At 37.3% G+C, this 144,179-nt stretch overlaps 1 protein-coding gene across 3 annotated transcripts; it reads left to right on the forward strand.

Annotated features, from left to right (window-relative positions):
- The first annotated feature begins 16,317 nt into the window (after nt 1–16,317).
- On the forward strand, nt 16,318–103,735 carry rttn.S (rotatin S homeolog). 3 transcript variants are annotated; one of them, XM_041567781.1, is made up of 51 exons: nt 16,318–16,457; nt 18,657–18,725; nt 20,458–20,645; nt 25,605–25,803; nt 26,493–26,582; nt 28,057–28,150; nt 29,010–29,087; nt 30,082–30,196; nt 31,505–31,655; nt 38,845–39,007; nt 39,617–39,795; nt 40,836–40,951; nt 41,414–41,584; nt 45,685–45,897; nt 49,437–49,549; nt 50,267–50,393; nt 52,891–53,016; nt 53,371–53,487; nt 54,207–54,343; nt 55,265–55,436; nt 56,259–56,358; nt 56,918–57,006; nt 57,522–57,639; nt 58,621–58,717; nt 60,483–60,545; nt 65,576–65,767; nt 67,864–68,103; nt 68,514–68,658; nt 70,361–70,515; nt 70,904–71,123; nt 72,281–72,409; nt 73,349–73,459; nt 74,930–75,088; nt 77,118–77,195; nt 78,878–79,061; nt 79,765–79,838; nt 82,496–82,595; nt 83,129–83,327; nt 84,598–84,685; nt 87,165–87,318; nt 87,946–88,083; nt 88,831–89,021; nt 89,976–90,081; nt 91,993–92,090; nt 93,225–93,302; nt 93,395–93,521; nt 94,317–94,519; nt 94,977–95,244; nt 100,165–100,268; nt 101,064–101,133; nt 103,280–103,735. In XM_041567781.1, the coding sequence occupies exons 2-51, from the start codon at nt 18,695–18,697 to the stop codon at nt 103,357–103,359; spliced, it is 6,738 nt and encodes a 2,245-aa protein (XP_041423715.1). In that variant the 5' UTR covers nt 16,318–16,457; nt 18,657–18,694; the 3' UTR covers nt 103,360–103,735. The 3 variants fall into 3 exon arrangements, with proteins under 3 accessions (XP_041423715.1, XP_041423714.1, XP_018079102.1); XM_041567780.1 differs by having other exon boundaries at nt 16,365–16,578; XM_018223613.2 differs by lacking the exon at nt 29,010–29,087 and having other exon boundaries at nt 16,366–16,578; nt 103,280–103,734.
- The last annotated feature ends 40,444 nt before the right edge of the window (nt 103,736–144,179 follow it).

Consider the following 144,179-nt stretch of genomic DNA (forward strand, 5'->3'; position numbering starts at 1 on the left):
GTTTAATGCATTTCTTAGGGATACACCAATCCCTCCTGAGATGCTGATATCGCAAATAATAGTAATACACAAAGAGGGGAAGGATCCCAGGCTGTGCTCAAGCTACAGACCCATATCATTAATTAACACAGATATAAAGATCTTTGCTAAAGCCCTATCTGAACGGTTAAATCTGCAGCTACCTAAGCTGATACATTATGATCAAGTGGGGTTTATAAGGGGGCGAGATGCTGCTGACAATATTAGGAGAACAGTAAATTTAATGGACATAGTGAACAAAAAAAGGCTGCCGACTATTGTGCTATCCCTGGATGCCGAGAAGGCGTTTGATCGGGTGGATTGGAGATATCTCTATGCAACACTTGAGATCTTTGGCATTGGAGGTCCATTTCTAAACGCGATCAAGCGCCTTTACGGCAAACCAATGGCAGAAGTTAGAACTAGTAATATCAAATCGGGAGCTTTTGAAATTAAAAGTGGGACACGACAGGGGTGCCCACTATCTCCCCTCTTGTTTGCCCTTTGCATAGAACCATTGGCACAGTATATCAGGCAAAAAGTAGATATTACAGGAATAGAAATTGAAGGGGAGGTGTATAAGTTAAGCTTATTCGCCGATGATATTTTATTAACACTGGGTCAACCACAAATTTCATTACCAAACCTATACAAGGCCCTAGGAGTTTTTGGTCGATTCTCGGGATATAAGGTAAATTTATCAAAATGTGAGGCATTGAATCTTAATATTCCTTTGGAAATTGCAGAAAGGATGTCAGAGTCGTTTAACTTTAGATGGCAACCTGAGGCAGTTAAGTATTTGGGGGTAATGTTAACTAAAAGATATCAAGATCTAAATAAATTTAATTATGTACCACTGCTAGAAAAGCTTAAAAAAGATCTGATTAAATGGGAAGGGTACAGTATATCGTGGCTGGGATGCATCTATAGCGTAAAAATGAATGTTTTAGCAAGAATTCTTTATTTGTTCAGAACAATTCCTACTAAATATCCCATGAAGGAATGTAGAGCGTTACAAAAGGCTATAGAAAAATTTGTGTGGGAAGGAAAAAAGGCCAGAATAAGCAGAAAAACCCTTTTTAAGCATAAGCTTAATGGAGGTCTGGGGCTTCCTGACCTATTTTCCTACTATAAGGCGGCCCAATTTGCACAAATGCAGGCATGGCATCTAAAGGTGGAAAAACCAAGGTGGGTCAAACTCGAACAAGATCTACATTTAAAACTAAATCTGTCTGAGTGCATATGGAAACTCCATCATTCACCTGAGATTAAGCAGTCTACATCCTGTGTAGCTCATTCATTAAAATTATGGGCAACTTATAAATGGAAAGATAAGCTATGTAATCAGGGATCCTTAATGACTCCTTTGCTTCGGAATGAGGATTTTTTACCAGGTACTATTGCATCCGATTTCTATTGGTGGTCATCAAAGGGGTTATTAAGGGTAGGGGATTTAGTAGAAGGGAATAAAGTAGTCACTTTTAATAATCTTAAAGTATTATATGATATTACCATCCATGAATATTTTAGGTACTTACAATTGTCACACTGGTTAAAAGAATTTATAAAGAAAGGGTGTGCAGCTAATTACTCTAAATATGAATTGGAGTGTAAATCCGGTCAAAAAAGCAGAGGATTTATTTCTCGCCTGTATTATCATATGATTCATGAAGTGGATAGACGATCTCCAATGTATCAGTCTAAATGGGAAGGAGATTTAGGGGGTATAATTGAAGAAAAACATTGGAATAAAATATATGAAAACGTTTCAAAAATTTCTATAAATACTATGTTAAAAGAAAATTGTTATAAAACCATAATGAGATGGTATATGACCCCGGAGAAAATCAATAAAATAAATAGCCTGATACCATCCCTCTGCTATAGAGGATGTGGACAAAAAGGAACTTATCTACACTTGTGGTGGGAGTGCCCACAAGTAAATAAAGTCTGGGAGTTGGTATTCCGGGAAATGAGTTTGATATGTAATACTCAGGTTCACCCGTGCCCTATAATTGCTCTTCTTAACTTAATAATAAAAAAGGAGGACTATACGGAAAATATAAAAACGCTGATATATAAGGTATGCTTGGCTACTAGATTAGTTATTGCTAAATATTGGAAAGGCCCAATACCTCAGACCTGGGAACCCATACAAGCTAAATTAGGGGAGATTCTAGTTATGGAAAAAATAACAGCTATATCAAAGAATGAGTTGGGGAAGTTTAAAACTATTTGGGAACCCTATATTGCCAGATTTCCAACTGATATGGGTCTAGGTTAATGAGATTCAAGAAATACTGTTTTTCTTTTTTTTGTATGCGATGTAATAACGCTTTGCGCTCTAAAATGCTTATAAGTGGATACATATGACTCTGCTTTTTGCTCCCCTCCTTACCTAAAGCCCCCCCCCTTTTTTTTTTTTTTTTTTTTTTTTGGTTTTGGGTTTAGTTTTGATTTAATGAAGTGATAGGAGGGAATGAAAAATAATAAAAGAAAGCGAGATATTGAGTAAAAAGAATATTGTAACTTATAATTATGTTGATATGTATTTGATATTCTTTATTTAATATGCAATAAAAAAATTAAAAAAAAAAAAAAAAAAAAAAGATTTCCCTGTCCTGTACAGTACAGTGAGTTTATTTAAATGTGCTTCCCGAAGAATCTTTACACTTTCCTAGGTTGCTAGTAATTCTGTAATCTGAATCATCTCTCAAGCCAAACCTTCTGGAGTTTTTGTTTTTTGTATATTTGTGGCCTGTTTTGGTGGTTTGATATGTTTGCCAACAGTTTTCTTGACTTATTGCTCCAATTGTAGTATCTATTTGCTGTGTGGCTTATTTGTATTGAACCTGATAATAAAGTGTTGAAACCTTCATCTGTCTCTGTGTATTGTATGTAGCAGTGAGTTATTGGTTTTTAAAGATATAACATTTGTACAATAAAATGTATTTTACAAATCTTTTTCCGTTTAGTTAAGTAGGACATAATATGTCTTCATAAGACATTTGGCTGTGGCCCAAATTAGGTTTTGATCTTCCCAATGATGTCATCTATATAATGTATCTACTGTTGTTTAAGATATTTTATAAAAGCATCACTGTAATATAAATATGAGGGAAATCTCCAGTTATTTGTGGTTGGGTGCAGAGTGGCTTGCGTGAGGGTGTGGTCCAAAATGTCTAAATTTCCAATCTGTGCTGTGTGTATGTATGAGAGAAGTGGAAATGAAACAAAATGTAATCTATTCTAGAGTGAGAGTTATGTATCAATGAATAAAAGGTGTTCTCCTTGATGTCAGGGTATTAATTGGAAAATGTATCTTGTAACTGTAAGTGTTTGGATAGGGTGTGTATAGGATTCTCCCTATTATGTATATGTGTAGGAGAAATACCTGGTCCTGAACTTGTCCATGTAGGTGTACCAGACATAATTTGCCATTCTATTATTTTAAATTTGTCTAGTGCATTGTAGTAACAGTAACAACATCATACCTTATTGAAATGCATATATAGTCTCACTTTATCACCCCTTATTTGTGTTTACAGCTTGTAAACACTATGTACATGTACACTATTTTTTGCTATAAGAAAAAACAACTACAATACAATATAGTGAAAGCAAATGCATTTGGAATGAATATCCAAATGGTTTAGATACAGGTGTAATGTTTTTATTGTGCTTGCAATATGTGGCTTATATGAGAACACATCTGTAGAAAAAGATGAGGTATATTTTGTGCAAATGGAGCTCCCTCTGCTGTCCTGCCCTGGTGAGAGCCAGACAGAGTTGCAAAGCCTAATTTATGCATGCAAGAATCATCCCCTGACATTGTGCCTCTACACAACAACAGAGGTAATTTCTGTTACACGTTTCTGATATTAGCAGGGAACAACTGCTAAAGTTGCAACCAGTAGTTCCCTATCTTATTTTCTTCTGATTCCCAGCATATGCTCAGCGTTTAAGTCAATTACCTGAGTTTAGGGACAACATACAATATGATTTATATAAAATATAATTGTGGTAATACAAGTTACTGATTAGTAACTAATTCAGTTTCTTGTTACATAGTACATGCAAAATGCAAATAACATCAGGATTTAATAATCAGTCCTGTAATCAGCTTATATGAAAGACAACCCTCATTTCCTCCTAACATTTGCAATGATCCCTAAGGTTAGCTTGTCAAGAGCTGCTGAGTGTACACTGAGCCTGTGCAGTGTCACTGACACTCAAACAGAATCCAAGAGAGTGAGCTCCTGTGATAAGTTTTTAAGGGCTTGATCATTAATGTTAAAGAGATGCTGAACCATTGGGCTGGTGCTGTAAGTTCAGTATATTAAACAAGGCATTCATAGTCATAGTCTTTCTAGGGTTTAGTTCCTTTTCCTGTCCCTATTCATGGTATCTCTTGTCTGGAATAGAGCCTCAGTTCTTTAGTTGAAATACTCTATGTAACTTGAAAACCTTCTACTAGAAAGGTATGCTACCAGTAGGCAACCCTCACAGATGGTAATTTTATCAACCTCCCTAAGGAGGCGAGTAGTATCTCTTATGTATGAGTCCAACAGGACTACATAGAGTTGTAACACTCAGGGGGTAATTTATAAAAGTCTGATGTTTTCTGGTTGGAAAATCACTATTTTTTCATAGAAAAAAATCCTCAATTTTTTTTGTGATTTATTAAACCCTAATGTGTCCGAATAAAGTACTCCAACAAAGACCTGGCGAGTTCATGTAGAAGTCAATGGCAGATGTCCCGAAGATATCCTAATTTGAGCTGGGGAAAATTTAACGATGAATAGGGGGGAAAAATCTGAGTGGATTTGATCCAGAAATAGTGAGATAAATTCAGGTTTTGATAAATAACCCCCTAAATAAATTAGATTAGAAACAATTGATAATCTAATTGAGTTAGGGGCAGATTTATCAAGGGTCGAATTTCAAAGTGGAAAATACTTTGAAATTCGACCATCAAATTGGATTACTTCGACGTCAAAGTTTTTTTTAATCAAATTTGGCTGTTTTCAGTCAAAGTCAAATTGTTAGATCGTACAATGAAATCCTTTGAATCGAACGATTGGAACGATTTCATCGATCGATCGACCGATTTTCAATTCGAATCGAAGTCAAAGTCGAATTTAGGCCTATTCGATGGTCGAAGTACCCAAAAAATAGTTTGAAATTCAAAGTTTTTAACTTCAAAATTCACTTCGATCCTAAGTAAATCTGCCCTTAAGTGTTAAAACCCTATGTGGTCCTGTTGTAAAAAAAATCATGCTGAGTACATAAGTACAAATGTAAATGTAGTCAGTTTGAATCATTGCATTCATACTAACTGTGTCATTTATAAGTATATTCATCGATGTATGATACAGGTATGGAATCCCTTTTTTATGGAAAAAAGTTCCAAATTATAGGATGCCATTTCCATTTTAAGCAAATAATTATTTATTTTCTTAATTATTCTCTTTTTCGCTGTAATAATAAAACAGTACATTGTACTTACCTACTAAGCTGCATTAATCCATATTGGTGGCAAACAAACCTATTGAGTGTATTTAATGTTTAAATGTAGACTTAAATTACAATAATCCAAATTACGCAAAGGTCCTTTACCCAGAAAACCCCAGGTCGCAATCATTCTTAATAATAGATCCAATGCCTGCAGTTTAAAGCTAAGCTTTTTTGCTGATATATAATACTCAGGGGCATATTTATCAAGCATCAAATTTCGAATATGAAAAACATCGAAATTCGAATTCAAAAAGACCAACCGAAATCAAAGTAATAGCGAATTTGATCGAATTCGAATCAAAGTTTTTCCCCAAAAAACCTTAGATTTTTCAAAATCCACTAACTGACTCCAAATAGGTTCTAGGGGGTCCCCCATATGCTAAAACAGCAATTCGGCAACTTTTAGATGGCAAATGGTCGAATTTTTAAAGCGACAGTACATGATAAATTTTGATATTCAATTTTTTTTCAAATCCAATTTGGACTATTCCCTAGACGGAGTACACAAGAAATAGCTCGAAATTCAAATTTTTTAAATTTGAAAATTCACCTCGACCTTTGATAAATCTTCCCCTTAAAGTATTAAAGAAAACACTGGAAAATACCAGTCCACAGAAAAATTATAGAAATAACTTCGTAGAGGAGCTCAGTAAGTTACTTTTAAATGCCTGCTTCCACCAGAAGACATTGATTTCAGTTTAAAAGGGACCTTGGCTGAACAAGATATATTTATTAACACTTAAAAAATAAATAGAGATCACACAAGGGAAGGCTCCCATAGTGTATCAACAAATAATTAAATAAAGTATTCCAAATTCCTGTTACCAATTAGTGGGGAAAGAGTAAAATTTTGCAAGTAAGGGTCCACCGCTATGCTACCCTTTTCACCTATATACTCACAGTATACACAGTTTTAAAATCACTTATCAACAACCAACTTGTTTCCATAGCAATTGCCCATTTACTTACTTTCAAGGGGTGCAAAGGAGAGAAGTATGAGAAGATTCAATTGTGCATTAATCCTTTTAATCTTGCATAAATGGTTAAAAGCAGATGTCTACTCACAAATATAGAGACAATACAAGAGTTGAAAATATCAATGTTGTGTGTTCATGTGTAAATAGGGAGCAATTTATATTGTCATTGTGCTTTGAATTCCACTCCAATTTCTAGACTAGATTAAGTAGCTAGTAGTAAAAATGGTGTATTGCAGAAAATATTAACATTCATATTGATATACATTATCTTTACAGAAATCTAAAGAAAAAATTGCATAATGTGACAGTTTAGCAAATCATTATATTTAGTAAGCACATACAATTTATTGTGACTTTCAATGTATGTGTAAAAATGTTGCAAAATACTATTCGGTTACACTGAATGAGAATTATGTTGGAAAAGAGCAAGGGAACCATCTAGCGTCTGAAGTTAAGAGCATTTTAATATACACTATAGTACTACGATCTCGGAGCCATACTTTATGTATATTTTTGTTTATGTGAGTACATACTTCTGCTGACTATTGAATGGTTACAGACTCCCATTTAAATTCCACTTAACTTTTCGGTTGCCCTTGTACATCTCTTCTTTTTACCTGGGGCAATTTACAATAAACTGGGCTGCAGCACATGCATGGACACTGGTATTGTGCCCTCTGAGGCTGTGCACTGCAAGTTTAATATGTGCGGGGTGAGGAGCAAAGAGGGCATTTTTTAAAGGAACAGTAAGACCAAAAATTATTTTGTCAGTATTTTTTTTGTCAATTTTTATCAGTACAGTACAGTATTTGATTTCTCTGGAAATGTGGTTAGTGTAGGCCTTCAGTGCTTTTATAGTTAAATTTTATACAGAGTTTTGTGCACCGTATGGCAGAAAAATTTTTGGTGTTGGGTAGATTAGAGCTATTCTGTAAGCATTCGGCTTTTTGCAAAATTGTGGTCGTCATTCTCAAGGTTTGTGTGTCAAACAGTATAGACAATATATATAACCCACACCTTGTTTTTGCAGAAAAAATAATCATAAATATGGCATAGCTTTTGTATTTAGTGTTATAGTATAGTAACAAGAAAAGAAAAATCACTTTTGGCCGAGCATACAAAGCAGCAAAGATGGGAGTCAAAGCTCCAAAGATGTTCCACTAAACAAAATAAATGGGTATAGGGTAATTTGTGGTAATAGGAGTTTAGTCAATCTTGGATTTTGCCAATGAATCTAACAATGAATCTGGTTCTGTCCAGAATTTTGCATGTGAAGAATGTGCACTTAAATCACAGGTGTGCGATATTAAGAAAAATTTCAGTAGTGGTAGTTTTGGTAGTTGTATTTATGCATTGACTTGGGGTGTTTGGTGGATGCACTTGATGTGCATGCATACATGTGGGGTATTGTCAGGAGAACTTGTAGATTGAAATTTTGAGAGTTTTTCCAAAGAAAAAATTACTTAGCAATAAATGTTCTGCTGGTCTTCAGGCATTATTTTAGCCTCCCTTACTGATATGTTAGGTTTAAAAATTCATTTTATCATTTGATTGGTAATTCAGATCGTTACCCCCTTTTGTGAGGACTGCTGCCATCATCTTGCATTATGTGAAATGATCGACAGTAATGCACTACCCTTGTGAGCTGCTCATCATCACTGTAACTGAATCCAACTTTAGATGGGGAGCAGTCGACTAAAGTGAGAAGAAGCCATACTGGTCAATGTCAATTTGTAGAAATGTGTGTGCTTTAACCACCTCACCGGAACCCCTTTGGGCAGAGTGCAGAGCAGTCCAGAGACCCTTGACAGGGGTCGAACATGTACTAGAGAAGAAATAACTGCAGCACCTCTTTGTTGCAAAAGTGAAAAGGTTGTGTTTATTTGTCAGAAACCAACAGGCTGTTAGTTTCTGACCAATAAATACAACCTTTTCACTTTAGATTTCAAAATAGACAGGCAGTGACTTCCACAATAACACATACTGGGGTTTTTAAGAAAGAACTAACTTTTTTTTATACAGTTTTTCATAATCACAATTTTAACAGTAGTATTTTCACATCTGATTGTGCATGTTAACATTGACGGTTGATTTATTTGACTCATGTTTAGTACAGTTTCATCATAAAAGTAACAGAATATAATTGCATAGTGGGGGTTAATCCCTAATAGACTATATATAACAGTTCACTGTAATATGACATTATTCCGTTCACTTTAGTTATATATCGTATTGTCCTGTTTGACTTTTTTTTCTGTAATGCAATAAAACCGTATTTTGTACAATAAAAGTTATCAATAAAACTTGAAGAAAAAACGTGTTTTAAAGTTTAAATAAAACTTCAATGAAACAATAATAATAAAAATTAATTTTAACTATAAAGTAACTTTTAACAGCATGTAACAAAAGTAACAGTAATATACAGAGTTTGTTCATTAACCAGAACAGCTGGTTCCATTGGCAGACTGAACACACAGGTCCTGCTTTTACAGCAACGTTTTTAGCCCCACTTAGGGTAGTTAGTCCATAAATCTGTTGCTTCAGAAAGCCAAACAATTGTCCCCTGTTCTGCTTTCCCTTGAGAGCACCCCACCCCCATGTGATAAGTCATTACCACTCACAGCATCTGTAATCCTCCTCGTGTGCTGGGTCTCATAGTGCATTCTGGGAGATCTGTGCCTTCCCTCTAGTGTTTTCCCAGACAATGTGCCACAATATAAATAAATTATGGTTTAGGCCTGTATTACTGACACATTTTGTACTTATAAAAATTCTGCCATCCTGTGTAATCAGTGGTGGTACATTACTGGAATGCCAGTACTTTGGGGTTCCATCGAACAAAAAGTGATCCCTTATTGAATATAATTACCCTGCGGTAGAAGCTGAGGTCTGACCTAAGTCAGTGCCAGTAAATAATTTAAAAATTGAAGAAAAAGTACCCCACTAGCTTCAAAACTCGCTCAGCAGTCTCAAGTGATTTAAACCTTCCTAATTTAATTTAGTCACTAGTATGTGCAAGTTAGCTAATAACTTAAATATAGATACTAAAGTGCTTGTGCTATTGTTAAATCAATTAAAATTGATTATAAATTAATTAAATATTGGTAATACTATTCATTCAGTTCTATATAAAAGTTACAAAAAACGTTGATATATATATTCTTAATTGTAACCAGTTCTATTTCACAACAGTGTATCTATTTTTGGGGGTTAGTAATCTCCTCCTTCCCAATCACTTTGAATTAAGGTGCAAGTGCTTAACAGTTAATGGATAATAATAATTTGATCCAGATTTAACCAAAATTCATAATATTGAAGGTGCTCAAAAGTGCTTAAATAGATTAAGGTTAAAAAATTAATTAATTAGAGACCGCAATAAATAGGATAATTATTAAAAAACACACATTTGCTCAGGTTCAGAAATAAGTTAGAAATGGAAAAAGAAGGAGGTGGAGTTGTCCCAAATCTACTACCTAATTTGTTTCTATCCCTGGGACACCACAAAGTCAAAGAAGGCAGAGTACCCGGGACTGTGGTCTCAAATTTTACTCTAGTCCTAAACTCAAAAAAACTAAATAAGCCTAAAAACCACAAATCCACGGGCTCTTGTGAGCTTTAGTAACAGATAGATAAGCAGAGAGCTGAGCACTGGTTGAGGTTTGTAACCTCCCCACCCCCTCCACTACTTTGAAATCCAATCGACTGAGGTATAAAAGTTTTTGGTTTTAAAGTTTAAAGTTAAAAGGACTCGGAACGCCGACGCGCGTTTCGCAATAATGGCTTTGTCAAGGCGTAATGAGAACGCTCCCCTGCCGCAGAGTTTAAAACACTTCCGTATGGTGCGTCACTTTGCGGAGTCATCGCGAGACCTCCCGCCCACACGTTCAACGTGCATCCCAGCTTGTGCGTGTCGTCCTAGCAACCGGATAGCTTTACACTGTTCTCAGACACGGGGAGTCTATAGAAATGTAATTACCCTCTGACACTTCTCCATACATCTAAGCAATGCGGTTACAATTCTTTAACCAGTTGGGGGCTTTCTAAATCAATTAATTCAACCATAGGCAATCTTTACTATGTATATATATCAAATTATTATTAAAAGACGTATTTATTAGTAATAGTAAAAATATTTTTTAATTTTTTTTTTTTTTTTTTTTTTTTTTTTTTTTATTCATTCCTTTTAACTTTAAACTTTAAACTTTAAAACCAAAAACTTTTATACCTCAGTCGATTGGATTTCAAAGTAGTGGAGGGGGTGGGGAGGTTACAAACCTCAACCAGTGCTCAGCTCTCTGCTTATCTATCTGTTACTAAAGCTCACAAGAGCCCGTGGATTTGTGGTTTTAAGGCTTATTTAGTTTTTTTGAGTTTAGGACTAGAGTAAAATTTGAGACCACAGTCCCGGGTACTCTGCCTTCTTTGACTTTGTGGTGTCCCAGGGATAGAAACAAATTAGGTAGTAGATTTGGGACAACTCCACCTCCTTCTTTTTCCATTTCTAACTTATTTCTGAACCTGAGCAAATGTGTGTTTTTTAATAATTATCCTATTTATTGCGGTCTCTAATTAATTAATTTTTTAACCTTAATCTATTTAAGCACTTTTGAGCACCTTCAATATTATGAATTTTGGTTAAATCTGGATCAAATTATTATTATCCATTAACTGTTAAGCACTTGCACCTTAATTCAAAGTGATTGGGAAGGGGGAGATTACTAACCCCCAAAAATAGATACACTGTTGTGAAATAGAACTGGTTACAATTAAGAATATATATATCAACGTTTTTTGTAACTTTTATATAGAACTGAATGAATAGTATTACCAATATTTAATTAATTTATAATCAATTTTAATTGATTTAACAATAGCACAAGCACTTTAGTATCTATATTTAAGTTATTAGCTAACTTGCACATACTAGTGACTAAATTAAATTAGGAAGGTTTAAATCACTTGAGACTGCTGAGCGAGTTTTGAAGCTAGTGGGGTACTTTTTCTTCAATTTTTAAAGTACTTTGGGGTTCATCAAATACTGGGAGTGGAGAATGAAGGTGGAGTTTGCTGGCAAAATTTTTTTGTTCTTTGGCACAGGTGACTAAACACCTGCAGCGATTTCTGTTTTTTCTGTAAAATAAAAAGTGCCTTGTACTTGATAGTAACTAAGCTGCATCATTCCATATGTACCAAAATAATCATATCTTTTTAGTATTTTATTGTGCAGAAGCCTGCTCACCATTCTAAAATTAATACCACAATTAATTTTTGGGTGTAGATTCCATTTCAGCAGATTTTGTGAATATTGTGAACTCTGTTTGATTTGTATGTTATTGAAATGTATAATTACCCTTAGAGTTAGCATGAAATTGCATGCTCTGTTGCCCGTTTCTGTTAATAAAGGTTACATAAGCTGTTTTTCAGACCAACTACAACATAGATTTATACATCAAATGGAAACAGCCATAAGAAGTCATTAATAACCAACTCCAACCCAAATCCTGTCTTTCTCATACTGCCAATAATATCTAAACCTATCTGTCCATGAGAATCTCAGATTATGTTTATTATTTAGAAACTGCACCAAATTTGTAATTGATTATATTTAGAAAGTGTCTTGTTTCCTTGAGATGAAGCTCACATGAAACTTGAAATTAAGGGTTTAATTGGAGGATTTAAACTAATAATGATGATGTTATATGCAAGATGAATGGGAGCACTAAAATATACAAATATATTGCAAAAGTAATCTCTGCATACACGTCACACACACAGCTACAGTCACTTTGCATTCCTTGGTCCAAAGTTTTGACCCCCAGTAGGTAGCTACCTGTATAACAAAAGACCAACAAATTCTGAACGGAAGGCTTAAGAGAGAAGAAGCAGACCTGCACTAAACTTAGCTCTCCAATGCCATCCCTAGAAGTTCAGAACTAAAAAATCAGATGCAGGATGGAGATGGTTCTGTTGCCATTGGGACAGTTTTCTGAGGCGGAAATTTTCTTAGGTGTTAACTAAAATTATATATATTTTTATTTTCACAATAGTTCCCCTTTCATGTAAAACTAAGTAAAAACTTAGCATTTATCAATTTAAAGTTTAAAATGGTCCACTTCACTGCAGTTTGGAAACTGCAATGCATTTCTCTTCTGTGTCTTTGCTAAACTATATGAAAATATTTATAAATGCAGGCGCGTTTAAACATGAGTAGAATTTAGGATTTGCTGACACCTTTATTTATATATTTCTGTCATCTGGTACAGTATTGAGCATTCATTTTAGTGCGCAGATAAACTAAAATATGCATACTGAAATGACAACTCTATGCAACTTAAAAACTGCAACTAAGCATCATAGGAATAGATTACATAATTCATGATAGGGTAGTTCATACAAATGTTAAATGTGATTGCATTCAGTCTAAAGTACTCAATTAACTTTTCCTTGATTTATCTGTACAGTCTCTGTTGGTAGGGCATTCTACCTTAAAGAGGTAATCCACCTTTAATAACTTTTAGTATGTGTTAGAATGTCTCATTCTTAGCAGCACTACATTCATCTTCCAAGCTTTTAAATGGAGGTCAAAAACATTATATTAAGCTTCTATTTACATTCCTGTTGCTCATTCAGACTACTGTTTGAAAGGGTAAATTTTATAAAAGCAACCAAAGCTACTGGACAAAAACCTACATAACTTAAAAACATAAAAAATTAAAACACAACTTCTAAGTGGCTGGAAAATCTGCGGTATCCTGGCAAAAGTGGGCCATGTGGAAAGTATGCTGTTTAAGCATTTGTTTAAATTGTTGCTGATAACAATTGGTTAACAATTTGAAGACATTTTTCTTAACAGAAATCTTGTTCCATCGTGCTCATGAGGAAGGTGTGTTACCCCCAAGGAACAATTTCTAATCAGATCAGTGTTGTCAGTGGAGTACCGCTGGGGTCTTTACTTGGTCCTTTGCTTTTGAACTTGTTTATTAATGACTTAATTGACTGTTTCTATTTTTGCAGATGATACTAAATTGTGCAGAACTAAGTTCCATTCAGGATGCTGCCACCTTGCAGTGATTTGAGTAGATTAGAAAACTGGGCAGCAAACTGGAAAATGATGTTCAATGTTGATAAATGCAAGAGTAGGCACTTTGGCAGAAATAATATAAATGCAAGTTATACACTAAATGGCAATGCGTTCGTAGTTTCCTTAACTGAGAAGGATCTATGGTTTATTGTAGATAACAAGTTGTGTAATTTCAGGCATCGCTGATGCTAAAAGGCTCACTCCTCTGCTCTTTGCCGCCTCTCTGCCCATACAGGAAGCTGACACTTAACTGGTTACTGCACATGCCTCCCCTCTCCGGCTTCATTGCATTTCACTGATCCAATTGGCTAAATCTTGCCAGCCAATCCCATATGCAAATGAAACAGGAGAAGGAAGCATGTGCAGAGCCAGTTCAGTTCGATTATTTGTTTGTTTGACTGTCTGCAAAGTCCCGGGCTGGGAAATCTCCTACAGAGATTTGAAAGCACAGAAGAGAAATTTTTAGGATGGCTAATCAATGGCTTATCGGGTCTGTTGCTTTTTTATCACAGGGGCTATTCAAATGTAGAATATGGTCTAAGGCAGGGATCCCCAACCTTTAGAACCCGTGAGCAACATTCAGAAGTAAAAGGAGTTGGGGAGCAACACTAGCATGAAAAATTTTCCTGTGGTGCCAAATAAGTGCTGTGATTTCCATTTAGTAGTCCCTATGTGGCTTGTCAACCTACATTAAGACTCTGTTTGGCAGTGCACCTGGTTTTTATGCAACTAAAACTTGCCTCCAAGCCCGGAATTCAAAAATAATCACCTGCTTTGAGGACACTGGGAGCAACATCCAAGGGGTTGGAGAGCAACATGTTGCTCACAAGCTACTGGTTGGGGATCACTGGTCTAAGGTGAACATCCCCTTTAAGGATATCAATGAGCGGGAGAGATTGCAGAGACGTGCAACTAAACTGGTTATGGGAATGTAAGATTTAAATTATGAGGGTAGACTGTCATGGTTGTGGTTGTTTTCTTTGGCGAAAAGACGCTTGCAAGGGGACCCGATTACTCTTTATAACTGTGTTAAAGGCCATTATAGACCTCTAGCGGGAGATCTATTTTTCCCATAAAAAGGATCACTGCACCAGAGGCCACCCCATCAGACTAGAGGAAAAGAACTTTCATTTGAAGGTTGATTTTTTGGACAAGCATAATATCCAATGCTAATGCGATACTAAAATCTACAATTAATATAGATATTAGCACAAATCAAAAAATTTCTGTCATAGAAGCTGATACAGCAAGATTGATAAATAGTTTAGAATATGCAGACTGCACTGAGTCTATGGATACAAATCTCTTCACAGTCTCTGGCTGCTTTATAGGGAAACAAACAAAGCTGCTTGTGTTCTGGGAAGTAAGGTAGGGGGCAGGGCCGGAACTAGGGGTATGCAGAGTAGGCACACGACTAGGGCACAATCATGGGGGGGGCGCACTTTTAAGGGGAATTGTATTTTTCTTGGTCTTTAATAGTTTTTCAATTTAATAAACCACCTGTTCCAACCCCCTCTTGCTCGTGATTCATACTGCGGGTAGAAGCACTCCCCACCACCCTCTTGGCAGCTGCTGGCACAGGTACATATTTGGGAGCAACCTGAGGAATTGACTGCCATTGACACAGGTACAAATGGAGGCAATATGATAGGTGCTGGCAAAGGTATGTGGGGCAATATGAATGGTAAGGTGGGAAATGGTAATGAGGGACCGGGTGGGGGGGGGATGGGGGCATTGAGTGAAGCCCTTGCCTAGGGTGCCAAAATACCTTGGCCCTGCCCTGGTGGGGGGACTCCCCCCTGCTGTTTGAAAGTATGATCGTTTCCCTGCTGAGCAGCTAGGGACCGCCTGAAGTTTCCTATCCGCAACAGTCATTGCAAGTAAATGAACGGGGAATTTTACTGCATACAGTCAGGTTTCTTAGAAAAATGGTACATATTTTTAAATTAATGTATATTGGAGATAGTTTCTTTTTCATTAAAGAAAGTAAAAATGGGATTTTATTTTATTTTTTTGCCTTTACATCCCCTTAAAAATAATTGCAAGTCTGTTTATGGGTAACCATGGTTGACAGCTGTTGTGGAACAACCCCTCTGTGAAACAAGGGAAACCCCTGCCAGCAGCAGTCTTCCCAGAGGAAAGAAAGAGTAAAACATTACTTCAGGTTAATCTCATTCATTCGTTTCCTAGAACTCCACGGGCGATTTTGGCGCCATCCGACACCCTGCGCCAAAAAGTCACGTCGGACGCAACGGAAATAAGATAAGAGACTGACATGACTGTCGGATACAGACGAGCGTCAGATCAATGCTGCGACACCATCCGACAATGCTATTTCCGTTGCATCCAACTTGACGCCTGCGTTTTTGCACTGCGCGTCGGATCACACAGAAATCGCACATGGAGTTCTACCCTAAATTGATCATTATGTAAAAGACCGTGACCCACAAAGTACGACATTACCAGAAACATTGACCTGGCCTTAGTCTGCACAAAAACTCTCTCCTTGTTGGGCAAAAGGCTGTGTTGGCTGCGGTACTGCCAGGGGAGAATCTGTTTTTACACTTCCCAGGCACAATTCGTAGGGCTGACGAAATACAGAAAGCTGAGGATAACCAGAACACAAATATATATCTATATATTTGTCCTCTAATAAAGTATAAGCGTAAGCACAGAACCGTGAGCAACGCAGCCTTCCCTTAGTGGCTGCTTCTAATTGTAGAACGCTCAACTGCGCCCTCTCTGCTTGTCGCTCCCACAAGCGGCTTCGTGACGCCATAATCTCGCGTGATGAGACTTGTGGCGGCGGGGTTTTCTGTAAAACAGGAGGCAAGGAACCTGCAGTTAACAGCTCTGCGGGACGTGTAAGTAGCGAGCAGGGACTGCGGGTTGCGTTAGGATCATTGACGGCCAATATACAGTTGGATACGAGCTGCGGCTGCTTGAGAGGACTGCGCCTGTCGCAAAGTCATCATCTAATTCTCAGTGCGTAGTTCTGTAATGATGCTTTAATAATGAAAAGTTTTTTCTGAGAACCTGTTAAAATAGTGAAAACAATGAACGGAGCACTTACTTTTTAGATGAGACTGTTACAAAATGTGTATCGTATTAAAACGTGTTAAATTCAGGTTAATCTTGATGAAGAAACTTTTTTCAAGGGCAACTTAAACCTTTGAATATAAATGACAGACAACATCCATATGACACAAGTCCAAGTCCTTCTTTGCCTCCCTAAGTTTTCTTCTGCTCTTCTGCCATAGCTCTAACTGTAAGTGCCACAGGGCTGTAGTCAGATAAATATATTTCATTATTTTTGCTTGTAATTGCCTTTTAAACTTGTAATGCCAACATTGGTTTTTTTTTTTTCTAATGTTCTCATTTATTTTTAAGTAGGAACATAAATATAGCTATTGTGGACAGTGCATATTGATTGCTGCGTTTTAGTTTCTGTAAAAAGCGATCAGGCCCGGACTGGCAATCTGTGGGATCTGGCAAATGCCAGAGGGGCTGCTATAAGAAGTTTTAGAAAATCAATGTTTAGTGGGCTGCTGGGGGCTTTTTGGGCCTCTGTGTACTTGAAATGCCAGGCATATTTTGAATCCCAGTCTAGACCTGAAAGTAGGGATGCACTGAATCCAGGATTCGGCCAGGATTCAGATTCTGCTGAATCCTTCTGACGGGTCGAACCAAATCCTAATTTGCATATGCAAATTAGGCACGGGGAAGGAAATTGTGTGACTGTTTGTCACAAAACAAGGAAGTAAAACATATTTTCGCCTATTCCTTTCACAAAGGATTCGGGGTTCGGCCGAATCCAAAATAGTGGATTCGGTGCATCCCTACCTGAAAGGGATCATTGATCTTGCTGTTCCACATGCAGGACTGGACTGGGATTCAAAACAGGCCCTGGCATTCCTAGTAGGCAGAGGTCCACCAGCCCACTTTCTATAAGGGATGCACCGAATCCACTATTTTGGATGTGGTCGAATCCCCAAATCCTTTGCGAAAGATTAGGCCGAATATCGAACCAAATTCTAATTTGCATATGCAAACTACGAGTGGGAAGGGGAAACATTTTTACTTCCTTTTTTTGTGACAAAAAGTCACACAATTTCCCTCCCTGCCCTTAATTTGCAAATGCAAATTAGGGTTCGGCCGGGCAGATGGATTCGGCCGAATCCTGAGAATCCTGAACCAAATCCTGGATTCAGTGCATCCCTACTTTCTATGACATCTTACAGCAGCCCTTCTGGCATTTGCCAGAACCCACTAATTGCCAGTTCTGGCCTGTCCACATGTTACCTATTGTGCTGTGACCTAGACCAAAGAGAAACCCTGAACGATAGAATCCGCCAGCCCCAGTAGTAAGGCAGGTGGCATATAGAAAGTTAAAGGAGAAGGAAATTCCCTGGGCACAAAAACCCTCCCCCCTGGCCTACCTGTCCCGCCGGGCAAATGCCCCTAACATGTTACTCACCTCTCTGCACAGGTCCTGTCCACGGAGCTCACAGGCGTCATCTGCTTTGATCAGCGTTTTTGGCGCATGCGCAGTAGGAGCATTTACCGGTACGGAGCTACTGCGCATGCGCCGAATGTAACGAAGTGAAATCGGAAAGATGGCGTCTGTGAGCTCCGTGGACAGGGCCTGCGCAGAGGGGTGAGTAACAAGTTAGCATTTGCCCGGGGGGACAGGTAGGCCAGGGGGGAGGAGGGAGGGGGTGCAACACAGGGGAGGGGGAGGGATTTTTGCGCCCAGGGGGTTTCCTTCTCCTTTAAACTAGCAGCTACAGCAAACAGAGCATAAACCGTGCAGAATACTACGGTATATTTGCAACTAGTTAGTGTACTTTAAAAACTCACCATACAAAGCACAGCCAAAATCACACTTTTCACTAGGCTACAACCAATGCACACATGGATAATACTTTTTTATGTGACCAATTAAACACTACAGCTTTGTTTGCTTATGCATTAATCTAAACATAGGTTTATTTAGGGGTTATCACTTATGATTAGTGTTCCTTACTTGCTTTTTGTCATATTGTGATATGTCTCTCTTACAGTGCTAACAATAGTTGATGAGAAGGCGTAATCAACCGTTATGGAGCTTTCAACTTTAGTGAAGAAACTTGGTAAGATAGTTACTTCATTACCCCTGTTTAGCTCAAGAAATAACAAAAACGATTGCGTGGTTAAAAAACAAATAAGCAAAAACAAGCCCTATATACTGAACTTCTGCTGAACAAGGGGAATATCACTTTTAAATGTACGGTAACTGTTTTGTTCCACTAAAGGCTTGCTTGGCAAAACAGAATGGCTGTCTCAAATACACAATATAGGAGCACAGTGGGAGTTTATAAGGAGCTTGTAGTCAGCTTGCTACTCAGGCTTTGTGCCTGCTGAGGCAAGGCTGAAACAACTGCTAACCTATCCAGTAATACTTTGACAAATATGTGGAAATAAATCATTCATGAAATTCATATTTATGTTCTTAATATTTTTATTAGGTTATAAGTGAAATAAAATATGATGGTATGGTGGCCTATTTAAGATAAGCTCACCGGATTTTTGAAATCCATGTGATATTTGAAAGCCTGAGCTAACTCTTCTTTTTTTTATCCCTTTCCTCTTTTATTTTAATTTGTGGGTTGACCCTGTAAGCTTATATACCAGAATTTCCCAGCAGGATTTGTTTTCTTCGTATACCATTTTGTTATTAAGAGTTCATATAATGCAATGCTGAACCAAAGTGCTTACTTGATATAGAAATAATTAAAACTACACGCCTTAGAAGTAGGATGCCATTAACTGTTTGCTGTTTTCTTGGGTACAAATGTAACTTGCTTTTCTGTGAACATTGTATTTGTCAAAGAAATGGCGAATGTACCTTGAAATTCCTCAATGTGGTAATTTGCAAAGGTGGCCATAGACATACTGATAATATCATACAAAAAAATTTTCATACAATATTCGGTATGTATGGCAGGAGATAAGCCGACTGATATCTACAGAAGGCTTGGATATCGGCCCAGGTGGAAAATTTGGATTGGGTGTCTTTGAAGGCAACTGAACATCTGCCACTGTTAATGCTGAATCGTCAGATACAGGTAGAATTCTGTTGTTTCTACCTGTATATCTGACCATGCAAATCAATAATGGAGTCTTCTTAGTACCAATCCCAGGGTTCTATGCTCTGCCTTTACCATAGTTCATACACTGAACATATCTGCTACATGCTCAAAGCATGTACATATACACTAAGCCATTAACAGAAATATTGTATACATGTGAGTGAATAGAACACTTGGAGAACTGGCAGGAAGGCAACTCCATGACAGTGGATGTTAGTTGTGAAAAAAGAGACTTGTTTATCCGACTCTGGTGTCACAGGGTGGTACAAGCAGCTTTCTTAAATGCATGTTTGACACCTCTGATACAGGCAGATTTTGGGTGGAACTCTCCAATGCATGCCAATCTGTTAGGTGCATTTCAGTTATATTAATCTCCATTTTTCATTTTTTTTTAAAATAGTTTTTAAGTTGTTTTCCACTTTCTTCTGACTCACTTGTTTTCAGATAGGGGTGACTGACCCCAGCAGGCCAAAAAACTATTGCTCTGTGAGGCTACAATTTTATTGTAATTTTACTTTTATTGCCTATCTTTCTGTTCAGGCCTCTCCTATTCATATTCCTGTCTCTCAATCAATCTAATTATATCGGAATATAATTTTGTGCAGCTTACAAAAAGTTAATTTTAAGGTGAAATACCCCTTTAACTTTAGAACAAAGCTTTTCGTAGATATAGTATTGCTCTAATTTTACTTATTTATTCATACTTATTTTACTCATAACATTGTTTTTACAGGTCATCAATTGATGGAGATTAGAGAACGATCACTAAAAAATATCCTTTGCAAGCTTGACTATAATTTGGTTTCATTAGCTGACTTGGCACAAGAGAAGTCATTCCTACTACATCTTTTAGAATGGTTTAATTTCCCAGCAGTGCCAATGAAAGCAGAAGTACTACATCTTTTAAATAAGCTGGTTAAGGTGAGAAATTTTAATTTATTACAGTATTTATGCCACTTCACATCAATCTTTCAATTTTCCCTGACAAGTAAATGAGATTAGTGACGTATTGTGGCAGATCTCGTCTTCTTGCCTTAAAGTAGTCTTATTTAATGAATGTATTCAAGATTACTAGGTTGCAAATTAACTAAAAATGTTATGTCACCGTTACAAGCTTGTGATTGTTTTTTTTCTATATATCACACCTTAACAAGCAGCAAAGAACTTTTTTGAAATTGCTCACCCAAAAGCAGATAATTTATAAATGGAGAAATTTAATAAGGGTAATAATAATATGTATGCTCCTCAAAGTACAAACCTATTCTGCTTAGGGTTGATAGGCAGCAATTTACATTGATTACAGTACAAAGATATGCTTGGGAGCTTACACCAGTAAGCAATGATGTGCTTAAAGGAGAAGCAAACCCAAAAGTTAAAAAAACCCTATCCCCATACCCTACATAGACCCCCTCCCCCCCAAGTCTTACCACTCTGTGCAGATTCTGTCCAGCTGAGTTCACAGGCACCATCTTCTCTTCGGTAATCTTCAATATGAGACTGGTGAAGCAGCGCATGCACAGTTGGAGTAATTTTCTGTTTTGCGACAGCTGCACATGCCCCATGCTCGAAACGAAAATTGCTGCAGATGGTGGCCGTGAACTCTGATGCCTGAATCTGCAACGAGGGGTAAGTAGAAAGTTAGGGGCATTTGCCTGGGGTAACACTTGGGCTGGGAGGAGGAGGAAGGGGGGGTCTATGTAGGGTAGGGGTGTAGGTTTGTTTTTTTTTTTTTAACTTTTGGGTTTGCTTCTCTTTAAAGCAGAATCACCCTCCCCTAAAATGCCCTTGCCCCCCTCCTCACACTGTGCATTAGTCAACAAACCACAACAATGGCAGGTAGGTAGTTAAGGGGAGCTTTTTTTATTTATTTATTTTTTTTGGTCTCCATTAAAGGGCACCTGTTGCCAAAAAAATATCCGCAACCAAAGGAGCCCGTGCTCTGGTTAGTGGGTGACCATAGTTGGTTAGCGAGTGGCCATGTTGACCAGAGCACGTACATAACGTACTTCTGACGTCACATGTATGTGCATAATCCAAGTTGCAGCATGCGCTCATTATACACTTTTTTTGGCAACAGGTGCCCTTTAACAAAACCATTAAAAAATATTCTGTGTCAGTCCCTTTTATAATTGGACACCACCCCTTTGTAAAGAATTTTGGGTACTGTGCCTGTCAATGTGTACAGCTATGAGGCTTGGAAACGCATGATCAAGCAAAAATTATACAAAACTAAATAAACCGGAATGAATTGGTTTTGCTTCCAGCAATGATTAATTATATCTTAGTATGGATTAAGTACAAGGTACTCTATTATTTTTTTTATTATAGAGAAAAAGGAATTTTTAAAAATTTGGATTATTTGCTTATAATGGAGTCTGTGAGACATTTAGGCAGTAGATTGCACCTGCACACCTGGCCTCTCCACTAATTATACACGCTGCTTGGGGTATAGGAGGACGGCCCCTCCACAATTCAGTAAATACAATTGACTCCAGCACATGTAGATTGCTCAAGGGATTCTCCCGTGTTTTATGTTAAGCCAGCAATACAACATTTCGGGGACTTGCCCCTTAGTCAGATGTTCTGTAAACCCCCACCATCATCCTTAAATGTGTTACACACAAGTATCCCCACCTCAAATTATGTAAATTCACATTAAGTCCAAAAATAAATAAAGTCCAAAAAGAGGAAAAGCTTTCTTATTCACAAAGTCCAAGCAAATCCTGTAAAGTTGGTAATTTAAATGCTATTAGGGGTACATTTTCACAATAAGATAATGCTTTACCATATAGAATTTTGTAGTTAAACAAGAACTGTCATAAAGCTCAAATATAGCATCTAATGCTTTGTAATAAAGGGTTAATATAGCAGAAACAACCCTTTTAGTAAGAAAATATAAGCCATACCTTTCCCTTGCTAATGTATTCTATCAAACAGTTAGGCGAATCTGTAAAGGAATATACATAGTAGATAAAAATTGTTATAAGTAACAAGTCAGGCTAAACTCCTCATTTAACCCTCTAGGGGACTGAGTTTGCAAGATCCAATAACTTTCACGCTGGGTTAATTTTAACCTCAAGTCATAATCCGCATTTATTACTTTTTCCAAAACCTGCCATCTTAGCTGGGAAGTTCTGTGACCCTCATCAAAAAAACAGTTGTATAAAAGGGTTTTCTGTTTCTTCCCTTTTTTCTCAGTTTCCTTATTTGTTTCTTTTTGGGTTGGTTTGTAATTTCTGATGGCTGATTTGTGTTCATTTAACCGTATTCTCACTGGTCTGCTCTTTTGGCCAACATAAGCCAGGCTGCAAGGGCACTTTAGACAGTAAATTACCCCATTTGAATTGCAGGTATGAAAGCCCTTTATAAAATGTTTTGTACCTTTCTGTGGATGAGTAACATAATTGCCTTTGATACAGTGGCCACAATTAAGGCAAGGAAAAGTGCCGACCCTGTTGGTATTTTTATTACTCATATTTGATATATTTATCTTTTTAACTAAGTCTCCAATATTCCTTCCCCGCTTGTATGAAAAAATCGGGGTAGGGTAAACAGATTACCAAACTTAGTGTCAGATTTTAAAGAATTGTTCCCTGTATATATTTAGCATTGGTATCATAAGTTGAAACAAAAGGAATACGTTTCTGTTTAGTTGAAACAACCTTTTTTGTTACAAGTAAGTTTGTTTGTGATATTTTTCCAACCTCATCACGAATATTTAGCAGTGTATTCCTATCATAACCTTTTGCTGTAAATTTGTCATTTTTTCTGACTCGTATGCATATAAATTGTCGTTAGAAGTAATTCTTCTAACACGCATTAATTGGCTTTTTGGTAAACCGTTAAGCCGGGAGCGTGAAAGCTTGTGGAACTTAAAAGGTTATTACGATCTGTTGTATTACGAGCTGTTTCATAAAAACCAATGTTGTAAAACTTGGGAATATCCACATCGAAAAAATGTATATTGGAGGAGTGTTACTCCAAAGTAAATGTTATTGTTCTATGCACACTGTTAAAGATAAATTACTGGATTTTCTTAATTATCTTACCACCTTTCTAAAGAAAAAACGTGTCATCCACATACCGCATATATGTTATAATATGCGCTGAATACTCCAAATTAGAAAAAATGAGTGTTCTCAAAAAAATCCAGAAAGATTTTTGCATATACAGGTGACATATTAGCTCCCATAGCGCAACCTTGTGTTTGTAAAAGTAAATTATTAAAAGAAAATAAATTTTTCATAAGTACCATTTCCAATAATGTGCATAAAAATGTGATCTGATGTGTAGATGTTTTGGTATTACCGAGGTATGAACGCACACATTGTATACCCTCATCATGTGGGATAGAGGTGAATAATCACAGACATCATTTGAACAGAGGAGAAAATCCTCAGTTGGTACTGGTATCTCTTCTAATCTTAGTAAGAAACCCCCAGTGTCTCTTACACTGTTTCAGAGTGGGGGTTATTTCCTGTAAAGCGAAATCAATGTAAATAGCCAATGGCTGTAATAAAGAGCCCACATTACTCACTATGGGGCACCCAGGTGGTGTCAAAAGGGACTTGTGTATTTTCAGTAGAAAATAAATGTGGGGAACCTTAGTCTCTAAGCGAAATAGTAAATCATACACATCATCGGTAATTATACCTTCCATGACAGCAGAATATAAGATCTTAATTTCATCCCTTAATTGTATAGAGGGATCACTCTCAAATTTTTTTATAATGAGTATCATTGCTTAACTGTCGGGAGGCCTCATTGTCATAATCACATTTATTCAAAACTACCACTCCTCCCCCTTTATCTGCTTTACATGTGTCTATGTGAGACAGCATTTTTGTAATTGGGGAGTTTTCTGGATAACGGATCCCATACTTTTTTTTTTTTTAATTGAGATTTCAACCAATGGAATATTAGTGACTCACTTTGCTAATGAATAGAAAATGTTGCTGCTCACCTGTCCCGGGCAGGTGCTTTTGAATTGCACAGTAATATAAAAAAAAAAAAAAAAAAAGTCTCCTTTTTTTCTTTCCCACATGTGGTAGTGGTTTGTCCATTGCACCCAGCGATCTGGTCAGCAATCCATCTCATGATATAGCCTTCTATTTAGACTTTAAATACCCAATACTTTGTTAATGCAAAAAAAAAGTATTTTGTTTTTACTGGGAAATAGGTATGCAGCAGGATCTCTCCCAGATTTAAAGAGCAGCCTCAAAATATTATAAGTATGGGACCTGTTATCCAGAATGCTCAGGACCTTTCTGTAATTTGGATCTTCATACCTTGTCTAATAGAAAATCATAAACATTAAATAAACCCAATAGACTGGTTTTGCTTCCAATATTGATTAATTATATCTTAGTTTGGATTAAGTTCAAGTTACAGTTTTATTATTACAGAGAAAAAGGAAATCATTTTTGAAAAATTGGATTATTTGGATAAAACGGTGTCTATGGGAGACGGCCTTTACAAAATTCTGAGTTTTCTGGATCCTATACCTGTATAACCATTCTAGTTGCTGATGCAGGTTTAGGACCTGTTATCCAGAATGCTTTGAAGCTGTTGTTTTTTGGGATAACTGATCTACTATATAATACTACAAAATTATTTAAACATTAAATAAACCCAATACGATTGTTTTGCCTCCAATAAGGATTAATTATATCTTTGTTGGGATCAAGTACAATGTACTGTTTAATTATTACAGAGAAAAAGGAAACCTTTTTAAAAAAGTTCATTATTTGCTTAAATTTGTGTAATTCAGAGCTTTCTGGATAACAGGTTTCTGGTCTATGGATCCCATACCTGTACAGCAAAGGAAAGATACAGCATGATTTGGTTGTACCCTAATGTACTAACATTGCATTTTTTAAGCACTCGGGAGCAGCACAGTGGCTCATTCAACTTGGTGCAGTGGATTTCTTCTCACAACTGCGGTCAAATGTAGAACCAGATCTTCAGGCAGTAGTGGATAGCATTTTGGATGGTTTGTTCCTTCTTCCTACAGAACTGGCATATAACAGTCAGGATTCCCCACATGAAGTAAAATCCTGGACATCACAAAAATATACAGGTACATTTCCATTTCTATCATAGCTGCCTTCTTGCATAAACATAAAAATCTGGATCTAGTAGAACTGGAGTACAATGTTTTAGCATTTTGGATAGGCTGCACAGTGCAACTACTGCAATGTATAATGAATATACATTGATCACCATGTTTGTAGATGAGGCTCACCTCTTCTGTTTTCGGTCGTGTACTGGTAACTCTGACATGCAATGGAGGAAAACTATATCTATCAGAACCATTTTATATGGGGGGATATGTTTCTGTATTTATTCTGTGATATTTGTGCGTTTCCTTGTCCAAGGAAATGGGTCCTGGTTGTGCTGGTTTGGCCAATGAACTTTGGTGCAGCTTTAGGAGAGTCTGAACAGTCTAAATAATAGTTTTGGGGTAGACACATGCAAATGTTCATGTCTTTTGCTAACAAAGTAAGGTTGTGAGGTCACCGTTACAGGGCAACCAATCGAGCAAATCTTTCAGTTGAAGGGAGACTTTTCTTAAGTATCATACTGTTTAGAGATTTCTTGTTGGTCTTCATGGCTGTTTTACTTACTTTACTTTAACAGAAAATCTATCTTTCAGAGCACTTTATTATACTGTTAGTTCCTGAATATGAGATCATGTAAAACCAATGGTAAAGGCCAGTAGAGTATAAGAATATAAAAAATGTTATTACATCATTCATTTCTTTTTAGCTTTACAGCAAGAAGGCAGCTTGACTGATGGATATTTTCAACAAGTGCTAACTTTGCAAACTTCAGAAAATTCACCAGAAGAAACTGCAGGTTTACTTTTCAATTCTGTTTCAATAATAATGTAGCTATACTGACTAGTAAACTTTTAAAGAATATACTTTTCTCTCTCTAAAAGCCAGGTCTACTAGGCACCCTTTGCATTCTCATTAATAGTGCTTGTTTTGCAATGACCATCCAAACAGTTCAGTGTTCTCCTCAGCCTGTTATTGCATCGCCATCTGGCTTTGTCACTGCTTCCACATTACTTGTCATAATAGAACACTTTTCTCACAAGCTGGTAGGATTAAAAACTGTTTTCAGAAGTACACAGTCCTATCAGCTTCAGTAATATAGTGTTCTGTTAATGGCAGGCAAGTTGGTGTCTTTAAAGCATGTGACTGTTTATTTATATAGACTATCCAGTCATTTTCTACACTTGCAGAAATTTTGTTTCTGGAGAGAACACTGCTACTCCTTCCTGCAGCTGAAACTGCCTTATGGTTGTGTGGGTCAATGACCCTGGAAATCAAGAAAAAAACTTATGTTTTGGTTAATAATCTACATGCACTTATTTTAAGTTATTTCTCTTTAAAAGTCCACTTGTGTTGTTCTTTTATTCTGCTTGCTACCTAGTTGCTAAGGTAATTATGACTTATTAACCATAGCAGATAAATCATAAATGTTTCCGAACATAATATGTACATATTCTAAAAACTACAAAATAAAAAATGAAGACTTAAAGGGGTTATTCACCTCCCAAATACTTTTTTCAGTTGAGTTGTTTTCAGATTGTTCATCATAACCAAATACTTTCTTCAATTGCTTTCCATCTTTTCTTTTTTTTTACTGTTCTCCCAAAACTGAAGTATAAAGTTTAATGTTTCTGGTGTTACAATCTGGCAGCTCAGTGATCCAGGAGCATTCTGAACTGTTACAATTTGCTACATTTCTTTGCAGTATCTTTGGAATATTAGCAACTATTGTATCAATTCTAACAGCTGCCTTTAATGAAACTCATGAATTCAGTTCAGCAGGGACAAAGATAACAAATGTCCTTCCCTCCCAGAGCTGAAGGTGACAAATGAAACTTTACACTTTTACACTATTATAAAAATGGCCACAAATAGAAAATAGAAGTAATTAGAAAAAGTATTTATTTCTGGTGATTATCTGAAACCAACGTGACTGAAAAAAGTGTTTGAAAGGTGAACGTCCCCTTTTAATGCAAACTCAATTTTAAATTAAGAAAATGGTTAGTGACTGGGGGTTAGTGACTGGGGTGACTAAACAAAAAAAAAAAACCCTGTAAATTTGAAAAAATGACTCGACTTAAAGGGACTGTAAACAATCCTGTATAATGTGGATTTGACTTTATTCAAATTATATAAATATTGTACTTCAGTTTTAAAGTTACTACCATGTAGACCTGTAAAAATATTAGTATTATAAAGCTATCCAGAACTAAGCCCATATAAGGATCTACATTGTGTACTCATACTTATTTTTCTTATTTCACTTCAAACAGCAAGTCACTGTCCAGTTAAATGTCTGAAGTTTTCTACCTTTCCTTGGTTGCCATTAACAACAACAGATAAACATGTGCTCTCATCAAATGAAAGGTAACCTAAATTAGTTATGTAATTTCATAAAATTACTTTTATATATTGTTTTTTAAGCAGATTGTAGTCTTTGTGGCTGACTTGAATTGTAGTATTGTGGACCAGGTGCAGCAGTCCAAAAACACCTCACTATGAAGCTGTGAAGCAAATGCTGAAAATCTATCTGGGTGCTTATATTTGGTAGGCTTTCTTTAACAGAGAGAGAAGATGAGACCTGCAGAATTTAGGTGTCACAATATGAGTGAGTTATTTACTTTATATGTGCATATACTGTATGTGCACCCACATTTTCTTTCCATCCATTCATCCATAAATACTATTTCTGTTGTAAACTTTAATCTCACATTTTGCTAAATCTGCTCCATAGTGTCAGCAAGCAATAAGCAGTGGTGGAAACCACTTGAAAATTTTAAGATGTTCATCAGTATCTGAAGGGCCACAGGCTTGCATCTGTATAACAGGCACTGGCATTCATTTTCATGTGGTTCCTCTCATTATGTAGAAGAGGGAAACTTGAACTCTTAACAGCAAAAAAATATAGTTCATGAAAGAAACTGTCTTATATCCACTGTTTTTACTTCCACTAACAACTGAGTTTGTCTGCAATTAGGAGTGCACACTTTCCATTTAAGCAGCTCTTCTGTCCATTAGCTTCCAAAGCACCTTCTGCATTCAAGAACTAAGGGCGCAGTTCCTGTTTAAGTTAGCTGTTGTATGTTTGTTTTTGTTATGTAATTGTTTTTTAATTCTTTGCCTACCTATTCTACTTTTTTCCATCTTGCAGTTTAAAATGCTGTATGTTTCTCGGCGTCACTAACCAAGTCTACAGTTACTGTTACCTTGTCATCTCTCTATTCAGACCCTCTGCTGTTCATCTTCCAGTCTGTCACTCAAACTACTCCCTGGGTGTCACGTTAAATGGCACCATAGCCACCAGGTAGCTGCTCAAGTTCTGAAACTGGAGATTAAAACATCAAAACAAAAAAGCTAATTCTAAAACCGCACAAATTACCAGTTGTGAATTTTTTAAACACTGTGGACAATCCTAGTAATGGATAAATCTCAGGGACCATATTCCTAACCTGCTAATTTATTTTGTATCACATTTTGCAATATAAGTAAGCATGGTAAGAGTCAGAGGAAAGGGAAAATACTGGTGCTTTGCTGACTGTTTTAGTCCTATTCAATTGTTTTCTATTTTAAGCTTCAAACCAAAGTCTGCCATAGAAATGGAAATTTAAAAGGTACCCTATTTTATGTTGGATCTTGAAGTCGGTGTGCATACATTTAAAGGGGATGTAAAGGCAAAAATATAAAATCCCATTTTTACTTTCTTTAATGAAAAAGAAATATATCTCCAATATACTTTAATAAAAAAAAAAGTCTACTGTTTTTATAATAAACCTGACTGTACGCAGTGAAATTCACCCTTCTTTTACTGCTGTGGATAGGAATTGTCAGACGGTCCCCAACTGCTGTACAGGTAAACGATAATACTTTCAAATGGCTGGGGGAGCCACCCCCATTTCTTACTTCCCAGATCTCCAGCAGCATTGTTGGATTCCCTGCAGAGATTTGTATCCAGAGACTCAGTTCAGTCTTTATATTCTGATTATTAATCAGTTTTGCTGTATTGGTTTCTATGGCAGATATTATTTGACTTGTGCTGTTTTGATAATTTATGACGATCCCTAAGCTTAACCTCCCAACTGAAGCCTAGACCACACTGAGTCTTGATATTGCAGAAGTTACAAGATGACAGCCCCCTGCGCCAACTTTGAAAGCATAAATCATTTGTCTTATTAGGCTGCTGGTGCAGTAAGTTCATGTTTATATTTAGTATACAAAATACAGCATTTCTAACATTATTCTATTTTAGACTTTAGTTGCCCTTTAATGTTGTTTTTTCTACTTCATAACGTTAATTTCAGCTCTTTAAGAAGCAATAGCCAGAGCTTAATATGGAGAAGTTGCCAGCTGCTGCAGGATGTTGTTATGCAAGACTTTCCTCCTGAAATTTTTCTTCAAAGGCCAAAAATTGTACAGGTTAGTTTAGGGGAAACCACTTGATTCTCTTGTTTGGTGATACTGTGTATTTTTACTTTGCACATCAATAGGCAAAGACACTTTATGACCTAATGCTGACATCTTCAACTTGTGGCTCACCAGTAGTTTCTGAATTACAATGCCCATGACAGAATGATTTCCGAAGCATCTGGAAAGCCACTGGTTTAATGATTTATTTATTTGTTTAAAGCAAGTTACTTTAGTGATGCATCGTTAAAAATATGAATGTTGAAGTGCAGCTTCCATGAATCTAACAATCAATGGCTTGATATCTCTATGTATGTTCATACCACTTTAAATAATTATTTCGTAGGGCTTTCTATCTCAAGGGACTTTAATTAAAAAATGTACAATATTCAAAATGTGCACCATAATAAAGTAGCACATTCTTTTTTTTTTTTTTGCTCAATAGGACGCTTTATTAAAACAAGTTATTGACATAACAGTTTTAACTTCTTATAAAAAGTACAGTTGTTTAAAGTCATAAACGTTGGTACCCCTTATACATCACCAATTTATTCTTATCCAACTTTATTTGTCTCACCCCCACTTCTCTCCTTGGTCAGACTAGGACTGTTTCTGGGGCAGTGTCGTATAACTCCACAAAGCTGTTCTAGAATCTCCAGATTTGAATGTATTTGAGCATTTGACCTCTTTTATCTAGTACAATCCGTTCCAGGGATGCCAAGTTCTCCAAGTTTACAGCTTATTGCTGTGGGCTAGAGGTTCTAGGGACCCATTTCATCTGTCTTCGCGTTGATGAGAGCAGTGCAGGCATTGTTGGTCGACCTGATTTCCAGCATGAAATCCCGAGGTGTCTGCTCCTCAGAAGGTGTAATTATCACCTGTATTTGCTCCCTTTTGCCACTGGGTCCAGGTTCCCCATCCTCTTTCAGGATTCACTTGCTGTGCGGTATGGCCCTTGTCGCCGCTATTTTGTGGGGATTTGCAGGCGTACTTCTCTAAGTGGGCTGTGCTGACCCATTAATTCTCTCTGCAGTAATGCTTGCCAGTTAGGTTCCTCCAGCTCAGTTTTTGGGAAGTTATTTCGTGTTATTCAGGATTTTATGACTGGTTTGCTGCAGAGCTCTTTTAGGTTTGTGCTATCATGTCAGTGGTCATACCACGCCCCCAATAACACATTCTTTAAGCAAAAGTACATGGCAATTGCAAGGGTGATAACCGAGAAGGACTTTTATGGTTTTATGAATATTGAACTCTTATGAATAACATGAATATTGAACTCTTATGAATAACATTTATTTTATTGTATTTTTTGTGTTTCAGAGCCTACTGTCTTTACTTGGACTTGCATCAGAAAAAGATGGTCAGCAACATTTGGCATCACAGTCTATTTCATGTCTATCCCAGTTATGTACACAGCTTAGAAATAGATTTAGTTTTCACAGGGATCCAGATTTTTTAAGTACAAAGCAAGGTAAGAATTACAAATAAAATCTTTCTTTATGACGTTGAGTTAAGGCCTTAACATGTAATTTTATTTTCTTTAATGTGAAGACATTTGGTTTAATTTACAAGATTTGATTTAAGGTATTTTAACATCTGACAGTTAACTGTAATTCTGGTCTGAGGCAGTTAGTGGTAATTGGTCAGCATTAAAACTGTTCTAAAAAATACTCTACGTCAGTCACTCAGTAAGTCCAAAAAGTGGCAAGCCTTATACACCTACACAGGGATCATATTCATATGCTGTGCAGGCACAAAACATGTAAGGTTTGTCTATTTTTTCATTTTTATTTATGTAAGTAAAACATTAAATATTTATTGGGTATAGGTTGGTGTGTCTGTTTTAGAACTATATGTTATATATTTTCCCTTGCTGAATAATGGTATAATAATGCACCCATTCAATCATTATATTCTACCCTACTTACATTTTTGCAGCTTTTTGTTATTCCCTGTTATGGTATTCACATGATGAGATCAAAAAGAAAGACTTACACTCGCACACCCTGGCCGTCCAGACTTAAGCGACTCCCAGGTGCTCGATGCCAGAGGGAATGGGCAACCTCAAAAACAACGTAGAAATAGGACACACCGGCACAACATGGGTAATTCCAGCAGGTAAAACCTTGCTCGTTTATTGCGGATGCAACGTTTCGGGGCGTGACCCCTTTCTCTAGGTCTGCTTGGGGGACACAGGGACAGTGGGGTATAGCTGGAACCACTAGGAGGCAGGACACAATAAAAAAATAGAAACTTGACCCCTCCTCCTCCTGCTATACCCCTCCTCTGTAGGCAGAGACACTCAGTTTCGTTGTGTCCTCAGGAGGTTAGGACCGTCTCCTGCATTCAGGAGTATTTTACTATTTATTTTGCTCTTTTATTTTTATTTCACTACAATTCCTTCAGATGATATGGAGCTGGACAGCTACACTGAGTAGTCTGATCCATTACTTGAGGATGTCACCGGGGTCTCTTGTGCTGTGCACTGACCATCCAGCATTGATTCCCTCCCTCTGACATACAGAGAGAGGATGCGCTGGCCGGGACACAGGGCTGAGGTATAGCCAGGTTCATCCCGTTGCTCAATCCTCCTTATATGCCCCAAGGATCCCTACACTACAGTCTGGGAACTCCTGCCGTGGCTCATTTAAGGTAAGCATATATCCTTAATAGCAGCCTATTCACTCTCTGAGCCCCCCTCCCCCTCTGCACAAACCATCTGCCTTGCACAGCAGTATAGGAGACTTTGTTGCAACCTGCAGGTCACTAGTTCAGACCCAGGCAGTATGTTAATCAGCCTCCAGCAAACACACAGGCACTTGATAAAGGGCTTCTGGCCTGAAACATGTTGTGTACAATAAAGAGCACCTAGCAGCAAGGTCTGCCTTTTCACCTGCTTTCTCTCAGTTCTCTAACTAATTGGTTAATTTCCTACACCTGGAGCGGGTGTGGCTACTGAGATTGAGAGCACAGCTGCCAAATCCCCAGTCATCTCAACAAATTGTCCAGAATGGGAATGGCACTTATGTTTCCTACTGTCCTCACTGTCAGCAGCACAAGAGAGTTATTGTGGGCTTAGCACCTGTTGCGCACCACTATTTTACAAGAGACTTCACCAAGGCTGTCTTTCACTCTACCTGGGGAGGCAACGGCTGGGGCAGATTTTGCACTTACTGTATGTGCACCCTGTGTGCAACCCAAAAAGTGCGCGCCAGTGCCTTATACACCATTTTTCTAAGGTGTGCGTCTGCACCATATGTCACTGCTAGGGGAGGGGCCATTCTTCGCACTCTCCATTGTGCGCACAGGCAGTTACTTCCCATTGATTCTGGAGGAGGTTCCATTACTAGCAGACTCACCACACTGGGCAGAACTCTTTCCCAGCTTCTCTGCAGCGCAGCCCCCCCCCCTGTTTATACTAAGAACACAACAGGGCAGTACTTCTGACACAGTGGGGTTTTTAGCTAATGCCACAGGGCAGCAGGCTTTGTAATTACTGTCTTATCAGCCTTTACTCCCCTCCAAGGCTTTACTCCCAGCAGTACCCTGGGGAGGCATTTTCAGTTATATATATATCCTACATTATATATATTGTTAACTTAATTCCTCTCTTACAGGAACAGCTTGTGTACACCATGTCTGAAGGTACAGGTGATAACCTTTTTTCCAGGCCAGCAACTACTTCATCAGTTAAGTATTTAGCTTGTGCCAAATGCCGCATCTGGTCACAAGGACCCTCTGTGTTCCACGTGCAAGCCACCTGATGCAGTTTTGGAAACGTCAGAACTCCGTCCTCAGGTAAGCCAAGCCTCCCATGGAGACCCATCAGGCCAGCCCCGGGACTCCACCCCCCTGGACCCCCAGCCTCCCCCAGAATGGGCATCTAAGCTTGCCACCGGCATTCCTAAATTGGTGGAGTCCCGTGGCTAGATAAGCCTCGGCCTAAGCCTCCAAAATCTAGAGCCCCCTCTCCTTCCGAGGATGAGTGTGAGGCGGAGTCCATCACTACTTCATCCCTGCCGCCTGACTCCGAGGAGGATCCGGCTCTGTCTGATGGTGAACTATCTCACAGTTCCGACCCAGAGTAAGGGGAATCCCACAAACTCTCCTCCGAGGCCATTGATTCCCTCATTTCAGTATTGGAGACCCTTCACTTAAAGGAGCCTGAACCTAGTTGCAGTACCTCCTTGTTTAGGCGCAGCAGCAGGTCAGCAGTTCCTCACCTTCCTTTCCTCTCTCATGCTCAACTCGAGCAAATTATACAACAATGGGTCAAGCCAGAGGGATGTTTCCAGGCTAACTGCAGTTTTTCTCAAACTATATCTTTTTCCACAGGAACGGAAAAGTGGACCTCCCCACCTTCAGTGGACGCGCCTGTCTCTCGACTATCTAAGGACACTGCTTTACCAGTTCCTGATGCAGCCTCCTTCAAGTACTCCATGGACAAGAAGCTTGAGGGCATTCTAAGTTCCCTCTTCTCTGCTTCAGGTACCTCCCTTCGGCCTGTTCTAGACTCGGCTTGGGTAAGTAGAGCCGTCCAAACTTGGTCGGACGCCTTATGCTGAGCGATTGCCACAAGGGTCCCCCATGAAGAACTCGCTCATTTGGCCTCGCAAATCAAGGAGGCTGACTACCTATGTGAAGCCTCCCTCGATGCGCTACAGGTGATTAGCAGAACTTCAGCCGACTTGTCGGTATCGGTTCGCAGATCTCTCTGGATGAAGCTGCGGACTTGTCTTCAAAAAAGTCTCTCACGACACTCCACCACCTGCAGAGGATGATTCAGTGGAAGGTCCAGGCCATCCTGGCAGTCCCGCAAGTCCACGTCTGCATTACTCACCCCTTCTTCCCTTCAGCGACTCAGCCGTAGGGGGGGAGACTTTGCAGGTTTGACGACTCCTGGAAGAATCGGACTCAAGACGCCTGGGTACACAAGGTCGTGAGTCAGGGCTACCACCTAGAATTCGCTTCTCTCCCGCCCCGCCGGTTCTTCATGTCCAGATATCCTCAGGGGCATCAAAAGGCTCAGGCACTGCACGACGCGATCGGCAAGCTTATCCGTTCAGAGGTCATCATCCCTTTTCCGACTGAGGAGAGATTCCGAGGCTATTACTCAAACTTGTTTGTAGTTCCCAAGAAGGATGGATCTGTTTGGCCAATCCTGGACCTCAAGGAACTCAATACTTTCATTCGACCGCGAAGGTTCAAGTTGGAATCCCTCAGGTCTGTCATCGCGGCCCCAATTTTCGGTCCCCATCAGAGATTCTTGCGATTTGCCTTCCAAAATCGCCACTTCCAACTCACAGACCTTCCCCTTGGCCTGAACTCGGCCCCTCGTGTCTTTACCAAGATCATGTCGGTGGCCACTGCTCTAATCCGCACCAGGGGGATCTCCATAACTCCTTATCTGGACGATCTCAAGGCACCTTAATTTGCAGTGGCCCAGCAGGCGTTGCACTTCACCATGGTTCGATTACAGGAGTTTGGTTGGTTCATCAACCTGGACAAGTCCTCGTTAACCCCAAGCCAATCCATGGTCTTATTCTGGATGCAGTTCAACACCCAGACACAAACTCTACCAGTGACAAGGTCCAGCATTTGTGGACCCTCGTGCGGTCTCTCCTCTCGAAGTCCCACACTGCGAGATTCTACATGAAGGTGTTGGGAGTCATGGTTTCGATGATAGAATCAGTTCCCTTCACCCAACGTCACCTCAGGGAGCTTCAGTGGAATATTCTTGCGGCCTGGAGGCACAAATCCCTTCTCCTGGAATTTCGTTTATCCCGCAGGACTCGAGTCTCTCTTCTCTGGTTGATGCAAACCAGTCACCTGACCAGGGGCAGACCTCTAGGGGATCCACAATGGTGACTGCTCACCACAGATGCAAGCCTCTCCGGTTGGGGAGCAGTGCAGAGGGTCGGTCAGCGCAGGGTCGCTGGTCTCTATCGGAACAATGTCTTCACATCAACCTTCTTGAGATACAGGCAATCCGACTCGCCTGTCAGCCATCTTCATTCCAGGTCTCTTAAACTGGGAAGCAGATTATCTCAGCAGACATCCCTAGATCCCTGCGAGTGGCCTGTAAAGGACAACATCTTCCACAATATCACTCAAAGATGGGGGACGCCAGAGGTCAGGTTCCCCCAGATCCTTGTGGCATCTCGATCACAATCGTAAAGTTCCTCTCTTCTTTGCAAGGTCCAGGGACCCTCTGGCGGCAGACGCCCTCACCTCTCCCTGGGACTTCCATCTTGCGTTCATTCCAAGAAAGATAAAGAAACTTCAGAGAGAACTCATACTCTCATCCTCATAGCTCCAACATGGCCCCGTAGATCCTGGGTCTAGGATCTAGTACATCTCTCAGTAGAGGAACCTTGGCCTCTCATCCTGGACCTTCTCCCTCAGGGTCCAAACCATCACCACTGTCCTGCCACCCTCAATTTGATGGCGTGGCTACTGAAACTGCGATCCTAAGACGGAAGGGGTTCTCTGACACTGTCATTCTACCATGCGTGCAGCCCGCAAACCGGTCTCCGCCAAGACGTACCATTGGGTCTGGTTCACTTTCCATTGGTGGTGCCAATGTAATGGTTTCAATTCACTGACTTTTTCCACTCCACTCCTTCTGGCCTTATACAGGAGGGACTGTCCCTGCACATGTCCCTCGGATCACTGAAATCTCAGTTTTCGGCACTTCCATCCTGTTCCAAAGACCTCTCGCCTTGTTCCCAGATGTTAGGATTTTTCTTCAGGGAATGGCCCACTTAAAGCGCCCGGTACTTTCACCGGTGTCAAATTGGGACTTAACCCTAGTCCTACGTGCCCTGCAACACGCTCCCTTTAAACCCATGGATTCACTTCAGTGGCTCACATGGAAAACAGTTTTTTCTGCTGGCTATTGCCTCAGCACGGAGAGTATCTGAGATCTCTGCCCAATCCTGTAGGTCTCCTCTGTTGACCTTCCACAACGACAGGGCAGTACTTCATACTTCTCCCTCTTTTCTTCCCAAGGTGGTTTCCACTTTCCACCTCAACCAGGAAATTACGATTCCTACCTTCTGCCCATCCCTTTCCAATGCGAAGGAAGCAGCACTGCACACCCTCGACCCCGTTAGGGCCCTCAAGTTTTACCTGCACCGGGTCGAGGACATCCGTCTATCGGACTCCTTGTCCTTAGACCACCATATCCTGATGGATAAAGCAGGCCATCCAGAGATCCTATTCATCACAGGGTCAGGTTCCCCCAGATCAATCAGGGCACATTCCGCCAGAGGGCTTTTCGAAAATAAGCCTCAGCGGAACAAGGCTGCAACGTGGACTTCAATCCATACTTTTGCCAAATTTTACCAGTTTGGCACCTTGTGGCATCTGACACCCACTATGGCAGGAAGGTACTTCAGGCTGCAGTGGCTGGTTCCACGTAGGCCTCTACTTCCCGCCCTAGATTCAGGGGACAGCTTTGGTACGTCCCCACTGTCCCTGTGTCCCCCAAGCAGACCTAGAGAAAAGGAGATTTTGTGTACTCACCGTTAAATCTCTTTCTCTTCAGTCGCTTGGGCGACACAGGGCTTCCCTCCCTGAATAGAGGCCTTCTCTTGGCTTCAGACTGTTCTTCTTGTAATTAGTTATCAGATTTTCTGTTGATTATTGATAACCTCCTGTTTCTCCTTTGGTACGAACTGAGTGTCTCTGCCTACAGAGGAGGGGTATAGCAGGAGGAGGAGGGGTCAAGTTTCTATTTTTTTATTGTGTCCTGCCTCCTAGTGGTTCCAGCTATACCCCACTGTCCCTGTGTCCCCCAAGCGACTGAAGAGAAAGAGATTTAACGGTGAGTACACAAAATCTCCTTTTCTCAAGCTTGAGAAAGGGGTCACGCCCCGAAACGTTGCATCCGCAATAAACGAGCAAGGTTTTACCTGCTGGAATTACCCATGTTGTGCCGGTGTGTCCTATTTTTAATTCACACGATGAGGCCAAAATTGCAACATTTCTGGTTTTTGGGTACATTTGTACATAATGGGAGCAGTTCTAATTAGAGCAAAGTTATAAATCAGTTAAATCTGAGTTCCATCTGACAAGGCTTAATCTGTAGCAGCATCTTGCCTGTTCAATGGGGAACCATTTTAATATTTCATGGTGATGTGCCCCTGTCAGAGCTGAACCCAAGAAACAGCCTTGTGAGCAGAGAGTGTCCTCTATGCCACCTTATAATAATTAATGTAAAAATAGCTGTCAATCAGAATATTGATTTTATTTCTCTTAAAGGTGAATGTAAAGCCTAGCATTGAGAACTTTTCTATTATATTACTAACATTTACTGGGCAAATCAAGTTTTCTCCAAGGCTTTGCATTTAAATCAAGCAACAAACTAATTATTAGTTTATATCTGCAAAAAGCATTCCTTTTGAAGAGTAAAATGCACATAAAAAAAGCAAGAATTTATCACCTGTATTTTTTTTTTTTTTTTACCTAAAATACAGGTATCATGGCTAAAGCTTATAGGAGAATGCAACTTTTTTTTTTTTAAGGATATTGTGTATTTTATCAAAAACTACTGTCACTGATTGGACCTGTTATGTTGGCTCATAAAATTATGAACATCGTAACTCAGAACACTTCATATTTAAATAATAATTGTCCTTGTTTTCGGAATTTTTCAGAAATCGTTTCCCATAATTCTTTTGCATCGTACTGCAATGGTGCACAGGCTAATAATTCTCTAGTTTCTTCTCCTGAAAATGAAAACCTTAGACCATGTGTTGTGGGTCGTACAAGTCAGCGTCTTAGAGGAGATGGACAAGATTGGGATACAGCATCATCTAGGTAATCTTAGTGGGATAACTGGACAATATCCATGTAACTATTGCTTTAGCATACGTAAACAGAATTATTATGGCACATTCTTTCTCTTTTTAGTTCCTTAAGGGCAATGGCACACCAGGATATTAGTCACCCGCAGAAGCAGAGATTTATCGCTGGCAATTAATCTCCTGTAAAAGCTTTCCCACCGGCAATAATGTAAATCCCTGGTGCTAAAACACGTGTCACTTAAGTCTTCCAAAGTGATTTTGGAAGACTGAAGCGACACATGGGTTTTACCTCCAGCGATTCACATTGTTGCTATTGGGCAAGCTCTTACAGATTAGTCACCCGCAGAAGAAGAGATTTATCGCTGGTGATTAGTCTCCTGGTGTTCTATTGCCCTAAAGGAAACGGGTACCACACAATGCTCCTCATTTAGGTTATAATAATGGATGACTGCACTTGATACAAGGTTAACTGACCCACTACATGCCACCAGCACTTACCATCAGGGTTCTTTCTTTTTTTCGGGAAAAGCACTTGTATGGGGGAGCATTTGTTTTGAAGTATTTAGCACTTTGTTCTATCACCATTATTATGTCTAATATTTATTAATACTGTATTTTCAAGTGAGAGTAGCACTCAAGCCCACGGACCCTCCAGGTCTCATTTGTCCCCAATGGATATAGGACTCTTGGAATCTCCAGAAATAGAACATGAAGATACTTTAGAGCTACAGTTTCAGCAGTTGAGCCTTCCTCAGTTTTGTGTATCACTTCTGGAAGCTGCTACACCTCTGCTTAAATCAGGTGAGGTATTATCATTGTATGGCTCCAGGTGAGAGTAATTGTCTTGAATTGCTGCTTTGAAATATGTACTATACCTACTGCCTATACTTGCACCTCTATCACCATTTTCATGTAAATTGGTATTCCACAGAGCATCTCTTCCTGCCATTTTCTGTGAGATGTTACATTCAAAAGCTTTTCCATTTCAAGTCTCAGTATCTTACTTTGAGCACAAATCAAACATTGCTGTATTTTTTTTTTTTTGGTGCCCTTTGGGAAAAGCTAGCCAGCATGAATATTGTAAAAAAAAAAAAAAAAAAAGCAATGTACTGCAGCTAATGCTCTTATTTATTAATAATTTTTAACTGTAGTATCATTAAAGGTTGGCATTTCAGAAATAGCAGGCCCAGCTTTTTAACCAAGATCTCTATAAAACAACATACATATTTTGACTGGATATGATACTGCCCATTTAATAGATGATGTTCCCTAGTACAGGTATAACACCTATTGTCCAGAATTCTTGGGCCCTGGGGTTTTCCACATAAGGGATCTTTCTGTAATTTGGATCTCCATACTTGAAGTCTGCTAAAAATATTTAAACCTAAACCCAACAGGATTGTTTTTACATCAACATGGATTAATTAATCCTAATATTTTAGTTAGGATCAAGTGCAAGGTGCATTATTTATGTATTTGTTGGGAATTTTATTTGTTTAAAGAAATGTCATAAACATCACATACAGAATTGAGAATTTTGAAGATTCAGCAGTGAGATTCTTGTGCTTTCCAACCAGATGATCCATATGTTTCATTTAACAGAGCTCCTATAATATAGTATCCTAGGTAGATCATCTTTTTTCAGAATATCTAATTGTTCTAATTTTTTTTTTTAAAGTACGGTAATATTTTGTGTTGTTTTGCAGCTTTCCTTTTTTTTAGGGTTCATTGTTTGAATTTTTATGTGGGTTCAGTTATTATTAGAATGAGACGAATCTGTTCTGATAAACAATCTGTATGTTTGAAGATTTTTCTTTTGATTTACACTCTGAAATGCACAGACAGGAAGAAGCAAATAATGTGTATTCTTGAAATGCTCCGAGAAAATATAATCCTGCTCAGTGAGACTGTTTCAGAAAATGTCTGGGAAGATGAAAGCCTTATTGGGCAAGAAATGGTGAGATAACAAAATTTTGTTTATTGCAAGAATGCGGTTTTCACTAATTGCCTAACTGGGAATTACTGCATTCTCTTCTCAGTAAAGGCTTTGTCTTTTAGCTGCTTAGATTAGTTGACCAGCTATTATGCCGTAATTCTAGCAGCACATAACTTATTAAGCTTAGGTTAAAGAAAAGATGCGCAGAAAGCATTTGTTTGTGAAAGGCCTATCCAGCAGTGCATGTTTCCATGGAAACCACTGAAGGCAAATAAAAAAGACAATGTCAGTGTCAATAACACCTTTATCTCAAAGATTCTCTTAAAGGTTAGGCATGGACAAGAAATAAACGCTGATCTTAATTATGCAGTTTTTGACAGTAAAGTATAAACTCCAACTTCATGTGTAATTTGAGCTTTACAGTAATATTATTGTGTGCTTTTTTTATTTACTATTTTTTTTTTTTTTTCCTTCTCTTTTTAGAGACATAAACTTCTTTCCATCTTAGATACACTCGGGGATGCTATATTATATCATAAAAATAACAATAGTTCTGAGCAGCCCAGTTCTTCTCTTATGAGTCACAGAATGGCATTTATCAGCATCTCGCTTTTTACAATGCGCCTGCTGCAAAGCATTCTCCCTGTGGAAAAGGTGAGTGAAGAACAAAAGCTTGAAAGGCAGAGCCATTTTAGACCTTTTTCTCAACATTGTTTGCCTAGCTGTAGCACTGCTCATCTCTTGACTGCAGATTAATGGCTGAGAACCAATGTGACACTAGACTTTACCCTGCTGAAAATAACCTTTTCACTATCACAATAGCCCCCATGTGCAATGTTGAGAACATCACTGTAGGTCTGGAAACAAGGCTCTTCTCAAATTAGACCGGGTTCCCTTCCGGATGGGCAGTGTTGGTGACGTTTACATGGTCATAAAAGTGAATCAACCTGAGTATACACAGGTTCTCATGGTTTACTTGGTGATTTGAATTGCAGCTTCCTGACATCCACTCATGCTTCTACAGAAAAAACAATTTTCTTTAGGACTTATCCCAAATCATATTTTCATTCTCAGCATTGCTTGGGATCAATCAGATTATACGTGTTTGAACATTTAGTCAGTGATGACATACTAAGTTAGGTTGAAAAAAAGACCCATACATCAAGTTCAAACCTTTTAAGTCTGTGGGGACACGCGTTTCGTGTCCCCACAGGACACTTAATCATATGACACAAAATGCGTCAGGCTATTATTTTTATTATTTTATTTATACAAGATGTAAATAAAGATTTTTGTATTACTTTATAAAAACTTGTGGACTCCTGGATTCTACTAACTCACTAACTTTTTTTGAGTTCCGGAATGGTGCCTGCTCGTCGTCTTGGGTTTTATATGCAGTCCCTGGATCAACTTGTACTATGAGCTATCGTCCAAAACCCTGTATTCCCTCACTTGCTAAAAAGCTATCCAACCCTTTTTTCAGCCAGTGTGACTGACATCAAGTTATAGGATAAGTCACTGGCCCCCAAGCCTGAGCTCTTCCCTTATGCAACTGTCCAGTTCCAGAATACAGATTGAGCAGTCCTAATACTTTAATCAGAATTAAATCTGATCAAGGCTAAATAACTTTCCAAGAGTAAACAATTGTATAATAAAAAATCATACATTTAGTTGGAAAGCTGTTATTTGGAGTTTTTTTCCCTTACACTCATGCAAGCATAGGTGTAAATTTTGGATTCATTACAAAATGTTCACTTGCCTGCTACATTGCATACTTGGAATGTATGACAATGTTATTTCTGTTTAATATAGATCACCAGCCGAATCATTCCAGTAGAGGTACACATCTATGGACATTGAAAGGGTTTTTTTTTTTTTTTTTTTGTGTGAAAAGTTTCAGAAGCAAAATTTATGATCATGATTTTAGAAATCAACCTTAGCAAATACTGTAAAAAGCTATCGCTATTTTATTTTTCTGTTTGATCAAAAGGTAGATACTTTAAAAGGGAAAGGGGAATTGTCTACATTTTGGGGCAGATTTATTAAGGGTCAAATTGAAAAATAGAATTTTCGATTTTTTTTTTTTTTTTTTTTTCGTGTCAAAACTGTAAAATTTAACTAGGGAATTTTACAAACTCAATTCGAGTTTTAAAAAAAAAAAAAATCTAATTCGATTTTTGAGATTTATCATACTCTGGCCCTTAAAGGAGAAGGAAACCCTTTCGGCGCAAAACCCCTCCCCCCGGCCTACCCCCCCGTGGCAAATGCCCCTAACTTGTTGGTCACCCCTCTTGCCGAGTTCAAGGGCGCCATCTTCGTCCGAGTGATCGTCTTCCTGTACTGATCAGCGTTTGGCGGCGCATGTGCAGTAGGAGGCATTTGCTGGTTGGATCTACTGCGCATTTGTCCGAATTTCACAAAGTTCCCGATTTCTTTTTTCTGGAAACTTTGTGACTTTCGGTGCATTCACAGTAGATCCAACCGCCAAATCCCTCCTACTGTGCATGCGCTGCCAAATACAAGAAGAAGAGCGATCGGATGAAGATGGCGCCTGTGAACTCGGCAAGAGAGGACCTGCATGGAGGGGTGATTAACAAGGTAGGGGCATTTGCCAGGCGGGGGTAGGCCGGGGGTGAGGAGGGAGGGGGGCCTACGGGGGAGGGGTTTTGCGGCAATTTTTTTTTTTTTGCGGAGAAAAAACTTGAATCGAGTTTAGTCGAATTCGAGTTTTACATATTAATTTTTTTTAAAACATTTTACAATATTCAAATTGAGTTAAATCAAATTCATGTGAGTTTAAAAAAAACTCACATGAATTCAAAAATGAAATGAATATGGCTAAACTGATAAGCTGATGTCAGTCATACTGGCTGAAAAAAGGGTTGGATGGGTTTTTAGCAAGTGAAGGAATACAGGGTTTTGGACGATAGCTCATAGTACAAGTTGATCCAGGGACTGGTCTGATTGCCATCTTGGAGTCAGTAAGGCATCCCCCCCTCTAAAGCAAATTGGAGAGGCTTCAAACAGGTTTTTTTTTTTTTTCAACTAGCAGTTGGGCAAATATATAGACTTAAAAGGTTGAACTTGATGTATGGGTGAGATTGACCTTTACTAAATATGCCTCTTTATGTAGAAATTACCCATAATTCTTTCTGTAAAATGATTTTTAGGTTTCCTTGATTTACTGTGTTGTACTTCAGAAAATTATTTAATTTCAATTAGTGATGTTTACTGCAGGTACTCTTAACACAAATAATTCTGTTTTTGAAAAAAATATATTTTTCAGTTTTTGGGGCGTTGATTCCAGCTTAGCCAATTAAAGGACTGATCAAGCTTAAAGGAGAAACAAACACTTTACCAAAAAAAGATATCTAGTTTCCTTAAGTGATAATGTTATTTGAGTAGTTACAACAGGTAGTTTGGGGCCTTGGCAAACATACTTTAAATTCTGAAAAAGGGAGACATTTATTATAACATTTATATAATCAAATGACACATCACAATTTCATAGCACTGAGAAGGATATTTCAAATTGTATTCATATAATAATCTTCCATGTATGTGTTGTAAATAAGGATGCACGGAATCCACTATTTTGGATTCGGCCAAACCCACATATTCTTCACAAAAGATTCGGCCGAATACCAAACCAAATCCAAATTTGCATATGCAAATTAGGGGTGGGAAGGGGAAAACATTTTTTGCTTCCTTGTTTTATGACAAAAAGTCATGCAATTTCCCTCCCTGACCCCTAATTTGCATATATAAATTTGGATTCATTTCGGCCGGGCAAAGGGATTCGGCTGAATCCGAATCCTGCTGAAGAAGGCCGAATCCTGAATTGAATCCTGGATTCGGTGCATCCTAGTTGTAAAATTAACATTTTGTCTTTGTAAAGTTTTCGACATTTACATTTTACCAGAGTAAAACATCTGTTTGTAAAATGTTAGAAACTTTCAGTGTATAAAGCACAGAAGTTTTTCATCCCCTGGAATCATGCTGAATAGAAGCATACTACTGCCCTCTGCTTGTCCTTTTGCTGTATGCAGTCAACTAGTTTCTCGCCTGTTGTGAAGCATGAAAATAAAACAATGGCCATAAAAACCTTTTATGTTTAATTTATTTTTCTTAAAATATTATACCTTAGTCCTTATATCACAACTACTGCAATACAGGTCAAAACGCTTCTTCTACTTTTTGATTCTATTAATGGTAGTTTAACAGTGCCTCTTGTTCAGTGGATTTATATTTGCTGCATGTTTGTTTGTTCCAAAACCGAAGGGGTTAGCGTACAACAGTTACATTTTGAAGAGCAGGCAAAAAAATCCTCATGTGAAAGGATTGAGCTTTACTCCAGTGATTTAAAAATAATGAGGATAGAATGGATTGGTTGATATTCAGCTCATATTCACAGTCATTGAAAATACATGCTGTGCTAAGCACATTAAGTCACAAAAGTGACTCCCTTTAGTGAGTTTGATTTCTTAAGACATTACAGTACAGCTAAGAATTATAATCGGCACAGACACTATCCAGTAGGAAGCTGAAAAACATACTGAACAAGCTTCTCAAATTGGTCCTTTAGGGAACTGTGTTGGGCACATTGATGGCAAGGTTTTATGTCTTTCTTGCAAAGAAATATTTTTTTTTCTGTAAAAAAAATTTGTAGTTTTGGTGTTAAATTAGTTATTTTGAAAATCTTTTTTTTTTTTTTTGTTTTGTTTTAATTTTTATTTATTCTTTGATTTCCTAAGGCAAATGATGTTCTGCCAGGAAGCTTGATGAATGCTTTGTTCCTTATATCTCTCGACCTGCCATTTCGTATGGCATATCCCAGCGTTCATGAATCTGTTATATCTTTTATGGAGCAGCTGAATTCTGAGCACTATAGCATTTATAAACAATCCTCAGAGACCGCATATTCAATTGAATGTGCAGCAACTTTTATGTTGTATTCTAAGAAAGAGGTATGTATTGGGCTCATTGTCATTTGGATGGTTTTTTATATGTCCTTACTTTTTTTTTCTTTTCTTTGAGCCCAAATTTAAAGGAGAAGGAAAGGCAAAAAACATAACCTATCTACCTCTAATGTACTCCTCAAGATCTCCTAAATCGCTAAAGTTTTAACTCACCCAGGCCAATTCTATCGTTTAAAATCCATCTTGTTGTTCTGCTCGCATTTGAAATAACGCAGGCACCATGTTTGTAAAGTCCCTGAAGCTTCCCTCTGCCTCTTCGCCTTGTTGTGCATGCGCAAAAAAAAAAAAAACTTCACCCCATGAGCGCTTAACTAATGAAGTTGCGCTCGTTCTTACTAAGCAGCTTGCACAGCTCCCCTAAGACATGCGAATAGAAATTCTGCTCTACGCGCCTCAAGGCTGCCTCTGGCAGTAGGGAGGATGACGCCTGCAGATTCAGTGATGTCACCCGTGTCACACACGCCAGTCTACGCAGAGCACTCATGCTTCCACATAACAGCAGGGAGACAACTTTCGAAACCCGAGTAAGTTATCAGTACACCAGTCTTAGGATAGAAAGGCATTTATTTTTTGCCTTTCCTTCTTCTTTACGTAGAGGGATCGTAAGACAATGGCAAAAAGCTAGTGTCTAATATTTTAAGTACTGTATGTCATTGTGTGCTGGGGTGTGGCGCTGATTATTTACCGTATGTGTGTTACTGTCCATAATGGGTCAATTGTTGTGCATCTGTGGGCTGACTGCTCCTTGGGGCCCTCTAGTTTGGAGGGACATGGTTGGGAGGGACAGAGGGATTAAAAAGGGTGGAGGAGTTTGTATGTAAAGCCTGAATTAAAGCCATGCACTAAAGAAATAACCATAGCTGGCACCAGTGAGGGAGTGGAATACCTATGGGTAGAGATTTCAACTGGGCTAAGGGTTGCAAAGCAAATGATCATTGTGTATGCTTTAAACCACCTCATATAAGTGACAAGACTTTTACAAATAGAAGCAACTTCTCAACTAGGTCAAGCTATTATTATGGGTGACTGCAATTATCCAGACATTGACTGGGGTAATAGGGTTGCCAAGACAGAAAAAGATAGTAGGTTTGTAAGTATTCTTAATGACAACTTTTTATTTCAGCTCGTTCAAGAACCTACTAGGAATAACTCTTTTGGATCTTGTAATAACTAATAATATTGAACTAATCTTTAGCATTTGTGTGGGTGAGCATTTAGGGAGTAGTGATCATAACCGTCTCTTGAGATTGTTAACAACTAGAGTAACTAGATGTTAAAACGTTATGCTGTATATGGGCATCTCTGCAACATATTAAGTGGGAAATGCTTTTCACTTGGTTAAACAAAAAACAAAAATGGGACCTTTTTAAATGCATGTCAGTATATTCCTATTGTAAGCAAGGAATGTTGTTGCAAAACAAAACCTGTGTGGTTCAGTCAAAGTGTTGTTGTTGAAGTGGGTAAGAAAAGACATGCTTTTAAGGCTTTCAAGTTGTCTGGGACAGCTGAAAAGTTTATCAGGTACAAGGATGCCAATAAATCATCAGACAAGTTAAAATCTACATGGAAAAGGGCATTGCAGCAGAAAGAATCCAAAATGTATTTTTTAAATATGTAAATAGTGAAAAAAATTAAGCAGGAAGGGATGGGATCCTTCATATCAGAGTAGGGTCAGCTGGTTTATGAGAACAGAAAGGCTAACTATTAAATTCTGATGCTAATTGCACTGGTTTCTGAGCTGACGTATAGTAATTGTCTGTATTGAGTACTAATCAGCCTCATTTTGTGACAATTATATTTTGTATATACAGTATATTGTGAGTTGGTCCCTAAGCTCAGGTAACTGACAGCAGCACAGAGCATGTGCAGTGAATCAACAGAAAAGAAGATGGGGAGTAACTGGGGCCTCTTTGGAGGCACATTAGTTATACTGCTAAAGGGCCATGGTTGCCTTGGGCTGGTACAGAAGCCAACATTCAATGTACAACATCTCCAGCTTATTTAGTTAGGTTTTAGTTCTCCTTTATTTTGGTCTGGAACATATTTGCACCTGGATAGAGAACTGGCTAAAAGATAGATTACCAAAAGTGGTGGTAAATGGAGCATTTTCTAATTGGACCAGTGTTGCTAGTGGAGTACCGCGGGGCTCTACACTGGAGGTGGGCATTGAAAGTACTGTTCAAATTTTTGATGATGGTACTAAATTGTGCAGAACTATAGGTTCCATGCAGGATGTTGCCACTTTGCAGAGTGATTTGACTAAATTGGCAAAAATAATATAATTTCAATTTACTGTATACACTAAATGGCATATAGTCTATAGTTAGTTTATGAGTATATAATGTACAAAATGGGGGTGTGCAAGCACTCTAAAGGCTAAGTATCAGGGCCGGAACTAGGGGTAGGCAGAGTAGGCACGTGCCTAGGGCGCAAAGCTAATCGGGCGCCAGGCACGTACCTGCTCTGTCGCCTACCGCGTGTCCGGTCCTGTGTCTCCCTGACTGGCGTCAGTAATTTCCGTTTTAAATGTGCTTGCGCGTAGTTTCGCGCATGCGTGCCGGCGCTTAGTTACGTGAATGCGTGCCGGTGCGTATTTTCGCGCCGGCGCCGTGCCCGGCCAGGTTGCCTAGGGCGCCTGGCAGGGTTGGCCCGGCTCTGCTAAGTATACTTAAGTATAATGGAAGTGCTAGTTTTAATACACATTCCCTAATCCCCTGTAAGTTTACAAAACAGGGGTTTTTAGTTAAAGGTATGATCATAAAGTTGAAAAGCCACCATACCACGTCAAGGTAAACCCCATATGGCGGTCCCTAACTTGTTTGCCTTTCGGCCATAGTATAAAAAGTCTTACTTCTCTGCATAGTAGCATCCGTGAATCAGTGTAGGTTGAACCTTGGTCGGCAATACATGCAGAGATATTATCGGCAGGCAATATTTTCTAACCTGTCCGATCGACCAAACGACTGATCTCCGCCGGACGAAAAATGTCGGGACTCTCCGCAAACGGTCCGAAAATCGGATAGTTGCGTCTATGGCCAGCTTACGTCTCTTTACTGCTGCAGTGCAGGTTGGAGTGAGGTCAACCCTACCTTTCACCCTAGGAGTTAATATAATGAAAACAGAGGCAAATCTGGTCAGGAGAACAATGAGCATGTAACAAAATAATAGCTCTCCCTGACACATCTGAAAGATCCAGCTTCCTGAACTGGTAGGGGATTCATGTTTCTTAGTTACTACCACTGTTCTTCTGGCAGAAAAACATTCTGTATTTTAGCAATTGGTAAAACTGCAGTCGTGTTTCTTGCAGGAAATGAAGCAACCAAAAATACCTTTACTCGGTTGCTCATCATTTTAAGACCAGTGGAGGCAGAAAAATATTATTGGTAGCACTTTCCAATTATTAAAGGATTTTATGCAGGCATTGGCAAGAATTTTACATTTTGCTTTTATATTTGCTTCAGATTGTTTGCTAAATATTTTACATAATCGCCTGGTAGCTTGTGTAACTGTCCATTTACTTTTATTAGGGGACAAAGGATTTTTTAGAATTGGTTGAACTGGCGGATAAGGCTCTTTCAAGCCTTCCTTTTCATAAACATTATCCTTTGGTTCAGAAACTCATTCAGATTTGCTCAGATATGTAAGTATCCTTTGTTTAGTATTTATATACACTTAATCATTTGTTGGAAAATGGGTTATTCAGGTTTGGGATCTGGCTATTTGTAAGCCTATTGTACAGAATGACACGCTAGCAATGTCACTAACTTCACGTGAGAATGGTTTGCGTTTTTACTTAAAAAAGTACAGTGCTTTGTTCCTGAAGTCAAATTTCTAGAGCAAAATATGTTTTCCAGCTGAAACCAGTAGATGTCAGACTATACCAATTAAATAAGAAACTTGCTTGCAGCTTGTAATTTCTGTTGGCCATGTGTTTTGTAAATGTTTTATTAATAAATTAATACAATTTATACAAGTTATTTTTAATGGAATTTTTTTTGGGGGGAGGGGTAATTATCCAGCAAATTTTCAATATATATTGCACATTTTTACTGGATGAAACAGTTCTGACTTGTAGAACAATTTTGTAGAAGGTAGCTGATTAATCTATGAAGCATGCAAGGTAACTGCTGCATTGTTGAGTCAGAATCAACGGTTCTGAAAGGGACAGGCAAATGCTGCTTTCTATAGAAATTGCATTAGCAAATCATTTCAAAAACGTTAGAAATTTTAATTGAATCGGTATTGTAAAGTTATTAACAACTTGTTATTTACAACAACTTTAGTTGTTTTATATTCCTTTTAATTTAACTTTTATTAGAAATATTAATTTTGAAAGTCTCTTTTCCTTCATAAATAGTTTTAAGTCCGTGTTGAGTCCTCCTGTTTTATTAGAGGAGAGTCAAAAAGTTCTGCTTTGCATGATGTCCCATTGGATGCCTTTAGTGAAATCAGAGACTTATAAAACATCATTAGAAATTGTTAAGGTAAGAATATATAATGATTTATATTTTTTTGTGAAGTACCGTATATACTCGTGTATAAGCCGACCCGCGTATAAGCCGAGGTACCTAATTTTACCTATGAAACCCAGAAAAACGTATTGACTCGCGTATAAGCCTAGACACAACTCAGAAAAGTCTCAGAAATATCAAACAGTCGGTTTAATGTTAAAAATCAAGCCATGATGCTTAAAACATTAATTCATAAAAACAAGCACAAGTTTAAAAAAAAATGTAATTGATTGGCCAGGCAGCAGCTAGTCGTACCCATCTCATAACAAAGGGAACAAACATCCCAACAGATCCACTCAATAGCCACATATATAAATAAAATACAGGTGCTAAGAGCAGCAGTGATAGATAGATGATAGATATGGGGCTAGCCAGGATAGTACAGTATGTAGTAGACAGTAGGAAGACAAAAAGTTAGGGGCCACAGGGAAACAGTAGAAGGCATGTTCCCCAGCGACTCTATCCCTAACCATACAGAGTGGCTGCTTCCCCCAGTTACCGTAAGTAGAAGGCGTCGTCAGGAGGTGTCAGGCCCCGTCATGTGTAGCGACAGGGGGTGCCGGCTTTACTTCTAGCCCCCAACCAACTCAACTGCACACACAACATTCCACCACCGGGCCCAAGGCGGCTTAGAGGGAGGCGGGGGAGCCATTTTTACTTCCCAACCATCTCTCCTGAAAGTTTTTTTTACACGCGATCGATGCCGGCTCCCCTGCACTGCGAGGGAGAATAAAGAGCGACTGCGCCAAGATAGAAGGAAAGCACCGAATGTAAAGCCTACCTGGCCGCAAGCAAATCCGGGCGTAAGGAAGGTCCAGCGTAGAAATTCAAATCCCGTAATATCGGATCCCTCACCTCCCTCTCCCATAGCGCATCAGGACTCTGTGACTGACGATCGCCGCCCGGAGCAGGTCCAGGAGCTCCGGGCGGCGCGTCCTTCCCTGCCGGCGTCGCTCCCAAAATGTCGGCGCCCATGGCCGCCACGTGGGTAGCAGCGCCGGCGCCTCTACCCACGTGGCGGCCATGGGCGCCGCCATTTTGGAAGGACGCCGGCAGGGAAGGACGCGCCGCCCGGAGCTCCTGGACCTGCACCGGGCAGCGATCGTCAGTCACAGAGTCCTGATGCGCTATGGGAGAGGGAGGTGAGGGATTGGCGTATGACCCGCGTATAAGCCGAGGTCGAGTTTTTCAGCACATTTTGGGTGCTGAAAAACTCGGCTTATACGCAAGTATATACGGTAAATTGCCACTTGTCTTTCACATATTGAAATAAAAGGAAACATTGTGGATGGGAACATATTTTTGGTACACAGAAACTATTAAATAAACCTGACATTTTAGTGAGTTTAATACCCTGATTGAGTCAAGTACATTCCAGTTTTGAAGGCCTCATAGTGTATGGCACAAAAAAATGGTTTAAATGTGGTGAAATGTTATAAATTTGGTTGAGGTGAGTTGAAGATAAAGTTAGCAGTATATATGTAGCTCATACTGCATGAGGGATTTTTTTATTGGTTCTAAAGCATACTTGCCTGCTTTATTCCTTGTAAGGTTTCTAATATATAGCTTGAACGTGAGTTAACATGATGATTCTAGATAGATGTCCAACCCTTACTACCTTGAAGGAAATATATTTTATACTATGTATCGTTTAAAGGGGACCTGTTGCTTGAAAAATTATTCCAAATCCTATTTTATGACATTAGTCAAGGCAAATAAACTTTAATTGCACTATATAAATTATTTGAATCTTGTTTCCTTCGGTCTGGGAATTCATACTTAGAGCAAGGCAGGAGCCATTTTTGTGGACACTGTTATTAAGGCAAATCATCTCAGATGATTTGTTTGTGCACCAGAATGGGGGACCTTATGTCCATCCCCATGCATGGGTTACACAATTAAATGGTTAAGAGAGAGGGGGAATGTGGAGAGTGCAGTGACATCTAGTAAGTGCTGAATTCAAAGTGAAAATAATTGCCTGCTCTGCCTCTATGCCTAAGACCGTAGGACTTATTTATCAACATTGTTTAAACTTGGGAAGTAACATGGCCACCAGTTGGATTGTTCCCTTTCATTTTTTACCAGCATCTGGTTCAAATATTCTAATCCTTGGTTGCTAGAGGTTACTGCCAAGGTACAAACTTATTGGTAAATGATCCCCCTAGAGTGTGTATAACAAGAGCATCAGTTGTAAGTAGATTTATGAGTCTGATGCTTTCCAAGCATAATTTATTTGTGTTTATTTGCAGTTCACATATGAAAGTAAACGTACCCTCACTCTTTCGTTGCCTCTCATTGTGCTCCCACCTTTTGGTTTCTTTCTTTATCTTTCCTGTATTTGAATTTTTGCTCCCAGGCCTTCCATTATTTCAAATCCACTTGCTGTCTTATAACTGCTTTCTGACACATGTATTCATTGTGCAGACATTTATTATTTCCGTCCTTTTTATTTAAATATTTAAATTTTTAGGAATCCTTGGGAATTCATAACGTCACCAAACCTGTGTCATCCGTATGTCAAGGTATACATTTTCTCCTCCACTCAAAGGTGCTCTATGAAATAGCTACATTTGGCTTACAAGAATCAAACACTGAGGTATGAAGTGATGTTTCTGAATTATTTAGTATATGTGAGTTAACTAAAACAATAAAGGGCTGGTTCACCTTTACGTTACCTTTTTAGTTATAGAATGGCAAATTCCTAGCAACCCCAAAATGAAAATTTGCCTAATAAAGAAAATTCTAAGCAACTTTCCAATATAGATTTATTGAAAAAATTCTGTGCTTTTAAAGTTATTTGTAAAAAAAAAAAAAAGTTGCTATCGAAAGCAATTTGCTGGCCAACTACATGTCTTCCCTGGTCAGGCCAGTCCTATACTGACTTTCCTCTTATTCATTAAGAATTCAATTGTTTACATAATTTTTTTTATTTATATTTTTTTGTCTAAAGATATGTACCGCAGCAAAGACAATTCTCTCATATTTACTTCAAGGACGCCTTGTCATGGCAGATCAAACTTGGAATACTTTTATTGAATCTATTTGTCCAGTAATTCCCATTTTACAGGTATGGGTTTTTTTTATCATCTTTTGAAACACTGATTTATCTTTATTTCCTTGTTTTTCTTGTGATTGTGTTTTGTTTTTTGCATTCTAAATATTTTTTCTGAATGCATGGAGGCCACTCCGTTCTTCAATGGATGCTGTTTTCTATCACATATTCTACAAAATGTAATGCTATGCTTTTATGGTTACAGTTTCAGAAGTATAAGCTACGCTTGAAAGGGAACCGCATGCATTGTAGATGTAGATTGACTTTGCTCCCTGAAAACACTCATATTCAGGGCAAAAAGAGCTCACACCTGCATTTCCAGGCATTTTTCATTCAAGTGAATTAGAGCTGTGGGAAGAAATCGTGGATACTTTTCAGCTGGGGGAAAAACACTGGCTGAAAACTGCCCCATGTGAATTTAGTCTAAGCCACATACTATATACTGTAGATATGAATGTGAAAATACAGACATCATATTCTAATTTGTATTTATATTGGGCCAACTCTTAGTAAATATCTGAACAGTGCAAATTAATAATTTAATTATTTAGGACTTGTCACCATTTTAATAATACATTTCATTTACAAAACGTATCGATATGCAGTTGTTTAGCCATGAATATATGCTAACTAGGTACTGTTTCAGATAAAAATCAAACTGTTTGACAAGTAAGATTTGTTTGCCTAAATATAAGTGAATGTTATTCCTGAATTACTTTTTTTTCCTTTTTAAGGGATTTGCAGATACAGAAGAAGCCCTAGGTACATCTATATTAACACTGTGTGAAACCTCTGCAGATGACAAAGGGATTTTAACCAAAACTGCAAGGATAAGAGCAGCTCTGCGGCAACTTTTTTCTAAAAAGCAGGCGTGGGTATATTTTTTTTTTCAATAAGTTTAAATTTAGTGTGAACTAAATGATATTGACCGTGACACTTGAAATAAGTATGCACCTTTATGAACAATACCATTGCCTAGTTTGTGCTAATGATATGTACTTGCAGTGGTTTGTTTTATTAGCACATCATAGACAATGTTTACTCTTAGAGAGGAGTGCCAGGCTTTCTTCAACTCCTTTACTTTCCTTCACGCACGACCATAAATGCTGCAAGGGCCGGGTGCCAGTCTGTAAACACATACAAAATCCCTCCAATGACGCCACTCCAGAATCAGTCAGTCAAGTGGACCCACCTTAATAAACCTTTTTGATCGATATCTACTGACTCAAGCGTGACTGATTCTGGAGTGCCGTCATTGGAGGGATTTTATCTTAAGGTGGTCATACATGTTAAGATCCACGCATTTGGAGAGGTCACCAAATGAGCGGTTCTTAGCCCACTAAGGCAGGCAGGGCGATAAATATAGGCAGATTTTTTGGGCCTAATATCAATCGGGTCCCGTCGAAAGCCCCCACACACAGGCAGATAACCTGCTGAATTGGACTAAAGGACCAATATTGGCAGCTTTTATCTGCCCTTGTTTTAGCCTCAGTAGGGACAAGATAGTACTTAGCAATGCCAATTACAAGTACAATGGGAAGCAACCCCCAGTGTGTAACAGGTGGATTGTCCCATTCATTGCCTGGAGACTGAAATATGCAAAGAGGCACATTTATGAAAGCACAGTTTGCTAGTGTTCACCAGAAGAGTGCCACAGTTTCCACATTCATTAGTAACAATTTTTTAGAGTTCTCCTCTGTGTGTGATAACATATCACACATTTTTCACATATTACATATGGTCATTTGTAACCCCTGCTCATGAGCTTTGGTTCCTCATTTTTTGTTTTTAGAGTCCGCTCTATGGCCATAAAATGGTTAGCAGTACATTTATTGAATGAAGAGGATTCAACCTGCAAGCGACCTCAGCTTCAAGGAAGTATTTTGTCTAATGCCGTCAGTTTGTTCATCTTAGAACAACCACTTGACCTCAAGCTGGATTGCAATGAAAAGTCATATTTTATGGTTAGTATTGACAATGTGTGTTTTTGCTATATTGGTAGATTTCTTTTGTTGTTCTAATGTATTATTTCTTTGTTTTCTTGCTTTTTCGACTCTTACTGATTCTGTGACTGCAATACCGGTGTTACTTGAGTACATTGGAAACCATAATGAAAACAGTTTTTTAGGCACTTTGATTAAAACATTTTGCCTGCCTGTTTCTTTGTAGTAAAAATACTGTTAAATGGTTACCGATTAAATATCCCTTGTTAAATTAGTTTAGTTTAATCAGTAATCTCTCATACACATAATATATTATTAGCCATTACAGGATTTTCTGGGCAGTCATGTCCTCCCATTCTTAGGCTCTAAAAGCTATACATTCTAGGTTTAGATTTTCAGTTCTAATATGCAGGACCCTCTTTACCTAATTTATGTAATTTGTTTATTGTTTACACCCTTCATTTGTACAGTCCTTCTAAATATATTAGCACGTCATGAATACATTTAAGAATAATAGGTATAAAAAATGATTTAAGCTTTCTATTCGGTCCACGCAAGTGTCAACTTTATGCAATCCAACAGACTGCATGGTCAGCCTGACTTATCTTCCTCCCCACCCACCTGCTATCATGCTTCAAGCAGTGTTATACAGTAGTCATTTTCCCTTCATTTTAAACATTCTTTAATTTTACAACAAATACATATGGAAACATTTGCCATGTCACAAATGTCTATACAAATTATTTGCCTTACACTTCAGTTTACCAAGTAAATTATATGTATTGTTTTATTAGTAATGAAGATCAATAATTATTATTTGGGTTTTTTTAATTTGATTTACAGGAAGACACTGTTAAAAAAGTATGTGAAATATTTCTCTCGGACTCGTTAGATTTTGCTCTGCAAAAATCTGCAGCTGAACAGATGTCGGTTATAGCACAGGGTAAGCTAGTGTCATTTCTCATATTTCCTTGAACTACTACATCACATTGCAATAGTTAACTTCCAATTATAAGTACAATCTTTACACAATTGGGCTACAGAGGATCTTGTTTTTTTGTTAGCGATGTAGAAGCCTATTTATCAAAGTTCAAATTTGTGACGTTTTCAAATATTTTTTCTAATTCAAATGAACTTGAAATTTTACAAAACTCAAATGTTTGCTTTTTATTAAAAATTCTAATATAAAGAACTTGATAGAATAAAAAATCTTGAATGAATTTAATTTGTATTGTACTCTTTCAATGGGTTTACGAATTTTAAAATATTTTTTAAAAAAAAACTATCTTCTCAATTTGAAAAATATGCTGAAAACATGAACTCACAAGCTTTTAGATGCCAACGTTTTACATCGTTTTTTTTTTAAATTTTGTAAGGTTATTTAAATATTGAACATTTGTGGGTTTGAAATAATTTTATAGTTTTATGAATATAATAATTTGTAAGTAGGGGCATAATTGATTGACTTGTTTATCCATTAAATTTCGTTCTTTCTATTTTAGATGTGAAAATGCATGGTGTTTTTAAACAGCAGGGTGTAGTGGACAAAATCCTTCATTACTTACATAAATGTGTTGAACAAGATGGGAAGGTTTGTTAGTGTCTTTTTACATGGTTCTCCTTTAGTCTACCTTACAATGCTATTAGTATGTTATAGAACATATAATTTTTGTTACTATTATCTTTTAGCCTACATGACTACTCTTTTCAGCTTTGCTTCTTCAGAGAATTTCACCCTAAAACTAGGTATAAAAATGTTCAAATTTACACATTGACATCAAGTTATTAATTTTTTTATAGAATGACCTATTTTTAGCAGCTTTTCCAGTGGTCTCTGTTTTTGTATAGACACTTGTGTTTCCACTATTCTTACCTCAGCAACCATAATACTGTTGCTATGTGGAGGCTGCAATTTTGTTACTGTTAATCTTGTTACTTTCTATTTTAGGCCCTCTCCTCTTCATGTTTCAGTTTATCAAAGCATATACTGGTTGCTATAGTGAATTGAACCGTATCAACCCCCTTTTACTATGCTTTAGGAAGCTTTTTCACAATACTTAAAATGCTGATAATAAACTGCATTTTTTCATAACTGTTTCATAACAGGTATTTGAGTGTATGATTCTGCCATGCTTAATGCTGTTACGCAAATTGGTATATGCTGACCCAGGATTGCGGCTGACCCTTTCACAGAAATCAAGTTTCCTACTCACTTTATTCCGAGGTATTAGCTCCCAGTCAATTCCAGTTTCTTGTAGTGCTTTTCTGAAAAAAAAAACAGGGTTGTCTAAGCCCTGCAAAGAAAGTAGCCCAAAATTATGTGTAATTTACTGGAAAGGGTTGTACAGTGCTGGAGGTAAGGGGACCTGACGGTAAAACCCATGCCTTCCATGTATTGTCCTAAAACATCATGCAACTGGGATCTTGTGTGCCCCCAGCAGTAACATCATCAGACATGTATCCAGCTTTTAAACAAGTTGTTATTCTCTTTGAACACACCAAAGCACACAGAACATGCCTTTATCACTAGAAAGATAGTGAATGCATAAAGTGCCCCTTTAGATCACTCCTTCTGCACCTAGCACAAGAAAAATAAAAGAGCAGGCAGAAAGTACAGGGCCCACTGTGCCCACTATAGTTCCCTAACAAGCTTCTAAATGATGATCCACTTAGGGAGCTGTAGAGAGCAGACTGGCTGCTCTCTATGTAGTAGTGAAAAGCAATATGCAATTTTCTTAAAAGGTGTTTAATAATTTCTCTCTTCACAAAATAATAGTAATGTAATAATTAAAGGGATAATGTCATGGGGGGAAAACATTTTTTTCAAAATGAATCAGTTAATAGTGCTGCTCCAGCAGAATTCTGCACTGACCAGGGGCAGCTGGGAAATTGACAAAATGTCTAGCCCCATGTCAGATTTCAAAATTGAATATAAAAAATCTGTTTGCTCTTTTGATGAATTGCAGAATTCTGCTGGAGTAGCACTATTAAATGATGCGTTTTGACAAAGACATGTTTTCCGATGACAGGATCCCTTTAATTACAAGATGCATTGTTATGCTAGTTGTTTTTTTTTTACAAACCATTTAAGAACATTTGCTTTCCATCAGCCTTGAGTTTCCAATAACTTATTAAATGTACAGTATGTAAACAAGTATTACTTTGGTTTTTTTTTTTAAATTTGTGTCACTCCCCCTCTTTTCAGTATCTTTGATGGTGCAGAAAGAAGTTACTTTACTCACAGAAGCTGCTGCTTTACTGTTTATGCTCCTGTTTGATGAAATATCAAGAATGGACACATGGTAAAATGTTTTTACAAAGTGGAAATGCATCTCGTTATTGAGCTGTTAATGTTGCATAATTCTTCCAAATGGTAAAACCTGCTTCTAAGCACTGGGAATTATGTTGACTTTTAACAACTAATATGGAAATGATACTGACAATGGTTACCTAGGAATTAGAATAGTTAAAAAAATATTTTACAGCTGTGTAAAGGAGATAAAAAGGCCTCTGTTAAGTTTACAGATTCCCTCAAAAGCAGTTATATTGCAATATTTTTGCATAATTTTTCTCAACTGTTATAAAAATTCAGGTATAGGTTCTATTAGCTAGTAACCCATTATCCAGAAAGCTCCGAATTACAGGAAGGCCATCTCTTCTAGACTCAATTTTAACGAAATAATTCACAATTTTAAAAGTTATTTCCTTTTTCTCCATAATATCAAAACAGTACCTTGTACTTAATTTTAACTAAGATATAATTAATCATTTATTGGAGGCAAAAAAATCCTATTTTAATTCTTTAAAGCAGAGCTAAGGTATAGAGATCCAAATTATGAAAAGACCCTTTATCCGGTAAACCCCATGTTCTGAGCATTCTGGATAACCAGTCCCATACCTGTACATATATCCTCCACTTCCCTCGCCCATCTCTGACATCCCTACCTTCAGTGGAGCAGAAATAAATGTGGAGTAGCAAGATTTGTCTTTGTTTTAACAGTAGACAGAATTATTTAATTTTTGTTTCATAATAGTTTATTTTTAGTTACTAAGATGACGTTTAATCTCTTCTAATAATTGGAGCAGTTTTTGACCATCTACTAAATCTTAGTTCCAAGCTGCATCTATATTGAAAGTTCCGTATGGAGCAAATCAATGTTTTTTTTTTTTTCCTCACACCAAGTAACTTTAGCTATGTATATACACACACCAAACCCTTGACCTTTTGTTGTTTTTTTTAAACTAAGTAATAAATCCTACAGTGAAATTTTCTTCCTCTGTGATATTTTTATTTTGATCTTTACTTAGGCCTTAACTGTGCAGAAACCTAAAATACACTTAATAGAGGAAAAGGGTGACTAGCTGTTTAAGTTCGGTCAATGAACTTCATGAGCCCCATAGTATTATTTCAAATGTACTGTGTTTACGGTATACCAATATATATTTATTAGTAGGGATGCACCCAATCCAGGATTCGGTTCGGGATTCTGCCTTTTTCAGCAGGATTCGGATTTGGCCGAATCCTTGTGCCTGGCCAATCCGAATATGTAAATTAGGGGCGGGTAGGGAAATCACATGCCTTTTCGTCACAAAATAATTTTTTCCACTTGTTCCTTTCCTGCCCCTAATTTGAATATGTAAATTAGGATTCGGTTCGGTATTTGGCCTAATCTTTCACCGGGGATTCAGCCGAATCCCAAATAGTGGATTTGGTGCATCCCTATTTATTAGTTTTTATTCCGCAATTATACAGTGGGACACTTCTTAGAAAACAAACAGGGATATAAAATGGCAAATACAGTGTGTTATAGTGTACAGAAAGTCAGTCTTAGGAAGTAGGGAGGCAAATTTAAGACAGAGTAGGTATGTATTCTGTCCATCGTGCTTGAGCAGATGGAAAGTGTGGGGGTGTCCCTGCCAAGATGTTACGATATAGGTTTGCAATCCGTTTTGAGGGATTGTCAGACGTGCGGGTATCCAAATATTTTGTCTTTTATTCTAAAACCTGGCAATGTCTGTGAAAGAAAATATTTCTGGAAGTTTTATTTTGCAGTATATCTGTTACAGGTCAGAGGGCATACCTTTTTGCACCCCACCTCCTTTTGGACTTCCTGTCACTGTTGTTAGAAGGTAAGGAGATCTGTGTGTTGTGTCTAGTACACTGTAGTATCCTTTACAGTGGCGCTTGAAAGTTTGTGAACATTTTCTATATTTTTATGAATGTGACCTAAAACATCATCTGAATTTCAAACAAGTCCTTAAATTACATGAATACCTATTTAAAGGAAAGAAACAAAATCTTGTATTTGGTCATGTATTTATAGCCATAACATATCAAATCGGAGAACATGAGAATAGTCTACTAGCACTTAAAAAGGTCACGTGTAAAGAAGATGACCTTAAGACTCAAAACAAGTAAATTCTGTATTTATGCTGTGTTATACATTTGGGTATTTATGGAATATGGGTAACTATTAAAGGGGTTGTTCACTAGAAATAGTCTTTTCAATAGCGTTCCATCTTTTATTTTCTACTGGTTATCCAAATTGTAAATTTCCTGTCTCTGGAATTGGTCTGGCAGCTCAGTAATCCAGGTGCAGATTCTACTACATTTAGTTGGTTCATTTTGTATCAATTCTAACACGTGCCTTTAATGAAATTTGGATTAACCTCAGCAGGGCCAAAGATAAACAATGTATCAACTAAATGTATCAATATAGAACACTTACAGAGTCTGGGACCCCTCCCCTGAGTTGCTTTAGAAAGACAAAAGAACGTGAAAAATGAAACGTAATTGAAAAAAGTCTTTCTTTCTGGTGCATCTGAAACCAACTTAACAAGTGTTTGAAGGTGAATAACCCTTTTAAAAATGAATTTTCACAATTTGTTAAATAAAAAATATGTTTTGGACTGTTTTTATGAAGCTATTAATAATTATTCTTTTCAGTTTGTTGCCATTCAGTTTGTTGCCAAGAAGTATATTTTTTGTTGTAATGGTGATTTGTTTTATTAATTTGTTGTTAACCCTGAGCAAAGTAGATGGTGGGAGTTGGATAAGGTACAGTATTCTTGTCAAGATGGTGCGGGTACAATATTTCAGTGTGGTCTAACAAACTGTAACTGAAATGTTTCCAGAAGTGTAGTAAAAGGTGTATAAGCTGCTTGGTATTTCATTATAGTTTACTTTTGAGTTTGCTGCAATCCATATTTCATCATAATTTTGAGCTATCATATAGCCAGATTTGTTGTTTGAGGTAAACTGTTGTGGAGAGGTGAATTAGCTCAGCTGTCTAGCAAGATTCTGGCACAAAGTTCTCTAGAGCTCTCGTTTAGGTTGGGACTAAGTCAACTGTGTCCCTGATAATCATTTTTAGAGAAAGGATCATAGGAAAGGTGTTTTTGTTACTTAATTATTTTTCACCGTTATAAGTTTCCCAAGCACCTACACTATTATACAAATGTATATGCTACACTGGTAATAATCAACATAAAACTTACCATCCAGTTAAAATAATTAACTGGCTATTATATAGTATCACACTGAAGATTCCTTCTGTTCTAAATATTTTTCACAGTGAATTGTCTTGAACTGTTTAATGTTTTATATTACTCATTTCGGGATGTGATTCTGGAATATTAGCACCTTGCTTGTAAAATGAAATAAACCTTCAAGCTCATAATGACCTTCCAAATAATCCTGAAACATGTTGAGCAGTTTATATAGTGCAAAAAAAACCCACATTCTTCTGAATTCCCAGGGGTTTTAACAATATCATATTCTTTATGGGAATTAGTTTATATGGCTTGAAGGTTATATTATCTGAATATGCACAAATATTAACATTTTAAAGAAAACGCAAAAGATGAACTCTGAAATGTATAATTTAATTTCTCTTGCTTAGATTGGGGGACAAAAAAAACAAATACTTCCTCTACCCTCAGTTTTCTTTTAATGTCCTGAGAAGGAGGACGGACACTAGGTGGCTGGAAGCAGTGGTACAGATTAAATTCAGGTGCCATGATACACAGGGGCCAGTGTTTCTCTGCAGAGCCCATCCAGCCATGAGAAGAAATCATTCCCCTCCGTTGCCCTAATAGCTTTTCTGATCCACTGAGGTAGAAGGGCTTATTCAGGCGATATTACAGGCCTTAAGCATTGAGGACGATCCAGTTACCTTTGAGCTTAAAAATATTTTTTAAGAGGCAAAGCAAATATTTTCGGGTTATGAACAGCTGGATATCTTTTAATTGTTAAGGCACAATGGAAATCTTTGGACCATAGAGTACAACTATCAAGGAGCTTTACGCAGACCTTTCCCTTCTCCCATGAATGTATTGACATATGGTCTTCATCCCCAACTGTAGACCTACCGGTCTCACGTTTATCTAGTCACAGGCTCTGTGTCCTTCAAGGACCTGAAGGGCTTCTGCAAAGCCATACTTATGGCCCCTTCTTTGCCACGGCTTGGGTATCAAAGGCCATGGAGATCTGGATAGAACAAATGGCCCAACTTATTGATTCGGAGGATCCCTCCACAGACCATCTTCTGTCACAAATTGTGGACACAAATGCCTACATCTACGATGCAGCATTATTTGCAGCTAAGCTTATTGTCTAGGAATCTGCCTAATCCTTTGCAGCTAGGCAGTTTCTATGGTTCAAAACCTGGTCGGCTATCCTTACCTCTAAAAGATCTCTGGTCAGTCAGCCAGCAGTTGTTTGGGGCCTCACTGGAAAAAATTATTTCTCAGGTGACTGGGGACAAGAGCACCTTACTGCCACAAAACAAACCTAAGGGGACCTCATTCTTTTACCAAAACCAAAGGCAGTAGACACAAACTGAAAAGCATCAAACTACTAGTCTCCCCAGATTTCCCTCAAAATAGGGCACATTTTGGTCCACAGCCATGAATACCACCAAACCCTCCCAGGACAAGTCCTCTCCGCATGAGGAGGTGCCACTCCGAGAGTATGCTCTTAGGCGGGCACCTAAGACACTTACAGGAGGTTTGAAGACAGATCCCTTGGGTCCTACCAATCTTATTCCAAGGTTACCTCATAGAATTCTCTCATCTTCCACCAGAGAGGTTCTTCATGTTGCGACTTCTGTTAAGGGAACCCAAGTGCTCCACCCATCAGAAGGTTCTCTACGACCTTGCCACAGTTTTCCCCCCTCGGAAAGAGGTTGCTGATTCTATTCAAACTTATTTATTGTACCCAAGAAGGACGGTTCATATAATCTTGTTCTAGACCTAAAGACCATCAACCCTTAGGTCCTGAAGCACCACTTCAAAATGGAATCTGTTCAGTAAGTGCTGATGTCACTGGAGGTGAAGGAATTCATGATCGACATCAAGGACACATACTTACATGTACCTATCCACACCAACCACTACTGTTTCCTTTACTTCTTTGTGGCAGGAGAACACTGGCAGTTTCTAACACTTCCTTTCAGACTCTCTTCCACACCTCCCATTTTCACAAAGATCATGGCTGCAGCTCTGGCAAAACTGTGATTGCATTTTGTGGGAGTCATGTCATATTTGGACGGCCTCCTGTTCAAGGCCCCTTCCCAACCTCGTGCCAAGAGTCACCTCGAGATGGTGGGCTGGCTCATCAAACACCTGAAGTGGGTTATAGTTTGCTCGAGTTACAGATTATTCCTATTTCTATTTTTCTCAGAGGTTCTTGCCATTGTCTCAGTGGCTCGGAAGTATCTCATGCTTAACTTGCTGTGGGGAGGGGCTCCTCTTCTGTTCAGGGTTTGGTTCGACGGTAGGGCTGGTCCTTCCTTCTTCGGCCAGAAAACTGAGGGTAGATGAAGTAGGCAGGGGATGAAGCCCAGAGCAGGAGGAGGAGCTACTTTAACCTTTTAGAGGCACATTTATTAAAGATTGATTTTCAAATTCATGTGAGTTTTTTTTTAACTATTAATTACTAATATACTCAAAATTTAATTGGGGGGTTATTTAAAAAATTGAATATCTAAAACTCACACAAATTTTACAGACTCTCAAACTCAGATCGAATTCGGATTGAATTTGACTAAACTTGATTAGAGTTTTTTCTCCAAAAAAAACTCAAATGTCAGGAAGGCTACTAATGTGCAAATTAGTCCCTGGATCTCTCCCATTGAATTATATATAAACTCGGCAAGTTTTAGGTGGCCAATAGTCGAATTTGAGTTCGTAAAGGGCCAGAGTGTGATAAATCTCGAAATTCAAATTAAAACTCGAATCAAGTTTGGATAATTCACAATTCGAATTTGAGAGTTTTGACCATAAAAAATTTGAAAAATTGAATTCGAATTTTCAATTCGATCCTTAAAGGGGGTGTTCATCTTTGAGTTAACTTATGATTTAGAGAAAGATATTCTGAATTTGCAATTGGTTTTCTTTTTTTATTATTTGTATTTTTTTGATTTATTTAGCTTTTTATTTAGCAGCGCTCTAGTTTGCAGTGTCAGCAATTTGGTTTCTAGGCTACAAATTACCCTAGCAACCATGCATTGATTTTAATAAGGCATTGGAATATGAAAGGGAGGAGGACTGAATTAAAAGATGAATAATAAAAAGTATCAATAACCATAAATTTGAAGCCTTGAGATGGGCTCAGTGACCCCCATTTGAAAGCTGGAAAGAAACAGTTTTTTAATGATTTGTCATTTTCTTCTGTGAGAAATAATAAATAATGAAGACCAATTGAAAAGTTTCTTAGAATTGGCCATTCTACAATATACTAAATTTAACTTGAAGGTGAACCACCCCTTTAAAAAATCTGCCCCATAGTGTCCTTTCTCCAAGCTGCAGGATCTTCATCCCATGGTGCCTCTGTCCCCAGTGTAGGTCAAGAGAAAAGGATCTAACGGTAAGTACAAAATCTGTTTATCTCTCATCACACAAAGGGGTTGTTCACCTTCCCAAACACTGTTTTCAATTCAGTTATTTTCAGATTGTTCACCAGAAATGAAGACCTTTTTCAATTGCCTTCTTGCTTTATTTTTTTTTTACTGTTTTTCCAAATTTGAAATTTAAAGTTTGATGTTCCTCTGTCCTGGTGTCCTGTCACTATCCTAGGTGTATAATGTTTCGTCACATGAGGATTGCGTATGAAATTAAAGTGGCAGTATATTTGATGTTCTTTATGTCTTTGTTTAAAGATTCCATCTTCCTGTGGTAGTTAGTACTTATCATGCTGTCAGTCCCTACACCATGGCTTCTTCCTTATCTGCTGAGTGGTTAACCTCGAAGCCAGTGTCTGTTATGCTTCGGATGTCTTGGAATATTTCTTGGCACCAGGGAATTGATAATTTCCTAAAAACAATGGCAGTCGAACAAGAAGAAATTGAAAAGTAAGTGATAATATACACCGACTGTACACAAAATACATTTGTCTAATAAATTATAAATGCAAGTTTTTATTATTGTAAATGTGAGTACACTTTCTATCGCTTATCAACCAATTAGCATTTTGCTTATGATCTGTTTAAAAGAAAACTCTCTTTGGCAACTATTTGTTACTGCACCTTGGCAAACGATGCACCTTTTATTACATATTGGGGCTTGTATGCTTATATTTACAAATAAAACCCCTAGGAATCCTGGGAAGCATGTCACAATTTTAAAGTATGCTTACACCCTGGCTTCTGAGACAAAGATAGGGGTTAGGTGAAAACTAGTTATGTTTTTATTTGCAGGGTTTGCTTTTAGCATAAGCCAAGGCAGGGAGGTGGTATCCCATTAACATATATGTTTAGTGAGGAGAGCAAAAACAGTGACCAAAACTTACTTCACTGTCCTGCAAAACGTTAGGAATCTTGGTGTGGAACATTTCAAAGTTTTTTTTTTTTTCAGGGTCCCTGATGTTTTATATAATTATGGGATGGGGCTTGAAAACTGTTTTTCATGCTCTTCTCTGCTAATCTATATATTATGAGAGCCGTAAAAGAACTTTAACATGTATCCTTATAAAATGGTGATTAGTGATGTCACTTGGTCAACTGACTTACTAAAATTTGAGTGTTATAAAATGGAATGTAACTTATTTAGAAAAATATGAATATATTTGTCAGCTTGTCATTACATGACTTGTATAAAACCACTGTGTCTGTTGGCTTGTACCTTTTTTTTATGGTCGGGAATTTCTTGGTTATATTTTACAACCTTGTATGCACAGTTGCCAGTGTGTAATTCTGAAACCATTTAAAGTTGGTCACAAGAGCATGAGGTTGGGCACTGATGTTGGGTGATCGTTTTTGGCTACATTCTGTGTTCCAACTTATTCCAAAGATGTTTATCTGGGTTAAGGTCTGGACTTTATGCAGGCCAGTCAAGTTCTACTATTCTCCTCTCGGCAAACCAATTATGTATGGATCTAGTTTTGTACATGTGGATATTCCTGTAACAGGAAATAATGTAGCCTTCTTTAAATTACTGCCATAAAGTAGAAAGCATAGAATTTTCTGGGCTACCCTGTAGCGTTACGGTTGGCTTTCAATGGGGCCCCAACCTAAACCATGAACAACCATAGATGATTATGCCTTTTCAACCAAATTTTACAGTGCATCATTAGGCATTAAAGGAGAATTCAACCCTGTATAATAAAACAAAAAACCCTGCACCATCCCGGGGAAATGCCCCATACTTTATACTTACCGCTCAGCACAGATTCTGCCAGCCGAGTTCCACGCATCCATCTCTCCTCGGAAAGCTGACTGGGAGATTGGTATGTTGGCGCAGTTTGCCAGTTTGCAACAACTGCGCATGCGCCGAATTGGATGGAAATTGCCGATCTCCCAGTCAGCTTACCAAAGACCCGGAAGATGGATGCATGGAACTCCACTAGCAGAATCTGCGCCGAGGGGTAAGTATAAAGTATGGGGCATTTCCTGGGGGGGGGGGCAGTTAACCTGGGGGGAGGAGAGCGGGGGGTCTACCAGGGGTGGGGGTACGGGTTTTTTTTTTTATACAGGGTTGAATTCTCCTTTAAGCCAGGTAGCCTTATTGTGGCATCTACCAAACCTTGATTCATCATTCAGACTACTAGACAGCTCTTTTAGCACTATAAAGTATGTTAGCCTGTTACATACAAATGTGTATATATACACCTTTATTTATTTATTTGTGTTAATGTATATTGTTGTGCTCACCACTAATTTTTAAAACCATTAGGCAGGGGTGCAATGAGGCTGTGACCACAAAATACATATAGACAAATACAAGAGTCCTCTGCACTCAACCCATTATCAATATATTTAAGACATAGACATTTTGTGCATACTGCTACTATATATATTTAGCAAAAAGCTACATTTGCTTACACATATATGTTTAGTCTTTATTTAATGTGTTATTATATACAGCCAAATAAAAAATGTTTTGTAATTTTTTTTCTAAATTCTTAATTGTGCGCACTGTATGAAATGTACACTTTTCTTTTCTTAATAAGTTCTTTAGAAACATTAAAGTTATCCCCAGAAGAAGTTCTGACATTGAAGATGACACACTCCGTTAGTGGCCTGCAAGATTGCCTGAGTTCTATCATTCAGGCTGTGTCTCATGGGGAAGTTCGTTCTGCTGTTGCTAGGATGAATTTTTATCTTTTAAATGACAGACTGGTTTTAAACTGCCTGACTGCCTGTAACATGTCTTCCTTGAAGTGTCTGCCATGGCATACTGCATTGAGCAGGTGAGTTCTAGGTTCAGAATCTCTGAACCTGAGTGTATAATTGATAAGTGCCTGTGCTGCATATCATACACATTTAAATTGTGAGCACTACGAGCAGGGACCTCCATTTTCTTTGTATTTATTTGTATTTATTATTGTAACGACCCCCTGTTGTTGTTGTTCTGCTGTATAGTGCTGCAAACATATGTAGCGATATATAAATTAAAAATATACTTTATACGTATACAGTATGCACATTGCAGGTGTGCAGTATTTTTCTATTTTGTAGATCTGGTTTGGACAGTTTTAAATATTTGTATTTCGATACACACATTACAAAAATAATATGTATATAATGAATATTTATATGTAAATATATATTTTAGTGAGGGCCATAACAATAGATGAAATGATTTTTTTCTTGTCGGCAGGTTTCTACTGGTTCATCCAGCTTGTGAAGAAGATGAAAAGCTTCTGGCAGATGTGATACGTTTTTTAAACAAGATATTACAAGAGCAGAAAGGAAATTCAGATCTACATGATCTCCAATGGATACTAGAGATGCTGCTTAAACAAGTATGAATAGTGCCTTTTGAGGTTTTCGGTTTCAACCCATGACAGATGAGGCCGCATTAACATTCATTCCTAATAAAGATAATTTAGCTGTAAAATGTACACATTTATTTTGTTCACCTGCCAATGCAATTCTGGTGAGAGCAATGAAACGTTCATATCATGCTTCAGGTCTTAATAAGAAAGCAAAAACTGCAACAAGAGGGACATAGCATAGTAATCAGAAACAATATTATTAGATTTCTGTCACACCAACATGTTAATCCTGTCCTTGCTTAGTGGACTCGTTCTATTATTATCATACATTCAAATACCGATGCACAAGAGTTATGTGCAAGTGAAATATTTATTAATTTAAAAACCCAATGAAAAGAATTTCAATGGATAGTTTACACTTAAATACACCTTTGCTTAAAATTAACACTATAAATAGGACTTGTGTTGAAATGACATTCTGCCTATTTTTTAAAAAAAATCCATATTTTCCTATTTTTTGCCATTCTGCAGAACTATTTCTTGACTTTTTACTGAAATTGCCTCTTAAAACAGGGCAATTTGTAAAGAGCTTCCTAACTACCTTTGAACAAACGTCTTTCATCTCTAACCAGCAGCCTTTGAGCAGCTCACTATCAGGGGCTTCTCAGTGGACACTTAGTTTAGTTTTATTGACTTCTTTGAAAAATCATCTGGAAGTGCTAAAGTGAAACTGGCTTCATATTCTTGTTTAGTGTTAGAAATAACAGAAACCATAGTAATTTTTTAATTAAAACAATAGACAAAAAGTATGTTCAGCACATGCCCTGTTTGTGGAGCTCATATTGAAAGGAGGTGTATAATGTCCCTTTAAATCATGACAGGTGACGTTTCAGAACCTCATATAGGCTCAATAACTAGAGCATCATGTGCATTAACTCTGACATGGAGGCTTTCCAGTGATGTATTCCACAGTGCTTTTAACCTTACTGGTGTTCCAATAATCCAGACACTTGGTCCAAATGAGCTGATGAGATACTGACACCAGAAAGTAAACTCTTTTTTTACACCTACCATAATATTGCCTTTGAAAGCAACTTTTAACTTTGCCATAAAGTATTTGCACAATGATTTTACCTATCTGATGGCCCATGTTCCTGTATGAGGGGCTGCCATATTTGTACAGCAGGAGTCCGTTAGCATTAGAAAGTCTACCTGGCAGACTGAGATGCAACAGTCAGGTTGTCACAACCGTCAGGTTTAGGAACTTCAAATAACAATTATTTAGTGTCAGTATCCTCTGTATGACTCTTTATCTGTCAGATTGGTTTCATACAAACACAAGGTCAACCTGTGTAAGGACACATTTCCTCCTTTGTTTTACAGAACCCTAGAGGAGAAGTCCATAAAATATGCTTTCTAGGGGCTATTATTTCTTTATATTTATTTCTGAATATTATTATTAATCTTAGTAGAATCTTGTACTTTTTAGCGTTCCTCTTATAGAACAGACTCAAGCTCATTTTTGACACAGATGTGAAATGTTAGTTGTTGCCAGTGATTGATTAGTTTCAATTTAAATTATTTCCAGGCTTTGCTGTTACCTATCATAATAATTGTCTTTATGTGCATTAAGGTTACGGATGTCCGTCAGTCTTAATAGCTACCATCATTAAAAACGTGCTTCTCATAAACATACTGGTGAAACATTCAATTTCAATATTACTTTTAGAGCCCAAGTCCACTGTTTGAGCTAATGGAGCAGAAAGAATATCTAGCCAAAAAGGATTTGGATGATACACGAGCAGCTGTGAGGCAGCATCTGCAAAAAGAGCTGATGAGGTTTTTTAACACACTAATGCTCTGTTTAACTTCAGTTACTGATCGGTAAGTGCCAACTTGCATTTTAAGTGTGCTTGCTTAGTCACTGGGATGTGAACATGTTTTTTTCTTCCCTCTATCTTTCAACAATGAAAAGTTCAAGGATGCTAACAAACATTTTAACTTTGTACAAATAATACTATATAGCAAACATTGTTTCTTTTATCAGTGAATAAACAATGAATAAAATATATCCGTAAATAAAATATTTGAAAATACCTGTTTTATTTGTTACGCTGAAATAACGCAGGCATACTTTAACCCACTTTAGTTATGAGTGAGACAGTATGTTTAGCCTTTGTGCCCTTTACTGTAACATTCATGTATAACAGGCAAGTTTTTAACACATCGGGTACTTGATTCCTGAATAACAAAAGATGTGCTTTCATTTTAGAAAGTGTTTGGTAATTGGTGGATCATTCAGAACACAGCTGGCTTTGCATTTGCTTATCCGTTTAAAAGTATCGGATGCCCCTCATTTCTATGGCTTGCCATCACTTGCACAAACTTTAAGAGGAATGAGTCATGTGACTTCACAGCCAGGTTGGAGCTCCTACTGCCCATCCACAGAAGCATTTGCAGTTTGTGTTAAAACACTGACTAGCCTTCTTGAGGTATACTATTTTCTTTTTTTTTACCTATATGGCACTCCTGATAACTGAACATGAAAGTGAAACATATTTGTGTATGTGTGTCCAGTATGCATGGATCGATATATATGGATGGAATCACTTATCCATGAGAATTCAGTTAACCATGTGGTTAAAGTTTAGCTATAGAGTTGAAGGCTCCCAAAAACCTTAAGGTGGCCATAAAAAAACAGATCCTATCGTACAAATCGAGGATTCGTACGATTCTTGGATCGTGTGTGGCGCCATCTTTCGTCCGGCGGAGATCGGTCGTTTGGTCGATCGGTCAGGGTTGATTTTAACCCGACCGATCCCGCCCGGAGCCGATTGCGCATCGTAATCGGATCGTTCGGCCATACGGTCGAACAATCAGATTACCCTCGCGTCTATGGCCACCATTAGACCAGGGGCCCACCAAAAAAAACCTTAGTCCAGGGCCAGCTTTCAGTATTATTATTCTTTCTCTTCTCACTCAATCTCTATTCTCCTTGTCTTTTTTGTCACTTACTATAAACTATTATTCCATCTATTTAGCCTCTTAGAAATAGGGAATGACCATGAAATAGGCAGAATGCTTAGAAGCATGAGGGCCCACTGACACCTGGGCCCACAGGGAGTTTTCCTGGTGTCCCGGTGGCCCAGTCCGACACTGCATGCTCTCCACTGGATTTTAATTACACTTTCATGGTAAGGTGGCCTAAGGAAGTTATAATTAAAAACGCTGGATTTTGTAATGCGTTGATAAGAGCTAATTGTATGATGCCTCCCACGCATATGAATACATACTTGCATATGCAGATAATTAAGGCCCATGGTGAGGAATATGCTATACTGAACAGGGAATTAAAAAAAAAAAGATAAACTCTGACTTTATGAACTGGGACATATTTTCTCTTTAAGACCTGACTAGAAAAACGGCCAGCACTCTAATGAAAAGTTTACAGGTATGTTAAATTGTGCTGAAACTCTTGTTACCGAAAGAGTTTTATAAGGAAAATAAGTGAAATAAATTGTAAGAAACTTGTGCCTCTAATACCCATTGGCATTATCATGGACTACTGCCTGACTCGATTATATTTAAAAATATATACTCAAGTGAAATAAAGTCAAGCTACCATGAAATTGTTTTCCTTTCTTATCAGATCATCTCATCATTTTATGTGGAATGGGGAGGAAATGCTCTTTCCTATATGGGTAAAGGTGTAACGAAGAGCACAGTATTGTGCTTGCTTCACTTGTCCCATGAGATGACAGCTCAAGCTAAAAACACGGTGAGAGATCCAAGCAGTGTCTTGTTGGCATAGGTTGTGTAGCAAGGTACATTAATGTTAAATCACTAACAAAATGAATGTAGTAACTTATTTAGACGTAAAATGCAATGCTAGCTGTTTGTCTGAGATAAATCCTGTTATAAATTTTCCTCTTATGCCACAGATTTTTTGTTTACATTCTGCAGCCTTTATTGTAATCCCTAAAACATTCTTATGAATTTCTCTTCTGTTTATTTGAAGACGTACAGATGGCTGTTTAAAAAAAACGTGTCTCCTTTGAGGCACTGAAGCAAACTGGCAATTAATGTCTCCTTATGGCATAATTTGCATTTTTTTATGTTTCATGGCTTTCTTTTGTTTTTCACTGTTTGTATTTGTTTGGAAATTAAGGAGCGGTAATAAATTACCTTTGCTTCTCGATCTTATACTTTTTATTGTACGTCCTGTCATTGTATGGCTTTTTTTTTTTTTTTTTAATGCAAACAGATGCTTTTTAACCAATGGCAGCATTAGACTTCCTAACCGGTAACTGTAAAAATTAAAAAAAAATAAATAAATAAAAAATGTCAGGCTGGACTTGATTAAAAATGAGGGCTTTTGTTTTTAAATCTGCAAACCGTATCATAAGTAAACAATATCAGGTAGACAGTTGGGATATACAAGCTCAGTGATCGTCTAAAAATTTGCATTAGTCTTTATAAGGTACTTGCTGTACTGCATGTATGTACAGTCAAACTGCAAAGCAAAATATTGATGCTCTTCTTTCTAGACTTCTGGGACAGGAGCTTAACCTTCATTTGTTCAGGAAATGTCAGGGAGAGGATATCCATAATAGGAGGCCAACAACAAAGTTAAAAGCTTAGTTATTGTGGAATCATCACAGTCCAGCAGACCATTCTTTCTGCTATTGCCCTAAATGTTGGTATGTTTTCCCTGTAGGATTGGATAGATCTTTGGGCTTTACCATATGACCATGGCACTGAAGAACATGTTTTATCTCGACTTGGTTTGGAATGGTTAATTCCTTTGTGGGTTGATAGAGACCCTGAGGTTAGTAAAAAATATTAATTTTTTTATGCTTCTTCATACCTCATAGTTTCCAAGATATTGGCTTTTTTAATTTTTTGGAAATGGAAAAACTAGTGTCATTAAAGCGATACTGACCCGTTCCTATAAAATTCATAGGAACATGTCGGCATCAAGTAAATGCTGCACCAGTAATCAATCCCCAAAGCCCCCCCCTCCCGCAAAGCCTCCCCCAGCCCTGCGTACCTGTGTGCTGCCGACCCGCTGACATCACTAACAGATCTTATGGGTTGCTTCAGTGACGCTGGGCTGTGGGCATAGTGATCCTTCCATAGTCTGAATTCCTGTTTTCATTCATAATCAGAAGGAAGGATTGCGCCGCCCCCAGCCCAGCGTCACTGAAACGGCTCAGGAGGTATTTTAGCTGTGTCTGAGGGTCCGGTCAACCGCAAGACCGATTAATAATCGGAATATGCAGACTGCACTGGGTCCTGTGTTGTCATGTAATCTAATTTGGATTTTATACATATTGTATTGTTTAATACAAACTTTCTCCAACTCTGCAGAACCAATGACTGCAGCAAAACAATCATCCAAATAAAAACCCAGTTTATCTGTTTAAATCTGGCTTCATGATCTTTGTTCCTGCAGCTGGAGTTGGAAACAGGAAAGGGGTTGTAAAGCCAAAATAAAATCCAATACAAATCACTACACAGTCGCCAACTGCTCTACAGGGAAACAAGCAAAGCTGATTGAGTTCTGCATGGCTAGGAAGTAAGGCGGGGGCTCCCCCTGCTCTTTATAAGTATGATTGTTTCCCTGCCCAGCAGTTACGGACCGTCTGAAAATTCCTATCAACAGCAGTAAATGAAGGGAGAATTTCACTGCATACAGTCAGGTTTCTTATAAAAACGGTACACTTTTTTTAATTAAAGTATATTGGAGATAGGTCTCTTTTTCATTAAAGAAAGTAAAAATTGGATTTTATTTTTTTGCCTTTACATGCCCTTTAAGACAGAGCATTTTCCAGGAGGCAATTGTGAATATGTGCTTTGCTTGAGGAGATTTCAGTTCATTTGGCATTAATGGGCAGCAAACTTGTGAAATCTTTCCAAATGCAAGGTTTTAATTAAGACTCTTTATACAACTGAGTTCTATAAAGTACTCTGGATTTCCAATTTTGGTGGATTTTTGATGGGCCAACTACACTGGGTTAGTTGGTTCCAGATGCCATGACTTAGATTTCAACTTCAGCAACCTGAAGAATGGTTTTACCTTTGGTAGGCTTCCTTATGCTGACCATACATAGAGCAATTTCATAGTGTCAAAAGTGGAAACCCATATTTATTCAGTATGCCTAGATTTCTATAGACAGATCAATATAAATAACTATTTTTATAGGTATTTGAGTGTCTGTATTTACTGAATTTCAGTACATTTACAACCCATACAAAACAAAACAAAAAAAGTCTTTCCCCCTGTAATTAAATCCAGGTAAGGTTTACAAGCCTTGGAATTGGATCAGCTTTAACATCTCTGCAAAAAGGTTGCCTTGCTTTGTCTGCCAGCTGTCAAAACATTTCAGGTGGACTGTGGGGAACAGTGCTCAGTATCTTCCTAAACCAGAATGAATGTAGCATGGTGCGCAGGGAGGTGAGTTTTATTTGTGTTTTTGGGGTGGTTGCAATAATGCTCATTATATCTTAGGTATAAGCTAAAAAAAATGTACCCCTTTTTTTTTTTTAAATATGGCTAATTCTTGGTCTTTTATATTTTGTCGAATTTAATTATTCCCTTCTTCTTCTTCTGACTCTTTCCAGAGTGGGGGTTGCTGACCACAGCAGTCAAATACTATTGTTATTGTTACTTTTTATTATGTATCTATTCAGGCCCTCTATCTATATTTCAGTATCTAATTCAGATCAATCCTGGTTGCTCTGCGTAATTTAGACCCTAGCAACCAGAAAGGTGCTGAAATTTCAAACTGGAGAATGGTTAATAAGAAGCTAAATAATAAAATTGTCTCGAGATATCACTCTCTACATGATACTAAATGTTAATTTTAAGATGTACAATCCCTTTAAGGGCAGAGACATGTGGAGATTCAGGGAGATTTAGTCTCCCCCTTGCAACAAATCGTCTCTTCTGTGGGCAACTAATCTCCCCACTGGCTAGAATCTAAATCGCCGGTGGATGGCACTTGGAGCGCTTCATGTTTCAAAATGCTTTGCTTTTACAACTTTGGGCGACTTTGGAAAACAAAGCGCTCCAAGTGCCATCCTGCTGCGATTTAGATTCTAGCCAGTAGGAAGGCATTGCGGGGAGATTAGTCGCCCGACGAAGAGGCATTTGTCGTCCAGCGACTAAATATCACCAAATCTCCACTTGTCATGCCCTACACCATATTGGATGGTGTATTTGCACTGTATGTGGGGAGCAGTTGTATAGAGTCATAGGGTTTCCAGGGTCGATTAGGTTTTTGTGTTGATAAAGACAAATATAAGAGGTCCCATTATCAATATGTTTAGACATTGAGACATTGTGTGCCTTAAGCTACTAAAAATATCCCCTCCTTTATACAGGGATAATTTGACCTTATATTGCAATATATTTAAGATGGCCATCCCTAGTCTGGCCAGTTCTACAATCAATGTGTAAAAGAAAACGGATCCGCACACACACAGATTAGTGCAGTCGGGGATTAACCCCTTTTATTCAGCCACCAAACATCAACGTTTCGGGGGGGAAACACCCACCCTTCATCAGCATCAGCATCCTGATGAAGGGTGGGTGATTCCCCCCTGTGTGTGCGGATCCGTTTTACACATTGGTTGCTAAGGGACCCGGCCGGGTCAACGGAAGGAACGCACCACCAGCTTGCAGGAGTGGTGAACTACAGGTGTGCGGTAGGAGAATTACATTGTAATCAGTTCTACAATCAACTATTATCTGATTAATTAAGAATTCTGTTGATTCATTATACATTTAACACAAGAACTAAATGTACCTGCAACTCACTTGCAAACATGGTTGCCCTTTAATTGGCCCCCACTGGGATCAATGGCTGATATGGATAATGGGTTGATTGCGGAGGACCTCTCCTATTTTTCTGTATGAATTTTGTGGCCACAGCCTCGTTGCACCCCCATTTAATAGTTTAAAAATTATTTGTGACCACAACTTTGCCTTGTTTGTTACAAGTTTTTGTCTTAAATGGAACACTTATGTATTTTCTAATCTTATTTGTGGTCTTTTCATTTGCAAATAGAATCTAGCTGTTTTTGTCCATCTTCTGTACTATTCGTTTGTGACTATTGCTTGATATGTGTCTGCCTTCTGCCCTTCAACATCACTGTCACTCTCACTTTATTATGTCTGCTCTGTCCATAAGAGAGAGAGTGAGAAGTATTTATAAAATATATTGCAAAAAAGATTTAATTATATGGTGCTTATTTTTATAGATCCAGATTCTCCATCCTGTCGGTTATCTAGTGGATCTATAAAAATAATAGAATAACTTGTTTTGTAGGGTAAACCATTATTTTAATAGATACTGCAAATGTAATTATGGTCTGTTTGCTGAAAAATAAATAAGGTTGTGCAATGACATGCTTGGATTCACTTAATAGCAGATTGAGCAAGATAGCAATTTTAAGATTTTCTGTTTTGTCTTTTGTTTCAGGCTGCCTATGTTCTTCAAAATTTGCTTGTTATACCAATGCCTGAAAGTCTCGAAGATTCCAAAGTGTATGAGTTTCAGGTCTGTAAGTAGTCATTTCCGTGTGCTTTGAATTTAAAGACTAAATGCAGCATGTAGACATGCATTTTTTTCCAAATTATAAAACTTTTACTTTGGAATTTTTTTTTTAATGTAAAGTGTACTCGGTCAAGTTCAAATATCTTACAGCTAAATACATTGTAAACAGACTTTTAGACACCGGCAATAATGTCATATGAACAGCAAACAGCCTTGGAAGGGACTGTAAAGTTTTTATTGAAATGTTAAATATTTGTCTCCCAATCCTAGAAATATTTCCATTCTCTTGAAAATACCATAAAATTCTTATTTGGAATTTGGTCTTTGCACAGCATAAGGTATTTGCACAGTGTGCCACAGTCACAGCAGGAATATGAATATTTCCAACCATGTATAGTTGAAAGGACCCATCATTTTAGGGACTACAGTAAAGCAGCAGAAAAACAGAGAGGCTAAGAAAAAGTGTTACTGTTTGATGTAAATAAATTACTGATCTGGAAAGGGGAGGGTTTTTTCTGTGAATATTTGATGAAGAAAATGCCTCAAAAATGTATTTGTGAGATTATAAAAGGGGGGGGGTGTGGTAACTTGATAGTGTGTGCGAAGGAACGGTTTTCTGTTAAGCAATTTTATACTTATACCAGCCTTCACTGTAACATTTTCTCCCATCTCATTCAGCTTAATCAGAAATAATCATCTGTAGACCATATGTTTATTCGTTCTATTTCTATTTCATGGAGGACAGATTTCTCTCTCTTCAACCTCTAGTTTATAAACCTTTTTGGATTCCATTTAATGATTGTGTGGTTAATGTGGCATTGTGCTTCTAAAGACTTTTATCTTTTGACCATCATATAAATTCTGTTTATTTTAGCAGATACGCAAAAATTCTTATGTTTATATTTCTCCTCATGAGTTTGCATAACTGTTTTTATATTATTTTTTTGCAAACTTAAGTATTCTGGAAGGCATTTCAGTGGGCATTAAAATCTCATCTGGTCAATGTGTCTCTCATATTGTAGTTGTTAACTGCATTTGCATTTCAAGCTTTTGCAAGTAAATCCTTCTTTGGCAAAGTGCATACACAGACGTGTCATTTATGCCACTCCCATTACCCCTGTAATATTGCATTAATTTGCAATATTATTAATGGAGGCAATTATCTTCAGTTTGATTTGCTGCTTGATCCCAGATGTACTCTGGGATCCGATTAATGTATTTTAAGGCTGTTAATAAATCAAAACAAAATGTATGCCAATTGGTTTTTAGCATTTGGATCATTGGATTCCATCAGTCAACATGTAGATACTTGTAGTTCTGCTGACAAGTAAATAGCGTTAGTGAATCCACTTCTCTCCTAAATAGATTTCTGGTAAGAGTAGTTGTTACTTTTGTGATCAAAGGAGTGAGCGTTCTAAGAACAGAGATGTTTGCGGTTTATGATAAGGCCATGGTGGTCCACATTAAGAATTGCAGGACCATAAGATTACTGCAGAGCTTTTTAGAGCCAGAGGCAGTAGGGCCCCATGCTAAGGAAATCTAGTATGTTTTAGCATAACCTAAATCTTGGGATACTGAAGCTGAATAAAACTATTATAGTTAACTTGATGAGAAGTCTGTTCTCTACACACAATTCTAACTTCTGATTCACTTCTGCTAAATGTCACATTGTGATGTATTCACAGGGCCCTTGCATACACGATGAGGTTTCTGGATTAACATTGGTAGGCAGAGCTGCTCTCCAAGTTTTATTGCATGACTACCACTTCTATGATCATGTTGGTCAGATGGTGAAAAACTGCTACTTTGGTCATTATACCTCCAACTATCCCAGCTTTCCATGTATAGCTGCAAAGGATAATATTAATGGTACGTTAGTCTTTGCATTTTTTATTTTAAAGTGTTTGAATGTGTTAGTAAAGATCCTCTTAACACAGGCTTCTTTAATCAGCATTTGGTTTCTGTGTAGCATCCCAGCTGCTGCCATCTAAGTTACAGACCCATGTAAACCCACTTATCAGCTAAGGTTTTTTTTAAGTTGAATTTCCTCCTTCTAATCTGCTAGGACATAGTAACAATAAATATAATGCTTCTATGGTACGACGGAACGTGGGGGGTTGACTAATGACAATATAAGCCTATATATATATATATATATATATATATATATATATATATATATATATATATATATATATATATATATATATATATATATAAAACAAGGCCTTTAAACTGTCTTTTTTTTCTTTTTTTATCTTACACAGTGAGACCCAGTTCTTTAATTTTGTATATTTTAACTTAAAACTATGCGCACACATTGTAACTAGACTTGCCCTTTGTGTTGCTTCAAATCCTTGAAGTGATAATAAAACACTTCAGATTTACGGCATCAGATTAGTGTTTACTTTCCTTCCATCCAACTTCAACACCATCACTTGTGCAAATCAAGATGCATGAACACCATTTACACACAAATACAATGTGCTTCCATACTTTACATTTAAGTTCATTTTTGTAGACCAAACCTTGGAGAGAGACCGATAAATGTGGTACGTTATTTTGTTTACAGGCTCTGAAGACTCCGTTTACCTCTGGCAAAGTGTGCATAGTTTTTCAGACTCCAAGTCAACATTGACCACATTGGTAAGTGATACTGGTTCCCCCCCCCCCCTATATTTAACATTAAATATCTTACAGTGATTCTTGACTGTAATGTATGAAGTAATGATTTGGACTCCATTTCTTAGTTCATTTACAACCCATATCCAAAACAGTTGGGGCAGTATAATGTAAATAAAAAAGACAATAGCATGATTTGCTATATTTAATTGCAAATAGTACAAAGGCATATCAAATGTTGAAACTGAGGAATTTTATTGTTTTCTTAAAAATATATGCTTATTTTAATTTAAGGGCCAGCAACACGTTTCAAAAAAGATGGGACACGTGCATGTTTCCCAATGTATTTCATCACCATTTTTTTTTTTAAAGGAGAAGGAAAGGCCTATTTACTTGGGAGTGCCAAAAGTTAGGCACCCCCAAGTGATTACTGTATATATACTTACCTCACACCTCGTTCAGGTGCTCCTATCAGGAGAAAACTGCAACGTTCCAGGGGTTCTTCCCGCGAGCCCCACGGAGCGATCGGCTTCCTTCTTCTTCTTTCTTCAAATTTCCTGGGGCATATGCATGCACAGTAGAACGAAAATAGCTGACTTCTTCATTAAACTTGGGCTTTACTGCGCATGTGCACCTACACAAAGAAAGACGAAGGAAGCCGATGGCTCTGCAGTGCTCCCTGGAAAAACTTCTGGGCCTTCCCAGATTTACAATAATGCACCACCATACTATCACGGATTCTGTGTTTTGGACTGTGTTTTGATAACATGCCAAAGGGTCCTTCTACTCTATCCCAGAGCATCCATGATTTCTAAAAAGAATTTAAAATTTCACTTACATCTCCTTGGGGGTGGACACAGGAACAATAGGTATAGCTTGTACTGTTAGGACACAGGACACTAGAGCCAAAGGAACTTTTCCATATCTGCTATACCCCCCCCCCCCATCTTGGTTTTTACTTGCATTTGTGGATGCAGTGACAAACTGTGTTTAAAGACAAAGGTTTTCTGAAGTATTCCTGAGCCCCTGCAGTGATTTCCACTACAGAATATTGTCTTTTTTTAATATAACGCCATCTGAAGGCCCAATGAGTAAGGCCATCCAGTATTTGGCTTTAGGCTTTGTCCATTTTATGCAGAGTTTTCCATATTGTCTGAATATTTTAATGATATTATGTACTGTAGAGGATGAAATTACAAAATTCTTTGTAATTTGTGCCTGTTTTTTTTAAACTGGATAAGTATGATATCCGCAAGAATTGACTGAACTGAAAGTCTTTAATACAGTGAAGGCAAAAGCAAACATATTGCTGGCATAAAATAGTAGAAAGCTTTATGGGTTCGCTATAACAAACTCACTGTCGGGAAGAGTGGCTATAAATATGTCAACAATGCTAAAACTGCAAGTGCTGAGAGGCAACTAATCATAGGGCTAAAATCTATTATTGTGCACTGAAGTTCTGGACATTCCACTACTTACCAGCACATATTTGAAGGTGAATAGCCTTGACTAATGTGAGTCATTTTGGCATTTAAATCTTGATTCTAACTAATGTCCACTTTATACCTAGAAGTGAAGAGATGTGTGTTCCACCGTGTCTTAGATTTTTTTTATATTGCATGCTTCTGCTTGTAGTCTGCTACCCATGTTAATACAATTTGACACCAGCACTTAAAAAATCAGCAAGTACATAATGGAGCAATAGAAAATTGTAAATTGTAATTTTACATCATTTTTGGGGTTTAAATCTCCTTTAAGACGTAAATGTGCAATTATTTTCCTCTTGACTTGTTTTAATTTTTATGATTGACTGCTTGGCGTATAGAGAGATTTTAACTAAACTGGCAGACAGAATGCAGCATCCAACTAAGTCCAAAAGACTCTAACCCAAACAGAAAAGTAAAACTGCTAGAACCAGTTCTAGACTGGGAGGCCCATTTATTAAAGGTCGATTTGCAAATTCATGTGAATTATTTTATACTCTAATAAAATCGAATATACTCACAATTCGACTGGGAGGTTATTTAAGAAAAAATTTGAATGTCTAATATGTGATCTAATAGTTCAGACTGGAAAGTATTTTTTCGAAAACAAAACTCGAATGTCAGGAAGGCTATTAACATATCTAAAAAGCTCAATGGACCTCTTCCATCGGCAGGTTTTAGGTGGCGAATATTTGAATTTGTAAATCTCACATTCTAATTTACATTCAAACGGGATTAAAATTTGAATGTCTGAATTGTGACACCAAAAAAATCCAAAAATTCATATTCGAATTTACTATTCGACCCTTAATTAATCTGCCCCTTTGTGTAATTGAAATGTCAGGGCATAAACTGCCCACTACCAATAAATACTTAATGTAATGTAATGTACTTAGTGCAATTTTCAGTAGCCCCTCTGGCATTTTCCAGAATCCTCAGATTGCCAGTCTGGGTCTGGCCAGAACCAAAAGTTCTGGTTATTTTACCAAGAAGGTATAATTTTCATATTTTATTATATGCTAAAACTGCAATGCAAAATTGAGTGAATGTGTTAAAATTGAGAAAAATTATTCCCCCATTGCATAGAATATTATTGAAAAGAACAATCTGGAGGTAATGTCTTTAGTAGAATAATATTTGTTATGCAAATGTTTCATCATAATTAATTAAATTTAAGCTTTTTTTTTTTTTTAACAGATTCATCCAGGATCATCACCCACAATCAGTACAGAACACTTGCTTTCAGTGTCTACACCAGTATGCTCAGATAATGTTGCTGACCTACTCTCAGATCAAGGTGTTTAATGATGTTTTGAAAATGTTTTCTATTTTTTTACGTGTATATATCAATATGTTACATTTATGTAATGATAACTATAATTTATTTAGTACTCCAAATTGTTCTAGCTTCACTGAATGTGTTCAACCCTCATATTCACTTGAACATGAATTGTTTTGTCATCACTTGCCTTTAGCTATTGCAGGTGTTTTACATTGCCCCATTTCTCTCAGGGAGAACAACAATCAAAATTCCTGTTCTCTGTGACAGCTACTAAAATGTCAGTGGCAAGTACAAATGCTTTGCCAACAATAACATTATGCCTATTTGTAAGTCTGAAAACAAAATTGCAAATGTATCACAGCACATAAACAACTAGTCATCAGATACAAGATGATTTGTTGAGACTGGCTGCCATTAAGGTCTGCTAAAATTTTGAATGCTCTGTTTTCTGAAGCTTTTATCCAGAAACTCACCTACAGTTTGTTTTATTAATGTCTACATTAACCTATATTGAATCTTGCTCATAATATATGGTGACTCTTTTACAGATCAAAGCAGCAAACTGAAAACACCATCTCAAAGCACAGAAAACAGTGAAGGGACAAATTGTGTTTCTGAGCAGTGTTCTGTAGTTACACCATGTTTGCTGTCTGCAGTGTGCAGTTTACTGGAAAATTTGCTGGCAGTGAATCAAAAAGTCACAGTAATAGAATTATCTGAAAGAAGCATACTTAAATGTGTGGCAAGGTAAATTATTGAAAACATTTATTTATTAAAGTTCATTTAAACTTGGAAATAGTTGCAGTTCGAACATAAAGTATGACCATTGTGTTGTACAGATAAATAATATTAAATGGTATTCATAATCTTAATAGTATTTAGCACACTAACTACTTATCCACTGGTATACTACTTATACACAGTCTTTGTAAATGCTAAGGGCAAGCTGTTAGGTGTTTTGTACCAGCACCCCATATCCTCTTCTCTTTCCCTGTAAAGAGTGATTGACCAGACCATCAATCATGACAGTCTACGCACGCAATTATTTTGCTAAATCCATTTTCTTCCCTTCCGACATGCTCCATAAAGGGGATAAAGATTAGTTGGAATTCTGTTTTGGGGTATATTCTGTTCAATAAATCTGGGTTACGTTACCTATCCTATGCATACCTGTAGACCATGATATGCATATCAAGATGTGTTCTATTACATTATATGGTGGTCAGGGGGATTTTGGGTGACTGTTTTCTGCCAGCTGCCAGATTGCCTTGTGCACCATTAGTTTAAGGGCTGCTGTTAAAAGACAATTTTTTCCTATGAGTTGATAGCTGGCTGTCTTTAAAGGAAAACTATACCCCCCCCCCCTTGAATATGTAAGCAACCGTTTATTGTGGCATATTAAAGAATGTTACCAAACTGGTATATATAGTTACGGTAAGTAAGTATTGCCCTTTTACATCTTTTCCTTTGAGCCCCCATTTTATGATGTTCTCTGTGCTGCCTCAAAGATCATCTGACCATAAATAATTCAGCTGTAACAGGAAGAAGTGTGGAAGCTGAAGACAGAACTTTGTCTGTTAATTGGCTCATGTGACCTAATATGTATGGTTTGTTTATGTGCACTGTGAATCTTAGGATCCCAGGGGGTGCCCCTTGGTTCTTAAAATGGCAATTTTCTATTTAGGAATAATAGCACATGCTACTAAAAAAAATATATGGTTTATATTATTTACATGAAGCCAGGTTTTACATACAAACTGTTTTATGCAGTATATTTTTTATATAGCCTACATTGTTCAGGGCTATAGTTTTCCTTTAACAAAGTCAAAGTTTACAGGATAATAATAGATATAGAATAATAGGGGCTGGCCAAACAATAAATAGTAATAAAAGAAAACAATTAGAAAACAAAGAGCAGCCTATAGTATTCATGTTTCTTGAGTATGATTTTAAAATGTCACATATAAATTAATGCATTTTAGACAATGATCATGTAACATTTCTAATTTTTTCACAGCCTTCTAACACCTGGGCTGCTGGAAAGGTGCTTTTCTGATCTCAAGGCTCAACTTACTCATGGCCAAGCAAAAATCACAATGTTGCAGGTCAGTATTTCTTGTTGCAGCTGGAGAGAATAGGGCAGTGTTAATGAAGTTGTTTTATAAATGTATATCTTTGTATATTTAATTTTTTTTATGTAGTGTCTGTTTAGTCCTTGATTAATGTGCCTCTATGATCAGAATATTTTTGACTACGGGCACATACTTTTGCTATAATTACAGGAAGATACTCTAAACTAGTGGTCCCCAACCTTTTTTTTCAACCGTGAGCTAAATTCAATTGTAAAAAGAGTTGGGGAGCAGCACAAGCATGAAAAAAATATTCTGGGGGTGCCAAATATGGACTGTTGGTTATTTTGTAGCAACTTAGTGGGCTGGAAGCCTACAGGAGGCTCTATTTGGCAGTACATCTGGTTTATGCATCCAAAACTTGCCTCCAATCCAAGAATTAAAAAATAGGCACTTGCTTTAAGGCCACAGCCAAAGACAGGGTTAGCAACATATTGCTCATGAGGCACTTGTTGTGGATCACTACTCTAAGGGTAAGGGCACACCTGGCAATTCGGGGAGTTCTTCTTTGGGGCGACTAATCTCCCCGAACGCCTTCCCCCTATCTTGCGCTGGCTATAATGAAAAGTTGCCTGCAGCATGGCAAACGCGGCGCTTCGTTACGGCCGACTTCAGAATAAAAAGCGACGTTTGTGTCATGCCGCAGGCGACTTTTCATTATAGCCGGCGCAAAACAGGGGGAAGGCGTTCGAGGAGGTTAGTCGCCCCAAAGAAGAGGCAACTAAATCTCCCCGAATCGCCAGATGTGTCCTTACCCTAAACCGTATTATTTATTCTATGGTTGTGTTTCTCATATATAATACTTTAGCTTAATATGCCTAGCTTCCAGCTCTCCTTTCCGCGACTACTCATAACTTTTGGTTTAGTAAATCAGCTCTCCTTCAGCCACAATGCCTGTATGTCCTGTGATTAAGAAGAAGAATAACAGAACTTTGCAAATTATTGTGGTAGTTGGAATTTCAGGTGCAGTTGAGTTGATTTCTGTAATTGCCATTTTCTGTTATATATTGAATATAGTCTTTTGACTGCTACGCATTCTACAGCTGATTCTGACTGATTCTTTGGTTTGGTTTTAAACCAATAAGAGTACAGGTATGTGATCAGTTATCAAGAAAGCATCCAAATTAGAGAGAGACTCTCCCCCATAGACTCCATTTTATTTAAATACTCCACTTTTTAAATGATTTCCTTTTTCTTTGTAATAATAAAACAGCACCTTGTACTTGATCCTAACTAATATATAAAGAATCCCTATTGGAAGCAGAACAACCTATTAGGTTTATTTAATGTTTACTTGATTTTCTAGTGGATTTAAGGTATGAAGATCCAAATTACCGAAAACCCCAGGCCCTGAGCATTCTAGATAATAGATCCCATACCTGTAATCTTAAGGCATTTCAAAAAGTTGTATTCTTATAGTATTATACTTAATGTACATATGTTATTGTGTATTTATTTGTGAAAAACTATATAATTATCATCAGCAACTGTGTTTCTTTGTAGTCTTTGTGATTGCATGTTCAAGGAGCATTTACATAACCTATATGCAGCTATTGACCCCTATCCCTAAAGCATACCAAAAAAAGCAGAGGCTAGGTTTGAAGTAGTATGTTTCAAACTGTAAAAACGAGTTCTAATTAGATAGAATAAGTAGAAATAAATCTTCACCTTTCATTCAAACTCTGCTGGATACAAACGTTTACTACCAATATGATTTTTATTGTTGCAGACAATTTATTTAACACATTTATTTTGTTATAATAGACTGTATATTGACATAATATCTAAGACTGCAAACAGGCCAACATTCTCCTTTAATGAAGAAAACTTATGAATAGTGATGAGCAACATTTTTCGCCAGGTTTGAAGCGAAAAAGACTGACTCCAATGGATGGAAAAAAAATTGTTGTGCGTCAAAAATTTGTTGCTCGTAAAATTCAATGTATTTTTCAATGCAAATTTTTAGCAAAGCGAAACAGGTCAGATTCGCCCCTTACTACCTGAAGCTAGTCTAACATGCATATATTGCTACTTGTATCTGCAGTTCTGTACATTCTTGTGTTTATTTACAATTAAAGATTGGTGGGACATACAAGTGCTACTTGTTATTAAACATGGTAGAAAGGAAGTCCCTTCTCCACGTCAAAGTGCTCTAAATCAGAGTATGTGGAAAGTAAAGACATATTGCAAGGTAATAAGTAGAGCCTTGTAAAATAGTTGAGATATTTGCCCCCTAAGTTCCAATACTGAATCAGACACTGCTGAGGAAGGGTTTGAGCTTAGTTTAAAAGGCTGAGGGTGATTTCTGTACAGAGGAATTCAGTCATGTTCTTCCAGAGACCTCAGTTCGCTACTGCTCAGATCTGTTTTGTTCAACACTTACAACAGCATATTTGTGTAAATTACAGGAAAGATGTTTACAATGTTTTTATAAAACTCTGTTGATCTTTTCTAGGTAATTGCCCTGTGTCAATATTTATCTTCCATGTCAGGACTTTCCCAAGCATGTCTGCTTGCAAATGCCAATCTTGTTGTGCAGGACGAAATTATAAATCCAATGCTTGCTGTGATATTTTCTTCCCTGTCCATAAAGAATAACAAATCTTGGGGTAAGTCACATTCAATTATACACTACCTTCTCCACAGTTAATCAAAATAATTCCCTAAATTGACCGTAATTTTAGCACAAACCCACTTAAAAGGGTGTAGGACATGGTTTGTCAAGTCTAAATGTAGCCTTGTTACTGAAATTACATCAGTAAGTTTATTCTATTTACGGGAAAGCTTGTGGTATATCTATAATAAATACAACTTTAATTTTACAAGCCTGACCTCTAGGAGATTCCATTTTAGAGTGCCTGCCTATACTGCATATTCATTCATGTCTACCCCATTGTTTGCACTGGTACTTTTATTTCAGAAAATAAAATACAAAATATTGTTAAAAATAATTCAGGGCTACCTTCATTGGAATCGAGGCCTATTGTGTTTTGTCCTCTCATACCCTAAAACACAGACAAAGTTGCTTTGCAATATATTAGGAACTGCTGCTGTATTTATATATGTTATAATTTAGTAACACATATGATGCACTTTAACTCTTATGGGTTGGTGTGAGAGGATAGTTAATATAGATCACTTTTGCAGTGTTTGCAAAGCACCCAGAGCAATAAAATAGGTCTGGCTATACAATTGTAGCATAATTTATTTTACATATTTGTCATTTTTTTCCCCAGACACTGAACTGCTTTATGCCATTTATCAGGCATGGACAGACACATTTACATTTTTAGCAGTATTGTTGAGAAAGAGTGGTCAAATTATCCTTTTTCAACTGGAAGCCGTGCTAGCAAAATATGGAAATATTCTGCAGAGTAAGTGTAGACCTATTGTGTGAAAAATATTAATGTGCCAGTACATATTATTCTATATATATTATTCTATATATATATATATATATATATATATATATATATATATATATATATATATATATATATATATATATATATATATATATATATATATATATAGAAGGAAAGTGCTATAAAAAGCAGTATTTCTGGTTGATTTATTGAAAATCTCTGCAAAAACCCTACTTGCCGCCCATCTTTTCCACTTTCTGCTGCCTCCCAGGCTGTGCAAGAGAGTCGGCACACTGCATTGTAAAATAGGAACCAATCAGAAGCTAGGCTGATCTGATGGGGAACTAAAGCCTGGTTGCTTGTGTGTCTGCAGGGCTGTGATTGGCTATTCCCCGTCCTGGTCTGCTTTTAGCAGGCGCTGTTGAGACCAGCCACCCCTCATTTAAAAAACCTACATGGACCTTAGCAGATCTATAGGGAGCTATAAAGGGGCCATTTTTATAGATAATGATACTTTTTAGCCCAGAGTGAAACCATCACAATATTTTATTCATTATTGCCTAGAAAATTGGGGGGATTTTTGATTATGCTATATGTCTCTTTTAATTTAGCTGATATAATTGTGTATGTATGTGTGTATATAGTTTTATTCAACCAAACGTTCCTTTATTGTTCTTTTGAGGCAAAGGAAAGCAGTGGCACATTCCCACATTTTGGTAATTATATGAACCTAGTAACCTCTTTTTCTTCTTCAAGATACCGTGGATGAGTGTTTAAGCCTAGCAACATTCCATCCAAAGCTCTATTCAGCCTGTCTGCAGTTCCTTTCATTACTCTTCAGTGAAGAAAAACAACAAAAGCTATCTCCATCCACCACTACAGCTCTTTGTTCACTCTTAGATGGAAATGAAAACATGGGATATGTCCTTTGCAAGTCACTCCTTCAGGTTATTATTTAATAATTGTGAGATATATTCATATCCGATTGAACTCTGTTATGAGGAGAAAAGATGCAGCTTATTCCCATTGGCTAGAATTCCAGTGTAAATATTAAGTATAACTTGTTTGTTATGTGTGGAGCTTGACTCACGGAATAAGCCTGGGCTACAGGGTGTAGGGGGGGGGCTAAATATATATATATTGTTTTGCATTTTATTTTCCCATTAGATAAGGTATCCTCTACTATTTCTTGTCTGTATACCAACATCATTGTATTAATATAATTATACATGCAAGGAATGGTAAATCAAAACTGGTATACCTATCTGGATTTGCTGGGGAAATCCAACTTGACAGCTGGAAACAGGTTATACTTTCTATGGTGGTTTTCTTTTGTTGTCAGAAATACACTATACTGTCCAAGGGTCAGGCTCTACATACTGCTCACTTGTTTAACTAAAGCTAAAAGCTATAATTTCATGTTTCTTGTGATATGATTGGAATACAAGTTACACCATAAAAGGCATTTTAACAAAAGCTATTTAAGTTCTTAGTCGAATTACCCATTTAAACTGTCTGCACACCTTCCCCCCCCCCCACTTTCCTTATTTTGCATCAGTATGCTACTGTAATATAGTTTATATTGTGCAGAGAGATTACACTAAACCTGTACAAATTTTTTTTCCACTACACCCTAATGAAGTGATCCATTTATCGATCCATAGCCCTTTTGTTATTCTGTGGTTAGTTCAATATGCAATACGCATGGCGATACTGTTAAGACATCTCTGCAACATACAATAATGTTAATGGAGTATCTTGAACTTTTTAATTCCAGTCTTGCAGCTGTTTTTTTTCCAGTTCAATATACTATATAAAAGCATGCTATAGATGTGATACTGCTGATATTGTATTCTCATGTTCATTTCCATCTGGAAGATATCACAATGTCTTTCTTACAGAGCTGTGATGAAAAGGCTACAGATGACCCCCTCAGACAAATCTGTACACAAACTTTAATCCTGCTGTTGGCTGTTAGCAGAAGTGCAAGGAAGTACAGTGTAGAAGGTGATTATTGATTATTGTTTCATCAAAGCTGTAATGAATATGCCATTGTTTTTACTTTCATCAAACTTTAATTGATGAAGTAATAATGAACACTACAATTTGTACATTTCTTAGTCATTGTTCTGCCTTGGGAGTGGGCAATATTACAGCAGTATTATATTTACAGTATGTTAATATTCTGCCTTTTGTATATCCCTCCCCATCTCATATTTCCAGTTACAGCTGTTAATTACCTGCAGTGATCTCATCCGTTCATTATCACTGTAGCACAAAAACATGTATTTACCAGAAATGATTTAAAACACAAACTCAGTCACCGTGCTAGCATCAGCATTTTATATTTTAAGGCAGCAATCATACACACCTGCCACAACCGAGCATTCTTTGTCCACTCTAAGAAGTATTCAAGACATTTCCTTGTATTATGGACTTGGCTGCTTTTGTAGAGAAAACTGTGGCAAATGCGATTACAATTTGTCTGTGTCATTTGACTGGCTGTCAGTCCTGCTTAATAAGTCAACGCATGTCTGAGGACCTTATTACAGTGTCCTTGTACTTGCAGTGTATTTTCAGCTAGCCCATTAAATGTTACTTTTCATATCCTCTAAACTGTTTCAGTATAAACCAGCATTCATTTGGACAACACTTCTCCCCCCCCCCATGCATCAATCTTCAATTAAAGTTCCACCTTAAGAAAAACTTCCTAAAGCTTGATGACCACTACTAGCTGCTTTTAAATCAATCCTACAAAAAAAGGCAGCAAAGGAGAAAATATATATTTGCTATCTTATAATTAGCACTTGGTTATATGCAAAGTCACAACTTTTGACTCCTACCTAATGACGCTGCATATGTACAGGTATGAGCTAGACAATAATCTAGTAGCAAATACTTAAGGCCTACATTTTTGTCTGCTGACTTAACAGGAGATTTAGAGTATAGCAATGGCTCAACTTTTTTAACACCGTGTACTGAATTCTAGTTTTGACCAGATGTTAGCAGACTTGCCAATCTAGGCAATGTATGTACAGGTATAGTATCTGTTCTCCAGAAAACTTAGGACTTGGGGTTTTCCAGATAAAAAATCTTTCCATAATTTGGATCTTTATATTTTTAGTGCACTAAAAAATCATTTAAACATCAAACCCAATAGGCCCGTTCTGCCTCTAATAAGAGTTCATTAAAACTTATTATGAATCAAGTACAAGGTACTGTTTAATTGTTAGAGTAAAAGTAAATCATTTTTAAAAATGTTAATTATTTTGAAAAAATGGAGTCTATGGGAGACGGCGTTTCTGTAATTCTGAGCTTTATGGATAACGGTCTAATACAGTGATCCCCAACCAGTAGCTAGCGAGCAACATGTTGCTCTCCAACCCCTTGGATTTTGCTCCCAGTGGTCTCAAAGCAGGTGCTTATTTTTGCATTCCTGGCTTGGAGGCAAGTTTTGTTTGTATAAAAACCATGTGCACTTCCAAACATACTCAATGTAGGTAGACAATCCACATAGGGGCTACGAAATGGTCAACCAAAGCACTTATCTGGCACCTTAGGAACATTTTTCTTGCTAGTGTTGCTCCCCAACACCGTTTACTTCTGAATGTTGCTCACGGGTTCAAAAGGTTGGGGATCTCTGGTCTAATACATGTAGTCTGGTCAATATATAGAGCGCCGTCCTCATAAAGACTACCTCCACAGTTGCTATACCCTCACCTTTTCACTATGCCGCGTTCTAGTCACATACAGATAACTGAAATACTGCCAAACTGTACAAATTTTCCATCTATTTTCTCTTTTCTGAATGCATTTCTTTTTGAAGTATGTTTACTTTATATGTGAACATGTTGAACAGAAAATAAGATGTAAAGCACAAATCTTTTTTTGTTTTTTGTTTTTTTTAATCCTATTTAGCTCACTTGGTAGATAGTTGTATTGAAGAAATGAAACACATTTACGCCCAACTAAACCTTGATTCCCTGAGGCCTGGGAAACCAACACACAGGAAAAAGGTATCTATGAAATGTGCTTAACCTTTGCAACAACCGTAGATAGTCTTCTGTACCCGACATAAAATATTGTTTGGATAGAAAGCTTTGCAAATCAAAATGTTTTATAATGAAAGAATATCATTTTATGATATATATTTTTTAAAAATATTTCATTACAAAATTGACCTCAACAGGTACTGGATAGCAAAATATACTGTAAAACGTGCATATATCTACCAAGCAGTGTACTGTCAGTGTTAAGAGTGTAAAGTGAACTACGAATACCCCTTTTTCTGCTTGCCATAGAAAGCAAACCTTCAAATATTCATGCACCTCTGCTGGGGGATATGGTTTATGATTTTGTTACTGACTTTTCTATGGACAAGTTGCAGTGGCAAACTTAGGTCATTCCTATGGATCTTAAAGGGCTTGTTCACCTGAAATTACAATTTTTACCGTGTTTGTAACCTTGTTTCCAGCGAAAACATTCCCGACCAAGGCCCTCCAATAAGGCTCAAACTGAAAATGTCTGACAAACACTGGCAGAAAGTAAACTTTATCTGGTCACACGAGTATCTACAAATCTATGCTCCTTTTGTACAAAAAAAAAAAAAGGGAATTTGCACTTTATACTGAAAAATATACATCAGTATAAATATTGATTTTGGTTTAAGCTATCTTTCAGTTAGGCTTAAACAGTTTACTTACCTAGTGGTAGGTGTTCTTGGGTGCTAGACTGTTTTAGGAATCCTAAAAATTCTCAGATGACGACCTTCTGACATCCTGAATATCTATAGTCGTACGTCTATAATAGTTATCGCATTTATATCAGTTTACATACATTAACAAAGAGCATATTGCAACTTTTATGCACAATGAATACAGGCATCCTTTTTATTGTTTGCAGGTGTCTGTTATTTTATGTATACCATACTTACAGATAACATTATGTAGAACATATGTACAAATAAAATGGTAATAAAGTTTGTTTGGCACCCAGTATCCCTGCAGCTGTCTAACTTTCAGGTGGAATTTCCTATTTACACTGGAATTTTAATTTTGGGCATAACAATTCATTTTGATCATTTTTTTAATGCTGCAGTTCTAACTTGTTTGTGCTCGTTTCTCAACTTTGCATATGTTTTAATTTTTTAGGAGGAAAATCATCTGAAACAGCTAAAAGTTCTCATGCAAACTCTAAGGAATTGTCTTTATCAGAATGAGGAAGGAAAAGTAAGCATTAAAAGAGCCCCTGAAATATAATCATCAACCAAAGAACAGAAGTAATATTTATATTATCTATATATTTTCCGTATATTTAATAGGATGCAGCTTTAAATTCCCAGTTTCCTTTTGTTCTACAATCTCTTTGGCCTTGGTTATTGATGGATGATGCATTGATGCAAGGTGCTCTGCAATTACTTTGTGTCTACACAGCACACTACCCTGCAGGTAAAGGAAAATGTCCATATACCTCTTAATTGGATGATAACCAGCATAACATAATCTTAATTTTAAGGCCTAGCTACATTGACTGAGTTAGTCTGAAATTGATTTAAAGGATTATCCATTACACCCAGATCTGTTTTCATTGGTTTTAAAGTTCTATACTCTTACAATATTGTAGAAGAAGTAAAGTCCTCCTGTGGTTGTGATAGTCAGCTGGTTTTTTTGACATTGTGTACTCTTGGTTTTGACCCCATAAACAGTCTATAAATAGCAAGATAAATTTGGTTTGCAGAAGCCTTTACTTGTACAAATAACGTTGACATTTTGACACTGATCTCAGTCTAAAGGGATTATTTACTAAAGTCTTGCGTTTTTTCTGGTCCAACTTTTAAAGGAGAAAACACAATTGTTACATAGAGAGAAAAAAAAAATATATTTTTTGATTTAATAAACCCCAATGGTATTAAAAGTCAGAATAAAAAAGTACTCCAACTCAGACCTGCCAAGTTCATGTAGAAGTCAATGGTGGATGTCCCGTTTACAATTGGAAGATATCTTCATCTGTACTGGGTTTTGTTCTTTAATCTGAAGATTTCATGGTTTTCAGGGGATAATCTGAAAAAAATCTGGTCATAGTGGTTAGAAAAAATAGAAAAAAAATAGTGAGAACATTTCAGATTTTGATAACCCCCTAAGTGTTTTTTTTTTTTTAACACAAGTTTTAATCCTTCACGTTTGTTTGTTTAATAGTTTACATTCTCATTTTTCTAACTTTTTTTTTTTTTTTTCTTTGAAAAGCTTGTACTTCATTATGTTTGGCAAACACTGGAATGGCAGCACCACAACCCTTCCCAAAAACTGCTGCGAGTAATTCCCTTATGCACAGCATATTGAAGATAGCCTCTGATTCTGCTTCTAATAACGGCATTGTTCAACAGATGGCTTTTGCACTTCTTTCAAATCTTGTTGTAATTCAGGACTCCAAATGTATTATTCAAAAGGTACGTTTTTTAGTAACAACAAAATTGTGCTCAAACAAATAGAAGACTGAACTGGTTCACTTCTTTCTGTTGAGAAAACGATGACCCCATGATTGACTCTTTTTTGCAGAATTTGCGTATATGTGATTAATTTCAGAGGGAATAGGTTTGTGCTTTAGTCATCACCTCACCTTTTGTGTAAATAATTATGCAAGTGTGTTGAATGCAGCTAAATATAGTGCAAATGAGACTGATTGGATAAGAGATGTTTTAAGTCAATGAAGGTGTATGTTGGTATATTTGCATTTTACAGTTAGTGGTATGCCTTCATATTTATTCATTTGCCACACAATTGTCTCCATCAAATCCAGTTGGGAGGAAATTATTCACTTTTACTATCTCAATCACTTCTTACTGTATACAAAGCTGCTATTTTGCTATTCTGACGTTAATCTCTTTTGATTTGTTTTTTTGGCAGAGTAACTTTCTACAAAACTTTCTTTCCCTTTCACTGCCAAAAGTTGGAACCAAAAGCCTTTGTGTCTTGGCCAATAATTGGCTGAAATTTCTTTGGAACTTGTCAATGGGGACTGATGGTCAACAAATGATCCTGAAACTGAAAGGAAGTTTAGACCTTCTTGTTGAGATGACAAAATACAAACATAAAATCAATTCCCCTATAGCCTTGCTTATTTTGCATAATGTCTGTTTCAGTACAGCAAATAAAGCCAAGATACTGTCAAACGGTAAATATTTTCTCTTTTGGTCACTTTGGGTGAAAATATAACAATTAAAGACTTGAAATATTGATATTAGCATTCCAGCTACAGTTTGTGATTCATTATATGATATATAGAGGCATAATACAGATGCTTTTATATGTTTGGTAGAAGAGAGCAACATGTTTTGGCTTTTGCTATTTGATATATGTTGACTTATTTTTAAAATTACACAACGCAAGACAAATGTTGTTTACAAATGGTCAACTTCATCTTCTAAAAATATTTAGATTTTTTTTTCCATTTGTCCTAAAAAAAATATTTGTCTTTTTATGCCATTTGTTTAAAACACACATTGAAATATGACCTACAAATTCATTTAAGTGGCAAATATTTTGCCATTTTTAAAGTTGCTCTTTCATGTAGTGGTAGTAAACATAGCAACGGTTAATAGCTGGGTTTTTGCAGAGGCAAAGTTTGTTGTAACCTCCACAACCAATCTACATTAAGCATTGTCTGTACTTTAAATCCAGACGTTTCTGTTTTGAAATATTATTTCTATTAATTAGACATTGCAAGCCTCCCCTTGTTTTTACTTTTTCTAAGTTGCTATTCAAGTACATATTTTCAAATGCTAAACATTTACATCGATAATATTCTAAATAATCAGATAACATAATTAACATGCTCAATTTTAATGACATATGCAGTCTGCCTGCTCTTTTTTTGAATAGTTCAGCCTCTATTCTTTGCATGGCATTGTAACAAATATTACAATAAACCATCTCCATCCCCACCATGTAATATATATCAATAGCTGTGTGCAGTATAGACTTATACCCACAGTCCATACAAACTAGTATGTGCTCCAAAGACAGTCTCGAAAGGCCTAAGTCTACGAATGCAAATGCATCTGTCTCAAGTGGAGGCCCTGAGACAGAGATGCATTTGAACAAGTGAAATTAATCTTAAGGGGCATTGCCGGTACCTGTCCTTAGAAAATATCCTTAGCTGTCCTTGTGTGCATTGCAAGCTTGTCATTTATATTCAAGTCTCGGGAATGCAAAGGCAGTCCAGACCTCTATATTTCATTGCTTTAAGTTTTTTACAAAATGACTTAGAGCTATACTTTGAATCATTGTCTTGCTGAAATTGTTTGAAGAGGGTGAGGCCTGCATATTGACAAAGACAAGCATATAAGTGTTTTATAGAAAAGTCGCACATATAATAGTATTCACATAAGTTGGCTTAAAGTGTGGCCTTGTAGTAGGTTGTTTGTAAAGAGTTTACAGATCACTCCAGATTTAAGTACTTCAATTTCTGTTCTTGCCTTGACTCAACACTTCAATATAACTTCCATGCCATAGCAATATTATCAAGTATTCTAGATATAATGGTTAAAAGGCACAGCTGGATACATTGACAGATAGTTCTCCTGCTTGCTAAAGATTGACTTTAATCATTTCAATTTCTCTGTCAACTTTTTAGAGAGTCATAGTTCTGATAAAGCAGAAACCACAAACTCATCTGAGACATTTAAAAACAGTTTGTTTAAAGGAGAACTAACTCTTGTTTAAAGGAGAACTAACTCTTAGCTAGAGAGGTATGACAGAAATGCTCCACATTATGTTTTGGGCTTCTGTACCAGACTAAGGCACCACAGCCCTTTAGCAATATAGTTCTGAGTCTCCAAAGATGCCCCAGTAGCCCCCCATCTTCTTTTCTGCTGTTAGTTACTAAGCTTTTGGACCTAACCACAATATACTAAATATACATTATTTAAATGTCACAATATTAGACTGATTAGTAATTCAGATTATTGGTACATGGCAACTTAGAAAGCAGCACCAAATTTAATAATTTAGAATAGAATTCATTTATATGACCAGTAATGCTAATTTTCTGCTCAATGTTTCGCAACCACCCCCTAAGTTTAGCTTGCCAACAGTTGCCCAAAGTAGGCTGAGCATGTGCAGAATACATGAAACCACATTGTACCAATTGAGGTTATGTTTACTTGTGTTCATGCAGAGGTTTAGGGCTGCCTTATGTTTTACATGGCAAGGCAAAATGTAATGCAAATAAATTTCCTTAAAATTATTTTTTGATGTAGCCATATTCATCAAGTGCCCTAGCCATCTTTGCTCATGCTTGCTTTCTAAGGCTTCTGTGTTGTCACATTAGACTGCTGTATAAATAAAGTGTACAGCAACCCCATACATTATTTATAAAACATACATAACTTCAGTAGTTAAAAAGAATTATGGTAGTCATTTCCAATAAGGATAATATTGTAAACATCTCTGGTTTATGTATTTTCACACACATACATCTATAACTAACTATTTGCACTAAACAGAGCAAAATCTGTAATTTGAAAGTAGTCACATACTACAAGCAAAACAAATCGCCAATCCATCGAGAAGTCCTCTCTATAAACAAACCCCTCCATTTGTTATGCTTTCATATGAGGAGAAGTTCATATAAATGTTTATCTGGAAAGCTGTTATCCAGAAAGCTCCTAATTACAGAAAGGCTGTCTCCTATAGACTCCCATTTTATCTAAATAATACATATTTAAACATTATTTCTTTTTTCTCTGTTATAATAACACAGTAACTTGTATATGATCCAAACTAAGATATAATTAATCCTTATTGGTAGCAAAACCAACCTATCGGGTTTATTTAATGTTTACATGATTTTCTAGTAGACCTAAGGGGGCAAATTTACTAAAGGGCGAAGTCGCTAACGCTAGCGGAAATTTGCGTGACGTCATTTCGTTACTTCGCCGATTTACTAATGGGTGGTGGTGTATATTCGCTAGCAAAGTGGACGCACTCTAGTGCTACTTCGCACCCTTACTCCAGGCGAAGTTGCGCTATTTTATTTTATGAAGGTTTCCCAGGCTTGTGTAGTGTAATGTATTTGCTGCTACATATACGTCCATTGTACGTTAACTTGGCGCCGTATGCAAATTAGGCATCGCTAGCGTAACTTCGCTTTGCTTGACAAATTAACGGTAACGCAACTTCGCTACCTTTGGCCTCCCTGAGCGCAACTTCGGATTTTAGTGAATTAGTGGCGCCCTGGCGAGACATCGCCTGGCGAAGTGCAGCGTAGCCAACGCTGGCGCAAGTTCGAAGGTTAGTTAATTTGCCTCAAGGTATGAAGATTCAAATTACGGAAAGATCTATTATCGGGAAAGCTCCAGGTCCCGAGCATTCTGGATCACAGGTCCCATACGGTTTGTAACTTTACTTCTAATTTCAGATTTAGACCAGTTTACTGCAAAATTAGCACAATAGGAATATGTTTAGCACAAGCATTATTCATTAAACGAATGATAAAAAGGTGATATTTTATACCTTTTTAAATTCAGATAAATTGAAATGCTGCTGGGCTGATAAGTATATAGCTCCTAGTACTTAAGTGCTCTATTCGGCTTTAATGGCTGCTACTATGGCTTTATAGCAGCTTATTTATATAAAGTATAGTAGAGCTTTTAAAGCAAAAGCTATTTTTTTACTAGTGCAGGGTAATGGCACATTATGCTTAAGTGCATATAAAACTTTCATTTTGTTACTTTATCATAAGTAGAGCAAAACACAGATCAAAGCTCCACTTTTCTCTATGCTTAAAGGAATTGTTCAGTGTAAAAATAAAAACTGAGTAAATAGGCTGTGCAAAATAAAAAATGTTTGTAATATAGTTACATCTAGTCACTCCAGCCTTTATACATTACATTTTTGGCTAAGATAATAGCCAGAACACTACTTCTTGCTTGTCAGCTCCCTTGGTTTCCACTGATTGGTTACCAGGCAGTAACCAATCAGTGACTTGAGGGGGGGTATATGGGTCATAACTGTTTGCTTTTGAATCTGAGCTGAATGCTAAGTATCAATTGCAAACTCCCTGAACAGTTATATCCCATATGGCCCCCCTTAACGTCACTGACTAACTCAGAGTTAGAGAGCTGAAAAGCAGGAAATAGTGTTCTGTTAGACATCCAGTCACTCCAGCCTTATACATTACATTTGTGGCTAACTAACTATATTAGAAAAAGTTTTTTTATTTTGTACAGCCTATCTATTTAGCCAATTTTTATTTTTACACTGTTTACTATTTACTACAAAATGCTTCCTTTAAATGTATCCGTTCTCGCGCTAGTAGCACAAACAAGCCAAAATGTTTTGAAAACATCTAGGGGCCCATTTACTCGAGTGAAGGAATAGAATAAAAAAAACTTTGTATTTCGAATGTTTTTATTTTGGCTACTTCGACCATCGAATTGGCTACTTCGACTACGACTTCGAATCGAACGATTCGAACTAAAAATTGTTCGACCATTCGATAGTCGAAGTACTGTCTCTTTAAAAAAAACTTTGACCCCCTACTTCGCCACCTAAAACCTACCGAGGTGCCATGTTAGCCTATGGGGAAGGTCCCAAATTTTTTGCACGAAGAAAAATCGTTCGATCGATGGATTAAAATCCTTCGAATCTAACGATTGAACGATTTTTCGTTCGATCAAACTATTTGATGTAAATCCTTCGACTTCGATATTCGAAGTCGAAGGGTTTACATTCGGCAGTCGAATATGGAGGGTTAATTAACCCTCCATATTCAACCCTATGTAAATCTGCCCCTTACTGTTCTTTTCAGTGTTCTCCTATAGACTGTTTCTCTATAGTTGGTGCTTATCTGTACTCTATAGATTTTTTGATCAACATGGTTCAGATAACATAAACATAAAAACATTTTTTTTGTCAGTGGTCCTAATAGCACACCCACTAGCATGTGGTTACCTGGGCATACACCACATATTGGTTTCAACGGTTGATTTTTTTAAGATCATATTACTATATTTACATATCTTGGAGTTAACAGTTCATGCTTCTTTTAATATGTTATTTAATAATATATTCATAAGTACTGTTTTCTTAGATAAAGTTGTGGCTGTGCTTTCTGCTTGTCTGGAAAGTGACAATCTCCTTGACCAGCAAATAGGATGTTCTGCGTTATGGGCTCTACTTCACAGTTATCAAAAGGTATGTTAAAAGGCAAAGCCAAACACATTTAAGGAAAGTCAGATGAAATTATCATTAAGTTGATTTTTATTTGTGGGTATCTAGCTTTGTAGCACCCACACTATAGCAAAGCAATTCCTTATACAGATATAGGATCCTTTATCCAGAAAGCTCTGAATTATGACAAGGACATAGACTCCATTTTAATCAAATAATTCAAATTTGCAAAACAATCCTACTGGGTTTATTTAATATTTAAATTATTTTGATTTGATTTAAGGCATATTGATCCAAATTGACAGAAAGAAATGTACATTTTATTTTGAAACCCCAGGTTTCTGAGCATTCTGGATAACCGGTCCTATACCTGTACAAATCCACAACACCTAAACATTTGATATACTGTAGCATGGAGGTTTCCAGGGCAATGAATGTGTATCTATGAATCTATGAAGTAAAAATAAATCATTCCATTTTTACAACAATGAACCTACTATGGCCTAGAATTGAGACCTGCAGATCAAATACCCTTTATTTATAAGTCTTCGTAAGTCATTATTAATGTGGATTGGAGCAGCGCCTTGAAAGGTTATCTGGGTAATCTATTTGGTATTTTTCTGTTGCGCACACAGTAATAACAAAATGTGCTAAATACTTGTACTTCTCTGAATATTTTCAGTGGATATGATTTTTTTTAGTGGGGCCAAACAATGTTCCTGCACTGGGCTCTTTCTTTTATATTCATATATCAATCCCAAAGAAGTCTAATATATTACCTGATATATTGTATGATAGTAAATTCTACTTCTGTTTCAGGCCAAAGCTACTCTCAAGAATCCATTGATAAGGGGAAGAATAGAAGAAGCTTTGTCTACATTAAAGAAAAGTAAGTTCCTAATTATAAACAAAAGGTCCTAAAAAATAATTGGCAGCATTTTACCTACAGTATTTTATAAAATTTGCAATTGGTTTTCATTTTTAATTAATTGTCGCTTTTGAGTTATTTAGCCTTTTATTCTGAGGCTCTCCAATTTGCAATTTCAGCAATCTGGTTTCTAGGATCCAAATAACCTTAGCAACCGTGCATTGGTTTAAACAAGAGACTGGAATATAAATAGAGGCCTGAATAGAAAGATCAGTAATAAAAGGTAGTAATTACAATATATTTGTAGCCTTACAGAGCATTTGTTTTTGTTTTTTTAGTCAGTGACCCCCCATCCCATTTGAAAGCTAGAAAGTCAGAAGAAGGCAAATAATTAAAAATTATATTAAAAAAAATACAGTGAAACCTCAATTTTACATTTTAAGTTTTCCCTTATGTTTTGTGCTCCCACCTATAATACATTTCCTTGATTTTACATTTCCATTTCCTCGATTTTACACCACATTTTTCTGGTCCCCTAAAAAATTTAAAATGGGGTTTCTACTGTAATGAAGACCAATTGAAAAGTTGCTTAGAATTGGGCATTCTATAAAATACTACAAGTTAGTCTAAAGGTGAGCCTCCCCTTTAGGGGCCAATTCTATCATGCTGTGTAAAACATTGGAGGAAAGCTTCAATGGTGATGTTGCCTACAGAAACCAATCAGATCTTTGCTTTTGTTTTCTAACGTGTAGGTGACTGTTGAAAACTAATTGCCGATTGGTTGGAGAAAAAACATCACCGATGATGTACCAATAGCAAAGTTTTACATAGCATGATAAATAAGCCCCTATCTGGGCATTTATAAATACAAATATGGGGATTTGTTATCCAGAATGCTTGGGACCTGGCTTTTTCTGCATAAGAGGACCTTCGGTAATTTGGATCTCCATACCTTAAGTCTACTAAAGAATATGTTTTATTTTTTCTGTAATGTGGATTGATATTGGATGACTTGCATTTTCTGAAGAACTGTATGTGTATGAACATTTGTTGCAAGTCAATTTGTAATTGTTGAAATTTCAATAAAGATTATTGAAAAAAAAAAGTCTACTAAAGAATAGTTTAAACATTGGCTTAACCCAATAGGATTATTACTGCCTTCAATGAGGAATAATTTATATCTTATTTGGGATCAAGCACGAGAGTTTTTTTGCTGAGAAAAGGGAGCCAACTTTAAAAATCTGAATTATTTGATTAAAATAAAGTCTAAGGGAGATGACCTTCCTGTCATTTAGAGCTTTCTGGATTATGGGTTTCCATATACCAGATTCTATAGCTTGTATATTATTTACAGGATATTCTTGACTAATTTTAAAAGTTTTTTTTTTTTAAACATTCTTTATTTTTACTTTTTATAAACGTAGGTGGGGATACAGAAGGCTATAGGGGGGGAATCAAAAATAGTATATATCGGGTTACATCATAATAATTCAAGACATATCTGACAGCAGGTCAATATCTAGACATCATCACAACAAGTAAACCAACGGAGCAAATGATTCCTAGTATTTATGGCCTGAATGCTCTATGTTAAGTCTAGTCATAATATACTTTAAAGGAATTGTTCAGTGTAAAAATAAAAACTTGGTAAATAGATAGGCTGTACAAAATAAATAATGTTTCTAATATAGTTAGCCAAAAATGTAACGTATAAAGACTGGAGTGACTGGATGTCTAACATAATAGCCAGAACACTACTTCCTGCTTTTCAGCTCTCTTGGTTTACACTGACTGATTACCCTGGCTACCAGGCAGTAACCAATCAGTGACTTGAGGGGGGGCCACATGGGTCATATCTGTTGCTTTTGAATCTGAGCTGAATGCTGAGGATCAAATACAAACTCACTGAACAGAAATGTACCATGTGGCCCCCCTTCAAGTCGCTGACTAACTCAGAGTTATAGAGCTGAAAAGCAGGAAGTTGTGTTCTATACATTACATTTTTGGTTAACTAACTATATTAGAAACATTTTTTATTTTGCACAGCCTATCTATTTACCCAGTTTTTATTTTCACGCTGAACTGTTCCTTTAAATATAAGTTATTTTATTGACAAATATATTCTTTATATTAACCTATTGTTTATTATGTTTCTACTTATTTTCAGATCCCAGTGCCTTAAAAGGGAAACTTGAACTTTATCATTTAAAGTGTTTGGAAAATCTGGATCTCCTTCTGAGCAACTAAGAGTTTTTTTTGTTTGTTTGTTTGTATAAGTGTTTTTGTTTGTTTCTGTTGAATCTTATGTTTGAAAACGTCCTTGATTGAAATTCATCTTAGAATACAAATAACATTTCAGTTTAGGTAGTGATCAGTTTACATTACTCGCTCTGTTTCCTGCTTGAAACACAAGCCAAAAACAAGAAAAAAGATAATTGAAAAGAAATTGATATTTTTCAGTAAATGAATGTAAAATGTAGCAGAGGTACTTTATTTGTTAATGTAACCAAGCCTGAGCTGTATGAAACAAAGCTTTATATAATGTATATACTTGTCTTCTAATACATTTCCATGATTTTTAATATATATTTTTTATAAAATAAAAAAAACACTTAAATTATTAGTATGTTTTTGGTATGGTCTTATTTTGGAATGAAGTTACTTTTTTATGGTTTAATTACATTTTATATATACCTTATATTAATTAGAAACAAGCTTTGCACAGTACTTAGTGTAAGTCAGTTATGTACCAAACTGTAAGATTTTGAGGGGACAGAAACACCCAAATATCCCTGTAATGGGGCTTCTCTCCTCATCAACCCAACTGTAAAAAAATTAACACAGTACAGGTACAGGATACATTATCCAGAAAGTTCCGAATTATGGAAAGATCATCGCCCATAGACTCAATTTTATCTAAATAATCACAATTTTTAATAAATAAATAATAAAACAGTATTTTGTACTTGATCCAAACTAAGATATAATGAATCTTTATTGGAAGCAAAACCAGACTATTGAGTTTATTTAATGTACATATAATTTCGTAGTAGATTATATTTATCAATGGTCAAATTTCGAATTGAAAAAACTTCGAAATTCGAATTCAAAAAGACCAACCGAAATGAAGCCGGAGTTTTGGGTTGAATAGGTTCTTTTTTGGGTCGAATAGGGCCGTTTTCAATCAAATAGGTCCGTGTTAGGCCGAATTCGAATAGAAGGAATAGCGATTTAGATCAAATTTGATTCAAATTTTTTCCCAAAAACAAACTTTGATATTCAGATTCAACACATCAGAGTACAGCAACGTTTCAGGCAAGCTATATGCCCCATATATATATATATATATATATATATATATATATATATATATATATATATATATAACAGCATATCCTTGATAAAGGTTCCTGTGAGGGACCAAATGGACTCCAATGCAAAATCGTGTAAATCGGGGTGCACAGTCACATCCAATATATAGAAGGATCCTTGAGAAAGATCCTAATGAGGACTGAAACATTGGACTCTGGTACAATGTATTGACAATAAAAAAAAAAGTGGCTCCTGGCTAGCTTGTGTTGCTTGAGATCTCAGAACCCAAATCTGTTGACATGACATCACTACTCAGCGTCAAGCCGCTTCTACTCTGCCGCTCCAGTTGCAGATCAAATCGGCACATTCACCTCTTTAATGTCTCCACCGAACTACTGGTACACTCTATGGTTGTTGTAATCCTCATCAACTAATCTTTTCTCTCTCGAATCTCAATAAATCTGCTTTATATGAATCAATGGTTTTCCGCAGTGTGCCCAATGTCTCTGTAACACATGGATATGTTAACAGAGTTTTATTCTGACTTTCAAGGGTAACCATTTCTTTTTACACTTTTGACAATTCACTGCTCACTTTTTCAATAACTATTACCAGAGGACTGGGGAACAGCAATTTAATACACCTATCCATTTGCAACAAAATTCTGGGTTTATACAGCCAGTAGTAGGTTCATTAGTTCAAAGAAAATACCTTATAGATTTTTTACAAGTAAAGTAACCTGACAGGAACAATCCATGTAAATCAAGGTCCACCAACACGTCCGGTTCAGCAGATCTTTATAAACGTCTTTCATAGTGTTCATCTGTATATGTGTGCTGCCAAAGGATGAAGTGTATAATATAGTGGATAATGTACCCCCTACTGTTATTTATAAAGATGTTATAAGTCACAGAGGAGTTATGTGACCATGCTTTAATACAGATCACAGAACTCCTCAGTGACTTCTGATATCTTTATAAATCACAGTAGGGGGTACATTATTCATTACAAACGGCAATCTTCCAGCACACTTTATATGTATTTTCTTCTGGGGAGCACGCAAAACATGTGTCCACCTTCACATACCTTATAGCTCAAAGTCAAAAGATAGCAGCACTCCCATCTTGTAAAGATAAAACCGCCTTTATTTTTTCCATATGGACCCTTCCAGGTCCTTTCTCAAGCTGACAAAGATACTTTGTCAGTTTGAGAGAGGACCTGTAGGGTCCGAAACCTTGCTGGAGTTGCCGTATGAAATAATAAAAGTGGTTTTATCTTTACAAGGTGGGAGTGCTTGTACATTATTCATTATAATCTACAGTTTTTGTGTGCAATGTCTTGCTTCCTTTCTTTCATGTATGTTCTGCAAAATGCATGTGTGTTCACCTTATTTCATTTTGTTTCTGGAGTTGCCCTGTACTCCCTTGCTTGTTCCTTTTATATGTGCTGCTTCTGATTTTGTTTAGCATATTTTAATTTTACCTGCCATGGGTGACACCATCAGGTGCAATGGAGGATGAGGGAAAAAAACATAATGAGTGAGACGGTGGACATGGAGGATGGGAGGGATAGATTTTGAGTGAGACTTGTTATGGTGGGAGGGGGAGTGAGACTGGAGTGAGATCCTGCAAGGCTGGAAAGAGACTGGAGAGGCATCATGGTAAGGCAGAGCAAAACCGGAGATGGAGGGGCAGGGAAAGAGAGACCTGAAAGGAAATAAGAGACCAATAGTTGAGAGGGACAGAGACAAAAGCAGCGAGACTATAAAGTAAGAGAGCTGTGTCTGAAAGTCTGTAGGAGGGAGTCGCGAATGGAGGGAAAGCTGCAGGAAGAAGCCGCAGCTGCAAATGCTATGACTTATAAACGGTGCATGCAGACGTAGGAACACGCCGTTTATATAGTGAATAAGATATCACTATTGTAAAGTATAAGGATGTTATACGTCACCAAGGAGTTCCATGACCATATAAAAGCGTGAGGCTGAAGGCCAAGTGCTTTTATACAGGTCATGGAACACTGATATTTTCCAACAAGGGATACTTTATTCTAATACTCACGTGACAAAAAAGTGCCCTTAGGGGTGCGAAAGCGCAGGTTAGATGGAGATGCAGATATATTTTTAACCTTTGTACAAATAAAATTACTTTTTAACTGAATCCTTTGGTCCTGTGGATTCGTTTGAGTTCCGGTCAGCTCTGAAAGCTCTAATACCACTAGAATTTGACCTTCCAGTCTATTAAAAATCATGTAAACATTAATTAAACCCAGTAGGACTGTTTTGTCTACAATAAGGATTAGTTATATCTAAGGTGGGATCAAGTACAAGGTACTGTTTTATTATTACAGAAAAAAAGCAAAAGGAAATCATTTGTAAAAATCGGAATGATCTGATTAAAATGTAGTGTATGGGAAATGATCTTCCCGTAATGCAGCAATTTCTGAATAATGTGTTTATGGATAATGGATCCCAACTTGTGTCAACATGGAAGAACTTATTTCTGAAGCCTGGGTTAAGGCACTAATGTACATCAGGTTTTTTTGTTTTTTTTTCATTCTATGATGGTTAAAGAAAAAGGACGTGTCTATAAATAGGGTAGAACCAAAGTGTAAAACCTATTAGCTTCCTGTGTTCTTTATACGCATAAAGGCTGCTTGAGAAGATGGTCTGTATGTGGCTGCTGTTTCTGCACCTAAGTAAAAGTAAGTATTTAATGTACCTTTTTTAGTAATTACCTTATGCGATCAACTGTATTCGCTTCATTTATTAGGTGGTTAGAAATTATTTCTAAAATAAAAATACATTGAATCAAATAATCATAATCAAGAAAGTGATCCTAAAGACCATAGTGCCAGTCAGTAAATATGGCAATGTATTTGTTGTGTATAAATTACGTTATTTATAACTGACACATAAACACAGGACTTTAAAGAGATTATACATGGTTCTTGTACATTAAGCACTGTGCATTTTTTATATATGATGGCATATTTATAAAAAGGTGTAAAACAGTGACACCACACATTATCTTTTTAACTCAATGCTATATTTTGTAAAATCACGTGTATATTAAAAGGACATGGAATGGTATATTCAGTGTGTGATGCCAAGTTGTTAGGCATTTACAGAGCTTAGCCGGTGCTCCTTTTTTTTTTTCCAGAACTGAACTTACCTGGGGTTAGCTGGTGGTTAGCACTGCTTTCTAGGCGTAATGGGGTCTTTGGATTAATTCCCCAACCAGAGAACTACCTGTAAGGATTTTGTATGTTCACTCCATAATTGAATGGATTTCCCCACATACTAATTTCTTCTGCACGCCAAATACAAATAGGAAGGTTAATTGTCTTATAATAAAGTTGTTAAATCATTTTGTAGTTGGGAGTCCATACAACTGATTTCCATATATCTATAGCTATAGCCAGAGGGACAAGCCCTGGTTCCAAGGGCACTCAACACACAAAATTGTTTATATCAAAAGATACATGTCCCAAGGCTTGTTTTCAGTAAAAAAATATTATTTATTAGTATTCATAGTATAAAAAGTTTGATACATACTGACCCCACATGGCCCACCTTATGCATTTCGTACCCTCTGGCACTTGGTCATAGGTAGGAGACACCTATGACTAAGTGCCGAATGGTACGAAACGCGTAAGGTGGGCCATGTGGGGTCAGTATGTATCATAAACTTTTTAAATTATGAATACTAATAAATACTATTTTTTTTACTGAAAGCAAGCCTTAGGACATATATCTTTTGATATAAACAATTTTGTGTTATAATAAGTTGATCATAGTGTGTGTATGATAGGGTCTGTAACGCTAACTTGGGCTATACAGGCCAACGGGTTAATGTCCAGCTAGAGCTTAGAGCATGGGTTACATGTGACTCACTTCAGGCTAGGGCCTTCGCTAAGTGAAAGATTTTAGGTGTGGTGTAGTACAATTCCCACAGGCTACTGTGCAATAAAACAGGAAAAGAATGGGCGCCAGGAGGTTCTTGCAGTCAAACAGAATAACTTTTATTTGTCATGAGACAAAACAGGGTACTTACATCAATACAGAGGCATTTCCAGAATAGATAAGCACACCGCTCACACTGAGCTTCAGAGGTAGATGCAGGTGCATTCCCAGAGACTGTAGTCAAGGCAGTACAACTTCCCTCCAGGCAGAAATACCTCACATGTGGTCTGGATCTCACCCAGTGGAGTGGTCATTGAGGAGAACCTAAAGCCTGACAACCTATCCACTTTACTGTAGGCAAATCTTACAGCCTGGTAAGCTACTCCCTGCTACACCTCCTTGATGAAGCACAAAGCTGCTCTTTCTCTCTATCCTCATGGTCTTACTCGCCTAGAGAGTCTATAACAATTATATTCCTGCCATTCACTAGCCTCATTCATGTGGTCCCTGCTCCCTGACTTATCTCTCCTGAGGTTCAGGTCCCTCTAAAGCACATGGCTGCACTGGGCCTTGCTGTATCCAGACTCCCCTGGCTACGCCCAGCTGGATTAGCATCCAGAAGCCAAAGAAGAAGACTCAACCCTTCTCAATCACTATCCCGTGTGAAATCCCCAGGGGAAGGATGTGGGAGCCCAGGTCACGGGCCTTGGGGAGAGCTTAACAGGGAAAGGTCCAAATTACCCTAGCAACCATGCATTGATTTGAATAAGAGACTGGAATATGAATAGGAGAGAGCTTGAATAAAAAAATGAGTAAGTACCAAGTACAGTACCAATAACAATACATTTGTAGCCTTACAGAGCATTTTAAAACTAGAAAGAGTCAAAAGAGGAAGGCAAATGATGAAAAAAACTATAAAAAAATAATCAAAAGCAATTTAAAAGTTTCTTAGCCCCTTGGATCATTCTGATGGCATCTGAGTCTCATTCTCGCCGTTAACTGGACTAGGAGCATCCTACTGCTTTTCTCAGACAGAATCTCTAATTTAATAAACAGATCTTCTATGGTATTTCAGCTGTAAACATCTTTTGTTGTGTAATAGGGCATCCGGGAATAACTGAGCACTCCTTTTTCTTCTTCTTTTTCCTTATTGATGTATTTGCCTAATTTTCTATGAGTCATTTTTTATTCTTTTTTCCTTCTTACTTTATTAAACTCATAGACAGCAAGAGGCATTCGTCCTTTACTATATCCTAATATTCAAATGTTATAATGGTTACCATATTGAGTAAGGATTGCACAGGTAATTACCAGTACTTGTAATATTCAATTTTATGATTGCATATACATGTAATTTGGCAACAGTATGGTCCAATGAAAGTTATGTTGTTATTGTGAACAATAATCTGTACAACTCGTGTATCAGGATATCATCATCTTACCGCTTATTTTCTGGATTCCACTTCCTTGCTTTTTGATGGTCTAGTGTAAAAGGAATGCCTTTTTGTTGGTTAAATAAAGAATATTCAAAAAAAGAAAAAAAGTTTCTTAGAATTGGCCATTCTATAACATACTAAAAGACAACTTAAAGATGAATCGCCCTTTATTATTATTATTAATAATAATAATGTTATACATTATAATTAGTTAAAAACTATTTTGAAGTTCAATCTGGACCTGACCCTTTGGCAATCATATCTTGGTATTTAAGTCTCTCCCTGGCTGGTAAAAAAATGATGTTTGTTCCCAATGTTATTAATATGGAAGAAAAGTAAAAATATACAGCCAATATTTTTTTTTTTCCGAAAAAGTGTCACCCCTCTTTGACATGCTATATTGTCAGGGGTGCTACAGGAGTTACTGTTGTTTGAGTCAGCAATAACATAATTCCCCTTTTGCAGGGGTCTTGGAGTTATTTAAACTACTGAGGAATCGAAAATTGCATCATATGTAGTGAGAGCAAAGAAAAAATGCAAAAGTACTGAATTAAAAAAATGTGAATAGGTCATTTAACCAACTGGCTTTGTCAAAGACACATAGAGGGGCTATTCTGGCAGAAGTTTTTTTTAAAGGAAAACTATTCCCCCCAAATTAATATCTAAACAACAGATAATTTATATCAAATTAAGTGGCATATTAAAGAATCTTACCAAACTGGAATAAATATTGTCTTTTTATTGCCTCTCTGTGCTGCTTCAGAGATCACCTGACCAGAAATACTACAACTCTAACTGTAACAGATAGACAAATACAAGAGTCCTCAGCACTCAACCCATTATCAATATATTTAAGACAGAGACATTTTGTGCATACTGCTACTAAAAAATGCCTTACCCTTTAAACAAAACAGGGATTGTTTGTCCATATATTGCAATATATTTAAGATGGCCAACTACGTCAAAGTCATCCCATATCTGGCCAGTCCTATACTCAATTTTATCTGATTCATTAAGAATTCTATTGCTTCATTATACATTTTACAAAGGGACTAAGTTTTACCTGCAACTTACTAGCTGCTAACTTTAACAGGAAGAAGTGTGGAAGCAAAAGACAGAACTCTGTCTGTTAATTGGCTCGTGACCTAACATGTATGGTTTGTTTGTGTGCACCGTGAATTCTAGGATCCCAGGGGGTGGCCTTTATTTTTTTTTTTAAAATGGCAATTTTCTATTTCGGATTACCCAGTGGCACATGCTACTAAAAAAGTATATTATTATGAAAATGGTTTATTTATATGAAGCAGGGTTTTACCTGTTTTATGCAATATATTTTTATAGAAACATTGTTTGGGTGGGTATAGTTTTCCTTTAAGATTGACTGGATATGCTGCTTAGCAATGATGCCAAGTCATTCATGTGGCTATCTTTTAGACAGAAGCTATTTCCTCCTTCCAAAACCATTTGCATACTGTATGTGGGAGCAGAGCGACAAGGCAGGAGAAACTCAAGGGGTTTATTTATCATTTTGTGGTGTAAAACAATACCGGTGATGTTGCTCATAGCAACCATTTAGCAATTACATTTCAACAGTTAGGAAACAAAAGTTCTGAGTTGCTTGCTATGAGCAACATCACCGGTAATGTTTCTCTCCACTTTTGAGACATCATGATAAATAGACACCTAAGGGCCTATTTATTAAATCTTACAATTTTTAAAGGGGAAAAACTTTTAGCATCATTTTTTTCCCCGAGATTTATTATGCTCTGAAACTGCTAAAAATTTGAATCAAAAATACTAAAACCTGTCTAAATCATGTAGAAGTCAATGGCAGATGGCCCCTTTAACAATTGGGACATGTTTTTTACCTTCAGAATTATTGATAAGTTGGGGCTGTTTTTGATGGGTTTTTTTCGATATTCCATTAAATTCCAGCTTTCGGGTTGAAAAGTCAATATAGCTGAGTTAACGAAAAAAATTTGCAATATGAATCAATGCTTAATATTATTTTGACTTTCTGTTGCACTGTTTTTTCCAAGAACTTTTTATTGGTAAGTTAAGGAGATTCAGGTTTGAGAGTTTGGTCCAATTTTTTTTTTTTAAATAAAGTGAGAAAAAGTAGAATTTTAGTAAATAAATCCATAGGGGCAGATTTATCAAGGGTCGAATTTCGAAGTGGAAAATACTTAGAACATCGAATAGAATCCTCCGACATTTGAAGTCAGAGGATTTTATTCATTGTACAATTGTATTACGATCATAGTACGGTCGTACGATCATACTCCGATCGTACATCAATTCGTACGATTCGAACAATTTTATCGTACAATCGTACGATTTTCCTTTGAATACAAAAAGTTGCTCTGGAAGGTCCCCATAGGCTAACATAGCACTTCGGCAGGTTTAAGTTGGCAAAGTATTGAAGTCAAAGTTTTTTTAAAGAGACAGTACTTTGATTATTGAATAGTGGAACAATTTTTACTTCGAATCGAAGTCGAAGTAAATTTGAAGTCGTAGTATCCTATTCGATGGTCAAAGTATTCAAAAAATTACTTAGAATTTCGATTTTTTTTTACTTCGAAAATTCCCTCGAATTCACTTCGATCCTTGATAAATCTGCCCCATAGTGTCAAACAAAAACGGAGTCCCTACTCTGCATATCCATGCTACTTTCCAGGTGCCACCTGCCATCTGAAAACAGAATTAGAATCTAATAAGACTTTTATCCCCTGATGCTGCAGTGAGATGATGCGAGATAAAACGAGATAACACAAGCTTTTTTAACTAGTTTCATTATGGGAAAACTGGCTCTTCATTTCAGATTTTTTAATGTAAAATGTTACACCCCGATTTAACTATGGGCTCCAAAGAACCTACAATCTAAGATTTTTTTAAACATTGTTTTATATTTTAGCCATTGCCTATGACAAAATAGTGGATACAACTGTGGTTTTGAGAAATAATTTGGACTTGGAATGCATATACCACGAAGAAGGAACGGTAATCCAGTTTGTCTGGTCTAAAGTTGTTGAATCTTCTGAAGAACGAATATGTTCCATTCATGCAATTTATGGCAAAGACATTACAAAAAAATACAAGGACAGAGTGATGTTTCTTAATGACCATTCATCAAGTGATGCATCTCTGAGACTGACTGACACTTCAGAGAATGACACTGGTATTTATTACTGCTATATCACCACTTTACTGAGAGGAACAGTTAAAAAATTAATTGAGGTCCGAGCAGGTATGGTATATATTATAATAACTATAGATTTTATGTGCAATTTATTAATCATTTTAAATGGCACTGCTATCCACAACATTTTATATTGACAAACCATCAAGAATTAAGTTATGTAAAAATCAGGGTAGGGTTTACACTGGAGAATGCCACTTAAAGTAGGATGCATTTGCCCTGTATAAATAATTAAAAGGAAAGGGTTAATTACTGGGGGACCGGCAGTTAGACTCCACCCTAAGGATTCAAATTACGAAGCAAAGTACTATACTAATGAGCCTTGTTAGTGTTTTTAATCAATGAAGGTGCATTCCTTCTCCTTTAAGTACAAAGTGCAAACTCTCTGGATGCTTATACCCCAAAAGATTTTCTATTGGAATATGACTTCATAGAACATGACTTCGTAGACTTCATAGAATATGTCTTCATAGAATACTAAGCTGTGCAAAAGCACATTATATACTTGCATGTTTCCACTTCCATTGGAGGCTCCAAAAGACCCCACTCCTCACTCTCTATGCACATGAGGTGTCACCTAGTTCTGACACAATTGTGGTGGCAATCCCAAACTCTCAGGCTACAACTTCAGGGCAGTGGGGCTGAAATTGCTGTATCACTTAAACTATTTCAGTAGCAATCTTGTCAATAAACGAGGCAACAAAAATGTGTAATGGGTTTTATCATGGAACCCCAACAGATCCACCAAAATACAGAAAAGACAGCAATACAATGACAGACACTGGTGATGTACATTGTTTGGCTGTAGATAATTAAGTTATGTGGACACAAAGAATGCATTGTATACTGTATAGTCTATGATTTTGTTAACTGATATGGTGGAATTCATCACATATAGTTAATTATGGTCCATTTTCACTTGTTTGGCTTTGTCATCTGCCAAAACAGTGATAGTTAATTGACCCAAAGAAATAATAGGTTACACTATGATTGGATTAACGTCCTTCCATAAAACAAATAAATCTACATTATGTTGATCTGTTATTTTTGTAGATGACTTTGGCGACATAACAGCATCATCTCACCGTGCATTTAGGACCAATGAAATCATATATTTGAATTTCCAGTGTATTTTAAAAGCAAACGTGACACAGATAGTCATCAAAAGGCACAGCCATGGGAAGATGGAAACAATCGCTTTCTGTAATGATGAGGTTCACACACCAAGATATGGAATAAATGACATCAAACACATTTCTTTGGACTGCTTAAGTCTGTGTAATGTTACGCTCATCATTCAGAATTTTACCAGCAAGGACGTGGGGCTTTATATATGTAATTTGACCACAGAAAAAGGAAATGAAGTCACTGTGGTTAAGGTGAGCAAAGGTGAGTGAACATGGTCTTGTGATACCCTTTTATAGAAAAATGGAAAAGAAGGGGAAAATGTTGTTAACCAAGTAAATGAAACCAAAGAAATATAAACATTAGAAATTTAAAAGAAATGTGCAAAAGTCTGAAGAGAACAGTTCTTATCCAATTCTGTTGTGCGCACCAGGTGGAACCACTTCTCTTTATAAAATATACTCAAAAATAAAGGTTAATGCACTCTTTACATTAAGGGGGACATTTACTCGAGTGAAGGATTAGAATGAAAAATACTTCGAATTTTTTCGACCATCGAATTGGCTACTTCAACCTTCAACGACGACTTCGAATCGAATGATTCAAACTAAAAATCGTTCGACCATTCGATAGTCGAAGTACTGTCTCTTTAAAAAAAACTTCGACCACCTACTTCGCCACCTAAAACCTACCGAGCACCAATGTTAGCCTATGGGGATGGTCCCCATAGGCTTTCCTAGCAATTTCTGATCGAAGGAAAATCGGGCGATCGATGGATTAAAATACTTCGAATCGTTCGATTCAAATGATTTAATCGTTCGATCGGACAATTTTTCTTTAAATCGTTCGATTGAACGAATTGCGGTAAATCCTTCGACTTCGATATTTGAAGTCGAAGGATTTAACTTCGATGGTCGAATATCGAGGGTTAATTAACCCTCGATATTTGACCCATAGTAAACGTGCCCCTTAGTATACCTCCACATGTTTTAATAAGTAAAGATTAGTGATGAGCGAATTTCGGCAGCCATCGGTTTGTGGCAAATTTTTTTGCGCAAATTCAGCGCAGTAAAATTTGCAGACAACAAACACCAATAAGAAAAAATTCCCATTGACTTGAATGCATTTGGACAAAAAACGTCACCATAAGAAAAAACACCCATTGACTTTAATGAATTAGGACAAAAAAGTCCGATAAGAAATAAGGCCCATTAAATTGAATGCATTTGGAGCGATAAAAATTTTGCATGTTTAAAAATAGTGGAGGATAAAAACGCCTATTGACTTCAATGCGTTTTGCTAAAGTTTCGCCGATTAGCAATTTTTTTTGGAGTTTCATGAATTTTGGGCGAAATGGGACAGATTCGCTGATCACTAGTCATGATGCTTTTTATACCAGGAAAAGGAAACTTACACCTTTGCAGTTAAGACAATACCTAAATCCACTTTCTTTTATTTCTTTAAAACCCAAGGTGGAGTACACGCCCTATGATATAAGTACAATTCCTTCTCTGCTGATTTTAGTCTGCTTATTCTAGTATTTCAATGGGCAAGGATATTATTGATGTATTGATTTCAACAGCAATAGGCCCCCTTTGTCAATTTCTCTTAGTACAGCAGCATCTCAGTTGCCTAACCAATATTCTTACTTGGGGAAACAGAAGTACTGAAAATGCTAAGGGAAAGTAAAGTGAGGGATCCATAACCAGTGGCTCATGAGCAAAATATTGCTCACCAACCACTTTGATGTTGCTTCCAGTAACCTGGCCTAAAAGCAGGTGCTCCTGATTGAATTTCTGACTTGGAGGTAAGTTTTGGCCATGTTGGGTGCCAAAGAGAACCTCCTGTAGTCTGTAAGTCCTATCACAATTACCAAATAACCATTCACAGCACTGTGTTGCTCCCCAACTTATATTATATTTAAATGTGACTCACGTGTAAATACGGTTGGAACCCCCTGATCTAGGCAATGAGAAGTTGTTTCTCACCCTACCTACATCAGATGCAATGTCCCAGACTCAGCCAGCACCTTTTATAATTTAAGAATTGCTAGCTATTCCCATCTGGTCACTGTAACTGGCCCTACAATATAGCAAAAGGATGAGTCCAGCCCCTGAGAATCTTACATGTCCATTGCACCTTTGGCTCAAAATCTGGACTATTATACTGCTAACAGACAGCACCAGCAAGCAAACTCTTCTGTCAAAAGAAATATGGGCTCTGACCCGGGCACTCAGCAACGTTTCAGACCATCATCTGTCCTTTTTCAAGCTTGCCGGTGCTATCTGTTAGCAGTATACTGGATTGGCAGATGGATGTGGCAGTTGTTTGACTGAATCAAAGATTTGAGTTGGGAATGTGCTGACGAGAGTTTTTTCAAAAACTGGGCTATGTCCAAGACTCCAAGAGCTGCAGTATTTGCAATTATTGCAATCATCATCATCACAACTCTTTGCATTAAAAGGTAAGAGTTATGTTTTGCTTAAATATTAACCGAATGCATGCAATTTGAAGTCTTTTTTAAATTTAGTTTAAAATATGTTAGGTCACATGAGCCAAGTTGTAGTATTGGTTCAAGGCAACAGATGTAAAAGGGCAATATTTACTTAAATATATATACCAGTTTGGTAAGATTCTTTAATATGCCAATTAATTTGATATAAACTGTTGCTTTAGTATTAATTTTGGGGGTATTGTTTTCCTTTAACTCAAAACTAACCTATTCTATTGTAAAAAAAAAAAACTTATTAAAAAAATGTAATTCTATTTACATCTAACAAAAATTAAATACTTTATCACCTACTTAATGACATATAGGGGTATATTTATCAAAGAGTGAAGTTAAAGATCGCCACATTCTGCTAGAGTGAAATTCCCCCCCCCCACTCTCCATTGATTTCTATGGGATGTTGTAGGGCGTATTTATCAAAGGATGAACTTTTATCCATGGATAAATACCCATTGAAAAACCCCATAGAAATTAATGGAGAGTGGTGGAACTTCACTATAGAGGACTGCAGTGATCTATAACTTCACTCTTTGATAAATATACCCCATAGATGCCAGTGATTAGGGTTGGTTAGGTACACTTCATGCTATTTCTGAATGTCATACAGACCAGTATAAATAAAATCTCCATTATTTAGTAACAACCGTATTAGTAGGCCAACACTCTTACCAATGTATATACTGTAGGTAAACAGATGATTATTATCATAGCCATATACAGTTTACAATCTAATATTAATTTGCTATGATGAATTCAAAGCTGCAATATGTTGCACTGTGATAACAGCTTTTAACAAGAATAAGGTTCAAGATGGCACAAAAAAGTAAGAAAGTGTATGTGAATGAGAGTGGGCAAAAGTATGCAACAAAAGTAAATGTGTGTTGTGTGTGAATATGTGTGTTTTACCTTCAGACAGATAACAGGTCTGAATTAGAAGAAAGGAGGTATTCTGGTGGGGTGGGGGTGCTGCATTTTACTACACAAACAACAGACAATGGATCCCTGGACTGATTGCACAAATCCCACTGTGTTGAACCAGCAGTTAGAGCATTTCACAAAGCTCCAGCCAATGCAGATCCTACTTTTCTGGCAAACAACTAGGACTTATTTGCCTGGCAGGGAGAAGATTAAATATATCTGCATCATATTTATAATAGTTTTAAAGAATTACATCCCAATGATAATCTGTACCTCTACTTAGGAAACATAAACATGAAGAAAATACAACTCTGCAATCAAAATTAAGCTTCAGATTCAAGGCAAGCATTTAATTGTATTTTTTTATGCTCAGTGTCACATATGGAGTAGCGACACGTCTAGCTATACAAGGCAGTTCGTCAGTCTATGCCTATGCCATAATTCAAAATTATGCTATGTTGTGATTGGTTGATATAGGTTACAGGACCAAGTGGCACCTTTCTGACTATTGATCGATTAAACTGAAATGGGGGAATGTAATAAAAGTCAGTAAAAGAAAAACTATTCGCAATGCAAATTTTCCTGGAAGCTCTTTAGCAACCATTTCCAACAATGGAAGAAAGCTTGCAAATTTTATGTTTTGCGGCAGTGCGCAGCATATGTAATAAAACTTGTTACTGAAAAAGTTATGTTTTCTCTAGGGTTGCCACCTTTCCGTGGCCTACGATCCAGCAGGGAAGGAGCCATGATGTCATAGGGGTGGGCCAGTAAGGTTGTGGGCGGAGCGAGAGCCATCATGGGGTTGGGGGCTATGACATGGCGATCAGCGATTGGCTGATTTCCATGTTTGGAAAACTGGGCAGACTGTCTTGACCAGGGTAACCCTTTTGAAAACTGGACAGTCCTGGTCAAATCCGGACAGGTGGCAACCCTAGTTTCCTCCCAAAGATTACGACACCTTCAAGTAGTTCTTAAAAGTGGGTAATGCGCAATTAAAATTTGCAATGCAATAACAGTCTAAGAAAGAATATTACATTGTTAAATGTGAATTTGTATTCTTATCTGTGCAAATTGTTTTTCTCTTTTTCGACTTTTATTACATTTCCCCCATGAGTTTTATCTATTAAAATATTCTATTGGTTTAGTCATTTCTAACAAATCTTAACACCATCAACAGCCATATTCCTTATCAGTACCAGAATAGGATCTATTATCTGGAATGCTTGGGACATGAGAAAGTCTAAGCTACAGTTTTATTACTAGTACAGAGAAAAGCATAAGAATTTTAAACTTAAACTAGAGTTTTTAGGATAATGGGTTTCTGATTATTATGATCCCATAATTGTTTTACATAGCTTGCATTTCACTGTGCCATTAATTACTCTATCTGTTTCTTCCAGACGTCAACAAACAATTCTACAAATTCAGCAATAGAGGAGGACATTTATGCCAACATGTAACCAAATAAGAGAAAATAAAGCAAATTAATTTATGATTCTGTTCTACCAAGCAGCACACCCAGCAGTGCACTACAATGAGTAGAAATCAAATTCATATGACACTGCTTTGTTACTTGTGTTTCCTTGAACTTAATCCAGAGTATATCCAGCGCTAATTCATATAAACTTACATATATTTGTAATAATGTAAAATAAAATTTGAGATATTTAAAGGGGTCCTCTGCCCAAAACCAGTGAGAATGTGTAATGAATGTAAACTGAAAGTTGCTTAGAATCCCATTTTCTTTTATTATGCAAAAAAAAAACAACTGTTTTTGGGTGGTGAACACTTTTTAAAGTGTTGATGCACAGGAATGCAGATAAGTAATGGTACTGCAGCAGATATAAATAAAAAAAATAAAACCAAAATATAGGGGCACCAGATTAGTGGTAATTGCTGATACACCCTCTTTTCCTTCTCTGCTGCATTAAATGAACCATTTGCCAACATCTGGAACTGAAAGAAAGTGGATTGTGGGGAAATACAATGCAATAATATTACATTCTTAACAATTACCTACTGCTAATGTTTTTTTTTTTTTGGTCCAGATGTTGTCTGAAATTGTGCTACAATCAGCAACGGCAGCAAAAACAATACCATTTTGTATTGAATCTGTTCATTTATGTTTGTGCATCTTAATTGCAATTCTGTGTATTGCTTTGTTTTAAAAGCAAATAGGCACTTTGAACATTGAAATCCAGTATTTAAAATAAAGAATGCTGATTCAATGCTTAGTAACAAAAAAAAAAAGTTTTGGGTCCTTCAAACTGGTTTTGGGGTGAGTGGCTGCATGTGAGGCCTAGAGTATCTTAACTTATCAATTATTACTAAGTCGGTGAGCACAGATTTCCATATTTGTTTTACCATGTTATATTTAAAGGGATACTGTCATGGGGAAAAACATTTTTTTCAAAATGAATCAGTTAATAGTGCTGCTCCAGCAGAATTCTGCACTGAAATCCATTTCTCAAAAGACCCAACAGATTTTTTTATATTCAATTTTGAAATCTGACATGGGGCTAGACATTTTGTCAATTTCCCAGCTGCCCCAAGTCATGTGACTTGTGCCTGCACTTTAGGAGAGAAATGCTTTGTGGCAGGCTGCTGTTTTTCCATCTCAATGTAGCTGAATGTGTCTCAGTGAGACATGGGTTTTTACTATTGAGTGCTGTTTTTAGATCTACCAGGCTGTTATCTTGGGTTAGGGAGCTGTTATCTGGTTACCTTCCCATTGTTCTGTTGTTAGGCTGCTGGGGGGAAAAGGGAGGGGGGTGATATCACTCCAACTTGCAGTAAAGAGTGATTGAAGTTTATCAGAGCACAAGTCACATGACTTGGGGCAGCTGGGAAATTGACAAAATGTCTAGCACCATGTCAGATTTCAAAATTAAATATAAAAAAACCTGTTTGCTCTTTTGAGAAATGGATTTCAGTGCAGAATTCTGCTGGAGAAGCACTATTAACTGATTCATTTTGAAAAAAAATGTTTTTCCCATGACAGTATCCCTTTAAGCACATAAACACATACCATGGTTAACATTGAGTTAATGATCTATTGGGATCAAGTACAGAGTGCTATTTTTTTATTACAGTAAAAAAGGAAATATGTTTCAAAATGTTGAATTATTTTACTATAATGGAGTCTATGGAAGATGAGTTCCCATAATTCAGAGCTTTCTGAATAACAGGTTTCTGGATCTCATATCTGTACATATTTATTTTGCTTAAATAATTTCTACATTTTTTGAAGTCAAACCAGGTAACATATACCATTATGTTTTTTAAAAAAATATATATATATATATTTTAGTAGTCCATTCCTCAAATGGCCTGCAAACAGGACATGTATGCTGGGCAGCTGGGAAACTGACAATATGTCTAGCCTTGTGTGAGATTTCAAAATTGAAAATCTGTTTGCTATTTTGAGTATTGGATTTCAGTGCAGAAGTCTGCTGGAGCAGAACTATTAACTGATGCGGTTTAAAAAAAACATATTTTCCCATGACAGTATCCCTTTAAGTTAAGCTCAGGAGAGGTGGTAAGGAGAAAAAAAAATAGAGTTTCTATGGGAACCGACAATGCAATCTCTTCATTGACTGGAGGGTGTGTTTAGTGATCTAAGCTAAGAAGAACTGAGCATGCTCATGAGCCAACAGCTCATAAAATTCCTGAGGGAGGGGATGAGTGGGTTAGAGGAATAGAAGGAATTCTTAGTGATTAAGGGGATACTGAAGCCTTACTGTTAACTTTTTAACAACTAAAGTGGCAGGTATCCAAAGATTTCAAAGAGGCTGTTCACTGATTACATTTTTGTGGGGAGGATTTACATGTCTTTTAACATTTTACTTTTAACTGCTGAGTGATTTCGCGCATAAGCCATTACCCAGGGACACAATTTAGGTATAATAAAATAATTTTCTCTGCTGTTATTCCGCTTCAAAAAATAAATTTTTATAACAACTGTTAAAATCTAGCAACACACTCATCTCCAAATTGGTCCTTCTGTTGGCTCTGTTGTAGGTACATCTCTTGATCATCTGACTATACTCCAGATTAAACTTTTCTAAATGATATTTCATTTCACTGGAAGTGAGTATTATTCACTGCATTCAGGGTAGGACTGGGCCAGAGGCGCACCGGGAAAAAACCCAGACCTGCTCCCTGCACAAACCTGCTCCCTACAAATCTTCCTGTAGCGACCTCCCTTTTTTTGGGTAGATTGTGGCAAACACGAGTATGTGCAGTGCAGCGGGGGGGGGGATGCGGCTCAGCAGGAGAACCCCACAGTCCAACCCTGGCTGCATTTATAGCCTGATTTATAGCACTTTCACAGAATTTCAGAATCAGACACAAGTAAGACATTTTAAATTCTCACAACACCCGAATTTATGAATGACTGGGAATTATTATTCTGTATTTCTATAGCAACAACACGTTCCTTTTTAATATTCACGTTATTTCTTGCTCCTTTGAAAGTTTAATGTCCTTATCAAAATGATACTTGGGTTAGGTTTTATGAGAATTCAGTTAAACTACTCATTCATTTTTGTAATGTAGGAAGAATCCCATGCAAGTAATTCAATGCTGCTAGATTATGACATATGAATATATATCCCTTATGCATATAAATATTATGCATCCCTAGCCTACGTCTAATATCTGATAAGTACCATAATGCATTCCTTTCTACATATGGATAGATTTCTCTATGCAATTTACCACCCTATTCTACCTAGACACTGAAGTTCTGTAGGTAAAAGTTATTAAGACCCACCCATAAACCTTTAGGAAGATAATGGGGGGAATGTAACCCCCTTATTCAAACTGAGATTACAGTCTTTGCAACAGTTCCCAATTCCATACTTATGCTTTGTAGTGTCTTCATTCTCACTAAAGATTTTGGATGCGGAAGGGATGATGTGCATCAATCAGATTTTTTGATGGATCTTTATAAAACTCCAGCAAAGATCAAATGAATAAAAGAATACACCAACCACTGCCATTGTGTGGTAACCTTATGCATATACATGTATATAATTCTCAGTTAAAAAAGGTATTATATTTTAAAAAAAAAACTGTTTAATCTGCATCTGCAGTTTAATCTGGAGTAAAAAAAAATCACACCTTTCTACATATGAGATATTACCCATTTGTAATGTAACATTAGAGATAAACAAAAGAAAATTGAGCACAGGGCTTTATTTATGCTACCAAGTTTATGAGTTTCTGTTACAACTGAGACTGAGACAAAGAAGAGTGTTAGGTGTGAAGAGACATTAACACAACAGAAACTTGAGGTTGGCACTGAGGGAAAATGTGTTACAATCACTTTAACACTAGTTACAGAAAGAGTTTTGAGACAAACAAAAGAAAATATAGGAAAGGGATTGAATTATAATACCAAAGGGGTTATTTACTAAACTCTGAATGCAAAAATCCCTGAAAAATGTATGAATTTTTTTAAATAAAATCTGACTTTTAAAAAATCACGAATTTTTCATAATTTATTAAACCCTGAGGATGGAAAAGTCTGAATTAGAAAATCCGACATCTCAGACCTGTCCAGGTTGCATTTAAGTCAATGGGAGAAGTTCCAATGATTCTTTGATGTGCGCTGGGTTTTATGCAATACCCCAAAGTTTTCGGGCAAAAAAGCATAAGAAATCGGAGTTTTCGGGTGAAAAATTCAAACAATTGTGAAAATCAGATTTTTTCCTGCAAAGTAAATTTTAGGGGAAAATGTGATAATAAATAATAATAAATCCGAGTGGATTTGATCGGAATTTGTTGCAGAAAATACTGAGATAAAATCGGACTTTGATAAATAACCCCCCAAGTGTATGTTATTTACTTATGGTGATATACATCTAGAACAAATGCTCAATACATTGCGTTAATCATTTATAATAGGTTAATTCTGATTGAGAATCTTTTCAAAACCTATTTTACCATGGCATTGCCAAAAATATTGACTGTACAGCAAAGTATAAAATTGTAGTAAGAAACATATATCACCAAAAATCATTGGGTGCAGAATTAAAATATCTAGTTTATGTCTAAAGTTTTCATGCAACCTTTAAGGAAATGTAATTGAAAAAGGAAACTGTAGATCTGATAATTGAAGTTTCTTGCTCATCTACAGGCTAATTGATTATTTTCAAAAATATACGTAAAATTTCCTGTACTATAGACATCATCTCTATATAAAAAAAAAAATCCGAAAAATAGATTTACAACATTGAATCAAGAAATCACCTTTTGTACATAATGTACTGCACCTCTGATCTTCTGGTTACAGTAAACAATAAACCATGGGCTGAAGCTGGTAAGAAAAATCTGCTAAGATGTCTGAAAACTCCAGAGGCAAACAATAAAACAGAGGCAAGAAATTGCTGCAGGGACAGGTTCATTTACTATGTAGGGTGCTGCAGTTATTGTTGGACTAATAAATGAAAGTGCTGGTTCTTGCAGTTTGCTTGCCTGAAGAACTTGAGTACATAGTGCATGAGGCATGTGTGTCCATATGAAAATTAATTTCACTACAATTTAGATGTTTATTAAGTTGTATAAAGACAGCTGTCATCAAAATGTTCCAAAGTAAAAATGAACGTAACACTAGTTGGGGGTCATTTATCAACACTGGGCAAATTTGCCCATGGGCAGTAACCAATGGCAACCAATCAGATTGCTGCATTCATTGTCCTACTTGCAGCTGGCTTCAAAAAGCTAGTCACTGATTGGTTGCTATAGGTAACTGCCCATGGGCAAATTTGCCCAGTGTTGATAAATGAGCCCCAAGGTTTTTGTATGCACATATAAAGTATAACTGTTGTACAGCACAGCAGAATATTTAGGTGCTTTATAAATATTTCCTAATAATTAGATAGAACATGTTGATACTGGTATGCAAGATATGCTTTCAAACTTCTCTGTCAATGAGAAAATACCAGACAGAGCTATTAGTCAAAGCCTTAAAAGGAAACCACTACTATAGAAAAACTAAACTGCAGTGGATACTTAATAACTTTTTTCCCCAAATAGTTTCTATTTTGTTCTTATAGTTTTTTTTGAGATACAAATGGTTTATTAGTGTGAATTCTCAACCTAAACATGTTTCCCTCTGCAAACCCAAGCATGCCACTGTAAGAAAAAAATGAAACTATACTATCCCACAGTTTTGTGAATTCTTATTATATTTAAGTGGTGCTCATTTTAGAGTTCTGGAGACAATGTACAAAGCCTTCCAATGTTAATTCCAAGGAATTCTTCATTACCCTAAGGCTACAAACAACGTCCCTACACTGCCGAATATACATGAAAGGTACAGTATCAATTTACCAAACCTGCATAAGGCTTTACAAAAGTATGGCTTCTAGGGATGAGCAAAATATCATGCCTTTTCACTAAGAAGAAACACCGATAGACAATAATAGATTGGAAAAAAATGTTGCGGCCTAAAAATTGTCGCATGAAAAACCGGCCATTGACTTCAATACATTTGCTGACTTTTTTCCATTTGGCAAATTAGAAGTTTGCCCCTTCACTGATGGCTTCCAGTCTGGTTGCTTAACGTAGCTCAAAACTGAGCCACTCAAACCTTTGGAATATAGGTGGAATATAGGCCCTACTCACAAAAAGTTGATTTCCAATATTTATAATATTTTTATTATAATACCTATTTTCCTGCAGCCAACAGGCATTTATGAAGAAATTATTGGGGGCAGATTTATCAAAGGTCGAAGTGAATTTTCGAAGTAAAAAAACTTAGAATTTTGAAGTAATTTTTGGGTACTTCGACTAGGGAATAGTCCAAATTCAATTTAGATTTGAAAAAACATTGAAATTCGAGTACTGTCTCTTTAAAACTTCAACTTCGACCATTCGCCACCTAAAAGCTGCCGAAGGGCTGTTTTAGCCTATGGGGGACATCCTAGAACCTGTATGGAGGCAATTGGGGGAGCTGGAAGATCGAAGGTGGAAGTTAAAAAAAACTTTGAATCGAAGTACGATCGAAGTACGATCGAACGATTCAAAGTAGGCCGAATTTGGCCCACTTCGACTCCAAAATGCTTCAACCTCCATTCGTTTGGTCTTTCTGAATTCGAAGTTCAAAGTTTTTTTAACTTCAACCTTTGATAAATCTGCCCCTCTTAGTGTTCATTTTAATATAGACTGAAAAGGAGAATCGAAACCAAATGTAAAACTGAAAACACAAAATCTTTTCAGATAGTGCCCAGATCAGAACCCACCAACCTGCATACATTACATGGAGCAAACCCTCAAATATGTAATTTGACTTAGATCTCTGATACATTGCCAAAAGTTTAAAAGACTGATCTGCATTAGTTCAAATACATATCGGCACTTCTCCCTTTCCCCATTGTACTTTAATACCATCCAGGTATTGCAATATCAAAGCAATTTTTGCTGCTTGGGCGCTATTCTTGTGCCTACTCCTATTGTAGATGGGCTAGGGAGCACTTTTACAATGCAAATGCTTTCTGACTTCATTTTGATCTCTACAATGCATACCTTCTCCAGTCATCAGTAAACCTGTTTTTAGGAAAGGTAGGGGGTCTGGGGGAGTCAGTAATCATTGCCTTTTATTCTATTTAATGTATTTGGGTCTAACATTGTGTATTTATTGTATACAGTGCTAATGTTTCCATTGTTCTCATTTTCTTTGATGTATTTGCTGGGGGGGTGATATCATTTCAACTTTCGGTGTAGCAGTACAGTGAGCACAAGTCACATGAATTGGAGCACCTGGGAAACAGACATCATGTCTAGCCCCATGCCAAATTTCAAAATGAAATATAAAAAACATGTTTGTTCTTTTAGAAAATTGATATCAGTGCATGATTCTGCAGGAGCAGCACTATTGATGTGTTTTGATTTAATGATGTACAACACACATTACAACACAGATTTGACATAATTATTTCTGTTCTCAGCCTTCTTCCTCTATCCCCATCTAATAGTATATTATAATATGTTGGTGTTACAGTTTTATATGCAAAATCTGAAAATATATACCTTTTTTGGACCCTGCTGGCATTTTACATCTAGGAGAAGATGATAGAGCTGGCTCAGTTGGACTAGTTCAGAAGATCAGATATTAGACTGTAAGATATAAGGGGTAGAAATTACTTTATTCTTGTGACTCTTAAACCTATTCTTCCATGTATTTAGCCATATTCTATTTAGTGGTTTGTGTGCTATAATTGTATAGCTCCCTATTAGTTCTGCTAATGTATTGTTTGAAATTCTTATATACTGTAGTTGGAAGAGGAATAAAAATATGCATGCATAAATACTGTACATATTTTATACATCACCGAAATGGTATGATGCCTAGACAGATGCAAGTACTCTCTGTCACATTTTTAAGTGGTTTTCATATTTGTAACGTGGTGTTTATTTTTGTGTTGGCTACAAATGACTAGGGATGTCGCGGACTGTTCGCCCGCGAACTAATTCGCGCGAGCATCGGCTGTTCGCGTCCGCCGAATGTTCGCGAACGTCGCGCGACGTTCGCCAATTTGGGTTCGCCTTAGCTGGCGCTTATTTTTGGCAGCCAATCAGGAAGCTCTCCCTCCTGGACCACCCCCACACCCCCTGGACCACTCCCCTTCCATATATAAACTGAAGCCCTGCAGCGTTTTTTCATTCTGCCTGTGTGTGCTTGGAAGAGCTAGTGTAGGGAGAGAGCTGTTAGTGATTTGAGGGACAGTTGATAGTAACTTTGCTGGCTAGTAATCTACTTGATACTGCTCTGTATTGTAGGGACAGAACTCTGCAGGGATTTGAGGGACATTTTAGGTTAGGTAGCTTTGCTGGCTAGTAATCTACCTTCTACTGCAGTGCTCTGTATGTAGCTGCTGTGGGCAGCTGTCCTGCTGCTGATCTCTCATCTGCTGACTGCTGCCTGTAACCCAATAGTCCTTGCAAGGACTGCTTTTATTTTCTTTTTTGTTTTTTTTACTTTGCTACTGTAAGAGCCCAGTGCTATTAGTCTAGCTGTGTTGGGGAGTGGGACTGGTGTGCTGCTCCTCCTAGTAGTTCACCACTACCAGCACCAACCAGCACCAACCAGAGTCAAAATTGTTGCTAATTAAGTTAGAAACTGTTTTTTTTCTGGCTGTTCAGTTCAGAGAAAAGAGGGACTTTCCAGTACAAAAGAGGGACAGGGGGTTGAGTGGTCAAAAGAGGGACAGTTGGGAGGTATGCAAGTGCCACCTAGCTGTGTGAGCTTTTTCACATTCTGTCTAAATAACAATAATAATTCCGTGTCCGTAAACATCACCTGAGTGATGTTTTTACAGCAGCAATAATATATTCCGTATCCACTACTGTATACGTTGCCCTTGCAGGCATTGTTTGCCCAGTCTTTAACCAAGTGCCACCTAGCTGTGTGAGCTTTTTCACATTCCGTGTCCAGAAACATCACCTGAGTGACGTAGTGTGATTTCTGCCCTTTACAGCACAAAACGCAGCGCTGTGTCAACAATGTATTTTTCAGATACATTTTTGCCCTTGATCCCCCTCTGGCATGCCACTGTCCAGGTCGTTGCACCCTTTAAACAACTTTAAAATCATTTTTCTGGCCAGAAATGTCTTTTCTAGCTTTTAAAATTCGCCTTCCCATTGAAGTCTATGGGGTTCGCGACGTTCGCGAACCGTTCGCATTTTTGGACGCAAGTTCGCGAATATGTTCGCGAACATTTTTTCCGCCGTTCGCTACATCCCTACAAATGACCATCCATATACTGATTTCTTTTACCATACCATAGAAGGCTATGGGTAAAGATATAAAAAATGCATTTGTAGAAAAGTGTGCAATTTTCCTGCTTTCATGTACAGTCTCATTATGGGTTGGTCTGCAATATGTGGTACATTTCTACTGACTGTACACTTTTCTAGTGCATTTTGTCCATCCTTATCTATATCCTTCCTACTGCAAACATAAAGCCAATTGCTTAAATTGGCTCAGGATTGGGCAGGATGCCATACTTGTCCTTTTTTAAAATCACTATTTTCCATCCCAGTTGGCAGGACTGAACGTTTTTTAATACTGAAGAAGTATATTTCCTCTAAGGTGTGCATGTGCAATATTTTCCATGAATGTCCATGAATGATGTACTGCTGAGGGGTAAGCTCCTCACCTGTAGGAATTATGTTTTATGTGCGGTGTCTTCGAATATACTTGTGCTATATGTCATAACACATCGGCTTAAAAACCAACAAGTATAACAGTTATTAGGAACAATAAAGGACAGATAGGACTATTGCTATCATTTACTCATGTTATGAATCACTATATATAACACTTACAGATACTGTATATCTTTTAAACAGGAACCTGCTTTGGTTCTGAGTCTTGACCAGGAAAAAACCTTTTATCACCTGGACTGGAGCTACAGTATATGTGGGCTCTACTAGAGCTAATGGCCTTCTGATGAAGGTTCCTACAGCTGATCCACACAGAATTCGGCAGTTTTCCACTTGAACAGTGCCACGAATTTTATAAATAACCAAAGAATAAAATCTATCTACAAGCAAAATAGCGCCAAATAAATATATTTGCAACCAAGCAAAAATCTAACTAAAGTGCGTGAGCGCTTTTCATTTGGAGTATCCCATCATAAGTTTTGATACTATTTCAGTCAACATGTCATGTGATGTTGGTGCTTCCAAGACTGACACTACTACTACTACTAGGTATGGAATCCTTTATTCAGAAACACATTATCCAGAAAGCTAAGAATTATGGGTCATCTCCAATAGACTCCATTTTATTTAATAATTCAAATTGTATTACTTTGTAATAATAAAACAGTACCTTGTCCTTGAATATTTTTCTGTAATGGAAGCAAAACAAACCTATTGGGTTTATTTAATGTTTAAATTATTTTTTAGTATGGATATCCAAATTACAGAAAACCCCTTATCCAGAAAACCCCAGGTCCTAAGAATTTTGGATAACAGGTCCCATACCTGTACTGTAATATAGGCACCATGCATTAAAACATTTGAAAAAACTTTAATTTGTTTTAGAATCTAGCATATGTAGGGGTTGTCTTTTAGTCCTGCTTAGTGTTTGGTGAATGAGATGAGACTGCCCCCTCCGTACGGCCGCATTTTCAGTGGCACACGGGCTGCCGGGGGGCCCTGAGGCTGTGTGGGCCCTGGCCTGCTCGCACCTCGTGCTTCCCCGGTAGTTCCGCCACTGGTTTCTGTCACCAGTAACAAGTGCCTTGGGCACCAGATGGACCTTTTGACAGAGTCCCAAGCTTATAGCTACTTCTGCTTCAAACTAAAACAGCCCGGAGATTGATTTGTTTGTATTGTGTTATTATTGTAGATCTATCAATATGTATTTTTAAATGTGTAATTTAGTTACGATTACCTTTTTGTCCACAACTATGATGATGGGTGACATTTTTTACCTGCCACACAATAAGGACTGGTTAGAAATGATCACTTTAAATCATCACTTTAAAGGGACACTGTCAATCAGTTAATAGTGCTGCTCCACTGATTTGTGCTCTGAAATCTGTTTCTCCAAAGAGCAAACAGATTGTTTTATATTTAATTTTGAAATATGACATGGGGCTAGACATATTGTCAGTTTCCCAGCTGTTCCCAGTCATGTGACTTGTGCTCTGATAATCTTCAGTCACTCTTTACTGCTGCACTGCAAGCTGGAGTGATATCAATTGCCCCCCCCCCCCCCCCCAGCAGCCTAATAACAGAACACTGGGAAGGTAACCAGATAACCCTAACACAAGATAACAGCTGCCTGGTAGATATAAGAACAGCACTCAATAGGAAAATCCAGGTCTCACTGCAACACATTCTGTTACATTGAGTAGGATAAACAACAGCCTGCCAGAAAGCAGTTCCATCCTAAAGTGCTGGCTCTTTCTGAATGTACATGACCAGGCAAAATGACCTGAGATGGCGCCTACACACCAATATTACAACAAAAAAAAATACACTTGCTGGTTCAGGAATGAAATTTTATATTGAATATATATTTATAGTGAATTATTTGAAGTGCAAACAGTGTAATTTAGAAATAAAAACTACATAATAAAAATCATTACAGGATCCCTTTAAATAAGATCCCTTAGAAAAGCAAATACGCAATGCATATTTAAAATGTGCATTTATTTAAGCTTCCCAAAGTCTGAAGACCGAAATGAAACTTTAATAATGTACTGCACTGAAATAAATTAACAACATAAATAATACAGAGCAGCAAGTAGTTTGAAGGGCAAACATGAAGAGCACTATTGTAGTATACAAGGTGCATATACACTGCTGTGGTTTGGTTATCATACGGTATAACTTGTTTGTTTTACTGATCTGAATTGCATTACTGAATATAACGAATAATTGCCAACATACAGTAATTTCACATTTCTTCATAAAATCATAAGAACCAGCTGTTTGGTACAGTAAAATTGCATGCACAAATGGGCTTAATAAAATGCCTTTTAATTTTTAGGGACATTAGGCTCTGTTGCAGTTTTCAGCTTGTATAGTGTATTTTCTTTTTTTTAAAAAAAAGCATAAAAAAGCAGATTTAGAGCTTGTGGCATTTTGACCATTGCTACTGAGCAGACTGAAGACCAAATGGTTCTATTCGCTGAAGTGGAATGTCCTTTGAAAATCCCTTAGCCCTTAACTGTGCCCCAAAAATCTGATCAAATCCTATATGTGATACAGCTTTAAAAAGGACAAGGTCCAAGCTGCAGGATCTGAATGGATATACTGTATATATACTGTATATATACTGTACAGGTATGGGATCTGTTATTTAGAATGCTCGGAACCTGGGGTTTGCTGGATAACAGATCTTTCCATAATTTGGAGCTTTGTACCTTAACTCTACTATGGAATCATGTAAACATTAAATAAGCCCAACCAGCTGGTTATGCTTCCATTAAGGGTTAATTACATCTTACTTTGGATCAAGTACAAGGTACTGTTTAATCTTTGCAGAGAAAAAGGAAATCATTTTCAAAAATTTGGATTATTTGGATTAAATGGAGTCTATGCAAGGGAACCCTGAAATAAACACCTGCCTTGAGAAGATGTTTCCATTGTCTGTTGCAGATACACACAAACTGACTTGTGCCGAATGAATCACATGCTAACAGTGTTTACATAAATATGCTGTTTGCACACACATTGATTCCAGTATAGTGCAACATATTTTCAGGTCTCAAAACGTGAAACTCACCAAATGCAGGAACAGGTCCAAGTGCACCGTCCTAAACCTTCAGCTGAGGGAGCAGCTAACCACATTGTAGTGGAGCAGGCACTTCAAAAACCAATCGTATTGCCTGAATTATGATCTGATCGTTGGGCCCTAGGGCCCACGATCGGATCACCCCGATGTCGCCCACCTCAATTTGGGCATATTAGAGAGAGATCCGCTCGTTTGGCCCCGTGTATGGCCACCTTAAGGTTACAGCCTTATGCGTATCTTTTGACTTTTAATCAAAAATTAAGTGTCTGCAAGATATGAAATGCGTAAGGCTGTATCCTTATGTACCTAATCATCATTTTACAAGTCTGTTTGGAAGATTGGTCTTTACAGTGCCTGCAACATATGCATGCTTTATAAATATGCATGTTCATTTGCACCTGCACTGATAAATCACATGTAAATTGCAGCGTGCAGTATTTTTTTGGCACCTCATCTATTATGCTGCCATTGAGGGAAAACAGCATTGTGGGGGAAAAGAAATCTATTTTCATGGATTTTTTCCATCGACTGCATTGCAGTTATGTTCGTAAATGAGCCCTAGTGTGTTTTTTTCAGTCCATGTTTTTTATGTCCAGTCCAGAATGCTAGTAGAAAATGTGATTTTTGCATAAAGCAAAATGAGTTTGTTATTCCATAAGAATGATCCATATCAAAATTGGTTGAATTATTTGTTCTGTTCACATTTAGGGGCACATTTATTAAAGTTTGAATGGAATTCAAGATTTATCATACATTGACCTTGTCGAATGGCAGAGATCCAGTGACCCATTTGAAGATGTTAATAGCCTTCCGGACAGAGTTTTTTTTGGAGAAAAAAACTCGTTTTGAGTCTAATTTGATTCAAAGTTTGCAAGCCGGTAATATTCGTTCAAGTTTTAGATGTTAGAGTTTTTTCTTAAATAAGATACTATTCGAGTTTCAAGATCATTCAAGGTCATTTGAGGTCAAAAAAACTTTGATGAATATGCCCCTAATTTACTCACTAACAGGAGCAAAATGACTCCAGACAGAAGCACCTCACCACCGATGCCAGGGGTCCCCAACCTTTTTTGGCCCTGGGACCAAAAAAGAGCCAATTTTCTTTCCAAGGACCGGGGGGTGTCGGGAGGGGTCTGGAGGTATCGGGAAGGGGGGGTCGAGAGGGTCGGGGAGATTGTCGGAGGGTTCATTGTTTGGTGGCCCAGTTCAGGACTGTCCGCGGCCCGATTCTAGCCCAGTGGTTGGGGACCCCTGACCTATGCAGTAGCCTTTAAAGTGCTCAATTCATGATTGTTTTGAGATCCATGAATCAACCAGCCAGCTGAACAAAATTCATTAGATGATACATTCATACATAATATAACTCAGTAACTACATGTGTTTGAGAATTGAATTTGGCACATTGTAGCCTATGAGATGTGTACCACAGAGAATAACATAGATGTACAAAAGAGGGAATTTTTTTATCCCCCATCAGCATTATTTAATTTCCTGTTTTCTTGTGCAGTTAATGCCCTTTCATTAAGCATGGAAATGATCTTATCTAGAACATTATTATGACCTGCTTAGAGGTGGAGTCGTTTTGTGGCACAAACAAAACTTTTTGGGTAAGAAGTTTATTGCATACACAGTGCACTGGTGCAATCTATAAAATTCTGACTTTCTTTCGCTGTCTCATGTAGTCGCCAAATACTTTCTGTATTTACAAACCATAGCTATCCATTATCCTAAATATTTGCCTAAGTATTTACCATACTTAAAAAAAAGATAATTTTTTTGTTTGCACAATTGACTTTTATCTGCATGAAAAACTCTAGGCTATGGTATACTTCTCAATAGATTATTTTACATGGCAATTATTTGTTCATAGCATGCTGTATAAAACAAATTTACAGTGCAATTAAAAAATTAAGGAATTGACTGAAAGATTTTCTTAAAAATGTGAAAACTCACTAGCTTAAAGGTAATCTGGTTACCCTAACAACCAGGAATCCGTTTAAGAAGCATATTTATGAAAACTCATAATTTCATGTTTTTTCAAATAGAAAGAAAAAAAATCAAACACGGGATGTGCTCTTATTTATGAAAAAATTTGAAACTCGAAAACGTTATCACTTAGAAATTAGAAAAAAACAGGGAAATTTGATTTTACCCTTCATTTTCAATAAGTGTAGCAAGTTGCTAATTCGTCTTGAAAACTTGATTCGGAAAATAGTTTGTATTTTGAAAACTCTCATTGACTTTTACAGAAGATTGACAGCTTTTAGATGTCATATTTTCCCATTTTTTAAACTTACTAAATCCACAATCCAGAATTGCGGTAAAAATAAATAATGTTAAAAATTTATAAATGTTAATAAATCCGCCTATTGAAATCAAAATGTTAAACGTACACTTTAGAGCTTGAAAGGAAAAGTAAGTAGTAAAAAACAAGAATAGCTATTAAAATTGAAGCCTCACTTGTTTGGTGGGGTCAATGTGAAAAATGCCAGAATAAGAAGAAGAGGTCCCCTATTAGTGAATGAACTTTGTTATAATTAAATATCAAAATAATGTTGCCTAATTCAAGTTGCCTATAATATCATGGATCCAGTGGAAAATGTTTAATTTGTTTTCCTTCCCCACTTTCTACTTCTGAGCAATTTATAGCAATTGTCTCTACTTCATTTAATTATTAAAAAACATTTGCACTAATTGCAGTTTTTTTTCAGCTGTGCATTCAATAAGTCAAGCTAATCACCAAGGGTTTCTTACTGTAACAGAAACAGAATGTTGGCTAAATTTATCTCACCAGTGATTTCTTATGATTCACATGTTTGTGCTTAAAATGCATCTGCTGTACTTGTAAAGCCATTTGAAATTTACTGTCACATCTGGAATATGTTTCAAATATTGGGCTACAAAAAGTGTGAATAGTGATGGGCGAATTTGGGGCGTGAAAACGGTGAAAAGTTCGCAAAACGGTCTCGTTTTTTATGCCGGAGTCCATTTTTGGTGAAATTGCACCGGTGTCCACAAAAACAGATGCTGGCGTCCATTTTTTTTTGACGCCGGCGAATTTTCGCAGCGGTTTCGCAAATTTATTCGCTGGTGGCGAATCACGGGAATTCACCGCAAATTCGCGCCTGGCAAATAAATTCGCCCATCATTAAAGGGCACATTTACTATGCTCGAGTGAAGGATTCGAAATAAAAAAACTTCGAATTTTTTTTGGGTACTTCTACCATCGAATAGGCTACTATGACCTTCGACTACAACTTCGACTTTGATTCGAACAATTCAAACTAAAAATCGTTCGACTATTCGACCATTCGATAGTCGAAGTACTGTCTCTTTAAAAAAAACTTAGACTACCTACCTCGCCACTTTAAACCTACCGAGCTACAATGTTAGCCTATGGGGACCTTCCCCATAAGTTTTCTAAGCTTTTGCTGATCGAAGGAAAATCCTTCGATCGATGGATTAAAATCCTTCGAATCGTCCGATTCGAAGGATTTAATAGTTCAATCGAACGGTTTTTCCTTCGATCATTCAATCAAAGTATTTGCGGTAAATCCTCCGACTTTGATATTCTAAGTCAATTAACCCTCGATATTCGACCCTTAGTAAATGTGCCCCTAAGTGTGAAGTATATTTTTCCTTAAGTATCTTCAGCTAAATCACTTAAATGAACATTTTATAAGTGATGAGCAAATCTGTCTATTGTTGGTTCACTGAAAAAGTTGTGAAACTACAGGAACATTTTGTGAAACAGCGATAAAGCATCAAAGTCAATGGATATTTTTATGGTCTAACTTTTTTTGTGTCAACTTTTTCCATGCAAAATATATAGGAATCTATATGTGTTTTTTTCGCGGCAAAATACATTAGAGTTGCATAAGCTTTTATTGTGCAAAATACATGGGGGTCTATGGGTGTTTTTCTTGCCGTGTTTTTTCAGGGTGAAATTGATTACACCAGTTTTATGAAAATATAAGCTGAAAGTGAAATACAGAATTTCGTCACAATTCTATACAAATACTTACTGTATATATGACTTATACCTGTTGACTTATACCTGTTGATCAACAAGCTTACAGCAGAATTACTAAAAAAAATGTACAGTATTTGGTTCCAAGTAATTGCACTAGGCCCAAGCATCAGAGAAGCCCCAGTGGAAGGTAAAATGTAGTTGATAACACTAAGAGCATATAATAATAGTTGTAAGATAATATCAATACAGTGCTCCCTATTTTTTCCTACCCTCTAGAGCAGTGATCCCCAACCAGTGGTTTGTGAACAGCATCTTGCTCACCAACCCCTTGGATGTTGCTCCCAGTGGCCTCAAAGCAGGTGCTTATTTTTGAATTCTATACTTGGAGGTAAGTTTTGGTTGTATAAAAACCAGGTGAAGTAACAGAGAGAGCCTCCTGTAGGCAACCAATCCACAGAAGGGACTACAATATGCCAATGCCTGCCCTTCTTTGGCACCCCTATGAACTTTTTTCATGCTTTTGTTGCTCCAAATCTTTTTACATTTGAATGTAGCTGATGGGTAAAAAAAGGTTGGGGACCCCTGCTCTAGAACCATCACACTTTACTTACATGTAAGGTTTCTTATCAGATGCAGAATACATTGCATCAGTTCATTCCAATGCCCCTTTTATGGGCTTAATTGGCTTATTTATCTAAAATTTAATTTGTAAGGTTTTAGAATTTTTTTTTGCGGCAAAAATTCAAATTCCAACGTTGATAAATCACCCCCTAAGTGTTACACTGAGGGAGCTCTACACATCTGCCACAGGTCTGCATCTGCTATTAAACTGCAACTCCTAGAATCCCACTGACAGTTCCTCCTGGGGCTTCAAGTTTCCTTCATTGCCGGAGTCCCTCAAGCCCTGCAACATTATCTTGAAAAGCATGTGATTTCACATTTACATGTTCTGTGCTTGTTAGCATGGACACATCTATGTAAGCGAGTACAATCTGGGTAAGTGCTTCAAGTTCTTCGATTCATCACATTCACGTGGTAGATGAATAATGTTTTGACAGCAGTCTAGTTATCATTTTGCAGCTAATTAGCATTCAGATTTTCAACACACTAAATTAACATTAGTCAAAATGAACATCTTTTGTCAGTGGTTTCTTAATTGTCTGTGTAAAAAGCTCACTCTCTGTGATGTCATTGTAATTCACCTTTCTCGAATAAACTGGATAAAAATGATTGTCGGACTCAGCATTTAAGTTCCAGTTTGCATTGTCTCTGCACTCAATAGCCTTGTGAATGTCATTAGAGGATGCGCGGGCAGTAGATGGGTTCAAACCCGCAAAGCAACGGCAGGGACTGCTGGTACTCCTGGCACGGCTCTGGGGAGCAGCTGGGAAACGCCGGTGCACCAGGCATCTTTGTTGTACTGAAACAGTTACCTATGGAAAAAGACAAGGGTGTTCAATGGTATCCATACTAGAAGATGTTCTACTTACCAGTATATTCCAGTGCTAATTCAGACTATTCAGAATATATATCGGAATACTGAGGGGTGAAATAATAATGTTAATACAGGTATGGATTGCTCAAGACCTAGAGTTTTCCTGATAAGAGGTTTTCTGTAATTTGGATCTCTATATCATAAGTCTACAAGACAATGATCGAAACATGAAATAAACCCACTAGGATTATTTTGCCTCCAATAAGGATTAATGTTATCTTAGCTAAGATCAAGTACAAGATACTCTTTTATTATAGCAGAGAAGAAGGAATTCATTTAAAAAAAAAAAAAAGGATTAAAATGGAGTTTATGGGAGATGGCCTTCCGTAATTTGAAACTTTCTGGATAACAGGTTTCCAGATAACAGATCCCATGCCTGTATAAATATAAGAGAGTGAGAACAAAAAAAAAATATTTAGGTAGAAGGAATGTGATATATTTATATATTTTCACTATAGATGTTTTAGTTATATCCTCATCTCATCATAGCTGTGGGACAGAGCAAAATAAGTTTAGCTATGATACCTGCCCAGAGGTTGAGGGTATGTATATTTTGCATCTTTTTCTTTGATGCACAATTTTTTTCTGAAATCTATAAAGTGACACTTGGGGGCACATTTACTAAGCCGAGTGAAGGATTCGAAGTAAAAATAACTTTGACTACGACCTTCGACTACGACTTCGATTTGAACGATTCGATCTAAAAATCATTTGACTATTCGACCATTCAATAGTCGAAGTACTATCTCTTTAAAAAATACTTTGACTACATACTTCGCAACGATTTCTACTTAAACTGCAGTCTCTACCATACCTGTCAGCAGGGCAGCCATCAGGGGGGGAAAGGGAGGAGAGTTATAGGGGGCCCCCGAGGGTAAGGGGGGCCTGGCCACGCCACACTTACTTGATTAGCATGGCCCCCCATCTTTCTGAGAAGCTGACTTCGGGAAGGCATGGAAGTTTAAGGGGCCCTGGCCACCAATTTTCTTATAATGTGGGGGGTCCTAGCCACCAATTTTTTTAATGGGGGGCCTGGCGAAAAATGTTTTTTTATGGGGGGCCCTGACCACCAATATCTTTTTATTTTTTATTAACATGTGGGAACCCTAGCCACCAATATTTTTTTTGTTTTTTTACTGTGTGGTGGGGGGCGGACCTGTAGGTGGGGCTTGCAGTGGGCGCAGCCCAGGGGGCCCAGGGAATTTTGTCGTATGGGGCCCTGTGATTTCTGATGGCGGTCCTGCCTGTCAGGGGCAAATGTAAGCTCCAAAATACCCGCAATATACTACACTCTTCTGGTTGGCTAGGGGATTGGTCAGCTGGGCAAAGCCCATTTCCTCCTTTTATCTTACATATCAATCCATACCCAAACAGCACAATGCTACATTTATATGGCCTACATTCTCCACACTGATGTATTCTTATTTTACATAAGCTTTTCATCATGTCAGGGGCTGCCACAATTGCTCTGCAGTTGGTAACTAATACATTCTGTTCCTAAGGACGGCTGCACTGTATCTTGTCTTACTGTATCTGAGCATCGGCCTTAGTGTTGTAAGTAATAGTATAATTTAATACAGCAAGGTGCTGACTGCTTTAATCATACTAATTACTGTGCAAAACAAAACATTTTATAATCATTTGGCACAAATGCCTGAGGACACAGTGAGCGTTATTCTTTTTTCAAGTGGAATTCTTGCTGTACACCACAGTAAAATGTTAACATCTAAGAAGGATGCTATTAAGATGGGGAAAAACAAGTTCATTCTCTTCCTTGGGATTTGGCAGACTCACTATTTTTATCTAACAGATTGCTCATTTGATCATGAGGTTTTTTTTTTCTCAGATAAAGAATTTCTAATCTGCTTTAGAAACGTCTATAGGAAATGCAAATTGGACTCTACAGGTTGTCTGAGTTCTTTTCATTCCAAAATAGAGACACATTGAGTACAAGGCCTAGCAAAGCATTTAAAACTCCCCCAGATATTATTTCCAAAGTGTTCCTTTTTGTGTATTTCATGAAAAAGCTTTAATCTCATCTAATGATTCTTGTAATACTTTGTTTGCTTTACAGACATAATAAGCATAAGGCTGCAGTCTAAGGTGATATTCACAAGTTATTTCATTATTTTTCTTTGTGTACTTTTTTTTGTGTGAACACAATTAGGGAGAAGACAGACGGAGCTACTAGTAGCAGAAACTTGTTGCGGCTACAAAATGCCGAAAAAATACACTGCCATAGACAATACTGAGAATTGCCTCTGCTAAAACATGCCCAGTGTGCTAAAACACACTTATAAGGTTAGTTATTAAAGTCCAAATGGGAAAAACTAGAAAAAAAAAAATTTTCTCAAATTTTTAGAGGGAAAAAACCTTTTTTTGTAATTCCCAGAGGCTACTAAAAGTCCGAATCCGGCTGTCGGGGTCTTGTAGAAGTCAATGGCAAAGGTTCCATTTCAAATTTGAAGATATGGTCTGCGCTGAGTTTTGGCTAAAAATAAGAAAAAATTTAACATTTTGGGCATAAAACTTGAAAAATGTTTTTTCCTAAACCAATTTTATGAGTTTTTTCAATGATAAATAAGGTCAAATTGTGGATTCTAGTTTGGTTGGACTTTTTTTACTTAAAAAATCTAAAAAAATCGGATTTTGATAACCCCCCAAGTGTCTCACTATTGTCTACTTTGTATCAGTGATAAGTAGCTGCTACTAGTAGCTCTGTTTGTCTTCACCCTTAAACAGACAGAAGCTGATAATCATACTGCACAGAGAAGGAAATCACATTTCCTTCACTCAAAGGCACACAACATGTTTTCCCTTTTAAGGTTGCTATTATGTGTGAAAATGCTGTTGCTCTCTCCCAATTCCTTTTCATTTTATAGTAATTGAATGGGAGATTGTATGGTTTCTACTAGCTGAGCCTGTTACTATTACTAGAGTTAGTGCTGTGTGACCTACTTTGTATCCCATTCAACTGAATGGGAAATGAGTAGGGGGTCAGCAGCAGAGTTGTTTTGTGTGTCTACTGTATATATGCCTGGTCCCTAAAGCTAAAAAAACAATATCCCACTAGTGGCATTTGGGGTCATTTGCAAAGTAGAATGCAGTGTGCAAAGACAAAAAAAAGGCCAAAATCAGCCATTTTTTTTTGCAATTTGCACACTGGCCTTGTAGACATCCCCTTACTAGTCTTCTAACTTGCACGTAGGGTTGCCACCTTTTCTGGAAAAAAAATGCCGGCCTTCCTATATATTTTTTTTCCCCTATTAATAACATTGGGCTCAGCCATCATTTTTACCGGCCAGGTGGCAGCCCTACTTCCACATCATAACGACAGGGCTGCTGAGCCCAACTCTGAATGCTCTAGCACTTGTGCAACAGGGTCATTTTGCATGTTACAAGAAATGATGCCATTCTATAAAGGTGCTTGCATCTAAAATTGTTCCATGCAAAGGCCTGGATTTGTGATGAGGCCACAAAGGCCAGGGCCTAGGGCATCAAGTCTGTAGGGGCGGCATGCTGTCCAGCCGCATTCTAAGTGTGTGCGTTTTCCTGCGGATGGGTAGGGGATTGTGCCAGAATTTGTTGGGTGCTAGGACCCTGCGGCGAGAAGCAGCCTTGGGGTGCGCAAGCCGGATATCCGGGTCTGTCCATACACTTATTCTGTCGCACCTCCTCTTGTGAATCATGTGCAGTGCACGTATTAGTGCAGAGGAGCCTTCCTAGTTGCTCCAGGATTCCCCTCCGTTGTGGGAATTGCCAGTAAAGAATCAGGCACAGATGTAACACCAGCGCCAGAGATGGCAACATATGAAGACCATTGATATTTATATTGTGTCATATTTGTGTCAAAATGCACACACATTTGGGCAAGTTTTAATGCATCAGTTGCATGAACCAAAATTGTACTTTGGACACTGTACTCATGATGGAGCCCTATAGACTTCTGTGTAGTGACATTTATTTTATCTGCATAGGCCCAATTAAATGGAAGAGCTCATAGGGAGGAATACACTGCTCCTTTTGTTTAGTGTAGGGGTCCACACACTTTTTTACTTGTGAGCCACATTTAAATGTAAAAAGACAAGCATGACAAAGTCCATGTGGATGTCAAATAAGGGCTGTGATTGGCTGTTTGGTAGCCTCTATATGGACTGGCAGCCTACAGGAGGCTCTGTTTGGCAGTACACCTGGTTTTTATGCAACCAAAACTTGCCTCCAAGCCAGGAATTCAAATATAAGCATCTGGTTTGATTCCACTGGGAGCAACAACCAAGGGCTTGGTGAGCAACATGTTGGTCACAAGCTACTGGTTGGGGGCTACTGGTTTAGTGGTAGGATATTCTGCCTGCGCACACACACTTCATGAAGCCATCATCAAGCCATATTCCCTTCTTAGCAAGAACTATTTATACTCACTGAACTTCAGAGTAAAATGTCCTGCATTTGTTCTTATATTCCTCAACAACTCTGTTTTATCTGAGAATAATGAGTTTGTCTTGTGTGTTTTATTTCCTTTCCATCAGTGTTCGACTGCAGCTGCCGCTAGACTGGCCATACCGCCCAAGGGCTTGTTCATTGTTTTCTCTAAATCTCAATTGCTGCTCTTATGAGTCACAAGTATTGCACTTCAAGATAAAGCATGTATCTCGGAAAGTTTTCCATTGCATCTGAAGGCTTACGTTTTGGACACTATGAGCTTATAGTTAATTTCCTTTGGGAAGTATGAAAGCAACTGTTGTAACAGTACAGGCGAGGTGAATAAATGCATTGTTATTGTTGCTGTTAAATTGTTTGATGTTCTTCAGAGTAGGTTGGACATTTCTACTTTAAATTAGTTTTTGGATGACAAAAAGTACAAAAGACTCCAATAACTCAGTATTTAGATGATAAAAAAAAGGCTACATTTTTAAAGAATGTAGCAGTTATGTATAAAAAGAGGGGGATACTTATCGGGAACTTGGTGTTTTTTTTAAATAGAAAGCCATAGCATCTGCCATTGAAAATGTTTTTTCACTTGATATAATGCAACATGGGCAGGACACAAACCCAATTTTGTACATTACGGGTGATATTTATTTTTTTCTCGTCAGAGTTTTAATGTGGAAAACACCATTTTTTCAGTGAAGAAAACACTTTTCTTCATGATTTATTAAACCCAGAGGCTGCTGAATGTGAGAATAAAAAATCACTCCAAACTTACTCCAAAATTACTCCAACTCAAACAGGTCATGTAGAAGTCAACGGCAGATGTCCCATTTACAATGATCCGCGCTGGGTTTTGTACAATAATCCTAACAATTTATGTTTTCTGGGCGATAACTGAAAAAAATCTGAATTTTCAGGGGTTATATCCAGAAAAAAATCATACGATTCATATTTTTTTTCATGATTTTATCGTTTCATTTCCCACACCAAAATTTTTTGAGTTAATTTATTGATAAATACAGTAAAAATGTGCACGGGAGTTTGGTCGAAGTGGTTTTAGTGATACATCTTCCAATTTTAGTAGATAACTCTCTACATCTTGTAGTGCCGCAGACATTGTACCATAGAATAATTCCATTATAGAGCTTACCAGTTAGATAGGATTTGAGACTGAGCTGCCATATACATGGCGTATATTCAGGTGTAGGAATTGTAGTGTCCTACTCCTGTAGTGTTGGGCTGGGATTGGATTGGATACTATGAGTTTGTGCCAGCATGGTTTTATGCGTAATAGATCTTGCCAGACTAAATTAATTTCTTTTTATGAGAAGGTAAGTAGAGACCTCGATTCTGGGATGGCAGTGGATGTGATTTACTTAGACTTTGCTAAAGCATTTGATACAGTGCCACACAAAAGGTTACTGGTTAAATTAAGGAATGTTGGCCTGGAACATAGTATTTGTACCTGGATAGAGAACTGGCTAAAAGATAGACTACAAAGAGTGGTGGTAAATGGAACATTGTCTAATTGGACCAGTGTTGTTAGTGGAGTACCGCAGGGCTCTGTACTAGGTCCCTTGCTTTTCAACTTGTTTATTAATGACCTGGAGGTGGGCATTGAAAGTACTGTTTCTATTTTTGCAGATGATACAAAATTGTGCAGAACTATAGGTTCCATGCAGGATGCTGCCACTTTGCAGAGTGATTTGTCTAAATTGGAAAACTGGGCAACAAACTGGAAAATGAGGATCAATGTTGATACATGCAAGGTTATGCACTTTGGCAAAAATAATATAAATGCAAGTTATACACTAAATGGCAGTGTGTTGGGAGTTTCCTTAAATGAGAAGGATCTAGGGGTCTTTGTCTAATTCTGGGCAGTGTCATTCTGTGGCTACTAAAGCAAATAAAGTTCTGTCTTGCATAAAAAAGGGCATTAACTCAAGGGATGAAAACATAATTATGCCTCTTTATAGGTCCCTGGTAAGGCCTCATCTGGAGTATGCAGTGCAGTTTTGGACTCCAGTCCTTAAGAGGGATATAAATGAGCTGGAGAGAGTGCAGAGACGTGCAACTAAATTGGTTAGAGGGATGGAAGACTTAAATTATGTGGGTAGACTGTCAAGGTTGGGGTTGTTTTCTCTGGAAAAAAAGTGCTTGGGAGGGGACATGATTACACTTTACAAGTACATTAGAGGACATTATAGACAAATAGCAGGGGACCTTTTTACCCATAAAGAGGATCACCGTACCAGAGGCCACCTCTTTAGACTAGAAGAAAAGAACTTTCATTTGAAGCAACGTAGGGGGTTGTTCACAGTCAGGACAGTGAGGTTGTGGAATGCACTGCCGGGTGATGTTGTGATGGCTGATTCAGTTAATGCCTTTAAGAATGGCTTGGATGATTTTTTGGACAGACATAATATCAAAGGCTATTGTGATACTAAACTCTATAGTTAGTATAGGTATGGGTAGATAGAATTTAATTAAAAGTAGGGAGGGGTGTGTGTA

Source organism: Xenopus laevis, chromosome 6S (assembly GCF_017654675.1).
Source record: "Xenopus laevis strain J_2021 chromosome 6S, Xenopus_laevis_v10.1, whole genome shotgun sequence".
Classification (NCBI taxonomy): Eukaryota; Metazoa; Chordata; class Amphibia; order Anura; family Pipidae; genus Xenopus; species Xenopus laevis.

Bases quoted from the DNA above. Each gene is read 5' to 3' on its own strand.
- rttn.S (XM_041567781.1), top strand. From the start codon at position 18,695: ATGGAGCTTTCAACTTTAGTGAAGAAACTTG. The intron at 87,319-87,945 runs GTAAGTCACATT...TTTTTTCCCCAG, and splicing joins AAAGAATAACAAATCTTGGG to ACACTGAACTGCTTTATGCC. The intron at 88,084-88,830 runs GTAAGTGTAGAC...TTCTTCTTCAAG, and splicing joins ATATGGAAATATTCTGCAGA to ATACCGTGGATGAGTGTTTA.